This window comes from Taudactylus pleione, unplaced genomic scaffold, assembly GCF_031769625.1.
Source record: "Taudactylus pleione unplaced genomic scaffold, aTauple2 ptg000201l, whole genome shotgun sequence".
NCBI lineage: Eukaryota > Metazoa > Chordata > Amphibia > Anura > Myobatrachidae > Taudactylus > Taudactylus pleione.
The window spans coordinates 9,093,522-9,237,609 of record NW_028284603.1 but is presented as its reverse complement, the minus strand read 5'-3'; the positions used below and the strand labels follow the sequence as shown (position 1 = coordinate 9,237,609).

The following is a 144,088-nucleotide window of genomic DNA, read 5'->3' as shown; positions in this document are numbered from 1 at the left end:
TCAAGGGAGTTGCAGGCTGAAGTGAATAATGTCCAGAGGAAATGCAAGTTGAGGCTGGGTGCAGGGTAAAAGCTGACACAGGAACTCAGGCAATTGGAGAGGTAATTGGAGGAGGCAGGGGAATCCAGCACGGTAAGGAGCAGGTTAGGTGAAGCAGGCTTAGGCAGAGATCCAACAGGCAGGCGGACAAGCTCAGGAACTCTCTCTCAGCTTGCGCTGAGAAACACGGACTGGCAATGCAAGGGAGCTCTGAACTCCCTTAAATCCCCAGCTGTGACTGGTCAGAGAGGAGCATGTGACACACCAGGATAGGGCGACTAGTTCACATGACCGGAGGGAAGATGGCGGCGCCCATGCCAGAGCGGAACGGAAGCACCACCAGGCCTAACCAGACCAGGGTGACAGTATGCCCGCACAGGACTACGCACAGCCAATGCACCCCGCACTACGCACAGCCAATGCACAGCCAGGCACCAGCGCCACCGCCAGACACACCCCTCGCCATAGCGTCCTCACAGGTATCACCCGCTGACCGCCATGCCAAGAAACACTGGTCGTGACACTCAACAGGTCATGTTTTCAGGCACAGGTGATTCTGTTTACTTGGCTGGCTCAGTAATTATGCCACCTATTTCCACAGACATCCTCAAAACATGAGCTGCCTGGGGGAGTGAAGACCGGGTTTGGAAACATGATACATGGTACATGATGGACTCCTCAATCTACTGGTAGGCAACTATCTCCTGGTTTCCTTGACACAGCAACCCACCAATGGCTGATATAACCTGGAATTATCTGTACATTACATTATACACCATTGCCCTCATTCAGAGGCGGTCACAAGAAGCGATCGCTCTCTCTGAATGAGGGCGGCCGCTTCATTTTTGAAGTGCGGCCTCCTGGTCGTTAGTTAAGCTGTGGGTTACCATCCACAGCTTAACGACCGACCAGGTTGATGGTCGAGATGGTGATCACCATCGCGACAATCGGGGATTGCGACGAGATCCTAAGGTTGGGCCTCGGCAACCACAAGCCCCAGGAAGCTTCCTGCTCTGATCGAGCAGGAAGCTCCCCACTGACATCACTGATGATGTCAGTGCGGCCGCCCACAAAACGGTGGGCATTCCTTAAGGAACGCCTCCGTTTTGGAAACCACCCCCCCCTGGCCCGCCTACAAAACGGGGCGAGCTGTCAATCAACATCGACAGCCGCCCCTTTTGTAGCGAGCTCCGGAGCGAGAGAGTTTCTCTCTCACTCCGGGGCTTGCGCACGCGCACTGTGGCCGTTGCGCATGCGCAGGGCTACCCATCGACCCGGTTGTGAGCACATCGGTGCTTGTGACCGGGTCTGAATGAGACCCCATGTCCATGACCATCCTGACTTTTAGATGGAAGCAGCTGATTACTTACATCCAGGTACTGTACCTCTCCATCTTCCATCCCAAACACCAAACTGCTGTCAAAACGCTACACATCTAATCCCTCTTCAGAGTTGGAATGAACATCGGAAACCGACGATTGGCAACTATTAATGTTCCCGACTCAGTTGAAATGTTTTTTTTTCCATTTGATGCCAGCATTGCACTGGCACCCTCACATGCTTGCTTCTGATGGCTCATCCAATGTTAATTACTTAAATTGAGCTGCAGACACCTGGAAACTGTGGGCCTGATTCAGACCCGCTCGCAAGCGCTGAGTGCTCGCAAGCGGGTCGATGTTGCCCAAGTGCACATGCGCACAACGGAGGCGGCTCCATCGTGCGCATGCACGAGACCCGAGTAACGGCGGTCAAGCCATCGTTATGGGTCTCGCACCAAAGGGGGCGTGCTGTCGATGGTGAGTGACAGCACGCCCCCTTTGGTGGGCGTGCTGGGGGCATGGCTGCCCAGACGGAGGCGTTTCCATGGGAACGCCTACCATCTGGGGCTGGCCCCACTGACATCACTAGTGATGTCAGTGGGAGTGCTTTTTGCTCTGATAGAGCCAAAAGCACTCCAGGGCTTGCGGCAGCGAGACCCTACCGCAAGGGTCTCGTCGCAAGCCCGATGGTTGCAATGGTCTTGACCATCGCGACCATCATTTTGGCCACTCGCTATAGCTGTGGGTGGTCACCCACAGCTATGCGAGCGGCCAGGAGGCCGCTCCAAAAAGAAGGAGGGACGGCCCTGATTCAGAGCGAGCACTCTGTCAGAGCGTCCTGAATCAGGGCCTGTGTCCACAGCACAGCACTTTACTTTCCAAGTGGAAGAAATTCAGGCTCTGACTGTGCATGTGCACTAATATAACCATTGATGGGCAAACCATCGACTAGCTACCTTGCAATGACTACATGCCATCATAATGCATGTTTTGAATGCAGCAATACCACCACTATATGATGGCCATTTGCTATGACCATCTCTACTATATAGCTGTTAACATCTATCAGATTAATTCACTAGTCTATAGCCCATCACACAGATACCATGTAGTCAACAATCTAGTCCACCATGTTTTGGAACATATGTTAAGGTGCCCATACACTAGGTGATATTTTACACGATTAGCCCGATTCTGACGCATCGGCACGACAGATTGTGTAAAATATGTCCTAATCGTGAGTCTCTACGCAGTTGATGGAAGCCGGGGCCACAATCTGTCCTTGCGCCATGTGGGTATTGGCCTATTCAATCCGGCATCTGACCCATCGTATATCATAGAACAGGCTAGGTATTGGGACTGTTAAAATTTGGGGATAATGCAACTGTTACATTATAAATGCTTTTACAATATAAATGCATATAGCAGTTTTCTTCAAATGCACAATTGCTATGTTATGTATTCCATGTTTGGAATGGCAATGTTTTTACTTCATACATAAAGACAGTTTTATCGTTTGCAGCCATATCGACTGAAATTTTGACCCAGTTTTAAACTGTTTATATAGCACTTTTCTACATTTGCAAAAATAAAATAAATAATTTTTTTTGTTCTTTCACAAGAAACAAATGTGTAGTGTTGTGTTGTCCTTACCTTGCATAACTGGTACTGCAGCACTTTCAGAATAGCCTTGCAGGTCTCTGAAATAATGACACCCAAAGCCTGAAGGAATATGAGGGTCCCAAACTTCAGATCATCCAGTGACCGTCCTGTAGCCAGGTACCACAGGGTAGCCACCAGCCTTTCCTCAGCAGGGATAGCCCTCCGCAGCCTTGTGTCCTGCTTCTGGATAAACGGGGTCACCAGACGCAGCAACTCCTGGAATGTGGTGTCATCCATGTGCAGGTAGTTGCAATAGTCATCTGGTTTGTTCTCCTGAATCTCCATCAGCATTGACATGTGAGAGCGACTCTCCCTCTGCAGCAGCCACTCCTTGGTCCAGCATGCTCTCCTCCTATGCTGGGCCCTCTCCTTCATTACCTTCAACCCAGCATGAGCATCACTCTATACCAATAGGGATCCATCAACACAGAATACAGGATAGAATAAATAGAATGCAGCAAAAACACACTTTGTTGAGCCAGGCAAAACAAAGTATAGCACAATAGCAATGTACAGCACGTTCAGCAGGTATACACCAAGCCTCACTAGTCACAGAGCAGAAGTGCACAGACCTAAAATGGCGCCTGCTTTACATACCCCTGACTTAAGGCTGCCCATAATTTAAATTTTTGTGCAATCTGACCATTCATCGTGGTGTGCAAACGATTTATTGTGTACAATCTCACGATTTCGTCATCGGACACGATGCACAATGACAATTTGGACAGTTGTTCAAAATCGGGTCCACGACTGCCGGGGAGAGTTCAAGGGAAATCGGACTCAATATCGGATCGTGACCAGATCGCCCTAGTCTGTGGGCACCTTTACTTAAGTCACACATGCAAAAGTAGTTTTTATATGCTAATATGCAATGAGATCTTACAATGATCACTCAGGGGTATATTCATACTTGCCAACTCTCCCTCATTGTCAGGTAGACTCCCTGAAATAATAGCAATCTCCCAGTCTCCCTGAAGAGTCTACTGGGTAAATTTACTAAGAATCGAGTTTGGTCAAGATTGCAATCTCGGGCGAGTTTAGGCATTTTTTTTCCACTCGCAAATATACTAAAGATAAACTCGGGTGATTTTAGGAGCTATTTCTCTTTTCACTGACAAACTCGGGTGAGATTGCAAACTCGAATAAACTTACCATCGGCCAAACCCGAAAGTATTTTTTCTTAAAAAAGATACAAGAATCGAGATTACAACCACGGGTGTAATTGTAGCAAACTCGCCGCAAAATAGAAATGTCAAATAGACCACCTCCTGTGCTGCGAGTTTGCCAGAAACATACACAGATCAGTGTGATTTGTGTATGCTTTTGCAATGAACCAGTGTTTAAATGGTTAAATAAAAAAAATTTAAATGACGTAGCCCCCCCCCCCCCCAAAAAAAAAAAAGACATAACCAGCCCCGGGTTGCTCAGCCAGTCCTGGTTTCTAAAAATAAGGGGGAAAAAACATGCCGGCTTCCCCCGTATTTTAGGATCCAACACCTGGCTGCTGAGCCAGTCCTGGTTTTAAATATAGGCGGGAAAAATGACTAGGGGTCCCCATATATTCAAAACCAACACCAGACCCAAACTAACCAGGGTGTACTGCCACAGCCAGGAGACCCTATCACCGGGTCATCTGGCCAAAGCATTAACACCCCAAGCCAGTCAACTCAAGCCAGGGACCCCATCAAGAAATGTTCTCCCCTCTACTGAGCACCTCAGGCTTAGGCTGAAGCCCGGGGCTCTTCCCCGCACCCCTGGGCTGTGGCTATGGGGGTAATAATGGGGGAAAAAGTTTTCAAACTATTGTATTTTACAGTGGAACTACAGATGCCAGCATGCCTGCCCTTTGGCACATGTGGAACTACAAGTGTCGGCAGGTGGCCAGCACCCGTATTCCAGCTGTAAAATAAATAGTTAAATAAAGACAACACACACACCGTGTACAGTAAAACCTTATTACATACCTCTACCTACCCCACTCACACATACTTACCTGCTGCCAGATGTTCATGTCCACTTGCCCGAGTAGAATCCAATGGGAGTACCTGGAAAAAAGATCTGATACTCACCTCTAACCCTCATTGGCTGGGACTCACATTTAACCAGCCAATGAGCTATAGGGGGGTATGGGTGCCGGCCACATGCTGGCAACTGTAGTTCCACTGTAAAATACAATAGTTTTAAACTATTTCCCCAATTATTACCCCCGTACCCACAGCCCATGGGTGCAGGGAAGAGCCCCAGGCTTCAGCCTAAGCCTGTGGTGCTCGGGAGAGGGGACCCCTTCTTGGGGGGTCACCACCGCCCCTGAGATCCCTGGCTTGGCCTGACCGGCTTGGGGTATTAATGCTTTAGCTGTGATAAGAAAATGATAGGGTCTCCTGGCTGTGGCAGTACACCCCAGTCAGGTTGGCTCGGTGCTGGTTTTAAATATAGGGGGACCCCTACGCCATTTTTTACCCCTATATTTAAAACCAGGACTGGCTCAGCAGCCAGGTGCTGGTTTCTAAAATATTGGGGAACCCTACATGTTTTGACTGTCTGAGCAGCCCGGGGCAGTTTATATCTTTTGGGGGGAACCTTACGTCATTTTGAAAAAAAATTACCCATTTTTTACAGCTTCAACACAAGCAGCCTTCACATATCTCAATGATATGTGCAGACTGCTTGTTCTGGAGAATTTGCCAGAGAGAAGACACTGCAAACTCGGCTGATAAATCTCTATATAAAATTGCAACTCGGGTAGAAAATCTCAATCAGATACATCAATGGAAAACACACTTTCAGCTAAAATAGCTTTTTAGAAATTTTACCCCACAGTGTCTCAGTAGCCAGTACCCATAGGAAAAAATGGGGTGTGGTCTGGGGGTGTATAGGACCACCCATTAGCCCAGTTTGCAAATCCGCCACTGCACGTCTGGCCTGACCACTGCCATCTTTTTGTAGAACCTGCGCCGACCAAGAGAAGAAACCTGGAAATTTTTGACCTGCTGCTGGCACTGGGTGAACGGGCACCATGATTTCACCAAAATTCGGTTAAACTTAAACAGTGGCTACAAACAGTGGCGTATCTAGGGGGGTCGAGAAGTGCTCGTGCCGTGGGTGCCATCAGACCGGCAGTGCCTGGTGGTGGGGAGATTGGGGTGGTTGCCGGCCGCGGCCCAGGACACTGGTCAGTGGAGTGCAGACCGCACTCCACTACACAGTAACAAACACTCATACTACCCAGCGGCAGTGTGTTTGATTTGGCAGCCAAGTAGCCAATAAGAGTCAGACAGACTCTCATTAGCTGCTGCGCTCACTGCTGGAGCTGGGCTGGAACTCATTCATGAGCTCTACCTTCCGGCTCCCGCAGTGGCTGATGGGAGAGACGTCATGACGTCTCTCACATAGTGCAGGCCGGTCGGGGAGGATTGAGGAGCGGACGGTGGCAGGCACAGAAGCAGGAGCGGGGAAATCAGGTGGGGGTTTTTTTGGTGTCTTTGTCCTTATATATGTAAGGGGCACTACTGGAGGCACTGCATAGGGGGGACTACTACTGGGGGCACTATATAAGGGGCATTACTGGGGGCACTGCATAGAGGGGACCACTACTGGGGGCACTGCATAGGGCAGACTACTCCTTGGGCACTGTATAAAGGGCACTGCATAGGAGGGCCACTACTAGGAGCACTGCATAAGCGGGACGACTACTGGGGGCACTGTATAAGGAGCACTACTGGAAGCACTGCTTAGGGGGGACCACTACTGGGGGCACTATATAAGGGGCACTACTGGGAGCACTGCATAAGGGGGACCACTACTGGGGGCACCTTGTAAATGTGCACTACTTGGGGCACTGTATAAGGGTGCACTACTGGGGGTATTGTATAAGGGGCACTGCTACTGGGGACATTGCATAAGGGGCACTACTACAGTGGGCATTGCAGGAGGAAATGTTCCCAGAGTGATGAGAAATGTGTTGTCACACCCCCATTTTCCAGTGGCCATGCCCCTTGTGGCATGTGACGGTGCCCACTTTTTTGCACACCTACTTGGAGGGGGGGAGCTCCATTTTTTTAATTTGCCCTGGGCTCCAAATACCCTAATTACGCCACTGGCTACAAATACTGTAGACCACCTCAATAGCAGAGTGTTTGTAAAACTACCCATGACATTTGTTCATTTTCTTAATAACATCAACCATTAACACCTAAATAAATCATATCGCAAAGCAAATATAGTTATTGTCTTAATTTTACACAATCTAAAATTAACTGAAAAATAAAAACAAAAATTATATATTTACACTCAAATATGTTTTTTGGACTAATGAACCGCAAGCAAAAAATCATAACAGATATTTATTTGAAGATACACCATTCTTTTGTCACAGCGCAATCAAAATAAAATGGGTTTTTCAACACAAAAACTTACATGTATCTTTTAGAAAATAATACATAATGGTTTATGTAAATTTTTCAACAACAATATAAACTTTACTTTCACATAAAGCAAACATCATTTTTGGTAAACCTTTCTGGTAAATTTTTACTGCCTGTGCCTACCCGTACCTCTGCCTCCTCAGCTCGGCTGCAAGCCACCACTGGTACGGGGTGTACATCGGGGTGGTGTAGTTATAGGCGTTGATGTTTGAGATGTGGTGGCTGTTGAGCTGCTTTCTGACTTGTAACGTAAATGACTTAAAATTTGATTTCCAATACTCAGCACGGTACCCTGAAAAAATGAATTGTATTGGTTTGGGAATCCAAGAGGCGAAGAAAGTTATCGTGGAAGTGATTATTTGCTTCTTGCATTAGCATCCTGCATTAGGAGCAAGGTGTCTTGGTATCTATTGTTGGAGTCGCGTATTTGGGCCAAGGTTGTTCAAATTTGCCCTAGATGATTGTTTTGGGCCATCACGTTCCTGTTAATCTGGTGTACATTTTAACTAAAGTTGTCAAATTTGCCGCACTTGTGCGCTCAGCAAGGACACCAGTTGATTTTGGAAATCTAGCATATTCTGCCAGAAAACAGCTTCTGCTGTTCCTTGTGGTATTGTAGGGGCTAACATGGGTGATGTGGTTTATAATGGAGGTGTCGGTGGCATTGGTGGCGTGATCCATACATCCGGAGCAGCCAACACTGATTCGCCAGCATCTTCAGTGTTGTCATCATTACCTACAGTATGATAGACAGGTGTGTAAGTACTCTTATTTATATGTTAATTTTGACATCAACATAGATTTTGTACAAATTTGACCAAATGTAGAAAAAATATTTTTGAAAAATGAAGTCTCGACTGGAGACAGGAGAAAAAATATTCCTGTCAAAGGCTATCCACGGTCCTGCACATTAATTTCCCATCGGGCCGACATCAAGCAACTCTCTGCCTGCCTCGGGGGTCGAGTTCCGGGAATGCTATAAATGATTTCTCAGCCACTGATCCAAGGAGTCTGAATCATACTGTCTCAGTTACTGCAGACTCCTCAGATCACTGGCTGAGAGTTCAGAGGAGTCATTAGGCCCCGCCCCCTCAGTGCTCAGCCTCTCCTATCCAGTACCGTCCAGCAGCAGCTGCGGAAGCAGAGAAAGAGCGAGGCAGCCAGTAGCCGTCCTTCCCAGTCAGAGGAGCCAGCTGTCAGTGAAGATGTTGTAAAGTATGTGCATTGCAGAATGCAGAATGGGGAGGGGGCCGCAGCCGCTGGGAGGCGGAGGATGGGAGCGCAGAATGTAGATGATCAATATTGAGGAGGGGGAAGAACCAGCAGCAGGGGATGGAGGGGAGCAGTGAGCATAGCAACCAATCAGATTCTACTTATCATTTATCTAGCACCTTCTAGAAGATAATAGCTAGAATCTGATTGGTTGTTATGGGCAACAACTCCATTTCTAAAAACCTGCACTTTAGTAAATATACCCCTATGCGTATGGAACTCAAAAGCTCTTAAGAGACAGACAGGAAATGGATACAGGTGATAGAGAAAGAAGATGGCAAAATAGCAAGTAGTAGAGATAATACAAACCCTTACACAGATTTGTAACCGCAAACTACCAGGACTGGTTTTATGCATTGATAAGGGGAATACTCAGATTGTAGTGAATAGAAAAACAGGGCAGGTTTTGCAGAGAATGGGATGGGCAATACTGTTATTGTAACTTTTATATGTACAGTGATGCATATAACTTTTGCACAAGCCAAATTAAAACGCACAGAATAAGCTGCATTACAGCATATGGCATGTATTATATGAATGTATGCAGAAGTTGTCAGAGAAAGTGGGGGCCATAAGCAAAATGCCTTGGAAGGTTTAACATGTATATTATTATTTTATATTGTGGGGTCTTGCTACAAATAATAAGTGGTTATTTATGACACTACCCATCTGTATACTGTACGAGTTTACTTTTTTAACACATTTATAGTGGATGTCCATCTTCATGTAACCTAACTACATAGCTCTTCCCTTAACCCCATGCAGCACCTAGCTGGTGATTCTCAGCATTACCTTTACTTTGGCTCTGAAACTGCCACAGTGGGTGTCAAACGTAGATGCCTAGCAGTGATTGTTCCAGCTTACATGGCCACGGATGGTACAGATCAGTCTGAAGCTGCTTGACTACATCTCCCCTCATTACACTTTATATACAAGTCTTCAAGACCTTACTTACAGGGGTGTAACTATCACATTATTGGCCTCATAACAATAATTGAAGGGGCCCCCAATGCTTCTATAGAGAAATCTCTTTCCAAGCCGTAGTGCCCCCAGTTCACATAATGCCACATTGTAGTACCCCAGTTAACATTATGCCACATTATACTGCCCCTAGTTCACTTTATGACATGCAGTGTCCTCAGTTCACAATATGCTACATTGTAGTGTCCCAATACCTATCATGCCACATTGTAGTGCCCCAGTTCATATTATGTGCCACATTGCCACCAGCTCACATTATGCCTCAATATAGTGCAGAATTTCATGTTATACCACATTGTAGTGCACCCAGTTTACATTACGCCACATTGTAATGCCACAAATTCCCATTATGCCAAACATTATACCCAATTTATATTATGCTGCAGAGTCCCCAGTTTACATTATGCCACAGTGCCCGCAGTTCACATTGGTAGGCTTATCGTGATCTTTGACCTTGGGTACTTCCTTCTTCCACTTGTGTTCTGCATGCTGAATCTGCTGCGCGTGGTAGGCTGGTAAAAAGGAGCAGTCTACAAACTACTTGCCACAATCTAGTGTATTCAATACTGTACACTGAATTATTTACGTTGTATTGATTACACTAGCATCAAGGCAAGTAGTTTGTAGATTGTCCTTTTCTATCACCTATTCTTACTGCACCATTCTGCACTAATGCCATTGTGAGCTGGGAGCTGGAAAGGCGGGTTCCATAAGCCTCAGGACCCCATAACAACAGCCGCCCCTGCACCCACTATAGTTACACCTTACACAGGTGAAGTAAAAGTAGTGTCAAAAGAGAAAAAACCCTCTGGCGCTTCCTGTAGTCCCCATATGTAATAAAAGTATAATTACACAATGCAAATTGATAGTACTACATAACAATGGATTGAATGTGATACACAGTAAAATTACAATATGTTATAAAGAATGATCAACATGCGGCTAATACCGGTATCCCAAAAAAGGCATACACTCACAACATAAAACAGAGAACAGGAAACATAAAGTGCAATGACTTGGTAAATCCATTAAAAAAGGGGGCAGACACGCTCTTGAGCGTTTTACTCTGTCTCCTAAAAACTGAAGCTGATAATAAATAAATCCAGCATGTGGAGTAATAGGACTTGAAATTATCTTCTCCACAGGTTTTTGTAATCCAAAGTAAGTCAGTGATCGAAATGGATCATATAATATAGTCTCACCGTTTCAGGATAAGTTTGAGGATAAGTCCTTATATGGTGGCACCAGTGGTACAGTTGGTAGAGTCGGTATAGTGACACCTCCGCCTCACTGTTCCAAGGGGTGCATAGGAAGGGGGGGTAGGAGGTTTAGGACATAGGGGTCTATTTACTAAGCAGTATTAGGAGACAGAGTGAAAAGTGATAAGAAAGTGATAAGGTGCCAGCCAATCAGCTCCCAACTGCCATTTTTCAAACACAGCGTGTGAGATGACAGTTGGGAGTTGATTGGCTTGGACCTTATCACTGTCTTATCACTTTTCACTCTGTCTCCTAACACTGCTTAGTAAATCTCCCCCATAGACAGGATTTCTGAAGGTGGCCCTTCATATTACCATAGCTCTTTTGCAATATCAAATGTTTGGAGGTTTGATTTATTTATGGACTCAAGTTCTTATTAATTATGAAGTAGCTTATTATTGTCATCAGAAGGCTACTACCGAATATGCTTAAGCAATTGTACTTTTTTCGATCCTTACTTAGATGGTTGACCTATTTTTCAGGGAATAATTATAGATCTCTTAAACAAGCACCTTCCCAATGCAAAAAGATGCTTTGATCAAGTGTTGTGTTGTGGTAATGCCACATAAGCATGCTAACATTGTTTAAAGATAACTGTTCAAGGTAATTTCATTACTGAAAGAAAATAAGTAAACACAAAAGAGTTACAGTGTATATATAGTGAGCCACCTCATTCACCTATACTGGAGTGGCTGCTCTAAAGGGTAATTATCAATCCCCTAAAAAGCAAGAATGCTCAGACATGGACAAATCTGATAGAGTGCCCAAACTCCAATAGAGACAATATACAATTTGCAACTCTGTTTGAATAATAATTTATTAGCAATAGATACAGTGGGGCAAAAAAGTATTTGGACAGCCACCGATTGTGCAAGTTGTTGCACTTTAAAAGATGAGAGAGGTCTGTCATTTCCATCATAGGTACACTTTAACTGTGAGAGACAGAATCAGAACAAACAATTCCGGAAATCACATTGTATGATTTTTAAACAATTTAAATGTATATTCTTGTGGAAAATAAATATTTGGACACCTACCAACCAGCAAGAATTCTGGCTTTCACAGACCTGTTACTTCTTCTTTAGGAAGCTCATCTATCCTTCACTCGTTACCTGTATTAAGGGCACCTGTTTGAACTGGTCAACTGTATAAAAGACACCTGTCCACATCCTCAAACAGTCAGACTGCAACCTCTCCACCATGGCCAAGACCAGAACGCTGTCTAAGGACCCAGGAACAAAATTGTAGACCTGCACAAGGCTGGGATGAGCTACTCGACAATAGGGCAAGCAGCTTGGTGAGAAGAGATCAACTGTTGGCGCAATTATTAAAAAATGGAACAAAATACAAGATCACTGACAATCTCCCTCGACCAGGGGCTCCATGCAAGATCTCACCTCGTGTGGTTTCAATGATATTGAGAATGGTGAGGGATCAGCCAGAACTACACAGGGGGACCACAGGCACAAAGGTTACCATTAGTAACACACTACGTCGTCATGGATTCAAATCCTGCAGCGCCCAAAAGGTCCCCCTGCTTAAGCCAGCACATGTCCAGGCCCGTCTGAAGTTTGTCCGTGACCATCTGGATGATCCAGAGGAGGATTGGGAGAATGTCATGTGGTCAGATGAGACCAAAACAGTGGCGTCACAAGGGTGGTGCGGTGGATACGGGCCGCACCGAGTGTCACCCTCCAAGGGGGTGACACCAAAATCTGACTCATCCCCGCCCCCCGCTCAGCAGAGCCTGCACTGCAGGGAGACGCCAGGCTGGAAAGGTGCTCTCCCTGCAGCAGGTGCTGAGACAGCTTTTAATTCTGCCGGCTGCCGCTGTGCCTGTCACACTGAGACAGCCAGCGGCAGCCTACTATACAGTAAGTGGCAAGTGCGGCTGTGCTCTTCATACAGTCCCCTACATGGGGGGGGAGGAGCGCTAGAGGCACGGGGCAGATTACCTGCTGTCAGTGTAAAGACGATCAGCCTGACTGAAGCCGCCAGGGTGGATCATGGCAGCTGAGCTCCTGCTCCTCCTCTCTTCAGTGAATCAGCTCACTGCCTGCCTTACAGATCGTCACGCTGGGAGCAGGCAGGGACAGTCTACAAAACATTTGCCAGTTTACAAGTGTATTCAAATACTGTTGATTACACTTGAATACTGACAAGTAGTTTGTACACTGTCCCTGCTTCTTCCCAGCATGACCCTCTGACCTCCCAGTCAGAGCAGGGATGAGAAGGAGCTGGGAGACAGCATGCAGCCAGCACAGTGACTATGGTCTAATGTATACAGTAGGTGTAATGGGAAGTAACTAATTCAGTGAGGAGAGAGTGTCTATGCTGGGGATGGTGTATTAATGTATGTGCATGGGTATACTCATTGTGTTTCTGTGTGTATAAGGGGTGTATTCATGTTATGGGTTATAAGTGGGTCAATGATGGTCTCTGCATTATCTGGCAGTTACTACGATGCTCTCTGCATTATCTGGCGGTTACTACGATGCTCTCTGTATTATCTGGCGGTTACTACGATGCTCTCTGCATTATCTGGCGGTTACTACGATGCTCTCTGCATTATCTGGCGGTTACTACGATGCTCTCTGTATTATCTGGCGGTTACTACGATGCTCTCTGTATTATCTGGAGGTTACTACGATGCTCTCTGTATTATCTGGCGGTTACTACGATGCTCTCTGTATTATCTGGCGGTTACTACGTTGCTCTCTGCATTATCTGGCGGTTACTACGATGCTCTCTGCATTATCTGGCGGTTACTGCGATGCTCTCTGCATTATCTGGCGGTTACTACGATGCTCTCTGCATTATCTGGCGGTTACTACGATGCTCTCTGTATTATCTGGCGGTTACTACGATGCTCTCTGTATTATCTGGAGGTTACTACGATGCTCTCTGTATTATCTGGCGGTTACTACGATGCTCTCTGTATTATCTGGCGGTTACTACGTTGCTCTCTGCATTATCTGGCGGTTACTACGATGCTCTCTGCATTATCTGGCGGTTACTGCGATGCTCTCTGTATTATCTGGCGGTTACTACGATGCTCTCTGTATTATCTGGCGGTTACTACGATGCCCTCTGTATTATCTGGCGGTTACTACAATGCTCTCTGTATTATCTGGCGGTTACTACAATGCTCTCTGTATTATCTGGCGGTTACTACGATGCTCTCTGTATTATCTGGCGGTTACTACAATGCTCTCTGTATTATCTGGCGGTTACTACAATGCTCTCTGTATTATCTGGCGGTTACTGCAATGCTCTCTGTATTATCTGGCGGTTACTACGATGCTCTCTGTATTATCTGGCGGTTACTACGATGCTCTCTGTATTATCTGGCGGTTACTACAATGCTCTCTGTATTATCTGGCGGTTACTACGATGCTCTCTGTATTATCTGGCGGTTACTACGATGCCCTCTGTATTTTCTGGCGGTTACTACGATGCCCTCTGTATTATCTGGCGGTTACTACAATGCTCTCTGTATTATCTGGCGGTTACTACAATGCTCTCTGTATTATCTGGCGGTTACTACAATGCTCTCTGTATTATCTGGCGGTTACTGCAATGCTCTCTGTATTATCTGGCGGTTACTACAATGCTCTCTGTATTATCTGGCGGTTACCATGACGCTCTCTGCATTATCTGGCAGTTACTACGATGCCCTCTGTATTATCTGGCGGTTACTACAATGCTCTCTGTATTATCTGGTGGTTACTACGATGCTCTCTGTATTATTTGGCGGTTACTACGATGCTCTCTGCATTATCCGGCGGTTACCATGACGCTCTATGCATTATCTGGCGGTTACCATGACGCTCTCTGCATTATCTGGCGGTTACCATGACGCTCTCTGCATTATCTGGCAGTCACTGTTACACTCTATGCAATACATTAGGGGTCATTACTTCTGGGGGTAATATTATAGGGGGCATTACCACTGCCATTGTGTGCACTATTAGGGGGCATTACTAATGGGGGCACTACTACAGGGAGCATTACTTTTGATGGCACTACTACAGGGGGCATTACTACTGAAGGCATTACTACTAGGGGCACTACTAATGGGGGCATTACTACTAGGGGCATTTCTACTAAGGGCATTAATACTGGGGTCACTACTATAGGGGCACTAATACTATAGAGGGCACTACTATAAGGGGCATTACCACTACCGCTGGGGGCACTATTAGGGGGCATTACCACTAGGGACATAGCATAGGGGCACTGCATAAGGGGCACCACTACTGTGGGCACTACATACGGGACACCACTACTGGGGGCATTGTGTAAATGTGTCTGCTGGACTGGTATTTGGGGAGAGTTTGCGGAGCTGCGCATCAATTTTATTTATTTATTTTGGTGGGGGGGGGGTGTCACCATGAGTTATAGCACCAGGTGACACCAACACTAGTGACGCCTCTGGACCAAAATAGAACTTTTTGATATAAACTCCACACACCGTTATTGGAGGGAGAAGAATGATGAGTGGCATCCCAAAAACACCATACCCACTATGAAGCATGGGGGTGGAAACCTCATGCTTTGGGGATGCTTTTCTGCAAAGGGGACAGGACGACTGATCCGTATTACAGAGAGGATGAATGGGGCCATGTATCGTGACATTTTGGGGAAAAATCTCCTTCCCTCAGTAAGAGCATTGAAGATGCAACGTGGCTGGGTCTTCAAGCATGACAATGACCCCAAACACACCACCCGGGCAACTAAGGAGTGGCTCCGTAAGAAGCATTTCAAGGTCCTGGATTGGCCTAGCCAGTCTCCAGACCTCAACCCAATAGAAAATCTGTGGAGGGAGTTGAAAGACCATGTTGCCCGGTGACAGCCCCAAAACATGACACATCTAGAGAAGATCTGCATTGAAGAGTGGGCCAAAATACCTGCTGCAGTGTGTGCAAACCTGGTCAAGAACTACAGGAAACGTTTGACCTCTGTAATTGCCAACCAAGGTTACTTTACAAAGTATTCAGTTAAACTTTTTGATTGTCCAAATATTTTTTTTCCACAAGAATATACAAATAAATTGTTTAAAAATTATACAATGTGATTTCTGGAATTTTTGGTTCTGATTCTGTCTCTCACAGTTGAAGTGTACCTATGATGGAAATTACAGACCTTTTAAAGTGCAACAACTTACACTATCGGTGGCTGTCCAAATACTTTTTTGCCCCATTGTAAATCCTAAATAATTTATTATCTACCATATAAAAAGGAATGATCAGTCCCACGTGGAAAGCATAAAACTACAATATAGCATATATGTGTTAAGGCTCAGGTATTAGTCCCGCAACAGCCTTGAGGGCTGGTATTACCTTGGCTAGATGTGGCCGTGTAGCAGCTTAAACAGCTAATAAGCTTTAGAGTGGCTGAAACCTGTGAGCCTGTAGGATGTGATGTGGCCTTCCAGCCGTGCAGCAGCCTTGAGGGCTGGAAATGACTTGGCTGGCTGTGGCCTGTGGGCCAGTAAGATGAGATGTAGCCTTTGAGCCGGTAGCAGCCTTGACTGGCTGTGGCCTGTGGGCCAGAGGGGTGCTGCCTCTGGGCCTAGTAGTGTAGCAGCCTTGGGGGCTAATAGACTTGGCAAGATGATGCTGAGGTGCGCTTAGTGCCGCCGGGATGACGCTAGTGGCAGTACATAAGATTGCGTACACAGGACGCTGAGGTGCGCTTAGTGCCGCCGGCATGACACTAGCGGCAGTACATGCAATCGCGTACACTGGTGTGCGACCTGTGCCGTCGGGTTGACACAAGCCACTGCACGCTGGGTTGTGCACTCTGGACACCGAGGGGCCTGATTCAGAGCCGGACGCTCTGAACGAGCGCCCGCTCTGAATCAGGGCGTTTTGGGTTTTTTTGGAGCGTCATCCTGGACGCTCGCATAGCTGTGGGTTACCACCCACAGCTTATGCGAGCGTCCATGATGATGGTCGCGATGGTCAAGACCATCGTGACTACCAGGCTTGCGACGAGACCCTGCGGTAGGGTCTCAGTGACCGCAAGCCCTGGAGTGATTTTGGCTCTATCAGAGCCAAAATCATTCCCACTGACATCACTACTGATGTCAGTGGGGCCGGACCCAGACGGTAGGCGTTCCCATGGGAACACCTCCGTCTGGCAGCCACGCCCCCGGCACGCGCACCAAAGGGGTTGTGCTGTCACTCACCATCGACAGCACGCCCCCTTTGGTGCGAGACCCGGAGCGACAGCTTGGCTGTCGCTATCCGGGTCTCGTGTATGCGCACGACGGAGCTCCCTCCGTTGTGCGCATGCGCACTAGGGCACCATCGACCCGCTTGCGTGCGCTCAGCGCTCGCGTGCGGGTCTGAATCAGGCCCTGAGTGTGGTCTATGCCGCCTGGATGACACAAGCAGCAGAGGGCAGGAATGCAGACCGTGCCGCCAAGATGACATGAGCAGAAGGTAGTACAAATGTGGACTGTGCCGCCTAGATGACACAAACGGCAGGAACAATAAAACTGATTGGATACTGGGAGCTCGACTGGAAACAGGAGACCACGCTTAGAACCGGAAACACGTGAAACACTATCACCAGCATCGGAGCAGCGTTCCCAGCCGAAGGACATGGACGTGGGAGCCAATCTGGATTGATCCCAGAATGATGGACAGGAGGTAGGCAGAGCATTCAGTGAACACCCGGCGTTCGCTTTGCACAGCATTAGCAGGGTGGCGGCTTGTGACAATATGTATATATAGTTTCCTCAGAAGGAAATTCTGAGGAAATTATCTTGGATAGAGAAACGCGTTAAGGACTTGTGGGTACACGTCTTTTCACCCTTTATATATTTATAATTGGAGCCAGCACGCCCCTCATTATCAGCCAAGCCCGGACCACCATTCTATGGAGAACTATCCTTGCCATTCAACCCCAAGAAAGCAGCAGTGATCTCTAATCTGTGCAGAGCCCACAGTGCAGCGTGGAACGTGCACTGACCCAGCGGCACTGTGCCACAGAGCTCCAGGGAACAACGCGGTGAGCGATGCTGCACATTGTGCTGCTGAAGTGGAGGAATAGTGTGTACTTTCACTGGGTGAGAAACAGCCCTGAATGTGAAATAATATGTATATATGGACTGGACACAGTGATTCTTAGCTGCATTATGTGATTTACTATTGGGATCACTACAAACAGCCTGCAGTATATACATATCATCAGCTATACATCTCCATCTACTCCTACACTTTTATTCATCTGAAGGTAGTGTGGAGACATATACACATACATATGCTAACATGGGATATATCCTTATTATTGATTGTGAGATCTACTGGGATCTGTTTAAAGAAAAGCTCTATTGCAAAAGCTGTTTGATGCATTAAAAGGAGAAAAGTGACTGTCAGATTTTATGTGCACAACAGATACATTTGGCTACATGTGGTATTCTATATGAAATCATTACATGTGTAATTCCTGAATATATATACTGTACATATATGCTATATTGTTGTTTTATGGTTTCCATGTGGCACTGATCATCCCTTTTTATATGGTAGATTATATCTATTGCATACGCGCACGCAGGGGGAGTTTCTGAGTACCTAGAAACCCCCCACTGGCCGCCGCTCCATCGCCGTGCAGCTAAACAACATTTTTTTTTTTTAATTAAAAGAAGGAGCAGCCGGAGTTGAGGCAACTGTGCCTGCTCTTACACTGGCTGGAGCTGGGCTGGCTGACTGTAGGGGGAGCTGCTGCAGCAGCGCACAGTTCCTCCCAGGAAGTTCTGATGGGGCATCGCAAGAGGGCCAAGCTGAGCTGCCGCCGGGTAACTGTATTCCTGGCACTTTCTCCTGGACCTGGAGCCGCAGGTGAAGTTAAGTGGGGGAGGGGCTGCCGACAGGGGGCTACTGCCAGCGCGAGGGGGGGGGTTGCCAGTGGGGGTGTTCTTTAATAACTGATGCTGTACTTATTTGCCTGCGCTTATGTTTGTTTGTGAAAGAGGTGTGTGTGTATGTGTCTGTCCGTGTCAGTGTGTCTGTGTCTAGTCTTTGTGAGTGTCTGTCTGTGTCAGATTGTGTCTGTTTGTGTATCTGTGTCATTGTGTGTGTAATGACGAACTGACTGTCCATCGTCCAAATATATATATAAGGTTCCGTTCGGTTCTTTTTACCGAATCTTATTGGCTATCCAAAACTCGTGACAGCTGAAACCCAATAAGATTCGGGAAAAAAATCCGAACGGAACCGAGTAGAACCGAGCCTGCACATCCCTAATATATATATATATATATAATATTTATTGTGGCTAAATTTGTTTTGGTATTTGGAAACCCCCCTTTCAAAATCCTGCGTTTGTTACTGCATTGCTAATAATTTATTATTCAAATGGAGAGTTGCATATTGTATATTGTCCCTATTGGAGTTTGGGTGCTGTATCAGATTTGTCCACAGAAGAGTTACAGCAGTAACAACTGTGGCCAGCAGAGATCTCCCATTTCCCTGTACTTATTGAATGGGCAACATTATTTGTATGATATTATAACAGCAGGAGCTCAAGTGTGTCTTAAGTACAGTGCCCAGATGTGTGTGTTTGTATATATATATATATATATATATATATATATATATATATATATATATATAATATGTCTATATATGTATATATATTTTTTTAAATAGCTTTTTATTGCCTCCTAGTAATTTACTGACAGTACATAAAATGTATTTTATAGTTAACATTCTCCTTCTCCACATTTAGCACAAATGCTTCTATATGCTTGTGTGCAGGATTCTATTAATCTTTGTGTGCGGACCGGCCATATCCATACGCTTGGTGTGATAACTATACTTAGCATCAGTCCTATCCTTGGTGCAAATTATGTGTCTCAAAGACATGCAGATCTCAGCATACGGGAACTCTGGGCGCCCATTCTGAACTTTGTTGCCCATTACCTGCCTGCTCGTAAGTGGAGATGTGATTGCAGTGCTTACAAGTCTGCATATACAGGTATGCTGGGTTCTGGAGCATTCAGGCACGTTGCGCCCAGCAAAAGTAGACTTGTGTTTAATTTTGTATCAGTCCCTATATATGTGCTGCACATATGTGAACACTGTAATACTTTTGATTATAACAAGTGTGACACAGTTAGGTTAGGGGGTCCCTCTCCTGGGTAGAGGACTCCTTCCTTACACACACACACAGCAGCAGGGAAGCAGCACACCAGTCTGGATGCAAGTACAAGCTGGTCGGCGCCAGTCTTTATTGTACAATGTCAGAAATAACACAAAGAAAACATAAACGTAAATCCTAGCCCTGTCGGGGCACTAACTTCACAGGTAGTTCCCTCACTACCAGAACCTGGCAGGGCCTAATGCCCTCGCCAGCAACAAAGCACAGCACAGTACTCACAGATAGGTTTTCCAAGTGTCTCTGAGCAAACTCCCTGTCTGCTCTCCCAGGTGAGACCATCAGCCCTCAACACACTGGGCTTATATTGGCCACTCTCAGGTGGAAAACTAACAAGCCTGATACCAGGCTGCGAGAACCAAAACCTGGAGTGGCCGTGGGTGGAGCCCTCCCTCTCCTCTCACCCACAACCCCCAGGTCCCAAACCAGCTTTTCAAAAAGCTGAAACTCAAGCCTGCTACACTGCAGACTTTCTCCTGGGGATTTTAAACACATAGGACAGGAATCTGGGATAAATGTCCACAGACCACTTTACCAGTGATCCTATCACACAAGGCAGAATGTAACAAGCAAATTCTGTGTTTGTCTGTGCTAAGAGCACTTTACTTACTTCCTACAATGATTATGCTTTTTTTTTTTTTTAACAGCGAATTATGTTATGGTTACTTCTCAATGGGTGATTCAACACACCTAGCCCAAAGTGAACGTCTGCATATTCACAATGACTGCACGGGAGTGTTGCAGCATAACTATGAATCACCCAATCAGTGTGGACTTGATACTTGTCTCAGCATGATCAGCTTATTTAGGTGTGAATTCCAAAGTACAGATTGGGAATCTTTTATCCAGGAGACCTGTAATCCAGACAGTTCTGAAAACCAGAAAGAAAGTAATAAATTGCAGTAGCTTGTAGAGAACGTCATACCCAGAGACATGTTCACCGATCACCTCCTTCTACAGTGGGCTGCCCGATACACCAGATATAATTGCACAGAAGTAGGCCTGTGATGATACAACACATTTTCGCTCCAACTTTGTGGTTCATCAATTATTTTTATTGTGAGGAGCACTGCTGCACAAATGAAAGTGTTAACAAAATAGGTTCACAAATTATGGGGAAGAAAAACATTACCCAAAAATGATTAATGAAAAAAATTACAAAGTAGATATCCGTGATTGTTGAATTATGGACCTTGCTGGTTTAAATAGAAGGTGGAACAGAGTGTCGCTCACTCTACTATCCTGAAACAGTCTGCATCGACAGGTGAAATGTTTACAATGTGGAGCTATTGATCCCTATGCTGACACTGGAAGTGCAGCAAGGGATAGTCTGCCGGCAGACGCTACTGCTCACCACAACATCTTATGGTGCGTACACACGGTACGATTAAAATGGTCGATATGAACGATAACGATATCGATTATATCGTTATTGTTCATATCGTACATTTTTCGGTGCCCAATGACCTGCGTTGTGCGGGCACGTATGGACGATATTGATATCGTCCATCGACTGTGCATGCAGGCCAACCTGGTCGATATTGACCAGGTTACTATAGGGTCATTATAGTCGTTGGTGAATTGGTGGTGTGCTGGATGATCGATATCGATCATCCAGCACATCCAGGAGATCGTACAACGATATTGTTATGGTTGTCGATCGTCCCGTGTGTACGCACCATTACACCGCCAATCCGGACTGCAGCAAGAACGGGACGATCATGCGGCCGCCTAGACCTCAGGTACCATACACACCAATCCACCCTTTGCCATGGGGTGCACGGACGGGAACTGGATAGAGAGCACGGGCAAGGCAACCTTGGACAGGAGAAGGTAACGCCAGGAGGTATTATTTGTTTGTATCCCGTATTTTGGAGAGCTGCCGAGGGGGACTCGTGTGAGATATTTACCTGAATTGGCCACATAATAACCACCATGGCTATTTAGGTGTTTATGACCTACGAGATTTTTATAAGAAATATTGGGTGGTATTTTTTATTCATTGCTATATTCCAAGATGGATTTCCCAAACTTACGCTCCACTGATTTTCACCGGGAGCCAACTCCAGTGCAAGGCTCACAGCGCGAGGCCAACAGTGAGACCGTGTACTATGCTTTCCAGCGAGCGTAGCGTGCTGGACACACCTCCCCGCCTTCAGGTCCTGATTCAGAGCCGAACGCTCTGACAGAGCGCTCGCACCGAATCAGGGCCAGTCATTTTTTTTTTTAGAATGGCCTCCCGGCCTCTCGTATAGCTGTTGGTGACCACCCACAGCTATAGCGAGCGGCCAGGAAGATGGTCGCGATGGTCAAGACCATTGCGACCATCGGGCTTGCGATGAGACCCTTGTGGTAGGGTGTCGTTGCTGCAAGCCCCAGAGAGATTTCGGCTCTAACAGAGCTGAAATTTCTCCCACTGACATCACTCGTGATGTCAGTGGGGCCGCCCCCAAACGGAGGCGTTCACATGGGAATGCCTCCGTTTGGGCAGCCACTCCCCCACCCACCCGTCGCTATCCGGGTCTCGCGCATGCGCACGACGGAGCCGGCTCCGTCGTGCATATGCGCACTGGCCCACCATCGACCCGGTTGCGAGCGCACATCGCTTACGACCAGGTCTGAATCTGAGGTGAGGAGGTAAGCCAGACACACAGCAGCCGGAGCGAGGGTCGGAGACATCAAGCCGCGAGGGTCGGAGACACCAAGCCGCTACACACGTGGTGCAACTTTTTCACCCGCGGTGAGCTCAGACGAAAGGGAAAGAGCACTGTAAGTACTGGATATTCAGTTGATACAGTGTGCCACTTTGCCCGTATTGCCGACTTTACACAGACAGGTGAGAGGTACTGCAGGCCTCCCACTTAGCGGCATACAAGGAATTAAGCATACTTGCTAATACTTCAGGAGAACAGATTGCTTTTGGGAACTCCGTGATATTTGGAAAATCCAAGCCGGTGAGCATAATATTCTAATCATCAAAGTAATAGTGAAAGATTATCTTGGAACGAGACATTGTATACTAATAAAATTGCTACAACCAGCTGGTGAGCAAACAAGTATCAATCTTGTATCTATTACACCTATTACAGTGGCTATATGTTAAGCATTACGAATTGTATAACTACAGCATTTGAAATAAGCATTTTAACTGCTATATGTATTAATTAGAAAATTGTGAATAAATGTATTATTTTTTAAGGACGCCTTTCTTCATCAATCCAACACATATTATTAACATTTTTATATTTGTGTATCTAATTGACGTTTACGCAGTTCATTAGAAGGTTTTTTTCCTTATGCAGATTGTTATGCCAGAGAGGTTACTGGATATATGAACTAGCAGCAATGTCAAAACCTGTTAGCAATTAATCCAACATAGGCCCTCATTCAGAGCCGTACGCTCTGAGCAGAGCACACGCTCTGAATGAGGGCCGTCCTCCATAACTATGGAGCGTCCCCCTGGACGCTCGTATAGCTGTGGGTCACCACCCACAGCCTATACGAGCGTGCAGTTTGATGGCCGCGATGGTCGTGACCATCGCGACCATCGAAACTGCGAGCCGGAGCCTGCGGTTGAGGTTTTCAACCGCAAGGCCCGGAGTGATTTTGGCTCTATCAGAGCCAAAATCACTCCCACTGACATCACTAGTGATGTCAGTGGGCCAGCTTCTGACGGTAGGCGTTCCCTTGGGAACTCCCCCGTCAGGGAGGCACGCCCCCGGCACGCCCACCAAAGGGGGCGTGCTGTCAATCAACATCGACAGCACGCCCCCTTTGATCAGACACAACGAGCGAAGGAAAGTCCTTCGCTCGTCGCGTCTGGCGCATGCGCACAACGGAGCTCCCGCCGTCGTGCGCATGCGCAGTGCACAACATCGACCCACTTGCGAGCGGACAGCCGCTTGCGAGTGGGTCTGAATCAGGCCCATAGTCTCCATCATATTTGCATCAGGATATCAGTTTCCAGTGGATACTCAGGAACTGATTTTTCTTTTTTGTCTTGTATAGAGCAAACAAAGCAAGATAAAACTAACAGGTGACCATCATACTGTGCAGTGCACCATGAATTCTGGAACCCTGGATGGCGCCCTCTGTCCATTTTGAAGCCTGGAGCTCATGCTCCACTAGAACCACCCTCGCTACACCCCTGCCCTGCAGGCTGCAGCAGTTTACTACAGAAGTCACTCACAATGAGAGCCTGACACAGCGCACATTACTGCTGCCAGCTGCTGCCAGAGTCACTGCCTGCCGCTTGCCAAGTAAGTGCCAGTGCGCCACTGAATGTGAAATACTCCTCATTGCCTGGCACGGGGAAGAGAGCTGGCTGGCAGGGGCACAGTGTGACATCATCGCATCACATGAAGAGCACACATAGGTTAAAGAAGACACTGGGAGGCAGAGCAACTGTGCCCATGAAGATTAGCCCGGTCAGTAATCAGTCCTGACCGATGCCCCCGTGGGACATTAATTGGTGGCGATCACTGCAGGCATGTGTGTGGGAGGGTGCTGGACATTAGAGTGTGCTGTGCAGGCACCCCTCGTGCGCACGTATATGAGTGTCGATGCTTCCCGCAAGCAGTCCATGTTTTCAGTCGTGCATGTGTCCAAGTCGCACTGCGCATGTGTCCCGCCAGATTTGAAATGCACATAGGCAATTTTGGTGGGCATTTCAGTGTGATAGCATGGGTGGTAACTGGGGGAAAGCTAGCCAGATGTGGGTGTGACGCAATCACTGACACAGGTGGCCATGCTCAGAGAGATAATCTGCACCTCCATAGGGCTTGTGCAATGTTCGATGGTGCCACTGATGTGTCCAGTGGTGTGTGTTAACACGCACAGCAACACCGCAGACGGTGGACGTCTCTGTATGAATAATAACGGGTGTGGCATTAGCATATGGGCTGAGAGGGGGTGTGGTCTCATAACAAGGGGGCATGGCCTCACATTAAATGCCATGTCCATGAGCAACCCCCCCATTTTTTTCACATTAGGGTCATGCCCAGCACACCCAGGAGTTGCTGGACATGCGCCCAGTCTTTCCACTGAGAATGGGTGGGGCTTACTGACATGTATTATCTGGCCCCGTCCCCCAAAACAACCCGCCTGCTTCTCCCCTGCTTTCTCCTGGGGAGGAAGTGTCAGAAGTCGGTAAGTATGCATTGAAGCATTTAATCCCAAACCCGGGGATTGATGCCACAAATTAAAATTAGGCTTTTGCTCTGAAAAAGGAAGGGAAACAGATAAGGGGGTTTTGTGTAGGAAGCTGCATGGAGGAGAAGGACAAAAGAGGGGAAGCGTAAGAGGGTGTGGGAATGCACAGGGACACACTAAGCAGCTCAGCTTGTGTAAATGGCTGCACACCGCTTCTCTATGGCAGTAGGTAGGCAGGAAGCAGCCCAGTAAACAATGATGATAGCCCATATAATTTGATTTGGAACCAGGCCAGCTGCCCACGGCACCCCTGTTAATGAGCTACAGCACCTCGAGGTGTGAAGCACCCAGTTTGGGAACCACTGGTGTAAAATAAAAAGTATATGTGGGCCAGTATCTTGCCACGCTCAGAATTTTAGGTCATTTGTTCCTCTCTGTGTGAAATCATTATAGGACCTCAAATAAAATCTAATAGATCAGATTTCAATCAAATAAGCAGAAAACCCCATTTGGCTCATGTGCATGCGGTCATTGGCCAGCAGCAGTAATGGCTGTCATGTGATCCAGTATATTGCCGTCTCTCCATGTTGTGCCACTCCCAAAGACGCTGAATATTGGCTTCCCTTAATCATATAACTAATGTAAATATAGTGCACAAATCCATTGCATTAAAGGCTAATTGTGCCAAAACTGAATTAAATGCAATATAGAACCAGCAGTTTCATTTTGCTCGCCACTTCAAGACTGTTTCTAGTGGCTATCTAGTGTGAATATTTTCATAACACCATTTTCATAGCTATGTATTATTTTTGCTGGGAATTTTTTCCTTTCTTAATCTATCCAATGAAATTTTACATTGTTTTTGAAGATATATAGAAAAAGGGGATGTAGTTAATTGGCCGCCGCACGGGATGCCGGTGGTCGAAATTCGGAATCAGTATCATTTACCGCCGGACCTGTGCCCGGCAGTTGGAATCCCGAAAGCAGGAGGCCAGTAGAGGAGGAAATCCCGATCGTCGAAGGTAAGTATATACTAACCTAATTCTAACTCCCTAACGCTAACCCTCCTTTAGTGTGCCTAACCCTAATCCCCCCTTCCCCGCCGCCTAAGTCCACAGGGGGGGTGCCTAACCCTAAGTCCCCCCCCAGGGGTGCCTAACCCTAACCCTCCATCCCCCTAGCCTAACCCTAACCTCCCGGGGGGTGCCTAACCCAAAGTCCCCCCCTGGAGCCCTAAACCTAACCCTCCCCCCCCCACCGCCTGTCCACAGCAGCGCCCGGCATCCCTTCGACGGGATGCCGGGAGCCGGTCTCCCAGCGTTGGTAAAATGACAGGCGTCTATATTTAGATGCCGGTCATTTAACCCTCGCCGGGATATGACAGTCAGGAAGCCGGCTGTCGGGATTACGTCCGCCAGCTTCCCAACTGCATACCTGGAAATCCCGACTAGCGGCCAGAACTCTGGCGCTGGAATCATGACATCATTTGAGATACTGATGCCAGAATCCCGACTGCTGGCCTCCCATACCCAACCCAGAAGAAGTAACCAGCGAGGTCCTAGGTTTTACATCAGGTTACAACAAGACAGGTGGAACCATTGCTGCTGTTGACCACAGATCAGGATACACCATTTCCTTCTTTCTTTATTAAGATTTGATGTAGTTAAGAGACACAGGCCATGATTCGGAGCCGGACGCTCTGACAGAGTGCTCACTCTGAATCAGGGCTGTCCTACTTGATTTTTAGAGCGGCCTCCTGGCTGCACGTATAGCTGTGGGTGACCACCCACAGCTATAGTGAGCGGCCAGGAAGATAATCGTTATGGTCAAGACCATCGCAACCATCGGGCTTTCGACGAGACCCTTGTGGTAGGGTCTCGTTGCCGCAAGCCCTGGAGTGCTTTCAGCTCGAACAGAGCTGAAAGCACTCCCACTGACATCACTTGTGGGAACGCCCATGGGAACGCCTCCGTCTGGGAAGCCACGCCCCCGGCCCACCCACCAAAGGGGGAGTGCTGTCACTCAACATTGACAGCACGCCCCCTTTGGTACGAGACCCGGAGCGACGGTTTGCCTGCATGCGCACTGGGCCACCATCGACCCGCTTGCGAGCGCTCAGCACTCGCGAGCGGGTCTGAATCAGGCCCACAAATCCATAGCTACAAGCTTTAACATGGAGATGACCAAAGACTGAGCAAATACTGTGATAGAAACCTATGCACACCACAAGCTGTACAGAAAAATGGATTGATATTCATCAATATGCCCCATCTGCTCCCAGATACTTTTGTATCCGACTTGCCACAAAGTGCGTCATTGGATAGCATAATACCATCACAATTCAAGATTGCACCTCTGTAAGGACAGCTGCTCTGAAAAGCAACTGTCCCTTATGAGCACCATCACTGACAGTTACTGGGTCTGACATCAGATCCGTGACTTGAGTTCACGCTCATGAATGGAGAGGGCTGCCACAGGCGAAGGCTTCAGTATATGGACAGAGGGATCTGAATGGATCCTTCTTTGCTATCGAGACCTCATTCTCATAGGAAGGAGCTCCGGGAGCCAACGCCATATGTTCAGTTTTCGGAATTCGATGATTGACAGTCCTGCTACTAGTGAATGGTAACTGTGGGCAGTATTGGGGCTGTGCAAGGTAAGCAGGAGAATCTGAAAACCAAAAAGAGAAACACATACACAATACAGCTACATGTCTTAATTCAGCACAGTCATCTATTTTTTTTTTTTTAAAGTACTGTATGTGGAAGGGTTGTTTGAAATAATGGTTATCACCATCCGTTCACTTTTCACAATATAGGGTGGTGGAAGTGAATCATATTTAGGTCAAAAGAGATTTCTGAGGATTGCAGAAAAGAAGATTTGTAAAGAATTACAAAACCATTACTGCGGCAATTCTGGCCTTCATCAACTACAGTCAGGCAGAGAGTGGTAATCTTACGTAACACATTGTAAATGCACTGCATGCAATACCCTGTGTGGAAACAGCTCTCGTGGCTTTCAGCAGATAAACTGAAAACGGCTCTTGCATTGTTTAATTACAGTGTTCATGAGACCTGTGTGAGGTAAGCATAAGCACTCACTGAGAAAGCATAAAGGTGCCTACACACATAGCGATGTGCTCACGAGCAACCGATGTGTACGATTTCCCATTAAACTCTCCCCGGCAGCTTTGCACACGATCTGCACATGATTTGCACACGATTTGGTGTCCAATCTTCATACGATCTCTCCTGCATCCAGACTTTACAGTGCATCACATCCTAGGTTGTCAGATCTGCCCTACAGCACGGCAGATCTGACGATGCAATGTGCGACCAGCGGGGACGCGTATCACATCGTGATTGTGAGTGGGGACTCACGATTTGGGCATTTTCTACACGATCTGTCATTCCGATGCGTAGGAATCGGCCAGATCATGTAAAAAATCGGTATGTGTTTAGGCACCTTAAGAGGGAATACCAAGGAGAAAAGCACAAATACTGTACTTGTATGATCCAGATAGCTAACACCAGAATATCTGCTTGGAAAGAACCTCATCCCAGGGCCATAACTAGGGTAGTGCTTGACTCACTTCTCTCCCCGTTTATCTCTCTCTCCTGGCCTGAACAATCAATTTCCCTTTACAATGTCTGCTTTACGTCTGCTCTAGACTCTGTTGCTCCGGCGATTACTACTTACCCAGGTCCTCCCCCCTGATCCTCTTCTTTACCTCCTCCTCCGCTTCCTCTTTTCTGTTGCCTCTCTAGGTGAGCTCATCTTCTCTTTTGTCCTCCAATTCCATCTCTATGTTGATAACACTCAGATCTACCTCTCCTCCCTTAACTTCTCCCCCTCTCTCCTCAATCGTATCTCTAACTGTCTCTCTGCTATCTGTTCCTGGATGTCCCAGCGCTTTCTTAAACTTAACATGTCTAAGATTGAGTTGATCATCTTGCCACCCTCCGAAATAACACACCTCCAATAATTTCATAATCTATTGGCAGCACAACCATCTCCTCTAGCCCCCAAGTGTGTTGTCTTGTAGTTATCTTTGACTCCTCCCTCTCCTTCAAACCACACGTTCATTACCTTTCAAAGTCCTGCCGTTTCCATCTCAGAAATATTTCTAGGATAAGACCCTTTCTCACCCTGGAGGCAACTAAGACCCTCATCCACTCACTGGTCATCTTGAGGTTGGATACTGTAACCTCCTCCTATCTGGCCTCCCTGACTTCTACCTCTCTCCGCTCCAATCAGTTCTCAATGCTGCTGCCTGGGTCATCTTCCTCTACAAATGTACTACATCTGCCTCCCTTCTCCTGCAGTCCTACACTGGCTCTACTTCCCCTCCAGAACCCAAATCAAGCTTCTCACACTCACTTTCAAAGTTCTCATTCACACTCATTATTTACCTTCACACACCTGCCCACTTCACTCCACGTATGTATGCCACCTCTCCTGCCTACTGGTATCCCTACACTGGGATGGGCTGTGCTCTTTAACAATGAAAAAGATGTTTTTCCCAATAACATCTCCTAGACGGTGTTATATATGCGTGTGCGCCGAGTGTGTGTGTGTTTGTTCTCTAAACAACTGATTGTTTTAAAATATTAATGGAACTGATCAGTATGCAATTTGAAACAAAATTATACTAAACAACTATCTGCTGGAGGATATATTGAAATTGGTGAATATTAAAACAGTTCTGTAGCCCATAGCAACTAAGCAGGTGCTTCCTTTCTTTTTGTACTGTAAACACCACTACAAATATAACACGTATGGCTAGATTTATGTACAGTTGCTTCTTGGGTTTGACTATCCACAGTGTCTGATCTTCCCAGCATCCTACTTACATCTGATTTGACAGAAACTGAGATAAACTTAGATCAGACAAGTAGACAAAAATGATGGCATTGATGACCACTAAGTGACTAACAACCACCCTGTGACAGATAGCACCATGCAATATCCTCTGTATTCCTATTGCTCAATGCAACTCAACTGTCCAGTGGAGTAACGGAGTAACTAGGGGGGGTTGGGCGGACACAGGGTGTGTGTGTGGGGGGAGAGTGGCCGCGGTCCCGGTCAGCGGTTTCACACCAAGCTTAGTGCGGTCCGCACTACACACTAAAACAGTGAGTGTACTACTCGGCGGCGGTGTGTTTGTTTTAGCAGCCATTGAGAATCAGACAGAGTTTCACTGGCTGCTGCATCCAGGGCCAGAGCCTGGCTGGAGTTCACTCCACCTTCCGGCTCCCACAGTAGGTGAAGGGAGAGCCGTCATGACGTCTCTGCCATAGTGCCGAGTGGGAGGACGGAGAAGCATATGGCGGCGGGTGCAGGAGCAAGCATTCAGGTAAGTATTGTTTTGTGTGTGTTTTTGTCTTATATATGTAAGGGGCACTAATGAGGGTACTGTATAAGGTACACTACTGGGGGCACTGTATAAGGGGCACTACTGGCGTGCTGCATAGGGAGGAGCACTACTGGGGGCACTGTATAAGGGGCACTGCATATGAGGGACCACTACTGGGGCACTGTATAAGAGGCACTACTGGGTGCACTGTATAAGTTACACTACTGTGGCACTGCATAAGGGGCGCTACTGGGGACACTGTATAAGGGGGACTGCATAAGTGGAACTACTGGTGGCATTGCATAAGGGGCACTACTGGGAGCACTGTATAAAGGGCACTGCATAAGGGGCACTACTGGGGCCACTGTATAAGGGCACTAGGGGGGCACTGCAAAAGTGGCACTACTGGGGGCACTACATAAGGGTTGGGGCACTGCAATATGTGTAGTACAACAGGGGGCATTACTACTGGGGCATTGCATAGTGTGCAATACAACAGGGGGCATTGCAAACGGTGCAGTACTACAGGGGGCACTGCTACTGGGGACATTGCATAAGGGGCACTACTACTATGGGCATTGCATAAGGGGCACTACTACTGTGGGCATTAAGGTGCATATGCAATGGAAAGGAATGTTCCCAGAGTGATGAGAAACAGTGGTGTGTTATGTTGACACGCCTCTATTTTTCAGTGGCCATGCCCCTTGTAGCATGTGGCCACAGCCACTTTTTCTGTGCACACACATACTTGGGGGGGGGCGGGGCAGGGCTCCATTTTTTTATTTGCCCTGGGCTCCAAATGCCCTAGTTAAGCCACTGGTTCTGTCATTAGATTTTCAGAATACTTACCTACTTTCTGGCTGCCCGCTTCTGAAGGGAGCAAGGCACTGCTAAGTGGGAGACGTGACAGCATGATTGTGCCATTGTGGCCCTGCCCCAGCTATACAATGCTGCAATTGGCAGCATTGTAAAGTGGTGGGTGAGGCCATGATGATGTAATTCAGTGCAAATCGTGTCATCCAACGACCACTTCACTCGGGAAGTGGGCTGCACCAAGAGGACGTGAGTGGGCTCTGAGAAGTTTGCCCACTGTTTTGAGCATTCACGAGAGCCACTCAAGATTTGGTATTATGAATATGGAAATTCAGTGGTTGATACATACAACTTTAGCTTCCACTCGAATGGTAGAACTTAAAATTTGGAGATGCAATGGTCTCTGGGGAGGGGTTGGGTACAGGATCCGGAAGGACAGGATATCAACAGCAGAATCCTGACAGTTAGAATCCCGACAGATTTTTGAAAGTATTATAACCCTCCCCCTAACCCTCCCCTCCTGCAGCCTAACCCTAACTCATCCTACCCGCAGCCTAACCCTCCCCTCCCACAGCCTAACCCTCCCCTTCCACAGCCTAACTCACACCTCCCGCAGCCTAACCCTAACTCTCCCCTCCTGCAGCCTAACTGTAACTCATCCCTCCCGCAGCCTAACCCTCCCCTTCCCTCCCACAGCCTAACCTTAAGCTTCCACTGCATAACACCCCTCCTGCAGCCTAACCCTAACTCACCTCTCCCGCAGCCTAACCCTTCACTCCCACAGGCTAACCCTCCTAACTCACCTCTCCCGCAGCCTAACCCTCCTAACTCACCCCTCCCGCAGCCTAACCCTCCTAACTCACCCCTCCCGCAGCCTAACCCTCCTAACTCACCCCTCCCGCAGCCTAACCCTAACCATCCCGCAGCCTAACCCTCCCCTCCCGCAGCCTAACCCTCCTAACTCACCCCTCCCACAGCCTAACCCTAACCATCCTGCAGCCTAACCCTAACTCACCCACCCCGCAGCCTAACCCTCACCCTAGTGCCTAACCCTATCTCTCCCCCTAACCCTAATTCTCCCCTTGACCCTAATACCTCCGCAATCTATCGGGATTCTGACAGTCGGGATCTCTGTCGGTATTGTAACCGTCAGAATGCTGACTACTTCTGCTAGGAAGGCATATATATAATCATGGTGTAATATTATCCAAAGTGGTGTAAGTTTTAGTTATGAATGTAGAAAATAAAAAGCCTTGCCCTGCCCCAAATTATGAACACCTTTGGAAATGTGTGTAATCTTCCTCTACTCATGATCAATTAAAATATCCTGTGTCACAATAATAAATCTTGTTTTTGCAATTCAGGTGCATATTTCAGAAAATCATTGCACCAATCAATACAGGTCCTTTCTTCACTTCACAAAATATCTTGCAGTTCACATCCAAGCTCTGGGCCTGATTCAGCCAGGCTTACAATTGCAAAGCTGCGTGCAGGCTATAGATATGATATATGCATGCAGGCAGCTTAGCAGTTGCAATCCTTGCAATAATGCAAATGTAGAAGGTGTATGACACCCCCTGCTGCATTTGTGATCTTAGCACTGCGACGGTTGCAGGCTGGGATCACTATCGCGATCATCGGTGGTCAATGGTCACGATGGTGGATGGCGCCGGGCGGGCGGCCAGCTGAGTAAGTACAGTACGTCCCACTATGAGAAAGCTCAGATGTGAAACATACGTTAGATGTTAGGCAAATGTCTGTTTATGCTGTATTAATTATGTAATACCCATCCTATCATGAGACCGGTTCTAACGGAGATTGTATGTAATAACCATTTGTGGGTTAGAAAAGATATGGTGCATACACACGGTCAGATATGTCAGATGAACGATTTGCAAACAATTGAACGATTTTTTACTGTATTAAAATGAATGCAAATCGTCCAAAACTGACTGCAAACACATCAGATTTCAGATATTGTGATCTGACAATCGGGAACGCACATCGTTCATCGTTGCACACATGTCAGATTTTTCTTTCAGACATGAACGATTTTTAAAATTGTTATCGTTCAGATCTGAAGAAAAATCTGACCGTGTGTATGCACAAATACTATTTGGTAGAGCACTGTGTAACTCTCACACAGGCAGAAATAGCTCTAACCTCTGTCTTCCTGCATCGCTGATTAAAAAAACTGTAATTCAATTGTCTAAATGTTAAATGCCCACAAAAACAACATGCATGCAATATTGTTACAACTATGAAATGTTTTATTAAACTGTGGAGATTGGATTATACTGTACATTTGTGGCTAATAAAGCCTCCGCTATAGGAACTTTTTTGTGCATGTTTAAAAGTGAATCATACTGCAAGTACATTTAACACACCTCAAATCCTAAGGATGAATCTCACACTACGAATTCTGTGATTATTTTAGAGAGGTGTGGATGTAATGACAACACGCAGTATAATAATATACTGTTCCCAGTGGAAGTTTGTAGGAGTAACAGAGCGCAGATACACCATTGAAAGCAGTGCCAGATTAAGGTCCACATGGGCCTGGAGCTGAAATTTATGAAGGGCCTATTGCGTGCCTAGCAAGACGGGGCTGTTAGTGATGTGTGGCCTGTACTGTATGGTGTGACTAGCACCTACCTTCTGAGACCTAACATACCCTCCCAATTTCACTTATATCAATAGTGTAGTGTGAGAGGCTACAAATGAACAAAGGTAAAACACTCCTTGTTAACATGTCCGTAATATGACAAAAAAAGTAAAATGGCACTTAATAATGGCATAAATGTGAAACCCCTCTACTAAAGAGCATACGGGTCACTTAGTGATGTCATGAATTTGAAAACTCTCTATATGGCTATAAGGGCATATTTATTAAAATGGGATGCAGTCATAATACAGACTGTGGGAATTCCGTCGTTTAGCATGCCGACGCCGGAATCCCGACACTTATCAGAATACAAGTGCTGGCCTCCCGACCGCCAGGATTCTGAAGGTAATTAACGGGGTTAGAGTGAGGGTTAGGGGTTAGGCAGTAGGGGGAGAGTTAGGGGTTAGGCAGTAAGGGGGAGGGTTAGAGTTAGGCACTAAGGGTGGAGGGTTAGATTTAAGATGCGGGAAGGGGGGGAGGTTAGGTTTAGGCACCGGGGAGAAAGAGTCAGGGCTGGGTTAGGGAGAGGGGGAGAGTTAGGATACCGACCAAAAGGTGTCAATATCCTAGTCTGCCCCTGAAAATTAAAAATCCATATTGACGCAAATTGACCGTGATCACTTTACTTATATCTACTGACCATCCTGAGGCTACTGCAACTTTCCAGCTGTGCAATGTGGCAAAAGCTGCAAATCGCTTTTTAGCAGGATAGCCCCACAGGCTGACGCCATCTGAAGATGGCATTAGCCCTAGCAAGCAAGATCTGCAAAGCTTCACTTTGTGGATTTTTTAAATACCCTTCTCATAAAAAACTATGTGAACAGCTGCTGTGGGAACCGACGGACCGAAAACAGGAGAGATCTCTAATATCTCCTGCTTTCCTCTAAGATACATCAGAGGGAAACTTAATTCTGCCCTTAAACATGTAAAAACAGCAGTTTCCGCATATTTTAAGGGCAGAATCGGTTAATATACTATAAATATAAAATCAATCATGTTGGCACTGACTGAAACGGGAAGAAATAACTTTACCGGGTGACTTTCAAATGATGCAACTTCATAAGTAATACAATGCACGCCGGCACTCCAGGAACATCAATGGAGACTCAGGGCCTAATTCAGACCCACTTGCAAGTGGGTAGATGGTGGCCCAGTGCGCAATGCGCGAGCACTGGAGCGAGCGCAAAAAGCACTAGCTCCGTGGCTCACTACAAAAGGGGCGGCTATCGATGTTGATCAACAGCTCGCCCCGTTTTGTAGGCATGGCAGGGGGGTGGCTTCACAAACTGAGGCATTCCCATGAGAACGCCTGTCGTTTGGGGGTGGCCCCACTGATGTCACCAGTGATGTCAGTGGGAGAGCATCCGGCTCTATTAGAGCCGGAAGCTCTCTGGGGCTTGCGGCCACGAGACCCTTCCATAAGGGTCTCGTCGCAAGCCCGATGGTCACAATGGTCTTGACCATCGCGACCATCATCCTGGCTGCTCGCAATAGCTGTGGGTGGCCACGCACAGCTATGCGAGCGGCCAGGAAGCCACTCCAAAAAAAAAAAAAAAACACGCCCAGATTCAGAGTGAACGTTCTTTCAGAGCGTCCGGCTCTGAATCAGGGCCTCAGCACAGCATTTTCAGATGTTTCAACATTTTAAAGCCCTTTATTTAGCGCATTAGTCAAAAATAGCAGTTTGCTATATTTATACATATACACACAAATATCTTTCTGTGGCACTCTGGGACTCCTGTTTTGCCCGTAACGTTCTTTTTATTCTAAGTTCCAGAGTGCTGCCAAAAGATATGTTTTTTGTATGCTACATGCATATAGTTCAAGTGCTGGAAATTGTACATTTGTATCTGTGTGTGTGTATGTGTTTATCTATATTACTATTTATATATCTATAATATAAATATAAATATATATATAGTATATGCATATATATCTATACATGTATATACACACACACAAGTATGGGAGCAGGAGGAAGGGGGGTGGAGCCAGGGCATCACAGAGCTGTGATCGGGGGAGGGGGTGCCGGGTAGGAGCCAGAATGGGGGAGCTGGGGGCTGGACAGAACCGTTGGGGAGGGGGAGCCAGAGTTGCAACGACAAGGGGTAGGGAGATCAAGATGGAGCTGCGATGAGGGGGGAACACAGATGAAAGGAGGCGGGGTCAGTAAGAGAGAAGGCAGAGCCAAGCATATATATTGTACATATATATTTATATACATAAATACACATACTGTGTGTATATATATATATATATAAACACACAGTATATATATATATATATATATATATATATATATTATACACATTTACCACAAGTAAAAAAAAAAAAAAACTATAAATCTGTGAAATCTTCAGTCAGTGATTGGCAGAATGAGCATACCCTTTTCCAGGGCACTGCAGGACACGGACAACTAGTTCAAGACCATCAGCTGCAGCAGCAGCCAATATGATGTCCCCGATCATCATTAACAGCCTGAAGGGCTGCTAGTTAGCTCAGCCTCAGTCGCAATCACCAGACCGCCCCCTTCCCAGTTCCCGAAGCTGAGTTTTGCCACGGCGCTACAACAGCAGCTGTTCCGCACAGTGGTGGGGCGGCGCTTGTATCACACGGCATGACGTCACGGCGCAGGGGAAGTGTAGAGAGAGAAACTGTATGGCACAGAGAGGGCTTGTGCAGCCTTCCACGAGCCGCCATCAACAAATTTGTTATGCCAGTACTTTCAACCTCTGGCGGGCGGCCGCGGTGGTGGGGGGAGGTGTTAGGGGTTGCGGTTTGACTGCGTGAGGCCTCCGGCGGCTGCTTGCAAACTATAACAGGAGAAACATTTTTCCTGTCTCCAGTGCAGCACAGCAGTTGCGATGGGCCTATTTTGATATGGGGCCTGGAGCTGCAGCTCCACCCGGCCCATTGTTAATCCAGCCCTGATTGAAAGATATTTTTCTGTGCGCAGACCTGCCCTGTAAACTGATCTTGTGGATTGTGAACTGCACACCATCACTCTATATAGGGGAGATTAACTATGCAGTATTAACTTGTTTAAATATAGATTCACAAGGATCACCAGATATTAAATGGTGAGGGTATCTCATTATAGATCCAAATCCATATATAATTGAGCAGGAGACAACATCGCAGCATTTATAATAACAGAGCCACGGCAGGAACTTATACTTAAAGCCATCCATTATAATTAAGCCATATAGTATATCACTATTACTGATCAATACAGATTGTGAATTAATTACTATATTTGTGATACAAGGTTATGGATATGGATGTAATATACTTTAGCATAGTCATGTGAACTTGTAGGAGATGATGAAAACAACAATTGTCTAACTGAATAGATGTATATCTTCTGTAAACTTCCTACCCATATCTCTAAAAATGACGAATAGATTTCAAGATATCAGATATATATTTATCTCTCCCAGTTCATGAGGTGATCGGTAGACAAAATTGCTACAAGAGAAAGCAATTATTGCAGTAAAACAATACATCTGGTAACAACATTGTAATTTTTATTACATAGTTGCAAATGTCATCACAACAGGGATTGCTGTAAAATAAATCAGTAATCTCTTTGGAGACTTGTTGGATAGTAAGACAAGTCTCTGTAATAAACAGAATAATGGCATAGGATTGGGATGGCCAATAAGGTTGACATTTAAACAGCATTTATTTGTAACAATAACTATAAAAAAACAACAATAAATAATAAACAGACAAATAATTACGGAGACCCCATGGTTCTTATTTTAATTCACAATTTTTATTTAAAGATTTTTCTTCACTTTTTATTGGTTTTAACTTTATTTCACTTGCTTGAGCACATACATTTAATCATTTTAATAGATTTAAATAAATGTTACATTTTAAACTTTTGTCAGTCAGTGTGTATTTGCACCAATACGGACTTCTTTTTTCCAACTTCTTTGTAAACGGTGTTCTTGACGTGTATTTCTGTGGTTTCTTATGAAATATAATAATAAAGATATTTGAATTATTATCATATATTAGATACTAGGAGGGGTTATACTGACTATTTTTGGATTATAGATACACAAAATTCCAGTGCAGTGAGATACTTTTCTTTCCCAGATACGTCCACGCAGTCTCTGGGCTGGCCACTCCCTGAAAACGGGGGAAGACACTCCCAGTTTCCCGGAACGCCGGTCGCCCCCGCACCGCGACTTAAATGCCTCTGCTCGCAATCAGGCAGAGGCATTCAAAGGCTTGGGTGCATCTTATTAGCAGGATCCATTCTGCACAGTCTCAGAATGGGTCCTGCGAGAGCGCAAAATTCCCGACAATCAGGAATCTGCGTGTACTGCTGAATCAGGCCCTCTGTCCGAAAATAATTATAATAGGCGTATGTACCACAAAATATAATTTTGCAATGATATAATGGAACTTGCAGGCCACTTGTACTGTGCCCCCATTTTATTAATAACCCTCAAAATGTATTTATTGGACTCTCAGCACCTAATTTTTAATCACAGTGACAATGTTAGATATGCAGTAGAGCGTGGATAGTTCTATACCAGAGCTAATTTGGGTGCTGGCTTATTCTATGTAAACAGCAAAATCTCAAAGTGTTTATTTATATTATTAAGGAAAATGTCTAAGAGCCTAGCTAAGTGTCCAGCAGCTGCTGCAGTACTGAGCAACACATGACTTTATGTATTAGTAAATCTAGGACATTCTAGTATAAATCTGTGTTTCTTATACAGGCCAACCAATGAATCATGTTTAAAGATTAGCTAAAACATGCTGATCTTCTTACATTAGATTTGGTAGTACTAGTGCTACCCTGCTATGCAGGAAGGCTGACACTTTCTTATAGTGATTATGGATATAGCTATTTGCTTTGGTAATGCACATGCATATTTATTCTTATTGATCCCTAGCACAGGCTATTAATGGCACCTGCGTCTCATTGACAATATAAACAGGGAAACACAGAGGAGGTCACTTACAAATGAGCCAAAGCACAGCACAGAATTAACTTTGATCCCACTGTGCGACTGCATAGCTTTCCAGCACAATAATATGAGATATGGTAAGAACTTACCTTTGTTATCTCTATTTCTACGAAGTCCATAGGGTTCCACAGGATACCTTGGGTATAGGTGATGACGTCAGGCATCGGGCACCATAGAGTTAAAGTTTTCAGCCTCCCAGGATGCACTAGGGTCCCCCTCCTATACTCCGCCCCCGAGCCAAGGCATCTCAGTTACGTACCAAGCCATAGGCCGGAGGAGGAGAAGGAAGAGAGAGAAAAAAGATCTGGACACACACAAGAATCACATTCTCACCAGAGGGAGATGGAAAAACCGGTGACCAGAGTAAAGCCCATCTGCAGCACAGGTGCGACAGGGCGGGAGTCCTGTGGAACCCTTGGGCTTCGTAGAAATAGAGATAACAAAGGTAAGTTCTTACCACATCTCATATTTTGTACATCAGACTCCATAGGGTATCCACAGGATACCTTTTGGATGTCCCAAAGCAGTATCCTTCAAGTGTGGGGACGCTCCTGTGCTGAAAGGAGATTCCGCCGCCCGAAGGAAGCATCCTGAGAGGCAAAGGTGTCAAACGCGTAATACCTCAAAAAGATGTGTACAGAGGACCACGTGGCAGCCTTGCAGATCTGGACTGCAGAGGCACCGCATCGAGCTGCCCACGAAGGACCCACAGACCTAGCGGAATCCAACCTGCCAAAGTCTGCTTTGAAGCAGGCCAACCCTTTTTACGGAAGCCATAGAGGACAAACAAGGCGTCCGACTTCCTAAATGAAGAAGTGCGGTCAACATAAATCCTTAAGGCCAGCACAACGTCCAAAGTGGCCTCACCCACTGACAGGTCAGGTGAGTTGAAAGCCAGTACAACGATTTCCTCGTTGATGTGGAAACTTGAAACAACTTTAGGGAGGAATCCAGGACGAGTGCGCCCCAAAACAGCCAGAGCATGTCAATCATGGAAGCACTATGAGCAATCCCGCAGAAGGAAACCTGTACATGCTCAGTACTGATCCTGCACAGATCTCTCACTATCGATGTTGTACATAAACCATCGGGTTTACTAAATCAGACCCTAAGTAATATATCTGAGTGCCATCCTCGTCTCTCTATATGGGGTATATTTACTAAATTGCGGGTTTTAAGAAGTGGAGTTGAGGCCATAGCAACCAATCAGATTCTAGCTATTATCTTCTAGAAGGTGATAGATAAATGATAAGTAGAATCTAATTGGTTGCTATGGGCAACAACTCTAAAAACCCACACTTTAGTAAATATACCCCTATCTCTCCCCACATTCAGTACTTCCCCCAATTCTGTCATTTCCTTCCTCACAAAATGTACAGGATCCAACTAAAACCCTCATCCACACCCTTATAATATCTTGCCTTTATTATATTAATCTGCTTCTCACCGGCCTACCTATCTGTTACCTCACCCCCCTTTAGTCTATCCTTTACTCTCCTGCTTGCCTTATTTTCCTCTCTCGACAATCCACCTCTGTTGCCCTCCTTCTGAAAATTGCTCTGCGAGCTCCGTCCCACTCAAAATTCAAATTCCTCTCACTCACCTTCAAAGCCCTCAAGCCCTCCTCCCCTCCCTACATCTCCAGCCTCATTCCCACACACACAGCCTCCTGCTCTACTAGGGACTGCTGCCTTGCCTCCTCCATGTTCACCTCCTCCCACAACCACCTCAGGATCTCTCTAGTGCTGCTCCTTCTTCAGGAATACCCTCCCATGCGCTATCAGACACTCACCTAGCCTCCCTGCCGTCAAAGCACCCTCACAATACAGCTATTTACCGAAGCCTACCAGCTCTTCTCCTAACTTTGCAATACCCAACTCTGCTCCCTTCTAGATTGTAAGCAAGTAATTATGTCATCTGCAGATTATAATTATGTATACTTGAACTTGTCTGTAACTGTCCTGTCTGGTCACCCATGTACGAATTCATTTTTGCTGTATATTCCATCCATTCTATATGGCACTATGGAACGCATTTGGCACCATTTAAATAACAGCTAAAAATAATAATATAAGATTCTAAAGTGACAGACAATATGTAAGTAGCCTACTAGAATATTATAGAAAACATTAAAAACATCACTGATCACATATCACAAAAAAATAAAAACCTGCGTTTATGAGGCATCTATTTGTAGTGATGATTTGTCATTATTTTCAGTCTTAGGGCCTCATTTATCAACGAGTTTTATCATTCACAACGAGTGATAACACTTGTCGCATATGATAAATGGTGCTCCAGCCAATCAGCTCCCAACTGTGATTTTTCAAACAGATGACAGTTGGGAGCTCATTGATAAATGAGGCCCTCAGTCTGGGGTAAATGAAGACTGATTAAATTTCTCTTAGGAGGGCACCCGCAAATATTAAGTATCCCCCGAATGTAACATGGAGTGAACGCAACAGATATCTCTCATTTGGCTGGGTTCCCTCTTTTTCTGACAGCAGAAGCAGCCCCTATAAGTTTCTAAGGGGGGCTGCTAGATTTGCCAAGCTCCTGATTGGCAGCTGTACATGCGTGGTCAGCAGACCATGCATGCACTGTATCGCTGCGAGGTCCCAGATGAGAAGTGATAGAATTAGCGATCACTTCACCTCTAAAGCTCGGTACACACTATGGCCCTCATTCAGAGGTGGTCGCAAGAAGCGATCGCTCTCTCTGAATGAGGGCAGCCGCTTCTTTTTTTTAGTGCGGCCTCCTGGTCGCTAGCTAAGCTGTGGGTTACCACCCACAGCTTAGCGACCAACCAGGGTGATGGTCGTGATGGCCAAGACCATCTCAACCATCGGGGGTTGCGACGAGACCCTAAGGTTGTGTCTCGGCAACTGCCAGCCTCAGGGAGCTTCCCGCTCTGATCGAGCATAAAGCTCCCCACTGACATCACTGCTGATTTCAGTGCGGCTGCCCACAAAACGGCAAGCGTTCCGTCAGGAACGCCTCCGTTTGTGTAGCCACTCCCCCGCCCCGCCTGCAAAACAGGCCAAGCTGTCGATCAACATCGACAGCTGGCCCTTTTGTAGTGAGCTCCGGAGCGAGAGAGTTTCTTTGTCGCTCCGGGGCTTGCGCACAGGCAGTGCGGCCGCTGCGCGTGCGCAGGACCAAAACATCAACCCAGTTGCGAGCGCGCAGCACTCGCGACCGGGTCTGAATGAGGTCCTATATGTTCTATTACCCGATATATCGTCCCGACGCAAAACAATATATCGTACACATCATATAGTGTGTGTCCTCAATCTGTCGTTCACTGCCGTCATTCATTGAATCATCCCATCTATGCTGCACGTCAGATGAGACGATTCCACGACCGACACTGTGTTGTTAAATGTTGCCTGTAACGACACATTGCGCCATCAAATGATGGATCATGTATGGCGTCGCAATATTTTGTTACATCGCATCACTGGGTTGCACCATCGTATAGTGTGTAACCAGCTTAACTCATGGCAGGGATGGGCTCGGAGAACCTGTCCCAGGATGAGATTTTTTTATACATTTGCTCACTCCCATAGCAGAACCTCTGGGGATGCTTCACGCTGCTATTTTTCCTTGGAGTGTTTGGGCGGGAGTAACAATTAGAAGCTGGAATCAAGTAATTGTGACTCCTGAATGATCCTCCTGCTCATCTTCTCTCCCCTCCGCAGCCATTGTAGTTTATAATTGAGTAGGATCGCCATTTCTGCGCTGGTCGACACGGGGAAGTCAACAAGTTAGTAAAGTGTATTGTGACACAGTTAGGTTAGGGGGTCCCTCTCCTGGGTAGAGGACTCCTTCCTTACACACACACACAGCAGCAGGGAAGCAGCACACCAGTCTGGATGCAAGTACAAGCTGGTCGGCGCCAGTCTTTATTGTACAATGTCAGAAACATAAAGAAAACATAAATATAAATCCTAGCCCTGTCGGGGCACTAACTTCACAGGTAGTTCCCTCACTACCAGAACCTGGCAGGGCCTAATGCCCTCGCCAGCAACATAAGCACAACACAACACTCACAGTTAGGTATCCAAGTGTCTCTAAGCAAACTCCCTGTCTGCTCTCCCAGGTGAGACAATCAGCCCTAAACACACTAGGCTTATATTGGCCACTCTCAGGTGAAAAACTAACAAGCCTGTTACCAGGCTGCGAGAACCAAAACCTGGAGTGGCCGTGGATGGAGCCCTCCCTCTCCTCTCACCCACAACCCCCTTCAAAAAGCCGAAACTCAAGCCTGCTACACTGCAGACTTTCTCCTGGGGGTTTAAAACACAAAAGACAGGAATCTGGGACAAATGTACCTGCCACAGACCACTTTACCAGTGATCCTATCACATATCCCCCCCCTTTGTTTCGACCTGTGGGGCGGAACAACTGAAGCCCCCAAACAATGAACGTGTGACAACGCATCAGCATTGGCCAGCTGGCTTCCTGGCCTGTGTTCCACTGAAAATTTAAAAGTTTGTAATGCCAAGAACCATCTTGTAATTCTCGCATTACTGTCCTTATTTTCAGACATCCACTTCAGAGGGGCATGGTCAGTGATCAATTTGAACTTTCTTCCGACCAAGTAGTACCTGAGAGCCTCTAACGCCCACTTTATGGCCAACGCCTCCTTCTCCACTGTGGCATAGTTTCTCTCATGTACATTCAACTTTCTTCTAAGATAGAAAATAGGGTGTTCCTCACCCTCCTTGTTCTGGGACAGGACCGCTCCTATACCTACTTCTGATGCATCGGTTTGTACTATGAATTCCCTTTCAAAATTAGGAGTCATCAGGACTGGTTGGGAACACAACGCTACTTTCAACTCCTGAAAAGCTTTCTCTGCCTCAGGACTCCATTCTACCATGACTTTTTGTTTGCCTTTGGTCAGGTCAGTCAGTGGGACTGCCATGGTGGCAAAGTTGGGTATAAACCTCCTGTAGTACCCCGTAATTCCCAAGAAGGCTCTCACCTGCTTCTTATTCAGAGGCCGTGGCCAGTTTTGTATGGCATCAACTTTATTGAGCTGAGGCTTTATCAGGCCTCTGCAAATGGTGTATCCCAGATATTTTACTTCCTCCATGCCTAGACAACACTTTTTTGGGTTTGCTGTCAAACCTGCCTTATAGATGGAGTCCAACACTGCTTGTACCCTGGGTAAGTGAGACTGCCAATCAGGACTATGAACGACCACCTCATCCAGATAAGCAGCCGCATACCGTCTATGGGGCCTTAGAATCCTGTCCATCATTCTTTGGAAGGTAGCAGGTGCCCCATGTAGCCCGAAGGGCAACATCTTGTACTGAAACAAGCCCTCTGGCGCTGAAAAAGCTGTCTTTTGTTTGGCGCTCTCGGTTAACGGTACTTACCAATACCCTTTGGTTAGGTCAAGAGTGGTTAAATACCTTGCCGTCCCTAGTCTCTCAATCAATTCATCCACTCTTGGCATCGGGTAGGCATCGAATTTTGAAACACTGTTCAACTTTCGGAAGTCATTGCAGAAACGCACACTCCCGTCGGGCTTTGGAATCAACACAATGGGACGACCATTCACTATGTGATTCTTCAATAACCCCTAACTCTAGCATATTTTTAATTTCTTTCGACACCAATTCTCTTTGTGCTTCTGGTAACCTATAGGGCTTTAGATTAACTTTAACCCCTGGGTCAGTGATGATGTCATGTTTAATGACCGAGGTTTTCCCAGGTACGTCAGAGAACAGCACCCTATTTCTAATCAGAAACTCCTTGACCTCTTGTTGTTGAATTGCCGACAGGGTTTTTGCCACTGTCACTTCGGGAACTAAGGGCCCTGGACTTACTGGAGGGTCTCGGACGGCCGACTGTACCGTTCTATCTTTCCAGGGCTTTAACAGATTTATATGGTATATCTGTTCCGGCTTTCTTTTCCCCGGCTGGTAAACTTTTTACTTGACCTGCCCCACTCTTTCTAAGATTTCAAAGGGCCCTTGCCATTTAGCCAAAAGTTTATTTTCCACAGTGGGAACCAATACTAACACTCTGTCCCCAGGAGCAAAGCTGCGTAACTGAGCATTGCGGTTGTATACCCTCTGCTGTGCCTGTTGAGCCTGTTCCAGGTGCTCTCTCACTATCGGCACTACCGCAGCAATTCTCTCCTGCATTTGAGAAACATACTCAATCACCGTTTTGTAAGGACTAGACTGCCCCTCCCATGTCTCTTTGGCAATGTCTAGTAACCCCCTTGGGTGTCTCCCATACAACAAGTCGAAGGGTGAAAATCCGGTGGAGGACTGGGGAACTTCTCTTATGGCCAACAATAAATACGGCAATAAGTAGTCCCAATCCCTACCATCCTTGTCGACCACTTTCCTAAGCATGTGTTTTAACGTTTTGTTAAACCTCTCGACCAGCCCATCGGTTTGGGGGTGATAAACCGAAGTTCTTAAATGTTCGATTTTGAACAGGCGGCATAACTCTTTCATGACTTTGGACATAAACGGTGTACCCTGGTCAGTTAGTATCTCCTTAGGTATACCCAGCCTGCTAAAGACATGAACTAGCTCTCTGGCAATGGTCTTGGTTGACGTATTGCGCAACGGGATCGCTTCCGGGTACCTGGCAGCATAATCCATTATGACCAGAATATACTGGTGTCCCCTGGCAGACTTCATTAAGGGTCCAACCAAATCAATCGCTATTCTTTCAAATGGCACCTCTATGATAGGCAATGGAACTAGTGGACCCTTAAAATGTGGCCTGGGAGCATGATACTGACACTCAGGGCAGGATGCGCAAAAGTCAGATACCTCTTTATGAAGCCCGGGCCAGAAAAACCTCTGCATTATTCGCTCAGTGGTTTTCTCTACCCCTAGATGGCCTGCCGTTATATGACCATGGGCCAGATACAACACTGTTCTTCTGTAGGCTTTGGGAACTATTAGTTGTTCCACAACATCTTCCCCCTTCTTAGTCACCTGATATAACAAATCCTGCCACATTGCCATGTGGGGATAGGACAAAGAACTATCAGGGTCTACGGGTTTACCATCAACTACTTTTACATTCTCCCTGGCTTTTACCAAAGTAGGGTCATTCAACTGCTCCACGGCAAAGACCTCTCTTCTGACCTCTAAATCAGGCAGACGATCACCTGGCCCAACAACACTTCCCACCTCAATGGGAGGCACATCAGTTGGCGGGCCACCGTCACGCTCCGCATTCTCTAGTACGCCAATCATAATAGAAAAAGGGAATAACTCTGACTCAGAAGAAACTCCCTCCTCCACTACATCGACAACCTTCTCAAATGGATCGGGGTTGTTCACCTCTGGAACAAAACGGCTTTCCCACAACTTCCAGAAGAGAGCAAAGTCTCTCCCCAATATTGCATCGTACATCAGACCATGTACCAAACCTAAAGAAACTATAGCAGAACCACATGGTGTCTCGATGTTCACCTCGGCAGTAACATAATATCGAGTATCCCCATGTATGCAGGTCACACCAACAGTTTTCCCCTCATGCCGCAAGGGGTTCACCAGCTCAGCTTTTATAAGTGTCACCAAGCTACCAGAGTCTAACAGTGCCTCTACTCGGTTGCCATCTACAGTGAGTACACATATGTGCTCATCAGTCACAGCCTGCCGGTCAGCCGTACAGGCTATCTGTGCAAAGAAAGACCCCCTGCGGTAGACATGAGCAGTATCACATTGCATAGGTTCAGTTGTAAGTGCACAATTAGCGGCAATATGGCCGAAGCCACCACATCGGAAACACTGAGTCATATTAATGTCTAGTCATTACGGGGCAAGAACCTTCCCGGCCTGGCAGGCCTGTCTCCAGGTTCTACACCCTCAGTCTTAGGTACATTCCACCGCCCAGCACCCTTCTCCCCTGGAATAGTCTTACCAGTGTCTGTGGGAGTTCGCCGGTGCGCCATCGGGGCTCGGTGGGGCATACTCATCAGGTCCTCAGCCGCCACGTACCTCTCCACCAGCTCGACCAACTGGTCCGCGGACTTAGGGTCTGCATGGCTCACCCACTTGCGCAGAGTCGCAGGTAATGATCGCAGGTACCGGTCCATCACGACCCTTTCCACGATCTGTGGTCCCGTCAGCGTCTCGGGCTGTAGCCATTTTGAGGACAGATGGACGAGGTCATGCATCTGTGAACGTGGAGGCTTGTCCATATGGAACTCCCAGCGGTGGACCCGTTGGGCACGAACAAAGGTGGTGACTCCCAAGCGAGTTAGGATCTCCTGTTTTAGTTTTTTATAGTCCTTGGCATCAGCCAGGCATAAGTCAAAAGGTGCCACCAGACTTGCCCACTGCTCCTTGGGCCAACTCTCCCTTTCGGCCGTTCTTTCAAATGCGGTGAGATAGGCCTCCACATCATCGCCCGAAGTCATCTTCTGGAGGAAGTGACTGGCTCGTACAGAGTGAGTGGTGGTGGGAGGACCAGTACCAACATCTCTGGGCCGGGCGATCAGGTGCTGTACCACCTCTTTTATGGCCTGGCTGTTTTCCGCTAAGGTCCGGCGGGTTTCCTCGATGGCAACCTGTTGTTGCCCCTGGGCTGTCTCCAAGGCCGACAGTTGCACCCTGGTGGATTCCTGCAGAGCCCTGGTAGATTCCTGCTGAGCTCTGGTAGATTCCTGCTGAGCTGCTGTAGCTTGGAGCAGGGCTTTAATAATGTCCTCCATTTTGTCCTGGGGTGTAGGTTGGAAGCTGAACCTTGCCTCTCTGAGCATGGGCTGACGCCTCCTCTATGGGACTCCAAGGACACAGCGTTATTTCCACACTCACAAATTGGGTGTCTGTCCCTTTAATTTTTAAACGGAACGTTTTCCTCTTGCTGCAACTTCAGTGTGTGTGCATTCTCTACCATATTGTGACACAGTTAGGTTAGGGGGTCCCTCTCCTGGGTAGAGGACTCCTTCCTTACACACACACACAGCAGCAGGGAAGCAGCACACCAGTCTGGATGCAAGTACAAGCTGGTCGGCGCCAGTCTTTATTGTACAATGTCAGAAACATAAAGAAAACATAAATATAAATCCTAGCCCTGTCGGGGCACTAACTTCACAGGTAGTTCCCTCACTACCAGAACCTGGCAGGGCCTAATGCCCTCGCCAGCAACAAAAGCACAGCACAACACTCACAGTTAGGTATCCAAGTGTCTCTGAGCAAACTCCCTGTCTGCTCTCCCAGGTGAGACAATCAGCCCTAAACACACTAGGCTTATATTGGCCACTCTCAGGTGAAAAACTAACAAGCCTGTTACCATGCTGCGAGAACCAAAACCTGGAGTGGCCGTGGGTGGAGCCCTCCCTCTCCTCTCACCCACAACCCCCAGGTCCCAAACCGGCTTTTCAAAAAGCCGAAACTCAAGCCTGCTACACTGCAGACTTTCTCCTGGGGGTTTAAAACACAAAAGACAGGAATCTGGGACAAATGTACCTGCCACAGACCACTTTACCAGTGATCCTATCACAGTATTCAATAGATGTGTGAAAACAGTTTAAAAAATCTACTTCATATATTGCTTATAACAATATAACCTATTTTTTATCAGTATTATTATTAGTAATATTAATTAATATAGTGCCATGAATTAGGCAAAGCAATACATGGAGAGAACATACATACTCCACACAGATAGCGGTCCTTGTGACCCCAGCACTGTGAGGCAATACTATTAACTGTGATGTCCATAAGTCCTCCAAAAACGTATGAACCAGCAATAAACCCTGACTGAAATTTAATATTTAGGGCCGAATTCAATTAGAAGTGAAAAGTCTGAGGCCAGACTGTCGCCGTCATCACAGGTTTTCTTTGGAATAAAGTATCGGGCGCGTGACGCATATCCCCGTATTCAATTTGGAATCAGCAAAAACGGGACCCGGCGGAAAGGTAAGTAGCGAAAAGTCCTGTCACTTTTTTGGGAAATCAGCCTGTCACCCCCAAAAGATGTACTAACATGGGGGATCACTATGGGTACCCCTGAAAAGCTCCGTTAAAGGTATTTAGGGTTTTCAAATTGTCTCTGCAGATGCTTTAATGCATCTTTAACAAAGTGGTGAAGAATAGCATTCAGCAACATTTTTCTTTTTCTTTTTTTTAAATAACTAGTCCCATCAAATTTGGAGTTTGGGGTACATAAAAATGGATCCAAGCATATTTTTAAGTCCCTAAAGTGAATTTTAAAAATCATTAAAAATCCACCTGCTGCAACCAACCGCTTTCTAAAAAATACCTGCCGCATACTTGGGGACCCCCCCGAGCCTATTTCGCTGGTTTATAAGTTAGTCCCCCAATTTTTTTTTCCGCCCCCAAAACGAAAGTACATTTTTTGGGGGTATCCTGTTGAACGGTTTAATTTTTTTTGACACAGAATACCTTTAGGGTACATTGCAAGGGGTGCAGGGTACTTTTTTTTTACTTTGTACCCCCAAACACCAATTCTGCACTTTTTATCGCCACCTAATCATAGGTGAAAAGTTACCCCCAGTTTTTGCCAAAGACTTTTCGCACCTGCGAAAAGTCTTTGAAATTGAATATGGGGGAAAAGTGAAAATGGTGAAAATGACGATTTTTGGCTGCCTAATTGAATATGGCCCATACAATAATAATATAGTCCTTCATTTCAGAATTGTTGACTTTAATTAAATACTCTGTCCAGCCATCTCAAGTCAGTATGGAGTCAATAAAAAATGGAATTAAAGTCACTTAATAGAAACATGAGTAATACTTTCTGAGAAACATTGCAGCATGCAACTCCTGAATCTTGTTTTTCTGATTACCCAGAGCTGCTGGGTTCAGTATCAGCCAGATGAATACAGTTCTTCACCTTCCACTACAACATATAAAACAACACCAGCTTAAACAGACAGGCACAACATAGCACTAAGGCAAGGATGGCATGATAGAAAGTTTACTTATCATTGAATTGTTTACATTTTTATATTACTTCTATCATTCTTGCCAACTCTCCCTGATTGCTACTATTTCAGTGAGTCTCCCTGACTCCCTGAAGAGCACAACAATCTCCCTGATTGCCCCCATTATGAAGTTGTTATATTAAAGAAAAAACAGACATATCTGTACATTCAAATGGGATCATTATTTTCCCTGCATTGGTTATTAGGCACAATGATCCCTATGGCTAAATGCATTTTCTGAAAAGTATCAGTGTGTTTTCTTCAACAAGTAGATCTTACTGACTGCTTTGGGGGTCATTTATATTTGGATGTAAGTCAGTTTATGACACGCCTCTCAGATGTAGCAGTACACGCCCACTTTACCACCGTGCTCATAGGCGCTGCTTTCACAATCTCCCTGAAATGCATTTCAAAACTAGGCAAGTATGCTTCTATAGAGAAAATAGTAGGGGCAAGATGTCTTTTTGGGGAGATTAGTTTAACTAAAAGCTGCCTATACTCATACATTCAATGATTTTATGAATTTACAACAGTAACAAAATGTTCTCATTGCCAGCAGGGGCGTCGACAGGGAGGGGGGGAGCGGGTACTAATTACTCGGGCTTACTGGAGGGGCCCGTGTTCGGCACCGCTCCCCCCCTCTTACATCACAGCAGCCCAGTACATACTGCTGTGTGCTGGGCTGCACTGGGAGACTGCTCGCGGTTGCTAAGAAGCAGCCACAGCAGTCTCTTATGCCTGTGGGGGGAGCGATCAAGCTGATTTCGCCCCCCACTAGTTATGCGCCAGGCTGAGGGGGCTCAGAGCGCCCATCACGCCAGCGCACAACTTTTTTTCTCTCGAAGGGGATGTGGCCACGCCTCCCGCGATTAGGTCACGCCAGCTTTTCCTCGGATCCGCCACGGCTTTTGGCAGGCCTGATTACCAGCTCCCATTTACGATTACAGGCCTATTTTTCGGGCTGTACCCATTCTGTGAAATGTACTTCATCATACAACAAGACTTCTCTTTAGCCTCCAAATCTGAAAGCATTCCCTGAAAAACAGAAGCATTCCCTCAAGTTTACCAAATTCCTGAGGTATCTTAAGCTGGCCATACACGGTGCGATATGCCATACACGGTGCAATATGCCATACACGGTGCAATATGCACCGTGCGACGCGACGGGGGATCCGACGTCCGACATATTGGGCGGTCCCCACACAAGGTGCAATCGGGTGGCCGACCGCCCGATAAACTGGCTCCCCCCCTGCATAGTGCTGCATGGTATTGCACATCACATCCCATGATTGACTGAGCCTGCAGTAAGATCTGGGGGTGCGATGTAAGACCCCACGGGTGTGTGCGCTCTCCGATATCATGCCCATAAACGGTACAATAGAGCAGCCAAATCGTACCTGCTTTATCATCCTTTCAATTTCTCTAAACTACTCTAGCTGATTACCACCACACTACACAGATTTGTTTAAAACATGGAGTGCGCTACCGCCATGATGCTCCATCTGCCTTTACCAAGATGGCCATCATTTGGTCTTCTGTGCATACGAGGCACCATCTTGACATTTAGAGCACCACAGTGAAACTCAGAAGTGTTGCACTAAGCTCCAGAGAGACCATGCAATATACCTCAACATATATCCTTCTAAGGCATACCGCTTACCTGTATATGCACCGCTACCCACATACATAACCGGCTGGTGCTCTGTATGTTCCACTCAAGCTCCCCACCACCCATGATACTGTGTGTAAGTGTGGGCAGGGGCGTATCTACCCCTTAGCCAGGATGGCTCTCACCAGGGGCGTGAGCCACGGGGGGTGGGGTGAGGGGTTCGCCACCCGGCGAAAGAATAACTGTGACTGAACACCAGAGAGAAGTTCCTGCTGTTGCCATATGGTGCCTGGCCCTGGGATGGGTGTCAGTGCAGGTGATACCGGAGGTGCTGCTCACACTTCTCCAGTCACACAACGCTCATCTCTCTGGCAGTCCCCAAATGTAACTGACAGCTGTAACAAACAAACTAAGCAGTATACCTGTATATGCACCGCTAAGCACATACATCACTGACTGCTGTTCTGTATGATATGCTCCATCCAGGATACTGTGTGTATTAATTGTGAGTCAGGCTCTACACACATACTGCTACACAATAAACCAAACTCCTGGTTACATCGTTAGCTGTCTACCGATAGTATATCTGCTGAATCCATTGGTGTATACTACTTACTCTGTATTCCATGTCCAACATATATTTATGCAGTGTTCTCCCCACGCTTTATTTGTCAGGCGGTCTGCCTGGCAAAAATCCCCCAGTTCAACTGCACTGAGAACTAGCGGCGGTGCAGCCGGTGCATTGCACAGGGGCCCGCACCCGCAGCTAGTGTCCCCAGGGCCCCACAAGTGTAGGGCAGACCGCAGTGAGTAGCGGTCTGCCGTACACAGAAACAAACACACAGCCGCCAGCAGCAGCTGTGTATTTGTCATAGCAGCGCAGCCAGCCAATGAGAGTCATACAGACTCTGATTGGCTGCTGCGGCCACAGAGGGAGCCGGCTGGAGCTCACTCATCAGCTCCCATTCCGGCTCCCCCCCGCAGCGGTTGATGGGAGAGACGTCATGACATCTCTCCCATAATGCAGACAGGAGCAGCGGACAGCGGCGGTCGGCTGGAGCGTGGATCAGGTGTCTATTTTTTTTTTCTTTTGCGAGTATGCGTTGCTGTATAAAGGGGCTGCTACTGGGGGCACTGTATAGGGGGCTGCTACTGGGGGCACTGTATAATGGGGCTGCTACTGGGGGCACTGTATAGGGGGCTGCTAATGGGAGCACTGTATAGGGGGCTGCTATTGGGTGTACTGTATAGGGGGGCTGTTAATGTGGGCACTGTATAGGGAGCTGTTAATGGGGGCACTATATAGGGGGCTGCTACTGGGGACATTGTATAGGGGGCTGCTACTGGGGGCACTGTATAATGGGGCTGCTAATGGGGGCACTGTATAGGGGGCTGCTAATGGGAGCACTGTATAGGGGGCTGCTATTGGGTGTACTGTATAGGAGGGCTGTTAATGTGGGCACTGTATAGGGGGGCTGCTACTGGGGACGCTGTATAGGGGGCTGTTAATGGGGGCACTATATAGGGGGCTGCTACTGGGGACACTGTATAGGAGGCTGCTACTGGGGGCAGTGCATAAGGGACACTATTTAAGCCTGGGGGTACTGCATAAGGGGCCAGTCTGGGGGCACTACATAGGGGCACTACTTCAGCCTGGGGGCACTGCATAAGGGCAAAGCTAAACTACAGGGGGCACTGTATAAAGGGGAAAACTACAGGGGGCACTGTATAAAGGGGAAAACTACAGGGGGCACTGTATAAAGGGCACAAATACAGGGGGCACTGTATAATGGGCACTTTTGACAGAGCCAGTGGGGGAGCAGCCTGAGACCTGTCGGGCTGGATTGGTAAGGGAGATACTCCTTTTCCCGGCGCGCATAATTGCGAAGGCCCCCACCCGGCTACTTTTTCATGCCGCCCGGCTTGAAAAAATTTCTGTGGAGAACACTGTTATGTTTAGTCTGATTTTATATTAAAAAGCCTCTGATCCCTGTCTGATGGCACCAAACTAAAGTCAAACTCATATTTCCCTATAGACCAGTGACTCCCAAAGTGGTTCCCAAATTGTGCATAATGGCATCCTGCAATTGCTCCTATTCGGTGTGCTTGTCACCTTATTTATATTAGTATCTGCCTTGCACCTGTATGTGTACCTGCCACTGTATATTCTATGTGTGTCTGTCACCCCCCTTTGTATGTGTCTTATTGCCCACCCCCTTCCGCCAATCTGGTCCCCTGCTTTTTCTAACATCTGCTTCTGCAACCCACTGTTTCCCACACCTTCTTTATCCTCGTCTTTTTGCAGAGTATCTTAATAGAAAATGTTTGCCCTAGAGGTTCCATTAAAACTTCTGATACTCTAGGGCAGGGGTTCTTTACTAGGGGTACCTGTACCCAGGGTCGTCATCAGGATGGGGGTTGCTGGGACTGGAGTCCTGTGCCCAGACAGAGAGGGGGCTCCCACTCCTACCGCCTTGCAATAAAGTGAGGGGGTCACGCTCTTACAGCCCATTCAATCCTGCTGCCGTGCAAAAAAAAGGGGTTGTTGTGACTGATCCAGTGTGCGTGACGCACAGCTGAGAGAGAGAGGAGCCGCGCCGTGTGAGCAGCCAGAAGAAGATAAGTGTCATGCAGGAGCTGGCTAGGCCTGAAGTTGAGAGACAAAGCAGGAATAGAGGGGACAGAAGGTTGCTGGCTGGGGCTGGGCAGACACCAAAGGGCTTGGGAGACAGAAGGGTACTTGCTGAGGCTTGACAGACACCACAGGGCTTGGGAGACAGAAGGGTGCTGGCTGGGGCTGGACAGACACCACAGGGATGGACAGACAGAAGGGTGCTGGCTGGGGCTGGACAAACACCGCAGGGCTTGAGAGACAGAAGGTTGCTGGCTGGGGCTGGACAGACACCACAGGTTTTGGGAGACAGAAGAGTGCTGGTTGGGGTTGGACAGACACTGCAGGGCTTGGGAGACAGAAGGTTGCTGGCTGGGGCTGGACAGACACCACAGGGCTTGGGAGACAGAAGGGTGCTGGTTGGGGTTGGACAGACACCACAGGGCTTGGGAGACAGGTTGCTGGCTGGGGCTGGACAGACACCACAGGCCTTGGGAGACAGAAGGGTACTTGCTGAGGCTTGACAGACACCACAGGGTTTGGGAGACAGAAGAGTGCTGGTTGGGGTTGGACAGACACCACAGGGCTTGGGAGACAGAAGGGTGCTGGCTGAGGCTTGACAAACACCGCAGGGCTCGGGAGACAGAAGGGTGCTGGCTGAGGCTTGACAGACACCACAGGGCTTGGGAGACAGAAGGGTGCTGGCTGAGGCTTGACAAACACCGCAGGGCTCGGGAGACAGAAGGGTGCTGGCTGAGGCTTGACAGACACCACAGGGCTTGGGAAACAGAAGGGTTCTGGCTGGGGCTAGAGAGACATTGCAAGACTGGAAAGACAAAAGGGGAGCTGGCAGAATTGTGGTGTATTTTCTGACCAGCCAGAGTGGCCCATGTATTAGAGATAAGTTTGGCTTTACATCCTGTAAACAAAAACACCAGTTTTGCATTGCAGGAGCACAAGACACACCAACCCACGCGGTTTCATGTCAGTATTACTTGTACAGTGTATGCTCCGTTCCACCACTGGCATCAGTGTTGCTTCCCAAGAACATTATGGATACTGGCAAAACAGGTTTGTATTGTTGCATTTGTGTGGTCTGCCTGATATGGTCACGTATCCCTTTTTTTTTTATTGTTGCACTGTGATAAATATATTCTATTGATGTAAAGGAGATGTTTTGAATCTCAGTGTGAAGATATGGTGTTAATAAAGCTGTATTGAGATAAAGTTACACTTACAGTGTGAATTGTGGAGCTGCAGTACAATGTGACAAAGGTAGTGTTTTTTTTCTTGAGGGCTAATACATTCATTTTTTTATATACAGATGTGTCCTCACTCGGATTTGCTGCCACTGTGTCAAACAGTCCCTCATGGCACCCCTGGTCCTGCGAGATTCTGCTACGTCCGGGCGTCTTTTTCTGCCGAAAATGTGTCTAAGTCTCAATGCATTGCAATTTGCAACTAGGACGCACCAGGAGACTGAGCGGATTACTTTGATATGCGGCACTGAGTCAGCATGCAAAGTGCTACGATGCAACGGCTACAGCTTTTCTCCACGCCAGGTCCTGTTTACAGTCTCAATCGCACACAGATATACAAGTGTCACATATCAACTTAATCAGCACAGTCTCCTGGTGCATCCTAATCACAATCGTACTGCAACATAGACCCATTTCCTACAAAAAAAAAAAGACTCGATGCTAGCAGAGTGATGGCTCACTCACGCCGGGTGTAATATTACCGCCGGACGCATGACCGGCGGTTCAAATCCCGACAGCGGCAGCCTGGCAAGGGTGAAAATCCTGATCGTCCCTAAGGTAAGTATCGCTAATCTAATTCCCCCCCCTAACCCTCCTTTAGGGGTGCCTAACCCTAACCTCCCCACCAAGTGCCTAACCCTAATCCTCCCTCTAAGTGCCTAAAACTAAGTCCCCCGGGGGGGGTGCCTAACCCTAACCTCCCCTTCCCCTAGCCTAACCCTAACCTCCCAGGGGGTGCCTAACCCTAAATCCCCCCGGGAGCCCTAAACCTAACCCTCCCCCCCTGCGGCTGTCCACGCCCGGCATCACTTCGATCGGGATCCCGGGCGTCCGTCTTCCGGCGTCTGGTTAATGACAGGCGTCTAGATTTAGACGCCTATCATTAGTACCACGCTGGGATTAGAACGTCTGGAAGCCGATGGTTGGGATTTAGACTGTCGGCTTCCAAACTACATCCCCTCACGCCAGGCATATTGCGATGCATGGCATTTTGAGGCTAGATGAGCAAGGACACATCTGGATGCCTATTTATATGCAGCCTTTTTATGGTAAATTATTCATTGAGGTTGGGGTGGCTGCATTTTTCTAATACTGGATTTTAGTACAGTAGGTGTAACCTCCCATGAGGGGTATGCAGTCGGGAAGCCGGCGGACCTAATCCCGACAGCCGGCTTCCCGACCGCTTAATCCTGGCTAGGGTTAAATGACAGGCGTCATGACGTCCCTCACACACTGCCACGGGACGCGCCGCTTGACAGGACCGCTTCATCATTCTTCAGTGACTTGAGTTCACTGATGCGAAGCTGTTGGCGCTGGCGGGTGAGTGACCCTTGTCAAATTACTCCCAACCCCAATGTAGGGGTCTGCATTAGAAGTAGGAGTTCATAAGTCTATGGCCTTATTTAGGGGAGGGGGGGTGGGGGTCACTAGACATGGGTCTGCATTAGGGGAGGTTGGTCATTAGACAATGGTTTGCATTAAGAGTGTGTGTGTGTGTGGGGGGGGGTAATTAGGCAAGGGTCTGCATTGAGGTGGGGAGAGATAATTAGGCAGGGCTCTGCTTTGGGGTGGGAGTAATTAGACAGGGATTTGCATTTGGGCTGAGGGTGATCATTAGACAGAGTGATGCCCAAAATAGGGGTGTGTCATGAGGCTTCACAATTCCCCACAAGACCACGTCTTTTCCTGGCAAGCTCCTAATATCCCCATTTTTTAAATAATGGGGGGGGGCGCCAATGTGCTCTCTGGCACAGGGCACCAAAATGTCTAGTTACGGCTCTGGGTCAAGGCGCCCCTAGGGACTACAGTACACCACTGGCTAAAGACTGTAAGCTTGCAAGCATGGCACCCTCTTACTGCTCTGGCTGTCTTTTAATACTAAAGCTGGATACACACTAAATGAGGAATCGGTATGAAATACCGACAGTCGGGATTCCGACAGGGTTAACATACTGACATTTGTTGGTCGGTATGCTAACCCTCCCCTTTTCCTAACGGAATCGGTATGATTTACCGACAGAATCCCGACAGCGGCTGCCCGACATGGGTGAAAATCCCGATCGTCCCTAAGGCAAGTATTCACTAACCTAATTCCCTCCCCTAACCCTCCTTAGGGGTGCCTAACCCTTCCCCCCAATGCCTAAACCTAACCCCCCTTCCCCGCCGGATAAAGCGAAGTCCCGCGGGGAGATGCCTAACACTAAGTCACCCCCGGGGGTGCCTAACCCTCCCTCCCCCCTAGCCTAACCCTAACCTCCCGGGGGGGGGGTGCCTAACCCTAAGTCCCCCCCCTGGGAGCCCTAAACCTAACCCCCCCAGCGCGGCTGCCGCGCTCGGCATCACTTCGATCAGGATGCCAGGCGCCGGTCTCCCGGCGTCGGTAAAATGACAGGCGTCTAGATTTAGACGCCTGTAATTTAACCCTCACCGGGATAAAGCAGTCGGGAAGCCGGCTGTCGGGATGAGGTCCGCCGGCTTCCCGACTGCATACCCTCCCTCTTTGGTGTCTAACCCTAACCTCCCCCATAGTGCCTAACCCTATCCCTCCCCCCAATCCCGTTACTTACCTTCGGCATCCCGGCGGTCGGGATGCTGGCAACGGGATTGTGACTGGCGTCGGTATTCTGGCGCCGGTAATGTGTCGGCATCCCGACTGCTGGGATGCCGAACGCATACCCTGAACGACGTGTGTCCCCAGCGATGCAACACATGACATGGCTGCCGATGGGCCGATATATCAAGCGGTCCGTACACACTGGGCAATCCGGTGCCCGACATCCCGGCCTCCGCCGCCCAGCGCTGCATGTGACCGTCAGCCGCACTGCCTGATTTTACTGCATGTATAAAAGATCAGGCGTTGCGGCTGACGACCCCACGGAAGCGCGCACTACACGATGTAGGGCATACAAACTGCATGATAGTAAAGATTTGTCGGCCCGATGCGTCAGAATCGGCCAAATCGTTAACAATATCGTGTGTAGTGTGTACCCTGCTTTAAGGGGGTAGATGTATCAAGCCTTGGAGAGAGCTAAAGTACCAACCTATCAGCTCCTGTCATTTTTATTTAAATACAGCCTGTAACATGTCAGTGGCTGATTGGTTGGTACTTTATCTCTCTCCAGTCTCATGACTGTTTCTTTTCTCAATCACTACGGAGGATGCTGGCTGGCGCTATACAAATGTTATTCTTAATAACAATAAAAACAATAAATATACACCCACAACTGGAAATCCTACCAGAGCTCCATTTCCAATGCATGACAGATAAACTGACTGGTCGCTGGCTGCACATTAATAGTAACTGAGAGATTAGAGCCGTCTCTCAGTGACAGATAGTAAATGAAAGCAGCAGGCTCAGCTATCTCCACTATAAAAATAATAAAATACTATAGTGTCAGAGGAAGTGATCTGTGACCCCCTGGCCAGCTATCTGCGGCTGCTGTCCCCTCCTTCTCTTCCCGTGACTGGCCCGGCATATCCCTGGACCTGCCCGGCAGCTGCCACGTTTCAGTGGTGACGTCAGCCCCAGCGCCCAGATCCGCTAGAGGGAGCCGGAGCTACCTCCAGGAACCAGGACAAGGAGCGGGGCGGAGCCCGGCAGCAGGGGAGGGGCTGAGTCGCGGCAACGGGCATGCGCGGGAATCCTAAAGACTCCTGGGAGATGTAGTTTATCTCCACCCCATCTGACTACGCTCATCAACGGCCAGTGCAGACGCCGCGTGACTACATCTCCCAGAACGCATCGCGGGGCCGGCCCTCAGTCGGCAGTGCGAAGCCTTCCTGAGTTGGAGGATTCACTATTTCCTGGTTTCAGCTGGCAGCCATTTTGGGGTTACAGAGAGCTCGGGTTTGCGGCGCTTGTGCTGGCTTTGGGGGGTTTAATCCCGGGCCGTTGGGGGGACCTTAGTCATTATTAATATATTTTTTTACTTTGTTTTCTTTGTAGATATTATTTTTCTTTTATTTTTAATCGCCCCCTCCCCCCTATCCGAGCCGGTTTAGCTTGGCCAGCGTCGGGTCCCCGGTGTTTGGTGTGTGTGTTTCTGCAGACGCGGCGGGGAGATCAGTGACATGTCCAGCATGAATCCCGAGTAGTAAGTATCTCACCTGGGCACGGCAAGGGGCTGGGATGGGGGACAGGTTGGGGGCATCGGGGGGGGGCATCACCTGGTACAGCCCCGCCTCATTACACCGGGCACCGTGTACAATCCTAGCCTCTACCTAGTCAGTCACTCCCCTACATGGTATAAAGAAGGTCCTTATCCTGCTGCTGCCAGTCTCCCAGGTGCCATTATACCAGGCATTCGTTATATTGGTCAGAGACAGTAACCCTCTTATGGAGATATGTACTGAGTTTTAGTCTGGTATTAGTGTGTATGTATATATATGTGTGTGTGTGTGTATATGTATGTGTGTATATATATATATATATATATATATATATATATACATATATACACACACACACACTATAGACTACTTTGCGCTATCCGCAAGTAACCACTGTATGCCAGGTTATTGTTAACATTTAGAGAGCGCCAGTATATTGCGCTTTATATTTGGGAGTACAGTAATGAAACAATACTGGGTGTTAACAGTGAGGTTAGAGGGCCCTGCTCACAAGTTTGCAATCTACTATATATGATGTTATATATGTTACCCCTAAGAATACTAATTATAGACACGCATGAGGTGACCCCTATTTTGCCAATATTCAGTCACTGCATTGTTTTAAGCTAAGATGTTACCACTAATCTAATGGGGCCAGATGTGACCTATAGAATGGATTCTGGCTCGGGGGAACAATGTATAGTCCAAAGCAAAATTAACCTTTCCTTCTGCACATAGGAACATGTTTGTCTTTTTACTAGCCATCAGTTGAGCAGTCCCCCTAGGCCTCACCTACCCACCCTAACTCCAGGGCTGTATATTTGGGTTACCTGAATATGGTTTAATTAGGCCACAGAACCTGCTTCCTTTGTATTTGAGAATGTCAGCATTTAAACCTGGCTCGCCTATACCGCTCTGATTCTAGATGGCATTGTATAGAATGAGCTGTCACTTTGGACTCTACAACCCCCCTTCTACCTAATCCAACACAAGTAATGAGTGACTTAAAAACAAAAGGGATGCTCGTTAACTAAATGATGGATAACGTGGAGTAGAAAGAACTGTCTTTTAGCTTGACAGTGTAGGCCCCAATCTACAGGAAGTGGCAATTCTATCACGGAGAGAATGATACAATGTCTATAAATATAATGCAGCATTGGAGCTTGTTTTTTTCCCCCACATTCTTTGTCAGTAGGGGTACGGAGATATATGGCTGGTTAGTATAATGATATCTGTTGTACAATAGCCCTGTGTTCTGTGAATTAATCCTTAGCCTCTATTTTAACACCGAGTCATATGTATGTCACATGGTTCCTTGCAAAACACACATTACTGGAGATTTTGCAATCTTCTGCCTAGGGCTGCAACTTCCTTTCTAGAATCCAGCGACATTTAGTGGTAATTTCAGTATTTCTACAGATTAAATTTTTATGTATGTTCTATATATTCATACACCTTTATTCTGGCCTGCATTCCTGTGATCTTAACCTCTCCCGAAGGTTTCAACGCTCAGCAGTTCTCCTTCCTGTCAAGGGTTAGTTTAGTTTACCAGTCTTTTTCCGTTTGGCTTTTCCATCCCTGTTTCCTGCAAATTGCATTATCTTTTATGTCTAATCTAATAGTCTGCAAAGTTTTAATTTCACTTAAGTTTTTCTTATGTTAGTAGTACAACACGTCTTACTGTCATAGATCCTGCTATAAGAAATTGTCAATCTCTTGTCTGTTTATATTTCTAAAATATATTTTGATATTAACAGCTGGTAATCGGGTACACCCATTTCAGTCGTAATCACTGCCAGGAGTTAAATTCAAAGTAATGTGCCACCAGGCAATGCGGTAATGCCTGCCCGCGCACATATCTGCCGTTTACATTATTACCTGGATCTCAAGTTTTGCCTCGCACTTCTATGGGGTGGGATGAAAAACGTGCGCTACTGGAATACGTCATGTGCCATTCCAGAAAGGCACTGCGCGTCCATTGCTTTTATGTGTCCATTGAGGAGGAATCTCTGAGAAAATGTATCAGATTCTGTTATGTTGTGTACTGCAGAATAATGGTGCATACACACGATCAGATTTTTTCATCAGATATGGACGATAACGATTTAGAAATCGTTCAGTCGTTCATATCTGAAGGAAAATCGTTCATATCTGACATGCCTGAACGATGGACGATCAACGATGCGCGTTCCCGTTTGTCAGATAACGATATCTGACATCTGATGGGTTTGCAGTCAGACTTGGACGATTCCATTCATTGTAATGCAGTCAAAAATCGTTCAATCGTTCAAATCGTTCAAAACTTAGGTCAAATCGTTCAGATCGTTCAGATCGTTCAGATCGTTTAATCGTTTAATCGTTCAATCGTTCATCTGACAAGTCTGACAAATCTGACCGTGTGTACGCTCCATTAAGGTACTAGTGGGCGCTATTCAATAGTTTTGTTGCAACTGATCTCCTGTCTAAAGTGACGGGAGATTGGGGGTGATATTAAATTGATTCAGACTATTGCGCCCAAAGAGGTCGGGTTTAGCAGAGTAAAATGGCTGAACACGACCAAATGTTGAGTACGATTGCAAAAAGTGCCGTTTGGGTGCCCAAACGGTCACTAAGAGGGTGCTAGCTGAAATGCCGGCGCCAGCAGCTGTTCGCGACCGACAGGAACAACAATTGAATAGCTCAGTCGGGCGTGAGGAGGGGGACGGCTGCTGGCGTTAACAACTGAATTGTGCCTAGTGTGTCACATCTAGGATACAGTAGGAACTTCCTTTTTTTTTTTTTTTTCTTGTAGGAGCAAGGGAAAATGTGCAACCACAGATAGCAGTAGTCCCAAAAGCATGGCTAAAATTCCAAAGTGTATTTAATTATAAAAGACCCTAATAAAGGCCCCGTAACATAGTGCCTTGTACCTTCCTGAATGAAATACCCTTTGGAATTTTCATGCCACTCATGTTTGCAGCTTACATTGAGAACCTTTGGAGCTAGCAGTTTCCCTTACTGACAGCAGTGTAAACGTGTTCAGAATTAGTCTGATGTGTGCACAGTGTCTCGTGGCGGATGGCCTTTCTCGCTCCCAACAATGGAAGCTACAGAATGCCTTTTGTTTTCTGATGCCACACCGAAATTGAGATTTCCTTAAAATGTAACCTGTCGCTTGCACACAACTGCGCATTGAATACATATAACCTGTAGCTAGACACTTGTTTAGATCTGCTGTTGTGTAGTTTTTCTGTATTCACCCTCTTACATGCCTGTGTGAAGTTAGCCCCCATCCTGTGTACTGCCAGGAGCATGATTGGTATGCTTATTTAAAACATCCCGTGACATGAAGCTCTTTTCGTTTAGTACACTGGTTCTGATTGAGCTCTGGTGTTACAAGGACTGGTGCACACACCAATAGATAATTTAAATAATGCTAGCCCTTTGGCACAAAGAGGAAGGGCTCTATCTATCTCAGTTCAGTTGTCTGTGGCAAGCAGTTCCACAATATGTAAGAAAGCCAGTAATGCAGGTGCCCTCCGGTACAAACTGTCCCTTACAACACATTTTCCTCAGGGCGTATATATATATGTGTGTGTGTGTGTGTGTGTGTGTGTGTGTGTATGTATATATATTAATATTTGTAAAATTGCAGGTAGGTTTACACCGGCTGTTCTTTCACTGTTCTATTTTACGAAATGGCATGACGGGTACACTTATGCGACCTTTGAGAATGAAAACTGACATTTGAGAAGTTTTCACTTGGCTACCTCAGTTCTTATTATGATGTTCTTGCTATCACCATATAATACAGCATTGATGGGCTTTCTTACCATGAGCTTTTAGTCATCTTTAGTAGGTAGCTGTTTCTATAAGAGTTAGAACATTATGGGCGGTATTTAATTGTTTCACCCCTTTACGCGCCCGACAGAAGATGTTCAATTATTGCTCCTGTCGGGCACGATCATCTGCCAGCGCACCATTTCAGCTCGCAGCCCAATTGGGGTTTGAGCTTAAATGGGGGCGAAAAGTGACCTGTTTGGGTTCCCAAACAGCACTTTTGGTGATCGCGCCTAGCACTTTGGGCGCTATCAGCGCGAAAAACGTGAACAATTGAAAAGTGCCCCACGATCTCCCGTCACTTTAGACTGGAGATCGGGCACCCTATACCAATTGAATACCACCCTATTAATCACATTTTAGAGTGGCGGGATATGTTCTGAGCTCCATTGCACTAAATATCAGTGTTAGTCCGGTTGTTCAGATTTTTGGCAGGACCATTGCCAACTAGCCATATTTTCCTATCGATCTCTTCAAAATTCATTCAACATAATGGAAATCCAGATTGGCTGACTGGATTCATAGGTTTTGAGCGTTGGGACAACGGTAGGGATGGGCAGATCGATTCATTGCACTGAGTTGAGCCTCATGGCTCAACTCAGTGAAGTGTCTCGAGACACGGCTCTTTAGATAGTGCAGCGCTGGAGCCAGCAGGGGAGCCAGCGACTCAGTGAGTCGCTGACAGCCCCGCCCCCCACAGCCCAGCCCTACAGCTCAGGGTTCTCAATGACTCTCCTGAGTCGGTGAACTCCCCGAGTCCTGGCTGTAGCTGTGCGACTCAGTCACTGACAGCTCCGCCGCCCCCCCCCCCCCCTGCAGCTCAGCTCAAGCGTCTGCACTGACTCAGGAGAGTTAGTGCACTCCCCGAGCCCTGGCAGTAGCTGCACGACTCAGTGATTCGCTGACAGCTCCGCCCCCTACACTGCTGATCTGACACAGTGGAGAAGTGTGATCAGGTCGGATCAGCAGTGTAGGGGGCGGAGCTGCCATTCACTAGCTCCCACTGACAGAGAGGCTAGGGGATGTGGGTGTCTCGACTCACCAAACACTGAGTGACTCGAATCATCCACTCATCTGAATGATTCGAGTCAGTGTGTTGAGACACTCACTCACTAGCCATCTCTAGACAACGGTATTTTGAAGGTCATAACTTTTACAATAAGCGGTGGCTTTGAGCTCAATTTAAAGCGGCAATAATAAGTACAAACGCGGCACATTTTGCACTTATAATTCTGCCTTGTGAGAAGCTTCCGCCAATTCGTAAATATACCCCAAAGTCTTCAATTTTGTTCCACTGGGCAACTTGACATACACTTGCATGTTTGGTTTCATTGTAGATTCAGTGGCTGATTAACAGTTGTCTGAGTGGTGTACATAACTCAGTACAGGAGGCTGGTCGTCTTATTACATATCTATTTTTTTTCTCCATTATTCCAGAGTGCTGCTGTTCAGTTTTACAACACTGAGAATTATCCTTCAGCTGGAATCTTAGCTGGTGTGGCTCATCAGTCACGCTTTGCTTCATATAAGGGTTGGGCCACATCTTGCATATGTTTTGGTTATTTTTCCAAATCTTATTGTTTCCATAGATAGTTGAATTATGCTGATCTTGGGGATCCAAACTCTGTTTTGGTATTTTGTGTGTTGGGACTTTGTTTACCCTCAGCGAATGCAAGTTTTTTTTTTGCCATGGCAGGTACTTTAATGACATTGTGCAGTATAGAAAGGATTAATAATGCAGATTGTAATCGCTTCGTGTACATTTTTATTTTATTTTTTTGCTTATGTTTCCGTTGTGTTGTTGAATTCTTCCAAACATGTCCTGTGACATGTTGGAGAGCGGGGATGACTAGGCAACACAGTTCAAAGGAAGAAAGGACTGTGGTTTGCTTTCCTCCATGTCACATGACATTAGGTCTTGCTTTTGGAAGATTGATGTTGGGTATGCAAAGTATTTTAAATCTTTCTCCTGGGTGTTTTCTGGGACAGACTATTTCACTTGCCTGTAAGTATGCAGTGTGCATAGCTTATTTCACCCAAGCAGTTACAGTACATAAAGTCAGCATGCTAACAAGCGGTTAAATCCATGCCAGAAGGTGCTTTGTGGTAAGTGATCCTGCTTTTGAATAATTTCAAATAAAAATGCAGCAGGGCAGCCTGGCCCGTTGCCTAGCAGTACCCCAATCCCATAATACTTCACTTTGTCATTGGGTTCCATTCTGCCTGCAGAAAATGCTAAGTGCTTTGTGTTCAGAAAAGGTTTGGAGGTCTTACACTCTGTGTCACATTCATTATTGATAACCAGAAGTAACACATTAACCTTTTAGACTGGAGTATACTGGCAAACAGTTTAGTGTGTTTTCCAAGATATTTAGGAGCTACGTATTGGTTAAAAATTATCACCCACTTCTGTTACTATAAAAATGTTTTTCAAACCTTTGACAGCAGACAAGTCATCTGCCAAGGAGTGCTTACCAAGCATGAGATTTGGTAATTATGGGGTCCACACACTTGCTGTCTTGACAGCGACATCTGACCTGATTTTGCAACTTGCATGACCTTAAAAGTGATTACATTACTATGAACAGTAATCCAATGAATATCAATGAAATCATGGAAGAGCACGTTTTATAATTCTGTTCAGAAGATGGCCGCTGTTAAGTATATGTTTAGTCTGTGTAGTGTTCATTCTAGAACCCTACACCTGTCAAAACCTGTGCAGTTGCTCTTTCCTACCTGGGTTGTCTATCTCTGCTCTGGTGCTTCTAGCACACTGTGGTCTGTATCTCAAGTCAGCTGAGTGTGCTGGGAGCACCAGAGCAGAGAGCGACACTACAGGCAGGAATGAGGAACTGCACGGGTTGTGGCAGGTGCAGGGTGCTAGAATGAACACTACTGTCTCTGATTGCGCTAACAGACTTCACTTATGTCTGTGATCCTTCTGCTTAGTTATTTTGTCCAATTAGACTTCCTATCTTTGTGGTCTAATTGGAGTTGTATGGGACAAGTAACTTTCAACCTGTGTATGGCCACCTTTAATGATAAGATATGTTGTTGTAGTCCAGTGATGGGCACTAGGCGGCCTGACTTGTCACCTAGGTCCCCAGTGCTTTCTGCTGTTCCCATTGGAAAATTAGTATTAGAGCTTCTAACACTGCTTACATTAGATTGACATAATAATGTTGACACCAGGATCTTGAATGTTATGCTGTCAACATGATTAATATGTTGACAAACGAAATTACCTAAAAATGTTGCAGTGAGTGTTACATTCCAACATCATAGCAATGTTGGCATGTTACAAGTCGACATTGTATGTATCCTGTTTGTCTTACATTAAAATGCCTGCTAATGTTATACTGTGTCTTTGAATACCTGTGTTGTTTTAACTTATTAGGGTTATGAGTAATGTGTGGCCTGTTAGAAGTGTCCGGTTGCCTATACCTAGTGTACACAAAATAATAAAGGAGTGAATTCAACTCTTTGGGGGATGTAGCACCGGGGTTAAGTGCCCGCAGCTATACAGTTCCCTGCCCGGTAAACCCTCGACTAGCTCATCTCTGCTCGGCCCTCCAGAGGTGTGAGCAAAACTCTGCACTGACTAGTAGCCTGGTGCTAGTCACAGAGTTACCGGGTGCGGTAACAGCATCACACCTGGCACTTCGCTGGGAGATGCGATTCACCATGACTAAGCCCCAGGCACTAGTCGCGGTAAGGTGCATCTTCCGGCTTAAGTGCTGGGCGCGATGCTGTCAGTTGAATAACTCCGGTGCACTTTAGCCGGGAGCTACACTCCTGCGAAGAGAATTGAATTTCCCACAAGGTGACTATGTAATCTTACCACAGAGCACCATATTTTGTAAGCCCTTTTAAACCAGAGGTCTACAACCTGGGGCTCTGGACCTCAATCAAGGTTTTTGACAACCGTAAATGAGTTAAAAAACAAAAATAAAATAATTCATATGAAGCAGTGCCATTGTAAACACAGCGGACACCATGAAAGTACTTCAAAGTAAGGGAACAAGCAAGGTTTTCAACTAGTGTAAAAAAATATTTAAAATGTGTTGTGATCACTGAGTTGATACACGTACAATATTATTCTATTTAGAGCCTTTTTCTTTTAGGTTTATTTTCCCATTTTAAAAATGATCTCTGTTTAATTACTATTCTCCTGTGATGAAAACTTGACAGAATTAAAAAAAATAATTTAAGAAGGATGCATAACTTAAAAATTACAAAGGGATATTTCAATTGTTTGTGCTCCTGTAACTTCCATCTAAAGTGGCCTGGAGCTAATTCAATTGTTGTGAGCGCCCAGTAGGGCTTTGGGGCTGAGCCCAAGTGCCAGGCGCACCTTAACTACAGCTCTCCCCGCACTATGTATGGGAGAAGTCGCATAACCCGGCTAATCCCGGGCATTTGGGTACAAAACTGCAGCTGTCTCGATCAGCGCGGGACTGGTTTCCTAAAACAATTGAATTGCTACGGGCCACTTTAGACGGGAGCTACGGGCATGAGAAACAATTGAATTGACCCTCAGAATCTTATTGTTTGATCAGCTCTATTCAGACAATGTTGAATCATTCTTATCAGCTCCTGCTCCATTTTGTCACAAACCAATGAATCTACCAGTATGTTTTTGGACTGTAGAGAACCCGGGGAAGCCCCACTCAAACACAAGGGGCCCGATTCAATTCTGCGCGATGCTGAATAGCCTCGGGAGGGAGCAATTCAATTCACTGAGGCATTTGGTCCGACAGTTGTTGGTTAAATTGGAGAATGCCGGTTCTTGTGACTTAACATGGGTATTTAGCCGCGAGAACATACATTCTCAGACTAAAGTGTTGGCCGCTAGGCTGTTAGCACTGCGCTAAGCAGGGAAACAGCCGCACACCCGGCACTTTTGTCAGATTTCTCCTCGCACCCTCAGGGGAGTGCGAGAAGAATTCCTTTAGTCGGATCGAACAGCGCGGTAAATTGAATAGCTCCGGGAGTTCCCTACCTGGGCTATTCAGCATTGCACAGAATTGAATCGAGCCCATGGAGAACTTAAGAAATCAACACAGACATTGCCCCAGTTGGAATCTAACACATGATAATGTGGCACAGTGGTTTGTATTGCTGGTTCACTGTCCGGCACAGTGAAACAGCAGTACAAACCACTGTGCCACATTGCTGCCCCTAATGACTCAAAAGATCTTCTGAACCACTAGTGAACCCTGAAGTTGGACTTCAGAAACTTTCTGTTTAAATACATTGCCATACTACAATATGTCAGTGGAAGTCTGTCCAGCCACCCCAAGTCAGAATAGATATTATCATTATGCCATGGGATGCAATCGGGACACCGGCTGACGTGATCCCAACAGCCGGCTTCCCGACTGCTTTATCCTGGCGTGGTTTAAATGACAGGCGTCTATAAACGCCTATCATTTTCCTGACACCGGGAGACCGGTGCCCGGCATCCCAATCGAAGGGACGCCGAGCGCGGATAGCCGCGCCTAGGTTTAGGGTTCCCGGGGGGGACTTAGGGTTAGGTACCCATCCCCCTCCCCCCGGGGGACTTAGGTTTAGGCAGCGGGGAAGGGGGGGGGGAGTTAGGCACCCCCCCCACCGGGGGACTTAGGTTTAGGCAGCGGGGAAGGGGGGGGGTATGGTTAGGCACTTACAGGGGGGATTAGGGTTAGGCACTTGGGGGAGAGGTTAGGTTTAGGCACCCCTAAGGAGGTTTAAGGTTAGGTTAGTTATTACTTACCTGAGTACGATCGGGATTTCCAGCGCTGTTGGGCTGCCGCTGCCGGGATCTGTTCATCTGTCGGGCTGCCGCTGCCGGCAGGCATGTTAGTGTGTGTGAACACCATTGCATGTACTTGCATAAATTATCCGCTGCTATACCTTACGCAGCCTAAGTACTCATAGCGTGCGAGGAAGTTAGAAATTCCTCAGAAAAGTCAGAGCTTGTGTAAGTGTGTGTGAGGCTGCGATGGTACTGATGGTTTCGCAGTCTTGCTAAGGATTACAGATGTGTAAGGTAAAGTGGGCGTCCTTATGTTGTGCTGCGGCGGCATAGCGATCACAATGGATTAGCATACTATCGCAGTGGAACTGCGTGCGTAATAGCTATTGCTTTCGCAGTTGCGATCCGTAATGAATCAGGCCCAGAGTTCTTTGCGTTTATTATACACAGCACTGTCGCTGACCCCCACTACAATAAACAGTATCCGTATAATAATGAGATATTACAGTTGACACCCATGTTATAAAGTACCCATTTATCATTTGTATAAATAGATTCATCTCTACATGGAAGTTTAAAATGCTGTTAAGTTCCATTTTAATGGGCATTGTCTGTTAAGTTTCTGATATTTGTAAGACAATCAATACTGGGTTTACTTCTTCTATTGCTAATAAAAAGATAAGCATGTATAAATGAGAACTTTGAAGATTTTTTATTTTTTTATTGCAATTCATTATATGTTCTCAAAAACATCAGCATGACATAACATGTAATTAAATGTAAGTACCTTGTAGTCCATTTTCAAACACATCACTAATTACTTGCTAAATATTATCTTGGATATTACCTTTACTGAGCTGCTAAGTTTTACAGGAGTTGTTCACTTTTTGGGTAACCCTTTATTAACCTAGACACACACACACACACACACACACACACGAAGCACGGCACTACAGGACTGGTATCTGATATAGAAAAACTTTATATTGTGTGTATCAAAGACAATACATCGTAATCCTCATAAAAATCAACGTTTCTGGATCACTGCAGGTCCCATCATCAGGACGGAGGAGATGTACAGGACAAGCCCGGTGTGAAATGTAAGATGAAAAGAATAAAAAGATGTGAAAAAGCTTCTCAGTTATTCTACACAAGCTTTTTCACATCTTTTTATTCTTTTCATCTTATATTGCCTTTGAGACACCCAATATAAAGTTTTTCTATATTGTTCTCCCCAGAAATTTTGGCATCAAGAAGTAGCCGGGTGGGGGCCTTCGCAATTATGTGCGCGCCGGTAAAAGGGGTATCTACCTTACCATTCTAGCCCGACAGGTCTCAGGCTGCTCCCCCACTGGCACTCAATCAAAAGTGCCCATTATGCAGTGCCCCCTGTATTTGTGCCCTTTATACAGTGCCCCCTGTAGTTTTGATTTGCCCTTATGCAGTGCCCCCAAACTAGTCCCTAATACGTAAATTGTGAATATGTTCTCAATCTGTGAAACATTTTAGCATCCCATTCCGGTCTATACATTTGTGTAGATGCTTTTACTTCAGCATAATAACCACAGCTTTTATTTAGATTCCTGGCAACAAGATGCAGATTTGGGGAACAGCAAATACACAGGAGACTATTTTTTTTTTTTTTTTAGGTTAAGCTCATACTTTCCTCTTCATGCACAGTAACATCATGAAGAAGAAACAGTCACAAGGAAATGTGACTGAAAATCTGGTGTCACACATCACATTTGGGGGAATTCAATTGCCGACACTGACGCGATATTCAGCTCCAGAATGGCACATCGTGCCCGCCAGCATCACATTTTCCCCTTGCACTCCAATAGAGGTTCAAGGGAAAACCCTGCGATGTCGACACCACTGTAAATGGCAGATAAGTGCCACCTGGTTGCCCTCCTCCCGCTGAATTGAATACCCCATTGTGCCTGCAAATCTGGTTACACACATTACGTAGACTGTAAATCTGGTGGCACACATTACGTAGAGACTGTAAATCTGGTGGCACACATTACGTAGAGACTGTAAATCTGGTGGCACACATCACAAACAAGAACTTGCAGTAACAACTAAAGTTCAATAGAGTACAGATTCAGTGCCAGCCCAAAACTTACCTTATCTTGTTCACGCTCCTGCTGCCTTGTTCTGACTGGATCTAACTAGATCCAGCAGGCACGCGGGGCAGGCTCCTCACGTCGCGGGTGACGTCACCTGCGCAGTGCACCACTGGGAACGCTTGCCTCTGAAGTGATTGGAGGCTTCTTTAGCCTGTAGGCTGCTTCTGCCGGGCGATGCGCCCGCAGAAAACAGCCTGTAGTGCCGTGGTTCTTGTCCATATGCTGGCAATTTTACTCTGTATTACATACAGCAAGGGCACATAGGCAGCTGCAATCTGTTTTGAGAGTGCCGGATTTCTTTTAAAAAAAATAAATTTTATATATATATTTGCACACCCACTAGATTGAGACCTGTCCGTCTTCTCCTGAAATGCAGAAGGCCAGTTTGCTTTGAGTTTGGCAGACTGGCCGTAGCGTAAAGTTCTATGGTAAATCTATGAATTGGGTTGCTGTAGGGACACAAATGAATTACACAAGTTCTCTGGCTGATTAAAACCAGGTGAAATGCAGGCTTGAGGTCAGCCTGCCACAGAACCTGTGTAATTCGCAGGATGTTCTAGAAACCCTACGATGACTGGCCTGCGGTGTATGGAAAACAAGTGCAGAAGGGCAGCGTTGCTTGGAGGTTCACAGCTGTCTGCGTCAGGGCTGTCATATTAGGCTGATTCCCCACAACATCACACAAGACTAGATTTCTTGTTTCTTTTCCTAATGTTACCATTACTGTACAAATAGGCACGCTCAAAATAATAATTTAAGTACAAGGAATTATTGTCCTTGTTTAATGGATAAGCTTCATTATAGATAAACAAGCCGGAAAGTTGAAGTTTGATTTTTCTTATGTCCCCCAACAATACTAATTTGTTGTGTTTTTTGTTTTCTTTTTAAGTTTTACTTTTTTTTTAATTTCACATCATTACTGTACAAATATCAGACTGGTAATCCAGCACTCCTCTAGCTGGTTGTTCCAGCAAAACGGGTTGGTGTTTAGTATGGGTTGGTTTCCTGCAACAGAGCTTTCCAGTTATTCTCACAATTTTGTTCTTTTTTGTTACGTTGGAATCAATTTAAATGTAAATGTTACTTTGTTTACAGGGAAATATCAGTTTTATAGCATGTTAGATGTTACAGTTCATTGCATATCAGTCATAGTAATATTTATTTTTGTCTTGTGAATATTACATTCAATAAAAAATAATATAGGTGCTAAAATCTGTGTGTATTTGTTTACCACTGTCTGTGTGTGTATGTGTGTGTTTCCTCTTTATGGTGAGTGGTGTACACATCCATGCTTGTGGGCCCATTCAGCCTGAGCACTGTGAATTATTTACTGGTGAGGAGGTAGAGAAAGAAAGGATACTTATCTCCTGGTGCTGTAGGCTGGTCTCCTGTTTACTGTCTTGTCATCTTGCAAAGGGTTTGGCTGCTGTCCATCTGTTGCAATATATAAAGTTTCAGCTCGATAATCGTCTGTTGCCTTTGAAGCAGTTATACTGCTGTTTGTGGAGTCACAACCATTGCTGTTTTGTTTTGTTACTTTTGGCTCAATCCTTAGTGTGAAATGCCTGCTCTTTTAGTCTAAAATTATTCATTTTTGGATATTTTTTTTAATCATATTTCACTGTAGTATTCTGGTTTTATTATTCTGGAACATTGTAGAGACTTGAATAGAGCTTTTCAGAAGAAAAATTTTAGAAAAAAAAAATCAGATTTTCTGTTTTATTATGTGGACACTGCTGAAAAGTTGACTTGTTAGAATTTGTAGTTCCAGTCTTCTGGTAGAGCAGTACTGGGGATGCCGCCGGTCTCAACTCCGACGCTGAAAGGCCGACAAGGGACTTAAGTTAGGCGTCAAAATACCAACGTCTATCTTAATCCTGACGCCGGAATCCAGGAGGACGCCTGCCCAAAGGAAGGTAAGCCGTACATCCACTAGGCAACTAGGGAAAGACAGTGCTATCACAACATCGTAATCATACCGTCGTTCCCCATCCCCTGCAGTGCCTGCACTGCACGATTAGTCGTTCAGTGTAGGCACTCTCCATCATCCCCGAACATGGCCAATCTGTCGTTATCGACAGCTTGACCAGCATGTTCGGGCAATGATTGATGTCTGGAACAACAAGCGGGAGCTTGTCGTTTCCGACATTATAGTGCACGATTAATGAGCGATTGCAAGATTACGATGTCATAATCATGCAATTGTGCATTAATATCTCCTAGAGGATGTGCGCCATTAGTGTTAGCTGCGGGTAGGGGGCTAGGTTTAGGTAAGATAGCGGGTTAGCGTCACGTTTTGGGGGGGGGGATTAGGGTTAGGCACTAAGGAGGGAGGGTTAGGTTTAGGCACGAAGGGGGAGGAGAATTAGGGTTAGGCTACAAGAAGGGAGGGTATGCCGCTGTCAGTATTGTGATAGGAGGTATCCTGACAGCTGGCATTACATACCGACTCCTGCGTAGTGATTCCTTTAAGATGGGCAATTTCATTCAAAGCAATGGCTGGTTGTGCACAAACAGCCATTTACTGCAGTGCAGATATCACAAGTTTTGACTCGCACCTCTATTGGTTTTTTGCTATAAGAAATAGTTTGAAAACTCTGATTTGCTTCTTAATACTGTGTTGAACCTTTGCATTAAAATATTGGGGGAATTCAGTTGTTTTTGCGTGTCTGATCGCCCGTCTAAACTGATGGGGCAATATTCAATCGTTTCATTTTTTTTGCGCATGTCGCGCCAAATAGACCAGGTATAGAAGCATATAGATGCTGAACCTGTCTAAAGTTCTGCTTAGCGCACACAAATGGCTATTTGGATGCCCAAAAGAGGGTCTTTTTGCCGATTTCTGCTCATTTCAGGAGGCTGTGAGCAGAAATCATGAATAGTTCCAATGGGTGTGCAAGAAACAATTGCATTCCCCCCACTTTGTGTTCATATGTCATTTAGTTTTGCCAAGATAAGTTTTCTTCAAAATAACTAAATTGCTGCTTTTATAAGTAACACATAAAATGAGTTAAATATAACTTCACCTTCACTACTTTAATAGTACATAACCTTTCTGATTGCAGACTGTGTACTCAACATCACACTTCTCCTGTGCAACTCAATACTGCCTGAGAAAAAAGTTGCGATGTTGCAGACTGCCTTTTCCAAAGCACTGTAACACATTGTCAGAGATTTAATATCCTCCTAGCTGTTACATTATCCAGGATAGAGTTTTTTTTGTTTTTGTTTTGGTAATGGTCTGTATTGGCATTGCTGGTCAACTGTGTGACAGTATTTTCTTTATAAAGGCTGCCCAATAATAAAACCCATCACCACCGACTTAAAGTATTGTTAATGTGAGTACAGGTTGAGTCTCCCATATCAGAGCAAGGTGACACCTTTGCTTTCTGATGGTTCAGTGTACACAAACTTTGTATAATGCACAAAATGATTTAAAATATTGTATAAAATGACCTTCAGGCAGTGGGTTTGGTTCAATTGAACGCAAATGAAATAGCGCTGGGAGGGAGCTTACAGGCGCGATGCTGTTTTCTGCCCATAGCGCGGCGGAAACAGCATCGCGGCGGGAAGTTTAGTCGGAGAAAGCCCGTTCTCGCGACTAAGCACCCTGTTTAAGGCGCCAGAGGGGGGAATGAGAGAGGGGACTCTTCGACCTAACAGTGTGCAGAATTGAATAGCTCCGGGAGCTCCCTCACGGCGCTATTTAATTCGCATTCAATTGAATCGAGCCCTATGTGTATAAGGTGTATATAAAACACAATGCATTCTGTGTTGAGACTTGGGTCCCATTCCCAGGATATCTCATTATGTTATGCAAATATTTCAAAATACGGAAAAATCTGAAATCCAAAATACTTCTGGTCCCAAGCATTTTGGCTATGGGTGATTTAACCTGTAATGCTGTCCTCATAGGCTCCAAAAATGTATGCGAGAAACACTCCATCCCAAACAGTGTAAGTGAAATATAATTGTTATAATCTAGTCATATTACTTGTATGTTCTAAAACTACAGTATTCAAATTGGAGCAGTAAAAATAGAATAGAAAATATAAGCTGTTATTCCTCTGTGCTATGTAATTGCTTATCTTTTGGGGTTTTTAAAAAAAAAAAAAAATTTGGGAAAGTTGACTGGACAATTGTCCAATACACATTTGTTAGCTTTTTATTATTCTGTGGATCCAATTAAATTGTTTTTGGGCGGCGATAATTAATGGACGCCCGACAGAGCAATTCAATTGTTTTTGGGTGCCCATTAATTATCGTGCTTGTAGTGCCCAAAAGACCGGATTTAGCCACGTAAAGCGGCTAAACCGTCTAAAGTCAGTGGATAGGGAGGCCAAACGATGGAGCTTTCGCACATTTTTGCTCTGCGCACCTCAGGAGGCAACGAGCAGAAATGTCAGCGCCGGCGACTCTCGCACCCGAACGTAACAACAACTGTATTGCTCCGTCGGGCGCCCATTACTAACCGCACCCGGGGAAAACAATTAAACCCTATTTTTTTTTTATCTAGAGAAAGGACACTTCGGCCACACTCTTTAAGACGCGCGCCCCCTATTTGTCACTTTTTGGGGCGTGCCCGGCACAGACATGCAGGGACTGCCCCTAAGCTCTCCCTTCTCTGTGAATAGAGGCCGGGCACATGCGCCCCCAGCATCTATTCATTGGCGTTGATCGCTACACCACAGTTTTCCCCACCCGTGGGACACTGCTACCCGCTGGTGGGGACGGCACCCGCAGGCTGTTTTAGCATGGCACCGGCAAAAGGGACAGGGTAAGTTCTGCCCTTTTGAAATTGGGCAGGGCGCGGCGGCCCTCTAAAACAGCCTAGCTGGAACGCTACTAATCCTGCTACTTTCTGTAAGCTATATTAACATTTTAAAGTTAGTGTATTTATGTACGCTACAGTGCACATCCATATGAAAGACCCTAAATCGCGTATTTTTATACACACCCCTGTGGAGCTACGCACTAAAATATGGGATTTAGGGGTGATGAAGGGTGCCATTGCTAGCTTTCCAACGCCATTACAGCAGCACATCAATATGGGATTTAGGGGTGATGAAGGGTGCCGTTGCTAGCATTCCAACGCCATTACAGCAGCACATCATGGGAATCATCCGCGCACAGCCCCTAACTGAATCAGCATTGGAGACTTTATTACAGAATTTGGCAACCATTGGCCCTTCTGTTGTGTTTGAACTTAGTCCCAGGATTTTTTTACTGCATGATGTGATTGTCTACTTTTAGGCTTCTGTTATTTAGGGTTAGATGTATGAAACTTCTAAAGAGATCAAGTGAAGCTGTTGTACATAGCAATGAATCAAATTATAGCCATCATTTTACAGCTATTACTGGATAGATGAAGGCTAGGTTGCTGATTAGTTGCTATGGGCATCACTTCCTCTTGTGCTCTTTTTAGAAGGTTTGGTCTCCTTTAAAACGTACTCCAACAAACGTGAGTAGTTCAGCTTTAATGAGACACCTCAGTCAGTAACTGTGTGTGTGTTGATTTGCGTCATACTCTATAGCAGAGGTTCACAAACTGCCATTGCAGTCCATGTTTTAAGGATACCCATGCTTGAGCACAGGTGACTTAATTGGTACCTCAGTCAATTTGATTTAATCATCTGGACTGAAACATGGATATCCTTAAAACCTGGACTGTAATGTTGGAGCTTGGGAACCTCTGCTCTATACTGATTATTTTGCTTACACGTGTATTGGCATCTTGTTACACTGCAGCCCTTCCCTACAGAAGTATATCAATTTTCTGTTGTTTTTCTGAAACCCCTAAATGAACATGTCCATTACTTGTATTGCTTGGCCTATTGCGCTGGTTTACTAGAGCATGGTGGCAAGGTTTGTTTTCTGACCTCTAATTTTGATAGGAAACTGCCTGCATGTTAAATTGTGTTTGCAATTCTGTAAGAACACTATTCTGCGGACTATCCCTCCACCCCTTGCTGAGGAATGTCTGGAATACAGTGATGCAAGGTCAGTGAGGGTTTTTTTTCCCCATTTTTAAAAAAAACAAAAGGTAAATAGCTTGATGATCATTGTGAGATTAACTACCTGATTTCTTTATTTTAATTTTTTTTTATATATATATATTTTTTATTGTGATAAAGGAATTTTAACAATCATGAGGAAATATGAGGATATCATCACATATAAGGTATAAAAAAATAGAGCAAGCATAAAAGTATAGTTATAAAAGGTATAACTGCAGAGAACGTAAAGTAACAATAGATTGAGTCTGACTGTATTTTTTGAGACTTGATCATCATCCGTGGTCCTTTTTTTTTTTTTTTTCTTTTTAATTTAAAGTATTTTTTCATTGACATATTTCAACAATCCCCTTACCCATTTGCATGTGGCATTAACAAGTGCTAGTAGAAGCCTGCTTTTTCTCCACCACCAGTGAGTTAAGGGGCCTATCCATTAGCAGATCTTTTTCAAAAGACAAAATATTACCCCTTGAAAATTCCTGGGGCTGCGGTGACAGATATGTCATGTACATGACAGATTTTTGCGAACGATGAACAATATTGCATGACATCAATCAGGGAGTGGATTTTTTTTTAATGTTTCTATTAATTTTCATAAAAAATATCGTTCGTCGTTTACCACGACAGATATTTCTAATATCTGTCAGCGATGAGCGATAATTGACCAACATGTTGGAGAGATAAAAGACAAAATTTGTTGGCTACGGGAGTACGCATTTTCATCGTTCAGAGCCTATCCATTAGCAGATAAATTGAACGACAAATCGTTCATCGTTCAAATTTATCTGCTAATGGATAGGCCCCTTAACTATCCTTATAGCTGTACAGCTCTGTAAATTTACAGACAGGTTAGAAGACTTTGACAATTTGGGAACCATGTGCTGCATACCCTTATGCCGCGTATCCACTTGCCGATTAAAATAAGCGATTGAACAATAACTATCAATATCGTTTAATCGTGCATGAAACTGTCAAATGACCAGCGATACGCGCTCCCACTGGTCGTTTTCAACATCAGTCATCGCCTGAACATGCTGGTCAATCTGCCGATAACGACCGATTGACCATGTTCAGGGATGAGGGAGGGTGTCTACACTGATAGACATATCGTTCAGCGTAGGCACTGCAGGGGAAATGGAATGACTGTACGATTACAATGGGCTCGATTCTGTTGACCGCGAATTAAATAGCGCCGGGAGGGAGCTCCCAGAGCTATTCAATTCTACGCGCAGTTAGGTCGGGAAATGCACGTTCTCCTGCCCCTCGTGCCTTAAACAGGGTGTTTAGTCGCGAGAACGGGCATTCTCCAACCAAACTTCCTGGCGCGATGCTTTTTTCCCGGCGCTAAGGGCAGAAAACAGCATTGCGCCTTTACTCTTGTCTGATTCTGCTCGCACCCCTGGAGGGGTGTGAGAAGAAATCCTTAACAGCGCGCAGAATTGAATAGCTCCAGTAGCTCCCTCCCAGCGCTATTAAATTCGCAGTCAGTTGAATCGAGCCCAATGTAGTAATCGCAATGTCGTTCCACAATCTACTAGTGGGTACTCGGCTTTAGGCTAATGAAGATGATCAATGTTGCTCTTGTGTCTTCGTACATCTAGCCTCAATATGCCATGTGGTGCAAGACACCTGGGGTGAATGAGCCGCCATGTCCCATGCAGGACTGGATGCACCATACGTCTTTTACGCCCGGAAATTCATTTTAGGCACAATGTGATGTGACTAGGACGCACCAGGAGACTGCACTGATTAATTTAATATGCGACACTTGTATATATCTATATGCAACAGTCTTTAAATGAAGCACAATGGAACTTGAAGTGGAAAAAGGCCAGAGGCTGCTGCATTGTAGCACTTTGTATAAAGATTCAGACACGGCCATGCTGGAGGCCCTGCTAGTGAGCACAGTCTTTTTGTACAATATTTAAAAGAAGTTATACAGAAACTCACTGGGGGGGGAAACAAATAAGTTTTCAGAAATTGATGTTATGTACACACAACTGTTATCTATATGTGACTCCGCTTTTACCACTAAATACATCAGGTTACTAACTTCCTTGTGGTTTAGTGCACCCACTTATATCCTCCGCAAAATATTGAAAATCCTTTAGTTATACCAGTGCCTGCACCCAAGTATTGGTTGTATGGATGGGCCTACTTGGGAAAACCCTGAAGTTATGTTATTTAGGCTTGCTTGGGTAAGCCAATCAATGTAATTATGTAACCTGATGGTATTATATATGCGGTATAATAATTACACTTTTTAAAATAAAATACCTTTCTTCCCTCCTCGTTAACGTCCAGGTCCTTTCAATAATGGTGAATCGGTGGAACATGCACAAGTAATTGTTCATTTATTCCAATTAAGAAACCTAACCATTATCTGGACAATACAATATGCCTCACAACCTAGAATATATCACTATACCTTCTATACATACACTTCTGCATGCCATACAACAAAATAAGTATAATATGAAGAAACAACCCTGTAACACCTCGGTATCGTTGGTCCCTTATAAACACTGCTGTACGTTGGTGCACGCTGGGCCCCTTATATCTGATCCATTGTAAAAGTCTTTGAATTGACTTTGGCTCCTATATCCTTTACTAAAAAGGTGGTTATCAGTACCTCTATAGTGCCATCTGTAGAGTCTATTGCTGAATAGCTGAGAACACAACTCCTTAGCTTAGTTTCCTGCTTCACTAGAGAGATGATTTGTATTCTATAGATATGTATTTATCTTCTCCATTCCACTACAGATATTGGATAAGCTGCAATATGCAGAGATACTGTCCTTTCTATAGTGATACTGTATCCACTAGAGCTCAGACACTAACAGCATCTCTCATCAGCAGGGATACAGTACTTTGTAGGACTATGATATAGTTAGAGGGTTTCAATGGTAGCATTATAGTCTCTGGGCAGCTTAGTGTGAAGGCTTAAATAATGTCTGTATAAATGCCACTACAAATCCCAATATAGTAGTGTAGTGCCTGTCCTAATCAACTCCTCCTTTCAGCCCTCTTATAAGTGACGCTGATCTAAATATAGGAGGGGCTCTGTCTCTGTGACTCCCTATTTAATATAGATATGTGGAGCCGTATACTGCATAAGGTCTCTCTATACTGGGATAGATATGTATTGTGCAGCTAGAAGGCTCGTCACACTGATCAGCACCACTGTCTCCAATACAAATACTGCCTTCTAGAGCTGGCCAATCAGCGCATGCTGATGCTCACTACCGGCTGCCCCATGCTGCTCACTGGAGCCAGGGAAAGCTTCTAGAAGCTGATGCCGCTAACTTCTCTCCTGGGAGCTGCTGACCGCTTGTCAGCCACAGTTCCTCTCACACAGCTCCTGCTGTGACAGGCTTCCTCTCCGGCTCCACCCCCCTGTGCGTGGCAGGGCACAGGGGGGTTGAGCACCCAAGGAAGGGAACTAAGAAGAAACCAATTAATCTACCAGTATGTTTTTGGATAGTGGGAGGTAACTGGAGCACCTGGAGGAAACAAACTCCATAGAAATACCTGTTTGAATTTGAACCCATGACCCCAGTTGTAACCACTGTTCCACATGCTGCCCCAACCATATGTAAGTTTTTTTTTAAATCTAATTAAAATAATAAACATAAATAATTAAACAATGTATATTGCAGATGCCTCTGATATCTGTCAGCCTTCTGAGAAGCCGTCTTACACTAAAAAAAGAAAAGCGATGACCGTGCTGGATCTGTAGTGCTTTGGCGACTGCTGCCCCTTCCCGGCCTGAACAGTGAGCAGTTCTGTAGTGTAGTTTCTCTGTACCAAGAGCACAACTAGAAGGGCTTCAGCTGTGATGCCGCAGGAATGTTCTGTGTGACAGGGAGATCCTATTACACATTTCTCTCTGGAAAGGGATATTGTTAGGTCTGTGGGAGAGCAGCCTTACAGGTGAATTTCTCCTTGGTCTCATTTATTGTACTGTTCAAGTCACTTTTATATCCACCCTATTTCAGCTTTTTGTTCCCAACTAAGTTAGTACATGCACAGGACAGACTGTCTGCAGGTTTCAAGTCTCTATGGGGGCGATTCAATTCAGCAGGAGTTGAATAGCGCTGGGAGGGAGCTCCTGGAGTTATTCAATCCACCGCACTGTTTAGTCAGACTAATGATTTCTTCTCGCAGCCTCCTGAGGGTGCAAGGAGAAATCTGACTAAAGTGCCGGCCACGAGGCTGCCTTTCAGGCTGGCGTCGCCACGTTGCTCTGAGAATGCTGGCTCACACGAGTAAACACTCTGGTTAGGTCGCGAGAACTGGCATTCTCCGACTTAGCTTCTAGTTGGACTAAATAGCGAGCTGACTTGAATAGTTCTGGGAGCTCCCTTCCGGCACTATTCAATATCTGCTGAATTGAATCGCCCCCAATGATTTCAGCCTGTCACTGGTTCTGTTATTTAATTACAGGGCATTTGTAGCCGTACCAGCCCGTATAGGCTTGCTATAGTCCTATGCTTGCATACCTAAACTGAACAAGGGAGGAACATTCTCTTATCCATCATCTGGTGCAGTAGGGTTTTCTGGTTTAACCCTGGTGACAAGATCCTATGGCCTGCCACACCCGTGTGTAAAGACCACTGAACCTGAAATACAAGTTGCTTTCACTGTGAAAGTTGCTAGTAACGTTTGCATAACCATACAAATGTTTTCTGGAATGTTTAATGGTGCATACAAACGGTCAGATTTTTCTTCAGATCTGAACGATAACGATTTAAAAAATCGTTCAATCGTTCATATCTGAAGGAAAACCTGACATGTGTGAACGATGCGCGTTCCCGATGGTCAGATAACGATATCTGACATCTGATGTGTTTGCAGTCAGATTTGGACTACTTAAGTCATTTTAATGCAGTAAAAAACCGTTCATAGTTCAAATCGTTGGTCAAATCGTTCATCTGACAAATCTGACCGTGTGTATGCTCCATAAAGATTGATATTTTAGAGAACATGTATACTGTTTGGGAAGCACTTTCCCTGTATATACACCAGAAGCTTGTATTCCCACTCTGAGGGGGTGATTAAATAGTTTTTTGGGCGTTCAAACACAATAGGCACCCAACGGAGCAAATTAATTGTTGCTCCATTTGGGTGCGCATAGCCACGGTTAGACGCATGTATGCTTTCAGCCTCCTGAGGTGGTGAGCAGAAATATGCGATATGTCGACTGTGTAAGCACCCAAAGCAAGACTTTAGATGGGGTTAGCTGCTGTACGTGCCTAAACCCTGTGCTTTTGGGCGCGCACACGTAGCATCGGTGCCCAAATGAAAGTCCCATTGTCCATGTTTGTGGTAACACATTGGTTTGCGCTTTGCTCACTGCCCCATGCTCTTTGTTCACACTCTCTCCACTCTGTCTCTCTCACCTGTCTATCGGCTCCCTCCTTTAGACTGTCAGCTCTCATGAGCAGGGCCCTCTTCCATCATATGCTTTTCCTTCTACCACCATATCCTCCCCACTGCCTATAACTGCACCCAATCTTTGGGTTCTGCCACCCTGCTGCCTATTTCAGTTTTATGACAGCTGGTGCGGCAGTGTTTCTAAACAATGCCCATGTTTTGCAATGTTCTGTATTGTATGTCACTTTCGTTCCTGATTTTTCTTTTTTGTTCATACTGTTTCCATTTTTGTACTTTGTAAGGCGCTGTGGACCCTGTGTGGCGCCATATAAATAAAGGGTGATGATGTTGCAATGACCTTGTAAATGTTATAAAAGTATGCTCTATCCTGTTATAATTTATAACATACAATAAATGTGGTACCAATTCAGTTAAATGCGATGTCCGAGACATGCCGCTCCAGAATGGCTCATCGTGTTCAGCATCATTGTAGGTTTTTCCTCCCACCTCGTAGGGGTGCACAGGATAATTTACAATGTCTAGGTCTACCATTACAGACATATATATGCAGCCTGACATTGCCTGTATTTTATTACTTATGGTGCTTTGTCATACACAGGTGACCTATTTAAGCTTCGGCTACAATTCTGTTTGCACATTAAATTAAAAACAGCTACCGTATAAGAGATTTCAAGTTCCAATTATCTTATTATATTGCCAACATGCAGGTTTAATAATGGCCATAGTGCCCACCTTAAGGATATTTCTGACACTGACTAGCAAATTAAATATTACGAAGATGAGCTCACAGGAAACGAGCCTATCCCATGCCTGCTGGGCCTTGCATTATAAAGCTATTGCATCACAGGAGCAGGTTTTCAAGCAACCTATTTTTACATATTTAAGTATGGGCTGTGACAGAAAACATGCATTGAGATCTATCAGATGTATGAGCTATCATAAATTGTGTTCAGTGTGTTTGACTGGGAATATTTGAAAAGTATCAGTACAATCTTTGTAGTGTTTTTTGTGTGTACATGCAAATTTCTTGCTTTTTTATTTTTAATGTCCCTCCTTATGATGACACACAATAAATTGGGACCAGTGATCTCGTAGTAGAAGCCACTTTCTAGGGGTGAGATTCAATAGTTTTTTGGGCGGCTGACTGAGCTATTCAATGGTTGCTCCAATTATGCGCGAGTGCTGTCGGCGCCCATTATTTCTGCTCGCACCCTCCTGAGATGGGGAGCACAAATTGCTGTTTTAGCAGTGAAACTGATAATTTAGGCAGTTTACATCAGTTAAACCCTATCCGTTAGGGTACCATAAGCGTGATAAGTACTGCGCCCCTCGGAACTTGCACCTGCCGAAAACAACAATTGAATAGCTCCATCGGGCGGCCATTATTTTTAGATGTGCAAAAAACAAATTAATTCCACCCTATGTTTAAAAAACCTGGCATGCTTTGTGATCCCTGTTTTGTCCATTTTGGATTCTCTTTTGTTGTAGTTACATTAACATTGATATATTTCAGGCCTAAGATATTATTGTGTAACATACATAGGGCGATATTCCATTGTATCGCCCCCCTATGCGTCCGACAGCAGCTATTCAATTGTTACTCCTGACGTCCGAGATCAGCTGCCGGCGCACCATTTCAGCTCGCAGCCCCAGGGTGGTGCGAGCTGAAATGGGCTAAAAGTGACCTGTTTGGGCACCCAAACGGCACTTTTTGCGATCGCGCCCAGCACTTTGGTCGGGGGTATCTGTTTTACACAGCTAAACCCAACCACTATTGGCGCGATCAGTGCGAAAATCTGCAACAATTGAATAGCGCCCTGCGTTCTCCTGTCACCTTAGACGGGAGATCGGGTGTGCTATAACAATTGAATACCACCCATGGGCTTTTAGACAGGTTCACCAGAAATATTAATATCTTCAAGCGGAACCTAATGCTATGTACACACTGTGCAATTATTGGGCTGATCAGAAAATTCCCGGCTGGCTGGTCCGCTCGCAGTGTGTGCACAGCACTCGGAGCCGACTGTCGTTCACAAATCCGTCGGATCGGCTCCTAATATCAGGAGTGCTGCACAACATTTGTCCGCTCCCATTGAGCCCATGTCGTGCAGAAAAAGCAGTGTGTATAGATAATAGTCTGACAAACTGCATGTAAAAAAAAAAAAATCCATTATCGTTCAAATAGGAATAATTGTGTAGCGTGTATACAGGAAATCAGATGATCTCTGGATCATTACAGCTATCAGAGAAGGAAATTAGTGGATCGTTCCTCTAATCTTTCAGGTGTGTACCTAGCTTAAGCTAGATGTAACCAACCTAGGTCTGCAGTTTTGCTTTTCTCCTTTTCCAAATTAATCGATGTGTAAAGTCTTTGTCTGTCTTTCAAAATCAGCCACACATCTGGCTATTCTTTGAAGCAGAGTCATGACAACAGCATTTGTACCCAAGTTATATTGTTCATTTTCACGTACCTATAGTGTATTTGCTTGAACTGGTAACAGATGTGAATCAGCAGTAAGCTGTACAGGCATTCTGACATGCTTTTTGCTCAGTTGTCTAATACAAAGGGATGCACACTACGTATTGTATGACCTCTGTAGAGGTGGACTGTTTTGACAGGTATGTTCATCTCCTCCCTATTTCACAGTTAACAGTGGAGATGTGTGTGATTGCCATTTACTATGTGTATAACGCTAAAGTTACTCAAAATTCTGTCTCCAATGCTGTGCTGCAGACAATAGTGATATATGTATAGCTCCTGCACAGTAAAGCTTACGCCTGGCAATGGCCCCAATTACACCAGACCATGCTGTTTGCAGCTACACCATGGGTAGAGAATGCTTTTCTCTTTTGGTTACCATGCATTCAACATTATTATTTATTAGCAGTTGCTTATATAGCAGACACATATTTTGCAGCGCCAAATAATTTCTGGAAACCTCCATCATTACAGCATAAACAAACATTTTCAAAAGTAAATAGATGGGTGGTAAAACTTGTAGTGGGTTACCCGTGCTTCCTTTTTTTTTTTTTGTAGCTAGTTTGCTCAGCTTAGGTTGACTTGTAATCTGGAGATGAAGACATATCAGAACTTTGTACTCTTGTGGGACTTTGAGCAGGACTGGCAGGGCCCATTCACCGGATGTCCAGACTTCACTGGATTAGATGGGGGACACGCTTGGGTGACTAAACCTGTCTAAATTCCTGCTTTGGGTGCCCAAACCCCCCCCCCACTTGTCACACATTTCATGCAAGGTAACACGGTTGTAACGTATGAATTGATAGACAGTTACATGAGAGCAGTTGATACAAAATGTTTTTGTATAGTTACTTGTTATTCCCAATCATGTGGGATTTGTCTCTAGCTGCCTGTAATGGATGGATGAAGTATTACTCGATCCCGCTTTACTATTTAGCAGAGCTACTCTCAAGTCAGAGTAACAATTTGGGGTTTAGCTGCCTTCTGTAATGTAAAGGGGCCTATCCATTACCCGACTTTGTGAACAATCCAACCAAATCTAGGTTTTGGTCGCATTGTTCACAACGTCTGGTAATGGATAGCGTGCACGCTGGGTCCTTACCTTCCCCGACTATCTACTGAACATGCCCGTCAACCTGATGACGCTCGTCGGGTTCGGCATGTTCAGAGATAGGTCGGGCACCTTCACTGAATGACGTTCCGTGAACGCCGTTCAGTGCGGGCACCGCACCTCAGTGACCTGAACGCTAGACGTTCAGACTTTCAGGTCGCCTAATGGATAGGATCCTTTAGACATTGCAATGCATTTTAATTAACCTGTCTATATAGCCACTGACATTCTTTTGCCTCAATGCATATTAGAAGCTGGTGAAATGTAAAGTTAGATTTGTTTATAGTGTAAAAATACCTTACTTTCAGTTATGTTAGACAAGACAAGTGTCCTTTCCTCCACACTAATACATGAAGGATGTGGCCATAACAGATTTATATATGTCATATAAAAAATAATTGCTATACACTCCTATTGCTGGGGCTGTAGAGGCCATTTTGGAGTCCTGGGGTTTTGAGGCTGTCGCCTGCTCCTCAGTGCGCTCACAAACAGGTGATGGACAGGGCCTCTGTGTGACCATGGTAACTGTGTCATACCTAATTATTGCAGCACGCTGCTCTGTGCAGGTCACTGTGGTGAGATTTCATTATTTGTTTACCATCCAGAAAAGACCTATTTTTGCAGAACATCCAGGATTTTCATCAGGTGCTTCGTTGAAAATTGTTTCATCCCTTTGTATAGGCTTAAACTCGCCATACACGGCACGATATAGGTGCTATATCGCAGGGCTTGACAAATTTTTCTAAAACTTCGGAGCCAGGATGAAAGTGTAGGAGCCAGACCCCCCCCCCCCCTCCCCCCCGGGAAGCATTACTGAGCACCTACGCCCCTGACAACCAACCCCCATGGCCACACCACTAACTGGGTGCCCCAGTAGTAATCCCCCCTCTGCAGTGCCCCCAGTAGTAATCCCCCCTCTGCAGTGCCCCCAGTAGTAATCCCCCCTCTGCAGTGCCCCCAGTAGTAATCCCCCCTCTGCAGTGCCCCCAGTAGTAATCCCCCCTCTGCAGTGCCCCCAGTAGTAGTCCCCCCTCTGCAGTGCCCCCAGTAGTAGTCCCCCCTCTGCAGTGCCCCCAGTAGTAGTCCCCCCTCTGCAGTGCCCCCAGTAGTAGTCCCCCCTCTGCAGTGCCCCCAGTAGTAGTCCCCCCTCTGCAGTGCCCCCAGTAGTAGTCCCCCCTCTGCAGTGCCCCCAGTAGTAGTCCCCCCTCTGCAGTGCCCCCAGTAGTAGTCCCCCCTCTGCAGTGCCCCCAGTAGTAGTCCCCCCTCTGCAGTGCCCCCAGTAGTAGTCCCCCCTCTGCAGTGCCCCCAGTAGTAGTCCCCCCTCTGCAGTGCCCCCAGTAGTAGTCCCCCCTCTGCAGTGCCCCCAGTAGTAGTCCCCCCTCTGCAGTGCCCCCAGTAGTAGTCCCCCCTCTGCAGTGCCCCCAGTAGTAGTCCCCCCTCTGCAGTGCCCCCAGTAGTAGTCCCCCCTCTGCAGTGCCCCCAGTAGTAGTCCCCCCTCTGCAGTGCCCCCAGTAGTAGTCCCCCCTCTGCAGTGCCCCCAGTAGTAGTCCCCCCTCTGCAGTGCCCCCAGTAGTAGTCCCCCCTCTGCAGTGCCCCCAGTAGTAGTCCCCCCTCTGCAGTGCCCCCAGTAGTAATCCCCCCTCTGCAGTGCCCCCAGTAGTAATCCCCCCTCTGCAGTGCCCCCAGTAGTAATCCCCCCTCTGCAGTGCCCCCAGTAGTAGTCCCCCCTCTGCAGTGCCCCCAGTAGTAGTCCCCCCTCTGCAGTGCCCCCAGTAGTAGTCCCCCCTCTGCAGTGCCCCCAGTAGTAGCCCCCCCCCTGCAGTGCCCCCAGTAGTAGCCCCCCCCCCTGCAGTGCCCCCAGTAGTAGCCCCCCCCCCTGCAGTGCCCCCAGTAGTAGCCCCCCCCCTGCAGTGCCCCCAGTAGTAGCCCCCCCCCTGCAGTGCCCCCAGTAGTAGCCCCCCCCCTGCAGTGCCCCCAGTAGTAGCCCCCCCCCTGCAGTGCCCCCAGTAGTAGCCCCCCCCCTGCAGTGCCCCCAGTAGTAGTCCCCCCCCCCCTGCAGTACCCCCAGTAGTAGTCCCCCCCCCTGCAGTGCCCCCAGTAGTAGTCCCCCCCCTGCAGTGCCCCCAGTAGTAGTCCCCCCCCTGCAGTGCCCCCAGTAGTAGTCCCCCCCCTGCAGTGCCCCCAGTAGTAGTCCCCCCCCTCTGCAGTGCCCCCAGTAGTAGCCCCCCCCTGCAGTGCCCCCAGTAGTAGCCCCCCCCTGCAGTGCCCCCAGTAGTAGCCCCCCCCTGCAGTGCCCCCAGTAGTAGCCCCCCCCCTGCAGTGCCCCCAGTAGTAGCCCCCCCCTGCAGTGCCCCCAGTAGTAGCCCCCCCCCCTGCAGTGCCCCCAGTAGTAGCCCCCCCCCTGCAGTGCCCCCAGTAGTAGCCCCCCCCTGCAGTGCCCCCAGTAGTAGCCCCCCCCTGCAGTGCCCCCAGTAGTAGCCCCCCCCCTGCAGTGCCCCCAGTAGTAGCCCCCCCCCTGCAGTGCCCCCAGTAGTAGCCCCCCCCCCTGCAGTGCCCCCAGTAGTAGCCCCCCCCCTGCAGTGCCCCCAGTAGTAGTCCCCCCCCCCCTGCAGTACCCCCAGTAGTAGTCCCCCCCCCTGCAGTGCCCCCAGTAGTAGTCCCCCCCCCTGCAGTGCCCCCAGTAGTAGTCCCCCCCTGCAGTGCCCCCAGTAGTAGTCCCCCCCCTGCAGTGCCCCCAGTAGTAGTCCCCCCCCTGCAGTGCCCCCAGTAGTAGTCCCCCCCCCTCTGCAGTGCCCCCAGTAGTAGTCCCCCCCCTGCAGTGCCCCCAGTAGTAGTCCCCCCCCCTGCAGTGCCCCCAGTAGTAGTCCCCCCCCCCCCTGCAGTGCCCCCAGTAGTAGACCCACCCCTCTGCAGTGCCCCCAGTAGTAGTCCCCCCCCCCTGCAGTGCCCCCAGTAGTAGTCCCCCCCCCTGCAGTGCCCCCAGTAGTAGTCCCCCCCCCCTGCAGTGCCCCCAGTAGTAGTCCCCCCCCCTGCAGTGCCCCCAGTAGTAGTCCCCCCCCCTGCAGTGCCCCCAGTAGTAGTCCCCCCCCCCCCTGCAGTGCCCCCAGTAGTAGTCCCCCACCCCTGCAGTTCCCCCAGTAGTAGTCCCCCCCCCTGCAGTGCCCCCAGTAGTAGTCCCCCCCCCTGCAGTGCCCCCAGTAGTAGTCCCCCCCCCTGCAGTGCCCCCAGTAGTAGTCCCCCCCCCTGCAGTGCCCCCAGTAGTAGTCCCCCCCCTCTGCAGTGCCCCCAGTAGTAGTCCCCCCCCTGCAGTGCCCCCAGTAGTAGTCCCCCCCCCCTGCAGTGCCCCCAGTAGTAGTCCCCCCCCTGCAGTGCCCCCAGTAGTAGACCCCCCCCCTGCAGTGCCCCCAGTAGTAGTCCCCCCCCCCCTGCAGTGCCCCCAGTAGTAGTCCCCCCCCCCTGCAGTGCCCCCAGTAGTAGTCCCCCCCCCTCTGCAGTGCCCCCAGTAGTAGTCCCCCCCCCCTCTGCAGTGCCCCCAGTAGTAGTCCCCCCCTCTGCAGTGCCCCCAGTAGTAATCCCCCCCCCCTCTGCTTTGCCCCCAGTAGTGGTTCCCTTATGTAGTGCCTCTTTAACCAGTGCCCCCCCTATGCATTGCCCCCAGTAGTAGACCCCACTATGCATTGCCCCCAGTAGTAGACCCCACTATGCATTTCCCCTAGTAGTAGCCTCCCCATAGTGTCCCCAGTAGCGGCCACCCCCACCTATGCAGTGTCCCTTAAAAAAAAACGCAGCTTACCTGATCCCCGCTCCTACTGACGACCGCCGCTGTCCGCTCCTCCTGGCCGCTCTGCACTATGGGAGAGATGTCATGACGTGATGTCTCTCCCAACCTGCTTCGGGGTGAGCCGGAAGGTGAGCTCCAGCCGGCTCATCCGTGAACGACGCAGCAGCCAATGAGAGTCGACAGACTCTCATCGGCTGCTATGACAAACATACAGCCGCCGCTGACGGCTGTATGTTTGTTACACTGTAGTGTGGACCACGGTCTGCACTACAGTGCCCGGAGGTTGCTGAAAACCTGGTCGCCAGACAGCCAAATCTGGTCGCCATGGCGACCTGGCCCCCGGGTTTTGTCGAGCCCTGCTATACCGTGCCGTGTATGGGCACGATATAGCAGGATATCGTGCTGCGCGCTCCCACTGAATCGTACACCGCAACCCCCTGATCTTCCCGGAGGTTCACCTGATCTGGGATGCGATGTACGATCCTATTCAGATGGAGGAGGGGGAGCCGGCATATTGTGCGGTCAGCGGGGACCGCACTATTGTCAGCTGGGAAAGCACCATCCGTCTGCCGACGGATCGGCAGTCGCCCTACACGGTACATGGCACCGTGTATGGGCACCTTTACTTGCTTCTTTAGTAATGTATGGAATAGAAAGGCAAGCGTTTTGTTTTTCTCTTAAACTGTAACCATTTATAACTGCACTAGAATTTGCTATTGTCTCATTTGGCATTAACCCTCCTTTTTTGTGTTTAAAGATGTATTATGGACAATTTTATACTTTGTAGTTAACTCAGTTTGGAGCAATGCCAAATCGCATTGTCGTGATGTACGTGCAGGCATATACCCGTACATATGGCAGCCTAAGGTACCCATCCACTAGCAGACATGAAAACGACTGCACAATTACAAAATTGTAATCGTACAGTCGTTTGTCAGTCTGTGATGAGCCTGCACTGAACGAGCAGTCATTCAGTGCAGGCTCATCAATCATCTGCAAACATGCTCAACCTGACGTTATCGTCAGGTTGACCAGCATGTTTGCACGATGATAGGTGTCTAAACGACCAGCGGACACGCATTTCGCTGGTCATTTTAGACATTTTTGCTAATTATTTATGAACGATCGTTCAATCGCTCAACTTAATCGTCTAGTGGATGGGCACCTTTAGGTCCACAATCCCATGCATCAGAACGATATATAACATGCAACACCCTGTACTGAATAGACTCCTATAGATCAGCCCCAATATCTGCTGGTCTCCCTCATAAAAATACATTTTGGATTTCTACAAGAGGCTGTTACTAAGGTTAGTTGTATAAATCCATTAAATCCCCACTAATAAAATGTAATTACTTGCATTTCTGCAACTGAAAGAAAGATATGGGCCCAGTGTGCAGGTGACTTGGATTGCAATGATCTTGTTCTGGAAATCATTTTCTAATGTCAATTGTTGAACTGTGTGAACTCTGCCCTACTTTGAGTTGTCACATTAAAGCTGCACTTTCACGGACTAAAATATATTCCTATTCCTAACCTGCTCAGTTGCCATAGTCTGAGCACGGGAGAAACTATATGCAGCCGCTTTAACTGTGGTTCTATAATACAGAGCAGGCAGAACCAGAAAGCTCACCATGTTTTAATGGCGGCTGAGGATTGGTTTAACTGTAGGACCAATCAAAAGCTGCAATCTGTTGCCAGGGCTATGAAAGAAACTCAAAAGACCCAGAAAGATGGTTGTAGCAGCGTTCTGGGGTTTTAGCTGGGGAAGAGGAGGGGGAATGTTAGCAAAATATTTTCATAGCTAGTAGTGCAGCTTTAAGAATGAGGGGCTTTTTTTTGTGTAGTTTTATTAAAGTAGAGTGGGGGGAGGTCTCTGATTCTCATTACCATGGTAACCAATGGTCAGGATCAAAACAAGCTTTTGTGCCTGGCATTTTGCAGTTAATTGTTTCATTCAGCTTCATGGCGCCTGTTTTGTTGATGAAAATGTATAGTTGCCCTCTTGTGGACACAACCTATTATCTTCTCATTCCTCATCCACACTTGCTATATTGTTGTCATGTATTTTATTAGGCTTAAGGTAACCTGTGGCTCAGCCGACATTTGTTGAACTAAAGCTCCCAGCTTGTCACTGTGTTTCATAAACTTTCTGCAGAACCTGTTGAGACACGCAAGCTGTGAGTTGGAGCATAAATTGTTAATAACCTCACATTATGATGGAACAAAAAAAAAAACCACTGTTCACTAGCCTTTTTAAGTTGTGTTAAAATTACAACAGAAATCTTAGAACTGGCTAAGGGTGCACCAGACTTACTCTCCGGTATTTGATGATTGTATCTAAAATTATGTTTAGTTATTTTTTTATTTCAGTAATACTAGAAGCTGCCTTATGTTATACTTTTCAGCTTGCATTTGTTGTGTATCACCAGTGTAAAACATCCCAGTTCTTACAAGCTTGGCCATGTGTCAGCCCCCGGCACACAGCACGGGCGTGTAGAGGTGGCTTTTTGGACGGAGCTATGGAAATCTTGTCATGTGACTGTGACACAGGGAAGATGACTTGCTAAGCCTTTCATATTTGTAAAATGTGCCCTCCTTCTTTCTTTACAGTGACTATTTATTCAAATTGCTTCTCATTGGAGATTCCGGTGTGGGAAAATCATGCCTTCTGCTTAGATTTGCAGTAAGTACATTTATGATTTTAATATGCAGTTTGCATAAATGCTGATTCTGATTTTTTCTTATATATATTTTTTTATTTGTGTGTACTCATTAATGTGAGTTGTTGTTGACCAAGTGCCATTGATGTCAGTGCACCTTTATCTGCAGGGACACAAGTTTTGCATTCTTCAGATGAACGTCATTCATCCCGGTTATTGGAGTCCTGCCCAGCACATAGATACTCATGCTTTTTCATGCTGCTTTGAAACTATTACAAATGAAATATATAGAGACGTAAAATTGCAAAAAATACAATACATGTTTAGGGCCCAAAAGAGAGGTCAGAGACTGCACAAAGCGAAAGCAGAGAATAATAGGGGAGACCTAGTCTGACCTAACAGGAGCCAGCCATGTCTCTGCAGTATCGCTGAGGGGTTGTGTAAAGTGATTATTGCTGCCAGTGCTCCTAGATAATGATAGTACATCTGGGCTTCCCATGCTAGCGTGTATGACAGAAGCAAATGTCCGACTTTAGGGTTTCTATGTTGTGTTCAAAACAGATGGTTGTTTTATCGTAGCATCTTTTCATTATAGTATAACGTGATCTAAAATAACTGTCCATACAGAAAACAAACTCTGCTACAAAATGACATTCAAACTATCTGTTCCCCACATGGTCTTAAGCTGGCCATCCACTATACACTTTTCTGTCAGATATCTGTCCAATCTGGCTGGTTGGAATGAAAACCTGGTAATGTATGGGAGCAAATGGCAGTCGATCATATGGTTTTAAACACTAAAAAAGGACAAAGAAAATTGTTCAAATTAGTTACATTTGTGTGTTTTTAACCTATTTATCTGAACAACCATTTTGGGCTATTTTCCAGTGTTTGTGAGCAAATGGACGATTGTCATTTTCTCCCATACATTACCAGGTTTTCATTCCAACCTGCCAGATTGGACAGATCTGACAGAACATTGTATAGTGTATGCCCAGCTTTACTGTGATTGATTGGCAGCTAAGGAATCTAAGATCATTATTCAGTGACAGGTTGATTTGCTGGCGGTATGATGCTTTTGCCATTGCAGTGAACCCAGGTATTAACACCCTTAAGCTGGGTACACACTTGTCCAATTCTCATCCAATCCAACTCCAGACCAACTGGTTTGTCAGACATTTGTAGAGTGTGTATACTCACAAGACCTCTGGTTTCATACAATCTTGGTCTTCTGGTCTTGTGAAAAGATTTTTAAACCTGCTGAAAAATCAGGAGACCAGATGGCCAATCGTCAGACCAATTTAGAAGTGTGTACGCAATGCTTCTCCCAATTCATCCCACTGAGTGGCAGCCAGTCTGCCAAAGATTGGAAGTGTGTTGTACGGTGATACAGTCCTTTCATCAGACTGTTTCAGCAGATGCAGATTGGAAGTCTGCTGAAAAATTGGACAAGTGTGTATACATAGACTGGATGTATAATCTCACCAGGTCTGCAGTAGGATTGTATGAAGTCTGATCTCCTGATGATTGGACAAGTGTGTACCCAGCTTTAGATCTAGTCTGCTAACCTTTTCCTATTGCCCGATTGCAGATGTTTTTGGTGGGCTGTATAAACCAATCACACTGGAAAGTTGGCCTAGGGTTAGGTGGATGTTAAATTGAAGAAAGAGAAGATGTGATAGGTATTTACTATAAGAAGAGTTAGATAGGGAGCTACAGTATAAAAGGTTAAATGGGCGGTCCTGGAATCTGATAAGCTTGTCTGAAGAGGTGAGTTTTCAGAGAACGCTTGAATGTTTGGAAACTAGTGGAAAGTCTTATTGTGTGTGGGAGGGCATTCCACAGGGTGGGCGCAGCCCGCAAAAAGTCCTGTAACCGTGCATGGGAACAAGTAATGCGCGGGGATGAGAGACGCAGATCTTGTGCATATCCTCATTAGGCTGTAAATAGTCCATATTATTGTACTTTTATAGTTCAATTTAATATGCTACCCTGTGTTTCTCTTCTAATTGAGACACTTGGGAGGAAAGAACAGGTACTGTGTGTTTTTTCATAAAAAGAGCGATGAAGGGAGTAAGGTTTCAGTAGAGAAGGAGGTAACCTGGATCATATTATACTTCAGTAGATCAAGTGCCCGTACAGCTATACATAATTTAAAAGGCAAAATGAAAATGTAAGAAAGCAGAAAATGTGGCCACTGGTTTGTGTCTGTGTTAAAATATTAACATCCAAGTAAAGTACAATAACATTTATAAATTGTAATGACCTTTTTGAATTTTTTTTTCCATGACCACACTCCATTAAAGAATGTGTAAATTTATATACTGATATTGTTAAGGATTTTGTTAACATTTGTGTCCTGCGATCCAGTGCTGGAAGAGCAGACCCTGTACACTGCACAGCTGTGTGCCCCAGCCTCCGGGTCTATAGATTAGCATTTCCATGCAGGTCTCCCGCTGTATGTGATGGGTTACAATGTAATGGGCTGTGTATCATGCAGTATATTCGTACAGAGAGATGAGCATTGGCATACATGAGCCATTATTCCCTTTTGGGGGTGATTCAGCTGTTTTTGCATGTACCTTTAAACTGGGCGATATTCCATTGTTTTGTGCCGGCAGGCGCCTGTTACTGGGCACCCATTACAATTTGCGCACAATCCACCAGCTTTACCCACGGAAAGCGGCTAATATAAAATGAAGTGGGTACACCTAGGTGCAAAAACAGCAGCTCTCTATTTTTGATAAATGGATAAGAGGGATTTTGAGTATGGGGTGCAGCCACTTAATTTTATATTCGATGTGACGATTTAGAGAGATTGTCAGCATCATAAGGCAGCATACCCTCTCTTGTACAAAAGTAGGGAGCGCATACATTTGTTTTATGCTCAAAGTGGCTAATCCCATCTAAAGTCTTGGTTAGAGTGAAAAAATACAGTCTTGGGCGCCGATAACATTGACAAATGATTCTTCCTGCTGTTTGTGTTCTTAATGTTAATTGTATTGCTCTCTGGATGGGTACCTGTACTGTATCTACAAGGCATTTTTAGACCACTGCAATATAAACCAATGTAATTTTCTTAGTGACACTGTCAATTTGTTTCTAGAATAAAAAGTAATTACTTATAACACATTTGTTGCAGTTCTGTTTTCCTTTTAATTTATTCTTTTTCCGAACTTGCAAGATGTATTAAGTGTTATGCTAACGTGCTACATTTGTTTTTCTGCAGGATGACACATACACGGAAAGTTACATCAGTACAATTGGTGTGGATTTTAAGATCAGAACTATAGAATTAGATGGAAAAACAATTAAACTTCAAATAGTAAGTAAATTGTGTAATTGTTCTGAAGTGCAAACTGCTGATTGCTACATTGTTCTAACTTTGGATGGACCGTTTTGTGTCATTGAAAAGCAGCCAGATCGCTTCCTGTTTTCTCTAAGGGAAAAAAAATAAGCTGCTCATCAAATAATCGGAACAATGCAAGATACAAATGTAAAGCTTCTGCCTGGAATTTGTCAGTCTGCGATAAATTCACCACCTTCTGTTAGTTGGTAGTATCATGGTCATTGAATTGTAAGTCAACACAGTGGTGCACAGTACAGTGGGAAAACGGCACTAATAAAACAGGATCATCACTACTCATGAAGACTTACAATCTAGTAGGAAAATTGCCTAGTTAAGACGAGGAACGTGGGTTACAATGAAGGTTAGAAATGGTGACTATAGTGTAGTACCCCTTTCAGACACAAAATCCCGGCTTCAGCTCGGCTCTGACCTGGGACACTGAGCACACTGCGTAGGTTGAAGTACCCCTGTCACACATGGGTGACTACCTGGGTTAGTACCGGGTCGTCACCCTCCACACTAGACCCATGTCTTCCAGTAACCCAGGTATCCCAGCATTCAGTGGGCGCTTTGAGATGTCCTTTCCAACCTATACTGTGCCCTGCTAATCAATTTCTTTTAGATGTGACCCGTGTCGCACCTTTCAGACACGAGCTGTGTCTTCGACCCAGGTTTCAAGTCCCGGGAAAAACACTGAGAGCAACCAAGGTTGTGGACCTAGGACTGTCAACCCAGGTCGGACCTTTCAGACATACGCCAGACCCAAATCGATGCATGTTCATGTGCGAAACCCCAGGTTTTTGACTAATGTCTGAAAGGGGTATTAGTGGGAGAAGAGTAGGCTCTGATGAAGTGGTGTTTTTTTATTTTTCTGTCCAGGGTCAGTGGACTCTGGAAGATGAGTTTGGTTTTGGACTTGTTGAGCTTAAGGTTGCATTGGGATTTTCTTGTTGAGAAAACAGTGAGACATTGACCATTGTGGGATACTACAGTAGTTTTGAGGTCAGGGTGAGAGTTTGATTTGTGTGTTATCAGCATAGAGGTGGTACTGGAGGCAGCAAATTAGTTTACTTTGAGAAGAGATCTACAATAGGAGAAGCAGAGGGCTTTGAGTTGTGGGACCCTAACAGATAGTGGGAGTGGAGGGGGAGCATGTACCAGCGGTAGAGACTGGAAGGCCAGTTGGGTAGGTAGTAAACAAAAATGGAAGGGCTGCGGAGTGAATGGTGTGCAGAAGAAGTGCATTCAGGGTTGTCAAAATCATCCCCAGGGGGTGAGTGTGTAGAAGTGACAATTGGTGTTTCCTGTAAGTAGATAAATGACCAGGAAACTCTGTGTAATGTTGGGAGCAAACTGTGAAGAGATTCCATACAGGGAGTAATACAGTTGCTCAAGTAAATTAGCGACAAGAGAAATGGGGACAGTGTTTGGAGAGACACTAGGTCAAGAGATGGTGTCTTTAGGAATGGTGAGGTGACTGCATGTTTAAAGGAGGATTGGCTTCACCCTTGGTTATGAGGAAGAATATAGGGGGGTGGATTGGTCAGTGTAGGAGAAGGGGAATATTGTCGTGGTGTCAGTCGTAAGTAATCATTACATGGTTGTCGATTTTGTCTAAGACGTAGGTGGCAAAGTAATGGGCTGTGAAGGGAGGTAGTAATAATTGCTGCAGCATGAGAAGTAAATTAAAGGTGGCAAAGCGACATTGAGGAATGAATACTGGGTGTATGTTGGAAGTAGGTTTGCTCAGCAAGTGAGAGGGCTGTACTGTAAGATGGAAGGATGAATTACAGTGATGGAAGTTGGCATTAGATTCCCTCCAGTGTACAGTGATCGCGCTGAGTGACCAAATATGTGGATCCCAGGGATCCATCACTTTAAAAAAAAAAAAAAATGGGGTCCTACCTGACCATTTCTGGGTCCCATCATAATTTATGCTTTAGAGCTTCCCATATGCCACTCAGACCTACCCACATGCCACCACACATGCCTCTAATGCCCATCTGATACCCCCAACAGCATCAGATATTCCCACATGCCCCTTAAATGCATGTTTAATGCCTCCATGATCTTGCAGGTGATATGACTTGTCTGTACACAAAACCCACAGTGAGTAAGTAGGCTTACCATATCATCCCTTTTAAACGATACACTCATGGATTACATTCTGTGGCTGATTAGAACCAGATGAATTCCAGGCTTGAAGTCGGCCAGCTACAGAACCTGTGTAATTCATGAGTGTCCCGTTTTAAAGGGATAGTATGGTTAGCTTATGAATAAGTCATTAGGTAATAAGAGGCATATTTATCAAAGGATATATGTGGAATATCCTAGAAGGCAACCAGTTTTGGAGGTGGTATGTAAATATGAAATACTACTGGGATCTATGTACAGGAGACCAAAGCAGATATTCCAGATATCTGTTGCAATGCCCTAGTCTTCATGTTATGGCAGGCTGGGGGCGTCTTTCAGAAAGGGACACTTCGCGTGTCTTCAGCGCGTCCGAAAAAGGGAGTGTCCTTGAGATGCGTCCCCTTTTCACCACTGTACGGGGAGTGCTGGGTGCTCACGGAGATGCTGGGCTGCCCTCAAGCTCTCCCTGCAGTGTGAATACATGCCATGCCTGTCACTGCGGCTCACGGGTGGGGATGGCTGTTCTAGCTTTTCACTGTATAGTAGGTCTTATTCAAGTTATGTCACACAGTAGTGCCCCTTATAACACAGTAGTGCCCCTTATAACACATTTATGCCACACAGTAATGCCTTTTACACATTTATGCCACAGTGCCCTTTACACCTTATGCCATACATTAATGACCTTTACACATTATGCCACCCAGCAATGCCTGGACTTTACACATTGACACACACCAATGCCCCTCACACATTATGCCACACAATAATGCCCGGCCTTTACACATGCCACTCAGTAATACCCCTTACAAATTATGCCACGCAGTAATGCATGACCTTTAGATGTTATGCCACACAGTACCCCAGCAGCCTTACCTAACTGTCTCTCTCTAGCAACCTGCTGCCTGGCCCCCCACTCCGCATCAGCAGGCAGCCGCACCAGCCCGGCACTCCGTGCACGGTTACAACTAGATCACCTTAAGTTTGACAGTAACTGATGATGTCAGGGTACAGAAACTTATGACCGGTGCCTATTTGAATTACAGCCGCACTGTTAGTGATCCGTGCAGGACAGCTGGGCCGTGTCCCCGGTGACGCGCTGCTGCTGAGTCACCTGGAGGGAAAAGAGCAGGAGAGTATGCTGGCTAGGACTTGTAGTTCTATTTCATTGGAGCCTGCTAGGACTTGTAGTCTGTTATCTTTTGGAGGGCATGCTGGGACTTGTAGTCTCATAGCATTAGGAGAGACCTGGGGAGTATGCTGGGGTCTGTAACACCATATTCAGATACTGTGAGCCGTGAGGTTATGCTGAGACTTGTGGTTTCATAACAGCTGGAGGCTGCTACCCATAAACTGGGCCCACCAACCAACGTACCACCTCAGCCGCGGCGGAGTCAGATACTTATCTGCCGCCAGTAGCACTGTCAGATTCAGAGCCCAGGCGTTAACTTCCTGGTCACAAGAGGAATGACCGCGGCCATTTCGTCTGAGACAATCTCACCAGGTGAGAAAAAAAGCGAGTCCCCGGTCTTTGATGCCGGGTAAAATGCACGCTATAGCACGTATTTGCGATCACTGATGTACTTCCACAGTGCAGAGACTCTCTTGCACATAGCAAGTCTGTTTGATGTGTCATGGTTTGGATGGGAATCCGATGGACGAAATCCCAACCGCCGGCTTCCCGACTGTCTAATCCCGGCAAGTGTCTAATGACAGGCGTCGAAATCCCAACACCTGTCATTAGACCTATGCCAGGAGCCTGACACCCGGCTTACCGATTGAAGGTAAGCCGGCGGGGGAGGGGAGGGTTAGGGGCTCCCGGGGGGGACTTAGGGTTAGGCACCCCCCCTGGGAGGTTAGGGTTAGGTTAGGGGAAGGAGGGGTTAGGAACCCCCGGGGGGAGGTTAAGGTTAGGCCCCCCCTGTCGGGATCTTCGCTGCCGCTGTTGGGATTTGAACCGCCAATCCCCTTTGGATAACCAAACTCTCTATGGTTCCTGCATCATCTAAGGCTGAAGAGAGCATTTTTGGTAAAATATGTAGTCAGTTCATGGTAGAAAAGTAAATGGTCGACTGCATTTAAGTGTAAGGGGGTGATTCAGTTGTTTTCACACGCGGCTGTGGCTAATATGTGCCAGGCAGAGCAATTCATTTGTTGCTCTGGTTGGGTGCAATTAGCTGGGGGTGGACACATTTCTCCTGAGGGGGCCTTCAGAAATGTGCGATAAGTCTGTGGTTTAGAATCGCAAGCCAGGACCTTTTAGACGGGTTTAGCCGTTTTACATGGCTAAACACGATTTATTTAAGTGCTATATGGCTCAAAAACAATTGAATATCAAACCCCAATCTCCTGTCACTTTAGGCGGGAGATAGGGTACAATAAAACTATTGAATCGCCCTCTAAGTGGAAGGGCATTGTAGGAGAAGTAGGATAAGACTAAGTTAAGTGTATGTCCATCACAGTGGGAGACCAAAATATTTAGTGGCAGCAGATATCAATGGGAATGTTAATATTGCTTGGTATGAAAATAGGTTAGCTCAAATGAATTAAGTGAAGCAAACGGCAACATCATAAAGGAACCGGAAGACTTGACATTGGGCACAATAAACGTCGCAACATGAAAGTGGAGCAGAGAGTCTAGACGAGCTGGCTCCCAGTGTTAGGGCTCAGAGGTGCAGCGTACAGACAGTAGCATGCCTGCTGTCACATTGATGAGTGGCTGAGGGAGAGTCCCCCGGGCTACAGGTGATAGTGTCGGGTAAGGAATGGTATACAGTCATGATGTCTGCGTTTAGCATGTCGACATTCACAATGTCAACAGCAGAAAGTCAACATTGATGTCGACATGGGAAATGTCAGGAGGGTAGGCGTTGGGTTCAGAATCAAAAGAAAACCATAACGTGACGACTTGGCCAGTGTTGCCATTATGAACATGGCTAATGTCGGCCTTACGACTATGTTGACTTGATGAATGTCGACATCGTGACTGTCGAACACATATATAGTGAACACGTCTGTAATGGCAATGGACTGAGAAAGTGAATAAAGCATAGATTGATATGTACGTATGTTACATGCAGGAATTGCATTCCAGAGTGCATTGGAAAAAGGATGGGGATGGTATTAGGATGAGTGTACAGTCGTAGGGATTGGGATTATGAGGTGGGTGGGACAAGGATCCATGAGGCAAGTACTTCGGGATAGGTCAGGGTGATTTGTGTGGGTTCTGCCTGTAAGTATGAATGTTGGGTGCTGGCTAGAAAGGAGGGACATTTTGAGGGGAAAATAATGATGTGGGAGGGAGTAATAGATTGCTGGAGAGAGAGCCATTTAAAGTTCCGCATAGTAAAACATAGAAGGATAATTGGAGAAGGTGCATGGTGGAATGACGTGGGGTGGATGTGAATTAGTTGGAGCATCTATTGCTGAGTAATAGCGCAGTTGATCCATGTAAATTTAGGAGAAGAGGGGGAAACTTTTCTGACCCCCCTGGTTGTGGTATTGGAGTAAGAATCCTGTGTAGCTATAATGCTCTTCCATGACTCTACAGTGTCACTTAGCATCGGTTTCTACAAACTGTTATATATGTGACAATGAGATTATGTGGAAGGTTGAACCTACAACTAAACTCATTTGCAGGTGTGTCCTAACTGCAGTTCACATGCTGCCAAGTAGCAGTGACTAAAGTCCACCTGACAGTTTACCGTATGCATTTGAGTAGGAAGGATTCTTCTGCCTTTATTGGTCACTCCTGAGAACATGTTTCTGGTGCTTCAGAGTGCAGTGGTGGTATGATTTACACCGCTTGAGCAGGTGTATTGCATTCTACATGGCGATCTGAGTCTTCTGTGAGGCTGCTTGGATGCCAAACCCAATCCATGAAGCTCATCATGAACCGTTCTTGTGCTGATGCGGTTTCCAGAGGCAGTTTGTAACTCAGTAGTGCATTTTGCAACACAGGACCAGCAATTCTTATGCACATTAGCACTTGGTGATCCCAATCTATGGGCTCTGTATGCCCTACCGCTTCATAGGTGAGCTGTTGTCGCTCATAGATGTTTCCACCACCTACAGATGACTTTGGTAGCTCTAACTAACTTGTGGTATGGTGACATACTATGCCTCGTGGAAGTCGCTGGGGGAATTCAGATCAGTACAATGTGCCGGCGGGCTTTGCCGCAAAACTGCTGCATACATATTGGGCACTTGTGGTAGAACTATATTTCAAAAAGAAAAAAGTAATAACTCGCGACCGCAGACCGCTGCTGTGTCCTATCTCAGGTTTACCCAAAACAACCTTAATACACTGACACCACAAGTTTTCCCTCACGCCTCTATAGGGTGCGAGGGGAACACCAGCAGGATGCAATTTGCCGTTCTGCTCCACAGAAATGGCTACAAACACTAATTTGAAGCAATCTCCACTTACATTTGGCCATGTAGTGTAGTAGAGACTTTGTAATATATGAAGGGACAAACACAACTCTTTCTAATATTTATTTATTTTATTAATCTATCCTGGTCAGCCCAGAGAAGTTTAGCTGGATGTTTGCTCAGTTCTAGGACCCAGCCACAAACATTCTTATTTACTGTAATGGTTCGTGTGGCTTGGAAGCTGTAATGGGTATTTTCCAAGGCACTTGTTTGCTCGTTCAGTATATTCCTAAAGAATCTTTCCTCCAAATCCACATATCCGAAATGTCTCTGCCTGTGATGGTGACCTTCCATTTTCAGAGCTGTGTAAAGTCCTGGCAGCTAGTGAGAGCTTAGGCATACAAGGGCTTTGGTAGGTTTCTGCTAATGCTATGGTGCAAATTATACAAGATGTGTAACCCTGCTGTAACAGTACACGCTGTAAAATCCTGAGACTCAACCGTCGTGCTGGCACATAGCTTCTGTGCACATGGGTTGTATGCATACCAGTAACACCTGTGGTGTGAGCAGGCAATGGGGTGAATGATAGTAAGGTTTGTGTGTGACCTTTTCACATTTCTTATTGTACTCCTCGTGGGGAAAGAAAAACGTATCCTTGGCTTGTCTAGGATATTTATTATGTTATTAAATTGCTAAGAAGCATGCTGCATTTTTATATTCCTTTTGCTGATGTGCATAGAATGATTACAATCCTTTTCATTTAAAATAAATCTATAATTCTGGGTGACGCACCATAAGGAAAGTCCTAAATGTTTTATGTATCTTGGCTATTTGCTGAAAACTTATAAACCTGAAGATCCATTGGGTGGCAGTATAGGTTTGGCAGTCTTTTCTCTGTGGTGTAGAGCTGATATGGTAATAGAAAGCAAACCTGTAAAGTCATGTTACACAGTCACATAAAGAACTATGGCCTGTCCTATTCTCATGCAAGTTATTTAATTGGCATCTATTGAATTGTGATCCAAAACATGTATCGAGGGATCTTATAAAAGGAGTATTGGGAACATGTTGGAATGTTAGAGGACCACTAGACCTAAAATTCAGTTGTGCTTATGTTAAAGAGCTGCGAATAACATTAAAAAAATATATATCTAAACCTTTTTAGAAGCTGATCAGAAGGGAATATTTGAGAATGTGTGAATGAATGCGTGATCCTGGGCTTCCTATCCGTGACCAAACTGAAATAGAAATGTTTTGTATAAAAACACATTTCTAATGGCCAATAGCTGCACAGCAAATGTACAATGAATGTTCAGAGTACCTATTTAGCTTTAGTTACCACCATGAGAATACTGGAAGTGGTATTTGTATTTCTGGAATCTGTTCTGTTCATCATTTCTGTATTTCCCAAATAAATGTCCTAAAAGTAATTGTTTTTCCCCCCCAACACAGTGGGATACAGCCGGCCAGGAAAGGTTCCGAACTATCACATCCAGTTACTACAGAGGGGCTCACGGCATCATTGTGGTATACGACGTTACAGACCAGGTAACTTCCTTGGAAATGGCCGCATGATACTTCAGCTGTCAGCTCATAGTATAAATGGCATTTACACAGCTCTAGTTGTATTTATTGTCTGAGTAGGGATTTGCCTTGTAACAAAAAGAACCCACAGCAGCTGACAGATGATGCATAAAAGACAATCATTCACGGAAGTTGGACCATTATTAAAACCAATATATAGAAAGTTAGTGTATAAAATAGGATATGGCCTCTGTAGTTTATTTCCGTGTCATGGTGCCTGTGTTCTTTGCTGTTTATATTTCCAGTACAAGTTCCAAAATGTGTAATATCCTTAATTTACATATGGGCTAAATTTATACAGAATTTTGAAGGGGCATTTATCCTTTTATTTTGCATCTGTCTCATGTTCAATAATATAAAACCATGTATTAACTTAATGAGTTTGTTTTTAGTACAAATGTGACTTCCTGCCCATCTTTTACATACAAACCCCAGGAGGGAGAACATTCGTATCTATGTGCAGCTACAGAGAAATCAGAAAATGAGCAGTCCTGTAATTGCACATAGCAATGATGCTAAAATATTATTAGAAATAAAATGAATGTATTGTCTTTGATGCTGGAGATGTATACTTCTGGCTGGCAAGGCAGATTCTCTATAGAGAAAAAGCAGGGTATAGGAGAGCTTTTATCTGTGCATCTATGTTGAGACTTCTGATTTGAAAGGATCAGACTATTATGACCATGTGCTGCCCACGTTACGTCAGTGCATGGACCATTTTCCCGGAGAGCATGCTTTCCAATAGTCTCTTACTAAAATGCTTGTTTCCAATAGCAAAGCTGATTCTTTGACAGATAGGTCTTATGCCAGTATGCTGCAGGCTGTTAACCTGCCACTTAGAGGTATATAGGAAATGTATATGATCTGTAAGCATGTCGTCTTCTTCTTTCCCAGGAATCCTTCAACAATGTAAAGCAATGGCTTCAGGAGATAGACCGTTATGCCAGTGAAAATGTTAACAAGTTGTTGGTAGGGAACAAATGTGACCTAACTACAAAGAAGGTAGTGGACTACACAACAGCCAAGGTGAGTGGTGGTCGGTTCCTGCAGTTACCACTTTGTACTTATCCCTGCGTTCTACGTGGCCTCTTACAGGCCATAAATGATATAAAATGTGTTTAGCACAATTTGTGTGAATGGGATCCAATCTAGGTGTAGAAGTGTGAATTATAGAGGAATAAGCAGTCCAGGAGTTCTTGATAAGTCTGGTGGCTTCTACTACACGCTGCTGTGTAGCGTTACATGTACTGCAAGTTGTTTCCACATTCCAATATGTTTCCATTATGTAAAATGTGATACACTGGAAGTGTGATGGTAACGCTGTAGCAATACTTAGACTTTATTTACAGCATAGAAAGGGTAGCTACATATCACTTTGGCTTCATCTTATAAAGCGGGGTCTATGACTTTGATTCTCTTTTTCTTTACACTTAGTCACACACACGCCTCTTGATTATACTTCATGTTTAATATATACACGCAGGTTCTGTATGCGACATTCATCAAACATGGTTTCGACCCAAGCATGCAGACATGGTACTAATGCAATCTGCAGCACTAATGCAATCTGCAGCATTGTAACAATATCAACTTTATAACTGTAAACATGATGCTTTCACTGCCCCCTTCTGACTGTCGAGACTCTGCATTTTACTGCACGGGAAAACCCATAGATTCCAGGACTTTGTGCCGAATCCATGGGTTTGCACACGTTAATATATGGTTTACCACTATGGGGCAATGCAGTTCAATTGAATAGCTCTGGGTGTGAGCTTTTCCATGCGCGCCAATCCCTGCACCTAATTATAGTCCATATGCATACAGGGCAGGATAAAGATTTTATTAAAACCAAAGAAAATAAACAAAAAAGTGATTTAGATTTGGTTGTTGAACCTTCATAACTCAGGTAATAAAAAGCCTACAGAATATAATTCGTGGTGCATTAAGCATAAAAAGGATGTCCCCACATGGGATTTCTCTCCATTAGGAAAAGAAAAAGCAAGTTACTTACAGGGGTATTCAATATGGGAGCGAAAACATCATTTTTGCGTTAATATCGGATGTATGACGTCATTATCGCAGGTTTTACTTTTTACACCGTATTCAATTTCAAAGACTTATCGCAGTTTTGAAAAGTCTTTGATAAAAAATGGGGATAACTTTTCACCATTGAATAGGTGTCGAAAAAAGTGCAGAATTGGGGTTTAGGGGTGCAGGCTTAAAAAAAATAGCCTGCACCCCTGGGAATGACATTTGTGTCAAAAAAAGTTTTAAAAAAAATAGGGACACCCCAAAAAATGAATTTAAAAATTGGGGTGGAAAAAAAAAAATGGGAAAAAATTGTATAACAATAGGGAAATAGGTTCAGGGCTATTCTGCAAGTATGCGGCAGGTGTTTTGTAAAATAGAATTATAGCGGCAGGTGCACAAATGCAGAATTTTAAAAAATTTACTTTAGGGACTTAAAAATGCTAGTACCCATTTTCATGTACCCCAAATTTGATGGGACCACTTAAAAAAAATGAAAAAAATAACCTAAGTGCTCTTCTGCAACACTTCTTCAATGTCGGGAAAAAACACCTGCTGCGGCTATTTAAATCCCCGAATTTCATTTAAAGCCTAAAACGGGGGTACCCATAGTGTTCCCCCATGTTTTTACAACTTTAGGGGGGTCTTACAATTTTTTAAAAGAAAAATTCGTTCCTTTACACAAATCCAACTTCGGAGTTTCCCCTTTTCGTTAATTTTATATTGAATACGGGGATAAGCGGGAGCGCGCCCGATACTTTAACGCAGGTAAAAACTCTGATTATGAAATGTTAACTTCGACAGTGAAGTTAACGTTTCATATTGAATACCCCTCTTAATGTTTTAAATGATTTAGCTGTAAATCACTTAAATTTTCAATGCATAGACCTGATCACGTATCGCATTCTTGTTTACATACTAGCCATGCTCTTCCTCTGCAGGTTGTGCCCAGCGAGTGCGTTGTGTAAAATATTACCAGTTATTCATATAACCATTCACATCAGTCCCTGCCCCAGTGTAGCCTACAGCTTATATTCCCTACCACACGCTCACACACCTAATTTTTGTTGGAAGACAATTAGCCTACCAGTACATCCATGGAGTGGGGTAGACAGCACACGCAAGAACGGGAAGAACCTACAAACTCCACACATTTAGGGCAGTGGTGGGAATCAAATACACAACCTCAGTGCTGAGACAGAAATGCTAACCATTGCAGTGTCTGTGCTGCCTGGGGGGTTATATGGGTACAGACCAGTTGTTTAAAACCCTTTCCCTGTAAAAGTTAAACCTAATTTATACCCTTGATAAATAAAACCTTGGCAGACTTTACATCACGGTCATATAATTATGTGGAATACAAATGAGTGGGGGTAGATGTATTACCTGGCGATATCGGGGAGGAGTGGTATCAGCGCACATTGTGTGCTGACGCCATTTCTCCCCCATGTATTAAAGTGGGTTTCGGTGCGCCCCTGTCATTATCGGCGCTGCTAGCCGATATGCTGGGCGATGTATGACTGGTCACTGCCACTGACCGTTCTGACAGCTGCAGCATTAGTTACCCTATCACCACAGCAGGGACAGCAGTGTCCCTGCTGCGGCGGCTGTCAGCTACTCTCGATACTTGTGAGATACCGCGCATGCTCATTGGAGCCGGCCAGGAAGGGACACGGTGCATCAGCACTAGGCTTATACGTTGTGTACTCAGACAGGGATTGTGGGGGTTGGGGGAGTTTTAACTCTTCCCTCCCCCCACACTCTGGCTGATGAGATCTTTATACAGCTCATCGGTAGTGCTACCTGCTTCGCCTCGCTAAAGGGTCATAGTGGCACGAAGCGTGCCGCTATAATACATCTACCTCTAGTACAGAATGACAAAACAAAATTGTATTGCCGGAACCTGCACCTCTGCTATATGTCCATTTCTTCCACTGAATTGTTGGGCTACATCTCTGTTCTTTCCAGGTCTGTGACTGTGTCAGTTGAAGTGCGGTCACATCCCATGTCACCACGCCAGTTAAGTGGTTAACAAATCGAGGGCCCCGAGGGTGGGACATACACAAATATACTATTATTATTGAGGAGGTTTTTAGTGAAAAAATGTCCAGGCTCTGGGTGCCTCTACTTCTATAAAATAAAAAATGGCATAAATCTGTACAGAATCCTCCTACTGCTCTATGTAAGGTGACAACGCCACTGAACTGTTAGTTTAGCTTGTTTCTTTTAATAGAATGTTGTATCTCCATTAAACACACATGCGCTTACAGTAACTGGTGCCCGCTGTCTGTTCCCAGGAATTTGCAGACTCTCTGGGAATTCCATTCTTGGAAACAAGCGCGAAGAATGCGACAAACGTAGAGCAGGCCTTCATGACAATGGCTGCCGAGATCAAAAAGCGAATGGGTCCTGGAGCTACAGCCGGCGGGTCAGAGAAGTCCAATGTCAAAATCCAGAGCACTCCAGTCAAGCAGTCCAGTGGAGGTTGCTGCTAAAACGGCCTGCCCCCCTCCCCTCCTCCTAAACCGCCCCATTCCCTCCTCACAGCAGTGAAATCTCAATCTGAACCTAAGTGACAAAACAAAAATTGCCTGAATTGTACTGTATGTAGCCGCACTACAGCAGAATCTTACTGTCTCCCCAAAGGTCAGCCATTGTAAATGCTCAATACTGACTTTTTGGTTTTTTTTTATGCCCTTGACTCAAGACCGCTAACTTCATTTTCAGAATTGTTTTAAACCTATTTTTTTTTTTTTTTTGTTTGTTCTCCCTCACATGTGCTGGTTTCTCAATGTGTGTAACCTTTGTTGCTTTACTAATACCAGACTGTCCCCCTGTGGTTGTTTAAGATCTCTATTCACCCCCCTTCACCCATTTATTTTGCTCTTTCAATTGGCATGTATAGGAGTCGGGTTTAGTCTTCTGAAGATGAAGTTCAGCTATTTTGTATCAGACAGCACCACAGTGTCTGTTGGTTTCCATGCATCAATAAAGTTTAGTGAGATGTTCTATGTAAGATCTGATTTTGCTAGTTCTTTTCTTGTAGAGTTATAAATGGAAAGATTACACTATGACCGGCCCCCCCTTCCTTGGTTGCTAGGAGCTCCAGCAGACCCATTGCTCTGCGGGGCCCCTCTGACAACAGAAGCGTGACGTTTCTTCATACCCTGCATATAATTTGTGGCTGCAGAACATTGTGACTTGTTGCACAATATGTAACAAACAACTGAAGAAATGTTTAATAAATATTGTACTTATTGGAAGTAATATCAAACTGTATGGTGATAAGTATTGTCTTAATTTGTCTAGTAATGGGGAAAATGAAGGTATATTTAGTATTTTCGGCCAACACTGCCCTGCATGTAATTGAAGTTTACATATGGGGACTCGTATACAAAAACTAACAAGTGCTTAACTAACACAGTCAATTGCAACCACTATTATTTCAATTGTGTATACAGTAATACAAGGCAAGTAGATTACATAGAAAAGTCTATGAGGGAGAAATATTAGTGAATGTGCAGTGTTTTCCCTATTTTAATCATTCAAATGTACAGTTTCCTTAGCTATATCATTGGTTTTATTTAGATTCTGCAAAAGTGTACAGCAGTGCAAGTGTGACGGTGATGTCCTTTTGCCATGAAGTTTATCTATGCTGTTTTCAGTTTAGTACCCCCCTCCCTTCCACCACTATTTAAAGTGCACCCTTTGTGTGTACACCAGTGGAGGCTGTCATGTTGTGGTCTACATTCATGCAAATGCAACCCACACAATGGCAACCCCCCACAGCTGGGTGACCAGTACACTTTAATCATCGTTCCACTTTATTCAATAACTTCATACCCAAAACCTAATGCCAGCTCTTCAGTCCCAAGCTTGAGATAGCAATTGTTAGTGTAAAAATAGGTTCTATAAAACAGCAAGCTCGCAGAGGAAGAGAAACCAAAAATCACTGTACTAAAGAGAAAATACACAACTTGTATTTAACAGTGGTTTCTAAGAGTAGTTAATCAGTCCTATCTAATGTATATAGCAAATTTCTGTGGATGGCGTATAAATCTGCTAACTTATGCTACCTATATAGGTTGAAAATTGGAAACCCGTGTGTTTGTCTTTAATGAAAATAAAACTTGTTAACACTGAATGTGTAGTCAGACTTGGTCGTGACGTAGGCTCCTCTGAAATCCTATTCTTCTATATATAACCGTGCCTCTATTCACTCCCTGGGGTGTAGTAATCTCACAGGTCATGTGACTCATTCATTGCGTGTTGATGATCAAATGAAAGTGGAACGCAAATGACTGATTTAACTATTTTCTTATTGCTAACTAAAGAGCGCGAATGTTTCTTTCCATGCTCCATTTTAATTTTACAAGTTCGCTCATGGCTAGTGTTGGGCACTTTGGCCAATCAATGAGCCCAGTGTTCGCGCTATTGAAAGGAAAGAATTAATTCATCTAAGAGGATTCCATGTTACAGTATTTCTGTGTATCCATGCAGATGAGCAACTGAACCAGACACTGCTGCATAGAGGCGATATAGAGTAACCGGACCTTTCCCAAACCCAAACACGCCTCTTTATTCAATGCTCTGTTTTAAGCCCGTCCATAAGTACACAGTAACACTAGGTATTAAAGTATATTACTTTTAATACTTGTCATAAAAAATAAAACCATTGAAATACAGATACAAACAAATATAAAATTCATAAGGTAGTTTGTAAATACACATTTTTACTGCTGCAATTTCTTAACACGTGTCATAATAGGAATTATAGCGTGACTTTATTTTTTGTTTAATTTAATGTACGAGTTCAGGCATCATCAACAGTGCATTATAGATTTATCCCTGCTAAATGCAGTGTATGTCACATCTTAAAAAAGGGATCGATGATCCTTTTGGAAAATGAAGACTACTCAAACTGAAAGAAAAATACGCCATGTAACCGTTATGGCTAAACCAGTGTTAATCTAAAACGCCATGTGTACTCTCCATAAGGGTCTAGCACTCCTAACATCATTGATGTGTTGAGCCTTAATGCACCCCCATCAGTATAATATATACCTGTGGTCTGAAGAATATAACCAAAACACTGTTCATTGAGCCCTAGGGACACGTGTTTGAAACTACTGCATTTAAAAACACAACTTTTTGGCCATCTCTCACTTTAGTAATGACAACGAGTCGCGCAACGCTCCTTCTAAAATGGAGCACGTAGCTGGATGGATCATATCTTCTCTCTGTACCTAGCTGAGGTACGGCGGTGAGCAATGCTTGTTTAACTGAGTGCACTTTACCTTAAATTATTTATAATATTAAACCATTCCAAACCAGAATATAGTCTTTCATATTGATTGTCACATCCCACCTCCAAGTTGCATCATCTAAAACAAAACAAAAAAGAACTGGTTACTTATAGTTTTTACAGTATATTAACTGATTTATTTTGCATTTCCTTTAGTATATAAACTATGGAATGTAACAATTGAGCAGTTAAAACATGTGTAATGTTAAGCCCCAAACATCAATAATAGTGTATAGCAACTGTAATGAATTCTTGTTACAGGTAATGGGGAACAATGTATAATAATGAATGTGTAGCTGTTAGAAAATACATCTGTTCAATAACTAGTTATCTATTTTTGTTTTCCAGTTTCATTGTCTGCAAGCTTTAGGCACTTTTTTTTTTCCCTTAATATAGAATTGTATCGTAAAACCACAATTTTATGGCCAGACCGTTTATTACCAGCAGCGCAGTTTGCATGAGTGGCCATTTTTAAAGAGCCTCCTTTTGGCTTTTTTATTATTATTTTGAACTTTGTCTGTGAATGATCTGTGCAACAACCAATTTATGGGAAATAATTTGTTGCATTGGATTACCATTATGTCACCTACAGGAGCTGTATCAATCCTCTCATGCACCAACAATGTCGTCTACCATATCTGTCCGTCGTCTCACGTTCTTTAGACTGTAAGACTTTGAGTAGGGACTCCCCCCAAAACTGAATGTGCTTGTAAAATCTTATCTATTGTTCCTTGTATTGTTCCATCTATGTATACAAGCTGTCATATAATAAAAATCTGAAAACTGGTATATTTGCTAGTGCCATATAATTCTACTATAACCTTTTATTTTGGTTCAAATGGTACCAGCAAAGGTCCTGATTTCCACAGGGAATGATCATTACAGGCCCTTGGCAAGTTCATTTTCAGTGTTAATGTAGTCTAAAGAGCATTTTTACTCATACTGTTCAGATCTAAAGGGACAGCAATACATGCTATGAAAAGGTGAAATATTTTACAAATGTACTTTATTTAATAGCCATTCTCAACTGTTTTTACTTGTGTTACTGTATGTAAGAAGGGATTACCAAAGCGCAGCAGTGACAGTACATGTGATTTAAAACAATACTTCAATTGCACAATGTTAAATAGTGTTGCCAGACTATAGCTGCATACACACACAACTACTTTGTTACCAACGATTTTCTGTCAGATTTTTTTAAAGTGTAATGAACGATTTTTTAGAACTACAAATGATTTTTGCATATTCCCATAATGAAAATCGCTGAAAAGTCTGACTGAACTACAAACGTGAACTCGCATGAACGATAATCGTTCGACTCAGAAAGCGAACAATTTTTTCAAACGATTATTGTTAAACGATATAATTTAACGATAATCGTTCAAAAAATCATGTGTATGCAGCTTATCACTTAAGGTGGATACACACCTATACAATCCTTGATCCAATCACCTGACATCGGGCTGATTGTAAAGGTGTGTATGCAGGAGCGTTAGCCGATGTTCATATAATGTTCAGAGGGGAGGGAGAATATGGTGTGTTGCATCCCAACCTTCTGATCCCATACAAGTCAATACACATTGAGCCATGTTGTACCAGGTGTATATGGGGCTGCTGACAGGCTCACACTGCTCAGGAGCATTTAACCTGATCTGCTGTGGATCGAAAAGGTGTGTACCCAGCTTTATGCAGGCCATACATAGAGATCAAACTCATCAGCCAGATCAATTATGAGAGTATTGCAATATTAAATTGGTCTGATAGTATTTTCAAGCACAAATAATTGCATCTGTCAGGCATGATGAAGATTTCACATGCCCAACAGAGCGATAATTGGTGCTCAACCACGGTCATTCATAGGAGATTTGATACCTACTTTGCAGGGGAACCATTTATCAATCTTATAAAGTTTATTTGGAAGCCTCTCAAAACCAAGACAGTGGCTTATAATTTGATTGACATCTTTGCTCTTGTCGGAGCACCATTCATCCTCCAGCCAGACAATGGAAGGGGGCTTGTAAATGGCATACTCCATTTTATCTAACAGGATTTAGGGATTGCGCACAAAGCTAAGGCAAAGTGGGTAACAGTCTCTTCCTTTCCCAATGCCTGGATTTCCCACTTTGCCTGTACCACATTACCCAACTGATAAGGACCATTATCTATTAATGGATATTGAAGGGAACAAAAGGATCCATCAGAGTACAGCTACTATAATAGGTGTAAATTGTGCATATTCTTTTGGCTTGTTGCACACCAGGAATCCCAAAGCAAATAAGTATATAGGCAGTAAACTGGAAAGTTGTTTAGTGAAAGCATTCCACTAAATTGAGGAGTGTTAAATATATGAATGCAATTACTAAGAGGAACAGAGGACCTGATTCAGACCCGGACGCTAAGAATCGTTTGCTCGTAGCTGGCGGATGTTCACGTTCTGTGTATGCATCACAGTGCAAAAGATTGGGAAGCGTTCGCTCATTACGCATAGACTGCCCAGCAGAGTGCGTGACGGGAGAAGCCGTTTGTGGGTGGTGACGGGATGACTGCTAGAAACAGGAGTGGAGATGCGAACGCAGGCGTGCCTGAGCGTTTCAGAGGCGTGCATAATTCACAGGCAGCGTCATTGTAAATATCACCTGGTTGAATTTCACACTGAAGTGATCGCAGTGCTGGAGGTAGGGTATAGTCAACCTCAAGCACTGCGTTCGCTTCCGATGGTTGCATACACTTCCTGGAGATGAAGTGCGAAATTGGGCATCTGCATACACAAAGTGATCGCACACCAAGACATGGTGGGCGTGCTTATGCCTTGCGTTCACCTGCTGTGCCATCACTTAGCCAAATTTGCATACGCTGGATGCGAAAGAATGCATCTAGTGAGCAGGTCTGAATGAGCTCCAGCGTTTAGTAACTAGGAAAGAGGTGATAAATGTGACTGACTGCACAGGCAATGCAATTAGATAATGTCACACTTTCTGCCAGCAATAGCTCAGTGGCTGGGCTTTGACTTCATGCACGACTATAAACTGCAACTAAGAAAACCAGTGTCCTGTTCAGTCCAGAAAAAAATGTAAGGTATGTGATGTAACCTTCAGTTGCTGCGCAAATTGAGCGAATGGTAGAAGTGTTAAAGGTTATTCTGCCACTACCTGACTTCAGAGGCATCAATTCTGTGGGTTACACTAATATTCATAACCTAATGATCTCACAGGAGCCCTAGTTATTAGGGAATTGATCAGTGCCCCTCCAATTATCCACCTGATGTACTAAAACGTGCATACCTATTCCTCTCTCCGGTGACCCTTCTGCAAATGTAAATTGTTCTAGGTTTGCAGAGAGGTGGAACAATTAGTGGGTGAACTGTTCACATTAAAGTGCAGTCTCTTGCTACTTGAGAACCACCCATTACATTTAAGATTTTAGTTTTTCTCTTAAAGTACTGCTGCGTGGTTTAGCCTTAATCACTTAGCTGGCACCTTGGCATGAGATGCGACCGCAGCCAGCTGGGTATTAGCTGACACGGTTGCATCCCATTTGCCTGTGCCATCTCGCTGTGCACCATGGGTGTGATGTCGCAGTCTGCCCAATATCACTCCCAAAATCGCACCCCAAAATGCCATGCGAGTGGTACTCCGGGATGCATGGGCCGTAAACCAAAAGTGTGAGAAGACCATATTTCCCTCCCGAGCAACAAATATGCTGATCTCTGTATTCAGAGAGCAGCAGCAACGATCAGCTCTCCCTTGCCTCTGCGCTCTGTTGATTTTGTAAAATTATTAATAACTAAACCGTAAATAAAATATATAAATATAAAACACTATCTACAGCATAGGGCAGTTTTCTCAGTGATCAGTGCATTGGTTGTATGCTTGAATTAGTTACAAAATGCCTGAATCCAACAACATGTATGTGTGTACAGGAGCCGGTGTGTTACTATGTTCTCCTAAATTGTAGCATCACATGTCAGCACATTCCTCCTCCTCTGCTGCTCTCTCTTACCTAACTTGACTCCGTCTCCAGGGAAACGTATTGTTTTAGGTTGCCGTTCCTACCCAAGCTTTCCTCGGTAATGGTATCCATAGCTTCGAGAACAGAGGCATACAGGAGCTCCGTGTGTTTTTCAAGCTTTCCAGACTGTGTTGAAATTAATGTCAGGGTGTCCTTCAAAACTATTAAGAGGTAATAAGGGAAAAAAAACTGTAGCATTGAGAAAGCAACTGATTCTCACCTAACACAACGATCAATGTGTTTGTCAAGAAACATCTACCAGCCCAAATCCTTCACTTTTTATTCATGAGCAGGGCTGACCAACTTGTGGGTCTCCAGCTTTTGTAAAACTGCAAGTCCCAGCTGCCACAGTCTTGGTATTGGGGAACAGCTGAAGAACCTAAGGGTGGTCTGGCCTGCCCTAGAACAACCTGTAACACTAACTTTTAAATTAGATGCTTTTACAGAACTGTTTTCTAACTCCAGTCCTCCGTGACCCCTAACAGTGTATTTCTTACAGATCTTGGGGCAACTGTAATAGCAGGCGACTTGTAGTCATTGGCGAGATCCCGGCAAATCTGGTCAATGTTTAAGTGGCAATCATTTAAAACATAGGTTCTCAATCTCGGTCCTCAGGACCTCAAACAATGCATGTTTTCTAGGTCTCCTCACTGAATGGCAAATGAAATAATTAGCTCCACCTGTGGATCTTTTAAAATGTATCAGTGAGTAATGAACACACCTGTGCACCTGCTGGGTGACCTGGAAAAAGTGAACTGTGTGGGGTCCTGAGGACCAAGTTTGAGAACCACTGATCTAAAACATCAGCCAGACTCACCAGAAAATCGTCTGTTTGCAATTTGCTGTCTATTACATTTGTCATCCCCTCAGATTCACAATGGAAAGAATTAGCTCCTCCTGTGGATTGTTAGTGACAGTCAGTAATGAATACACCTGTGTACCAACTAAGAGATCTGGAAAACATGTACTGTTGGGGTCCCCCAAGGACTGGAGTTGGGACACACTGCCTTGTAGGTTTATCTACCGTTTTATAACGGTCACTGAAACAACAGATGTGATTACTACCACTTTGTAGGGGCAATGTATCAAATCTTGGAGAGAGAAAGTGGAGAAGTTACTCAAAGCATCCATCAAGTTCTGAATGTCATTTATCTAGTACAGTCTATGAAATGACAGAAGACGATTGGTTTCTATGGGCAACTTCACAATTTTATCTATGAAAGGTTTGATACCATGTACAGGCCACACTGTGGGGGGTATGTATCTGCCTACAGTGATGACTTTGCATAAGTGACATTACCAAGCCATAAGACTGATTTACTTTAAGAGGTGCAGTGCTAAAGGTGGTGAGCAACATCCACTATAAAGTAAGGAACAAATTCCTCTCATGAAATGTATGTTATGGATATACCGCAGAGAGCTGAGCTAATCTTCATTGTATTATAGGCATTTACTTGATGATCTGTATGTGTTGCTAATACAGGGATACACAAATATTGATTTCTAAACACACATTACATCTACATATGAGATGGGCACTATTATAGGTAAGCCCTGGATGAATTGTCAGGATATGTTAGGGACCCTCTGATGGGCAAGCATTTTTGGCCAAATATGTACTAAGAAGCTCACTTAAACTCTACAATTAACATGGAGTATAACAGGTTTATATGGACTATCATTGTGCACCTGCATTTTCTTATGCATTGTACTACAAGTCTCAGCATGGTAGCACCTCTTATGTTTTAAAGTAGGGTGTGCAGTCCAAGCCTCCTTTCCATTGTAGTATAATATCCAACTCTGCTATTTTGGCAGACAATGTGCCACAACTGGCCATAAGATAAGTGTTTCTCTCTTTCCCAGATATCAGAGAGGGAAGTACAGTGTATACAGTCTATGGTAATAGGTCAGTGTGCAATGGGACGGTGAGGTTTCTGCACCAGGCTGGCATATCACACACGTATGACCACTTTGTGCTGGAGTAACCTGTTGCTTCTGCACCATGTGAGACAAAATACCGATTGTGAGTGTCCTGAAAAATATCATATAACAGCAGCAATCCTAAAATAAGAACTCATGTTTAAAAAAAAAAAAAAAAATCACTGTTGCAACCAAAGTCATATGGCACATTATGTAGTAAGCAGAGATGCTTGGGAGTACTTCTCTGAGCTCTGTTTTCACTGCCTTTCAGCCTCTGCCACCACTTGACATGCTGAGAGACTGTGCCTATATCTTGCAGTCCTACTTGTTTTCCCGCAAGGTTTTTGAAAAGGAGGTTAAACAGTTAAGAAATATGATGCAACCTTATAAGGGTACTTAACATGTGATCAAATTTAAAAACAAAAACATGTGGGATTGCTGTTTAACCACCAGGGTGCCCTGCACATTCAGCGCAGCTACACATCACTCTTTACTAGCAAAACATGAAACAGCGCTCTTACCAGAGGCATTGAGAGCCATGGATTTAACAAGGGACTCTCCATCCTTTATAATGGTGTCAGCCAGTGTCCGCTGCTCCGCTACATCTTTCTTCAATTTCTAGAACAGAGAGAGGTGAAATTCTGAAAATAAAGTCCATTTTCTATGCACCAATGCACATTTCCATAATATACAGCTGGAAAGTCCTTACTATAAACAAACAGAAAATACTACGCACATGTCTATTCCTAGTATGTTGTTAAGATGAAATTTGAGCATGTTAGAATTAACAAACATATCAGTATCTCGGTAGCCGAAACGCTTAAACTGGGTAACCTACGGGCAGCCCTTGTTCATATCAGTATTTAATGAAACACTAGTTGCCTGGCACAACGCCTGCAAACAGTGATGTTCTATTAATAATGTCTGTTCTGAAATAACTGACCACACTTTGGGACCGAATCCCCCTCTGCATTATTTACAGATAGAACACTGGTTACCAAGGTAACTGATGGCTCCTACACCCATGATCTTTTTATACACAATGTTATTGTCTGTTTGTGTTGTGTACAGCACTAGGTGGAGATTAATCAAACCATCCAAAGGGGACAAGTGGAGGTGCTGACCACAGCAACCAATCAGATTAAAGCTGGCATTAATCTAGTGCATTCTATAAAATGAATCTGGTTGCTATGGGCAACAACTGCAATTGTCCTGTTTGACAAATCTCCCCATAGCTAGCAGTGTGTTCACTTGTCACCAAAAGTTGTGGTGGTGTCTCCGCTAGTGGAATCTGACTGGTTATGGCTGTTAAAGAGCCTCTTTGATAATTTTTAAACTTTGGAGCCACCATCTAACAGGCGGCCCTCTGAGCAGTCACTTGCCACCCCTATCTCCTTCCTGCTTTACTGTCAGATTTGTTTGTTGTACAGATGTCTCCTCTTACAACTAGCCTTTATACGCCAGGTCGCGTGCGACTCTGCTTGTACCGAGCGTCTCTTTCGCCTGAAAATGCTCCTCAGTTGCGATTATTATCCTTTATTTATATGGCGCCACAAGGGTTCCGCAGCGCCTCACAAACTACATTAACAAATGAGCAAACTCGTAAAACAGCGACTTACAGTACAAGACAATACAGAGTAAGAACATGGTTTATAAACATTGCTGCAGCGATCATAACACTCAAAAAAAAGCAGTAGGGCGTCAGCTACAAAGTGTTAAGTGCCCTTGTGTAGAGTTTTGAGTAGATGATCGTATGAGTGAGGGAAGGAAAAGCACATAAGGGAAGAGGGCCCTGCTCGTGTGAGCTTACATTCTATAGGGGGAGGAGACAGACAGGGGTGACACAGATAGGGTAGACAGTGAGGAAGAAGCATGTAAGCAGCAGGTTAGGATGAGAGTTGGAAGGCTTTGAAGTAGTGAGTCTTGAGAGCCCGTTTAAAGATTTGTAGAGAAGTGGAGAGTCTGATAGGGAGAGAGTTCCAGAGGTAGGGAGCAGCACAGGCGAGATCATTGAGGGCGGGAGGGGCTGTTTGGGGTGACTGCAGCCATAGTGTATGAGGACACATCTGTAGCTTTTAATACTTAGTTAAAAGTCCTGCTACTATGTTATTACAGATAAGTGTATTTTCATTGATTCACATCATTGCATTTAACACTACTGAGATTGAGAGCAATATGTTCCCATTTTGTAGGTTAGTGGGCGGCCCCCGAAGTGGATTTGGTTGCCAATCACTCATCTAAAATGTCTCCCATTGAAATAGGACTTATTTTGATGAGCTGCATCCTCTCTTGGTGTTCACTTAAAGTGTATTGGGTCATTGGTTTAATAACAGAGGACACAATGTTTACAGCATCTGTTGGCAACGCAAAGTAGAAGAGTCAATTTGTTTGTCAAGCCACATTGTGAGCCATTTTATTAGCATGTGCTTTGCTGGGTAATAACTTTTTCTATAACCTCAATGTAATATGTGTAGCATGTAAGAAGCCATCTACTAAAGGACAATTTACAGAAACTGATAATTGCTGAATTTATTTCTTTAGCTTTCCAAATCTTTAAAAAAAAAAAAAAAAAAATTAATAAAAAAAAAATATATATAAACTTTAAAAAAATCTAATTTATTACTTCAATCTTGGAATTCATCAAAAAAATGATTTAAATCAGACTATACTTGACTCCTGAGAAGCTCTATACAATGGGGCTGTCCCTTTCTAACCAAATGCTGGCCATGTAGGTGGTGATCTGGGCATGTCCAGCCTTGACCCAGATGTGGACCCAGGTCAGGGCCGGCTCCAGGGGTAGTCGCACCCTGTGCCACCTGGGTAGTCACCCTCTAGTCGTGCATGGCAAAAGGGGGTGTTGCCACGCCCTAAATGACAACCGCCCGACCAGACCACCCGTGGGACACTTTGGCCCACGAATGGAACAGCGGGACAGTGCTGCTGAAATTGGGATGTTGGAAGGGGTGTGCCCTCTATGGGGTGGTGCCCCTGTTCGACCGCACTGGTTGAACATGCCTCGAGCCAGCCCTGACTCTTTACACTGGTTGCCAGAGTTATAGAAATTGAATTGTTCCACGCCCGCTTTTGGCGATATTCAGTATATAACATGGCGTTCAGCTGTGGTACAGAGTATTGATGCTATTGAATCTAAGGTGCAAACCTATTGCGAGTTTGAAACTGCGGGTTGCTCTTACTCCTCGTCAGCCACCAACCCTCTGACGTGATGGTTTGTGTGGAGCGAGTACTGGGCAGAGAAGAGGTTGGCTTCTGGAGCAGGTTCCCCTACTTCCATTTCTGTTACCTAAGTGACGTTACTACGCAGTTTTCTGATTGTAATTCAGCTTTATAGGTTTGTCTCAATACACAGGTAGGTCGCTCTTCCTGTTAAGATGTTTAATTGCTTTGTTATATTTGTGACATTGCATCATGGGAACTCACACAAAATAAAGAAAAAAAAAAATAAAAAATACAGGCCACCATAACCAACCCCCCGCTTTCCCATTTTTTTTCTGTACCCCGTTTCCTTCTTATCGATGTGAAAATTCAATAAAAGGAGAGTTATGGTAGACTGACCTTTGTTAACTCTCTTTCCTCGAAGTCCATAGAATCCATGGGGTGTAGGTGGTGGATAGGAGGACCAGACACCAACAGTTAAAGCTTTTGCTATCCCAGTATGCTCCGGTCCTTCCCCCCCTCCCCCTATACCCCGCCCACAGCCTAAGGCAATCAGTTTTGTCAATAAGCTCAAGGCAGGAGAAAGATAGGAGAGAAGGAAGACCAGTGGTACACATAAGAATCGCACTCTTGACACAACAGAGAAAGAAACTGGCGACCAAGAGAAGAAACCCAAAGAAGCCAGGTGCGTCAGGGCGGGTGTCCATAGGTCCCTATGGACTTCGAAGAGAGAGAGTTAACAAAGGTAAGTCTACCATAACTCTCCTTTTCTTCAGGGTCCATAGGACTTCACAGGAAGACAATGGGGATGTCACAAAGCAGTTGTTCAAGGGCGGGGATGCTCCTGAGCTGAGGCGAATCCAGCGTCCAAAGGAAGCATCCTGAGAGGCAAAGGCATAGAACCTAAGAAAGGTGTGGACAGAAGACCACGTGGCTGCCTTGCATAGTTGTTCGGCAGATGCACCACGACGGGCTGCCCACAAGGGACCCACAGAGCAAGTAGAATGAGCAGAGACAGTATCCAGTACAGGAAGGCCAGTCTGCGTTTAAGCCTGTGAGATAGTCATATGAAACCATCTGGCCAGAGTCTGGTAGCTGGCCAGCCCTCCTTGTGGAATCCATATAGGACAAAGAGTAAATCAGTTTTCCTGATCCTCAGAGCATGGACCACATCCAAGGAGGCCTCGCCTGCTGAGAGGTCTGGTGATTGGAGGGCCAGAATTACAATTTCCTCATGAAGGTGGAAACCTTCATGAGGGATGTCTCAAGAGCCACGCCATCAAAGACAGACGGGCCAGGTCCGGATGTAGACAGGGATCCGGAGACAACAGGTCCGGTCGCTGAGGAAGTGGGAAAGGAGAGTCTATGGAGAGGCTCTGAAAATTGGAGTACCAATGGCGTCTGGGCCAAGCCTGAGCTATCAACAGGACAGTGACCCCATCTTGCTTAAATTTTCGAAGGGCCCGAGGAAGAAGGGAGACTGGAGGAAAGAGGTATGCCAGATGGAAGGTCCACTTCACTGACAAGGCGCCTACGAAGGCTGCTTCGGGATACCTTGTCCTGGACCCGTACACCGGAAGCTTGTGTCGTGAGGCCATGAGGTCCACGTCCGGTAGGCTCCATTTCGAGCTGAAAGACCTCTGGGTGTAGAGACTACTCCACGGCATGCACGACGTGACGGCTGAGGAAATCCGCTTCCCAATTGAGAATCCCCGGGATGAACACCGCGGAGATTGCTGGGTGATAACGCTCGGCCATGTGAGAATGCGTGACACTTCTGCCATTGTAACTGACTTCGAGTGCCTCCCTGGTGATTGAGGTAGGCCACCGCCATGGTGTTGTCGGACTGTACTTGTACTGGCCTGTCCTGAGCCAGGGCTCTGTAGGTGGCTTGGAGTTCTAGGACGTTGATTGGTAAGATCCCCTCAGCGGGAGTCCAGCATCCCTGGCTTGAGTGCTAGCCAGTCACTGCGCCCCTCCCGCAGAGGCTTGTGTCCATGGTGAGAAGCACCCATTCCGGGATCCGAAAGGGGCGACTCTTTTAAGTGGGATGTCTGTAGTCGCCAGGAGAGGGACAGGCGAACTTCCGGAGAAAGGACCAACGTCTGGGATCTGATTAAATGAGGCAGCCCATTCCACCTGGAGAGGATTAGGTGTTGTAGGGGCCTTGAGTGGAACTGAGCGAACCACCATGTCGAAGGTGGATACCAAGGTCTGCATTGCTGAGTTAATTGACACTCGGCGACTGTGGAGTAACCCTTGCACACTCGGTGCTGCAGTGCGGAGAATTTGTCTGCTGTCAGGAAGATTCACTGAGCCAGAGAATCCAGAAGGGCTCCCAGATGTACCATCTTTTGCGAAGTGGTCAGGGAAGACTTTTTCCAGTTGATCAACCAGCCTTGTGTTTGTAGAAAGGCAATGGTTATCTGAAGATGGCAGTGAAGGAACTCAGGAGAGCATGCTAAGAGCAAGAGGTCATCTTAGTATGTGAGTAGTCTGATCCCTTGACGACAAAGGTGGGCTGCCATAACTGCCATGATCCGCGGAGCTGTAGAATGGTTCCATAGCTAGGACAACAGAGTGGAGGGTTTCCATACGAAACCTGGGCACCCTGATAAAACTTGTTCAGAGACTTGAGGTGGAGGATAGGCCGATGAGATTCATTGGGCTTCTGAACCAAGAAAAAGGGTGGAAAAATAACCCTTCCCACGCTGTGACGATGGGACTGGAATTATTACCCCCAAGTGCAGCAAGGACTAAATGGCTGTTTGGAGGAGCAGGACTTTGCTCAGGTCTGAAGGAGGGCCTGTGTAAAAGAACTGCTGAGGGGGCCGTCTCAGGAATGAGAGGGCGTACCCGTGAGAGACTACTTGTTGTACCCAGGCGTGGTCTGATGTCAGAACTGGGCGAACTGAAGAAGTCGGCCTTCCAGTCTGGAATCCCCCAGGGAAAGTCCGCCCCATCAGGCTGAAGGTTTGTCCTTAGATTTAGCAGCTGGATGTCTTGTAGCCCAGGCCTGCTTGGTCTGGGCTTGGAGGCCTTTGTGGATGCAGACGGCCAAGGAAAGGCCTGACCTTTAGCTTTTCCCTGGGGACAAAAGGACGACATCCGAGGCCGTGGTGTAGGTGCTGAGGGCAGAAAAGCCATCTTAGAAGCCGCCAAGGTAGCCACAATCTTGTCCAACTCTGGGCCAAACAGGATCTCCCCAGTGTAAGGCAGTGATTCCAAGGCCTTCTTAGAGTCCGTGTCTGCCTTCCATGAACGAAGCCAAATGATACAGCGGGCTACCACCGAAGTAGCAGATGCCTTGGAAGCTACTAGACCAGTATCCAAAGCCGCTTCTCCTAAATAGGAGGCTGCATCTGTAATGTGAGATATGTAGGACAGCTGTTCTCGGGAGGCATCAGAGGGAAATGTGTCCTCTAGAGCATCTGCCCAGCTCTCAATGGCTTTTGCCACCCAGGCAGTGGCCATTGCTGGACGAGCAATAGCTCCTGTAAGAGAATACATAGATTTGAGGCAAGCTTCAATTTTTCTATCCATCGCGTCCTTTAGGGAAGATGCCGAAGGGATAGGTAAGGTAGAGCTTTTAACTAGACGTGTCACATGGGAATCTACTGCTGGGGGAGCTTCCCACTTAGCGCAATCAGCTGCTGGAATAGGGTAAAAAGAAATCAGGCGTTTTGGGGGCTGAAACTTTTTACTTGGCGTATTCCATGCTTCGCTCATGAGTTCAGAAAGTTGATCAGAGTGAGGAAATTCCGCTAAAACCACTTTGTCTCTTAAAAAGTGGCTCCTTTGCTTTAGGAGCGGGCTCAGCCTCTTCTATTTGAAGAATTGATTTGACAGCCCTCATGTGCAGGTATATTCAATTTAGACTGAAGCTCTTCCTCCCCTGAGGGGGACTCAGTGAGAGAGAGATCTGCGTCTTCTGCCTCCCCAGATGACACCTCAGAATCTGAGAGCTGTGTAGACTGTGAGGATAGAACAGCACTCTTAGTAGTTTTACTGGGTAAGAGTTTCTCACTCTGCAACAGTTGTTGAAAGGCTGTAGAAGTATCCGCTAGACTCTGCAGAGAGAGGTAGAGAGCATGTCTACCCATGGAGGAGGCATAGGAGGTACTGGTACCGCTTGTACCCATAGGGAGGAACTACTGCAGGGACTGCTAGGCGGTCCACAATTGTAGCCAACACCTTTGAAAAGGAAGCCCAAGGGGGTTCCTGAGCAGGGGCTGGAGGGGCTGACTGGCCTGGTGTAGTATAACAAGACGCACATAGACCATCTTGACTTAAATCCTCCTGGGTTAAGCCTGCTGAACAGGACCTGCAAGAGAGCAGTATAGGAGCAGCAGCCTGCTTGCTACCCTTTGCTAGACATAGCTGCAGGATAATACAGCACACAATATGGCACTGAGCAGCGTGCAACCACACAGTACGTGACAGCCTTCACAAATACAAGTAGATGTGAAGTACATTGAACCCCCTATACACCGGTATTCCAGGGTTATCGTGAAAGAAAAGGGAAAGGCATAAGCTGACAGTAGAGTGAGAAAAACACAGACAGCAGCGCTAGCATAAGTCACATACAATGCAGAAAAAAAAATAACTGCAATGGGCACTAAATTCAACTACACAGACCGCAGTGGCTGGTAGGAAATAGCGCTACATAACCTGGCTCCTACGAGAGGTATGTGAGGAGACTGGACCCAGCGTTCCCGGAGACCTGCGGCTACTGAAGAAAATGGCCGCCGCAGGTCTCTGAGGGGACGGGGGCTGAAGGAGAAGCAGCTCAGAGTGGCAAGGTCTCAGTGGAATGTCTCTCTGAGCGGGGGGAGGGGCCACAGGGAGAGAGCTGACCTTTCCTAAGCAGATATTAACCACCGGTTCCCTGGCCTCTCGCGCCAGTAACATTAGCCCTGATGGTCTAGTGGAGTCCCGGACAGACCGGAGTCCACATCAGCACCTCCGCTCTGTCTCCAGAGAGGATTTATGGTCTAAAAAAAATGCTGCTTTAATTCTAGCTGCAAAACCGTGGTTTACTAAATAAACCCCTTCGTCCTCATTTAGGGCAAAAAATTGTCCTTTCATCTTTTATGAATGATCATGAAAACATACACGCTTATACAATGAAATGATAGAAGCGCTGAATAAATTGTTTATATAAACAAACATATTTGATTTATTCCAGCAAATAGTATTTTATTCCAGGTTATTACTGAAATCAATTACAAATCCTGAAAGTGCTAAAACAAAGTGTAACCGTGTGTGACTGGGTACATGTAGGTAGGTATTTGTGTGTGATTACAATATCTTACCAGGTAAAGGCTGAGTGACAGCTGTATGCTCTCAACATTGGGTTTCGGAGCAGTCCAGTTCTCCGTTATATCTGCAACACTGTACAACCATTGGATCAGCTGGTCCAGGTGATGGCAGAACCTCTAGTTACGATACAGAACTGCATATTAATCCTAGCGTAAAAAATTAACTTGCGCTTAATTCTTAGAGGGAAAAATATTTGCATGGCCACTGAATGATCCATCAAGTTGTCATAGTGATTACAAGGACCTGTTTTATGCTGACTAAAAGTTTTGTCTGCCGGTCAGATATCATTAAGGAATGGAATGCAGGCTTTAATATACATGAATCGTATTTCACATGTAAGGCATTATGATTTTTATGTTGATCTTTATGTCAGCATAGATCTATTAATAATGAGTGGTTCTGCCCATTTAGCTTCATCAAACCCTGAATAAAGTACACATTTGGTACCCTGGAAATTCAAAAAAAGAAATAGTAGCAGTTTGGGGGTTTATTTGCCAAATCTACAAGGGCAATGCTTTTACTAGTATAAAGCTGGGTACACACACAAAGATTTTCTGTCCAACCATCCAACTTGTTGATTGGTTGGAATGAATATCTGGTAACGTATGGGAGTAACTGATGATCAGCAATCTGCTCCTAAATGCCAGAAAACAGATGAAAATGGTCGTCAGACAAGTTTGTTAAATGTTTGATCTGAACAATTTGTTTCAAATGAGTACTATCTCCCAATGTGACACTTGGGGGCAATTCAAGTCTTACATGAGAATTTAGCTCCTTGGCTAAGTGCCAGGAAGCTATTCAATTAATTCCCACGACCAGCCCAGAGGCTGCACTTTTCGCGGATTTCTGCTCACACCCTCCTGAGATGGGAGCAGAAATCTGTGTTACAGGTGGGTTTTCGGGGCTGGTCGCAAGTGCCAGATGTGCCCTAACTGCATCTCTCCTAACACAGTACGAGAGAAGCTGCTTAATGCAGCTAATCCTGTGCTTTTCTGTGCAAAAAAGTGGCCATCGTGGGAATTCATTAAATAGCTTCCAAGCACCTAGGGGTCTATTTACTAAGCAGTGTTAGGAAAAGTGAAAAGTGAAGGTGAAAAGTGATAAGGTGCCAGCCAATCAGCTCCCAACTGTCATATCACAGGCTGTGTTTGAAAAATGACAGTTGGGAGCTGATTGGCTGGCACCTTATCACTTTTCACTTCTCCTAACACAACTTAGTAAATAGACCCCTTAAGCTGGCCACACACTAGACCAACTTACATCCAACCAGCCTAGTTGATTGGTTGGAATGAAAATCTGGTAACGTATGGGAGTAACTGATGATCAGCAATTTGCTGCTAAATGCCAGAAAACAGATGAAAATGGTCGTTCAGACAAGTTTGTTAAATGTTTGATCTAAACTATTTGTTCAAGCAACAGTTTTTGTCCATTTTCCGATGTTTTGGAGCAAATTGCTGATTGTCATTTGCTTTCATACCTTACCAGATTTTCATTCCAACCAATCAACTAGTTTGATGGTTGGACAGAAAATCTTTACGTGTGTACCCAGCCTTACATGGCTAGTAAAAGCGCCGAGTTGCTTACAGCCATGGCTAAAAGTTTTGAGAAGGACACAAGTATTGCTTTTCACAAAGTTTGCTGCTTCAGTGTTTTTAGACCTTTTTGTCAGATGTTACTATGGTATACAAAAGTAAAACTACAAGCATTTCATAAGTGTTAAAGGATTTTATTGACATATTGACAATTACATTAAGTTTATTGCAGGGGTCTTGAAAAAGAAGAGTCAACACTGCAAATATTGACTCTTGGCATAAACTTAATGTCATTGTCAATAAAAGTATTTGACACTTATGAAATGAATACTTGTGTCATTCTCAAATTTTTTTTCCATGGCTGTAGTAAATAAACCCTTTGGAGTTTTAATACTAAAAAATAGATATATAGATAGAATAGCTATCACAGGAAAAAAAGCAATAAACTAACAATGAAAAGTGTGGGTTTTTTTTTACCTGAATTCTTTGGACAAGAGATTTATTCTCTTGGACTTTTTGCCTTGAAGGAAACCCTGTCGTTTCACAGACATGGGATGAAAGTCCCCCATCAAGCATGTCTCTTAGAGATGAGAATCGATTTGTTTCAGAGTCACTGTGGTTCTCACTGTTGAATAAATCGGATATATATCTTGGATCTTTGAAGTCAATATCAGAAATACTGGTTTTCATCGTCTCTCCTAAACCACAATCTTTGTTGCTTGCAAACAAATGACAGTTCTGCTCATAACCTTTGGTTTGCCCACGCCTTAAGTGTCCATTCGTTTCTACACTTAAAGACAGGTCCTTCAAATGTGTAGCCAGGGTCTCCAACTCCTTCAGGCTTGGTGGTAAGGCAAGATACTCCTCATCAATGTCCTCATCTTTGTGCAGTGGCAGAACAGCTGTTGTAGCTAGAAACTGACCTGACTTCTGTAAACTCCCTACAGAAGACTGATCTGTAGAGAAACGATCCAGCACATCATATTTGGCTAGAGAAAGAGTGGTGGTGGATCCCTTGCCAAGATCTTCTTTGCTGGCATAAGGTGAGAGCACGTTGCAATAAGTTACGTTAGAATACTCAGATGGGTTCTGTAAGCCAGGATAACCAGTTCTTTTAACTAAAGGCGTTGAAAAGGCATATGGGGAACTCAGGCTATTTGTAAACTGGTGTCTGCTAGTCTTTAGATGGTGGTCTTCTTGATATGAACAACCAAACTTGCTGTCACATGAAGTATTAAAGCTGTCCAGGTCTACCCCAGAGTCATGCAAAAAGGTATCAGTCTCACTTTCTTCTTTACCCTTATCAATAGAATAATTTGGATTTAAAGGATATGTATAATCTAGCAAGTCTTGGTACTCTTTATTTGGGTTCCAGTCGGGAGATGCGCGATCAGGGCGAGGAGGGAGGGAGCTTGGAATTGCGCAAGCCCAGTACTGGTCCTGTAGGGTTTGGGGCTTTTTTGATTGCGTTCCAGAACCAACGAGTTTGTCAAAAGTAGGATATAAAGATCTGCATGTCCCTAATTGTGGCATATACTGAGAACGTTCTACTGAAGTTCCATATGAAGACCATGAAGAGTCTAAAAAAGTCCTTGATCTTGGCTTATCCTGCTCAAGACCATCACTGCCAGTCCTTCCAGTTTCAGGTCTCGAAGACTTGTTTTCTGTGCTGTATGGTGATTGGTAACTTAACTTATGGGGTGGAGCAGTGCTCTCTCCAAAGGAATCCATTTCCACAAATATTCAGTAGCCTCCAAGCATATTAAAAGGTGGGAATCCCGTTACCTTCTTGGAAATTAAAGAAAACAATATTTACATAAGATATATATTATATATCTATCTATACATCTATCTACACACTTGCAATAAAAAAGGTATAGATATACAGTCAGGTGCATAAATATTGGGACATTGACAGAATTTTCATATTTTGGCCTCTATTCACCACCACAATGGCTTTGAAATGAAACAAACAAGATGTGCTTTAACTGCAGACTTTCAGATTTAATTTGAGGGTAATTACATCCAAATCAGGTGAACGGTGTAGGAATTACAACGGTTTCTATATGTGCCTCCCCCTTTTTAAGTAATGGGACTATCAACTCAAAAGCCATTTCATGGACAGGTGTGGGCTATTCCCTCGTTATTTAATTATCAATTAAGCAGGTAAAAGGTCTGGATTTGATTCTAGGTGTGACATTTGCATTTGGAATCAGTTGCTGTCGACTCTCAATATGAGATCCAAGCTGTCACTATCAGTGAAGCAAGCCATCATTATGCTGAAAAATCAAAACAAACCCATCAGAGAGATAGCAAAAACATTAGGTGTGGCCAAATCAACTGTTTGGAACATTCTTAAAAAGAAAGCAATGCACCGGAGAGCTCAGCACCACCAAAAGACCCGGAAAACAACTGTTGTAGATGACAGAAGAATTATTTCCCTGGTGAAGAAAAACCCCTTCACAACAGTTGGCCATAGTCAAGAACACTCTCCAGGAGGTAGGTGTATATGTGTCAAAGTCAACAATCAAGAGAAGACTTCACAAGAGTGAATATAGGAGGGCCCACCACAAGATGTAAACCATTGGTGAGCCACAAAAACAGGAAGACCAGATTACAGTTTGCCAAACAACATCTAAAAACGCCATTACAGTTCTGGAACAACATCCTATGGACAGATGAGACAAAGATCAACTTGTACCAGAGTGATGGGAAGAGAAGAGTATGGAGAAGGAAAGGAACTGCTCATGATCCAAAACATACCACCTCATCAGTGAAGCATGGTGGTGGTAGTGTCATGGCATGGGCATGTATGTCTGCCAATGGAACTGGTTCCCTTGTATTTATTGATGTGACTGCTGACAAAAGCAGCAGAATGAATTCTGAAGTGTTTCGGGCAATATTATATACTCATATTCAGTCAAATGCTTCAGAACTCATTGGACGGCGCTTCACAGTGCAGAAGGACAATGACCCGAAGCATACTGCAAAAGCAACCAAAGAGTTTTTTAAGGCTAAAAAGTGGAATGTTATGCAATGGCCAAGTCAATCCCCTGACCTGAATCCGATTGAGCATGCATTTCACTTGATGTAGACAAAACTGAAGGGAAAATGCCCCAAGAACAAGCAGGAACTGAAGACATTTGCAGTAGAGGCCTGGCAGAGCATAACCAGGGATGAAACCCAGCGTCTGGTGATGTCTATGCGTTCCAGACTTCAGGCTGTAATTGCCTGCAAAGGATTTGCAACAAAGTATTAAAAAGTGAAAGTTAGATTTAGGATTGTTTAGTTTGTCCCATTACTTTTGGCCCCTTAAAAAGTGGGAGGCACATATAGAAACCGTTGTAATTCCTACACCGTTCACCTGATTTGGATGTAATTACCCTCAAATTAAATCTGAAAGTCTGCAGTTAAAGCACATCTTGTTTGTTTCATTTCAAAGCCATTGTGGTGGTGAAGAGAGGCCAAATATGAAAATTCTGTCAATGTCCCAATATTTATGCACCTGACTGTATATACACACACACATACAAACATACACACACACGCCTAGCCTCAATACACAATGTGGAGTGAGCCGCCAGGTCCTGTGCAACTCTGCTTGCGATGAGAAACTATTTTGCCCGAAAATGCATCTTAGTCACAGTGCGATGTGACTAAGATGCACCATGAGACTGCATCGTAGCACTTTGTATACAGATTCATCGCATTGTGACTAAGACAAACTTTCAGGGCAAAAAAGATGTTCAGGGTAAGCAGAGTCGGATGGGACCTGACGCAAAGAGAGGGGCTGTTTGGCGTGACTGCAGCAATAGTGTGATAGTAACCAGGACTGTCAAACCGGTGACTCAAGGTGAAGATCATCTGGAACCCTCACCTTCCTGAGAGTTTCCATAAACATTATTCTTTCACACTTCTTCGGACACGGGAGAAATATATTTTGTGGACTGAATGATCAATGATAGTGCTACTAAAATGCACATCCCATTCAATCCCAACATAAAAATATGCAATCAATGAGGACTTCATGACTTGATATATTAAATAAAAAAATTAATTGATCGTAACCAGTATGTTTTAAAACCACCATTACTGGTTTATGTATATACACAAGGGAAAGAAAAAAAAGAAACATACTAAATAACCAGAAAATTTCTATTTTAATTCAGTTTAATACACATTGAACATTTGATAACTTGAGTCGTTATTTTAATTTAAACCATGAGGGACAACATTATTCATTTAGAACATTTCTCAATTACTGGTGATTAAATCAATGCCTCAGATGCCCTATTTCCATTTGGTAAGTTCCATCAGATTTCCTCCATGTTCCTTTAGACCGGGGTTCTCAACTCAAGTTAGGTACCACCAACAGGTCATGTTTCATGGATTTCTTTAATCATACACAGGTGAGAATCTATTTTGTTGGGTCAGTAATTACCCCACCTGCTTCTACAGACCAGACATCCTCAAAACATGACCTGTTGGGAAACTGGAGGGTTGAGGTTGGGAACCACAGCTTTAGAGCATGACTTTTTAAAATAGGCAAATATGCTACAGATGTGACCTAGTAGGGGGAATATACTACTACGGGAAGCCGACGGTCGCAATGCCGGCAAGGTACAAAGGACAGTCGTCGTAATCTCGACACCTGTCATTAGACCTACGTCGGGATCATGAAACATGGCTTACCAATCGAAGGTGAGCTGGGCGTGGACAGTTAGGTTAGGGGCTCCCGTGGGGGACTTAGGCTACGGGGAAGGGGTGTTAGGGTTAGGCACCCTAAAGGAGGGTTAGAGGGTAGAATTAGGGGGATGCAATCGGGAAGCCCGCTGACAATAAAACTGACAGCCGGCTTCCCGACTGTCATATACTGGCGACTGTGAAATGCCCGGCATCTAGATGTAGACGCCGCTCAGTTCCCCGACGCCGAGAGACCGGCGCCCAGCATCCCGATGGAAGGGATGCCGGGCGCTGTGGGGGGGGGGGGGGGGGAGGGTTAGGTTTAGCGCTCCCGGGGGGGACTTAGAGTTAGGCTAGGGGGAGGGAGGGTTAGGCACCCTTGGGGGGGGACTTAGGGTTAGGCACCCCCCCAGGGGACTTAGGTTTAGGCAGCGGGGAAGGGGGGGTTAAGGTTAGGCACTTGGGGGGGAGGTTAGGGTTAGGCACCCCTAAGGAGGGTTAGGGTGTTAGGTTAGGTTAGTATATACTTACCTGGGGATGATCGGGATTTCTAGCGCTGTCGGGCTCGCGCTGCCGGGATCCGTTCCAGTGTCGGGCTGCCGCTGCCGGGAATCGAACCATGCGGCCGGCGGTATTTCATTCCGATTCCGAATTAGGTTGGCTTATACTTACCTTAAGGACGATTGGGATTTCCTCCTCTGTTGGGCTGCTGCTGTCGGGATTAGAACGGTAAATCATACTGAATCCACAACTACAGGAGGTGATGGGTGGTTAGTTGCAATACAATCATGATGGAGGGAAAGTAGTACTTTAAATGTGAGGCCAAATGTGTTAGGAGGTAGGGGCATGTCTCGCTCTCCTTGTAATGTGATAAGGCCACTAAGGCCCGTATTCAATAAGTTTCGCATTCGCGATAAAGTTTCGCCTGCCGGACTTTTCGTCTGCATCGCGTATTTTAGCCGCGGAATTTCTCGTGCGCGTACCCGCTATTTGCCATATTCAATTCCAAAAGACACGAAAACGGCAACACGCGAAGTCAGAAAGGCAGAAAGTGGTGTCAGAATCGGGGCAATCAGCCTGAACCCCCCAAAAAGATGCAGAAACATTGGGGATCAATGTAGTAGTGCCCGATTAGCCCTAATGAAAATGTTTGGGGTACTTAAGTTGGTACAATTGCCTCTAATTAGCGTTTTTGCACAAGTAGTGAATGGCATTAAGCAGTTGTTTTTTTTAGAAAATAAGTAGTCCTGTCAAATTTGGGGTACTTGATAATAGGTGCTAGCATGGTTTAAGGTCGCTAAAGTGAAGTTTTAAAAAATTTAAAATACGCACCTGCAATAAAAAAAAAAACACCTCACCCATACTTGCAGACCCCCAAAAGTCTATTTCGCTACTTTTATGTTTGTACCTCCACTTTGTACTTTTTAGCCCCCAAATTTAAACTGCTTTTTTGGGGTCTTCCTCATATTTTTTTTTTTTAGGGATTTTTTGACGCAGGTATCCATTGGGGGGCTGTTCCAAGGGTTCTGAGTGGTTTCCTCACCTTTGCACCCCAATATAAAAAAATAAATCACTTCTTTTCTCCTGCTATTCATAGGCAAATCTTTTTCGCCTATTACATTGCATTGACTTGCGTACACGAAAAGCGGATGGAATTGACTACAGAGATAGGTTTCCGGCTGGCAAAAAGTCGCAATCGGCGATACTTTTTCGCGGATCTCGGCTTTTTTTGCTCCTAATTGAATAGGGCTCTAAATGTGATGATTCTCACTCGAGGAATTTTTAGTCATTTTGAAAGGTACAGCATAACTTCAAATAGTCTCCGTTTCCGTGTATTTTACGTTTAAGCTTAATGTTAAGTATAATTGGAGCTATTTCAAATGAGTACTATCTCCCAATGTGACTCTTGGGGGCAATTCAAGTCTTACATGAGAATTTAGCTCCTTGGCTAAGTGCCAGGAAGCTATTCAATTAATTCCCACGACCAGCCCAGAGGCTGCACTTCTCGCGGATTTCTGCTCACACCCTCCTGAGATGGGAGCAGAAATCTGTGTTACAGGTGGGTTTTCGGGGCTGGTCGCAAGTGCCAGACGTGCCCTAACTGCATCTCTCCTAACACAGTACGAGAGAAGCTGCTTAATGCAGCTAATCCTGTGCTTTTCTGTGCAAAAAAGTGGCCATCGTGGGAATTCATTAAATAGCTTCCAAGCACCTAGGGGTCTATTTACTAAGCAGTGTTAGGAAAAGTGAAAAGTGAAGGTGAAAAGTGATAAGGTGCCAGCCAATCAGCTCCCAACTGTCATATCACAGGCTGTGTTTGAAAAATGACAGTTGGGAGCTGATTGGCTGGCACCTTATCACTTTTCACTTCTCCTAACACAACTTAGTAAATAGACCCCTTAAGCTGGCCACACACTAGACCAACTTACATCCAACCAGCCTAGTTGATTGGTTGGAATGAAAATCTGGTAACGTATGGGAGTAACTGATGATCAGCAATTTGCTGCTAAATGCCAGAAAACAGATGAAAATGGTCGTTCAGACAAGTTTGTTAAATGTTTGATCTAAACTATTTGTTCAAGCAACAGTTTTTGTCCATTTTCTGGCGTTTGGGAGCAAATTGCTGAGTGGTTGGAATCTGGTAAGGAATACAATCAACTAGTTGGTTGGTTGGACAGATAATCTTTAGATGTGTGGCCAGCTTTAGTCTGGGAGCTAAATTCCCATCTAACAACTGAATCACCTTCAGATATTGGTGCCATACACTGTGAGATATGTCACAGTGCATGGCCAGGATAACTACGTTCCTTCCCCGGGGAGGAAACATTTCCCTGTGCCTCCCATGAAGGACCAGTGGAATTGTCGAAAACTCAACTACGGCAGATGCAACAACTTATTATCGAATCTTTCAGACATAGTGGAGGATTTCGACATGTCCGACAAACCGATGATTAATGGTCGGTAGTAGCAATACTCCGCACAATTATCTGACCGATATTTGGTGGATCAGCCAGATAATTGTATAGTGTACACCCAGCATTAGTTTCTATTACTGTATACAATGAAGGGTAATTCATGCAGGCTTACTAGTATATAATTATTTACTGAGCAGCTCTACTACCTACAGCCAGCTCTGAGGAGGTCATCCTGTTATTTGTGTCCTTGTCAGACAAGTTCTAACATGCAAAAGGACTCGCCGCCATGTCAGCAAGTTGACAGATCACTTAGCAATACTTTGTAATATTATTATAACTAAACTAAAATAACTCCTTTCAATGTATCCAGTGTCTGTTTCAAACCATTAGAAAAGGTACAGGGTTAATTACAAAATATGAATTATTAATTTTGTTTTAATGAAAGCTTCCATCTTCCAGTCAAGTACTAGTATAAGTATTATTACAGAGTTACAAAGAGCCAATATCACAGAGCTGTACAGAGTGCTTAGTACATACAGGACATTGCAACAATGCTAATCTCACATTTACACAACATGGTTTCCTGGGGTGCTCTGGTTTCCTCCCAAAGTACAACACACATGCGGGTAAGCTGACCGGCCTCTATAATGATCCCATGTTTGTGCAGTAAGAAGTGTACTGTAAGAAGTTCCAGTGATGCAGAAAATAAATGTGAAAGATTAAACAGTCGGCGCTATATAAAGGATGATAATAATAACACAGAGGCACATTTGGAATCCAGCAGAAATGGGCTTACATAGGATACATTTCATTTACTTTAAAACTACTGTACATTTAAAAGATTCATATGAAAGTTACCGGGAAAATGCAGGTCCCTTTACTAGCCCTCTATATATGTGGATATACATTTTATTAAGAACACCTGTTTGTTAGTACAAATATCTAATAAGTCAATCATGCATAACATGGCCAAGAGGTTCAGTTTTCAGTTGTTGATCAGAACAAACACCAGAATGGGGGGAGAAATGTGACAAAAAAACAACAAAAAGCGGATGTTGGGGAAGGGAAGGAAGGTAGGTTCTTACCCAATACTAGAAAGTAGTACCTAAAAACGTGCCCATTGAGTGTATATGTCCACCACAATGTGATATTCCTTCCAGAACATTAAAGTGTTTTAGTGCGCAACTGCAGAAATTTCAAACCATGGCAAAAAAAGAAAAACCACAAAACATATATAGTTGACATTTATTATTATCAGTGGTGGCTCCTACCTGTAACTCCCAGAGGGTTTGCTGCTCTGCCGGCCTCAAATGCGCAGCCGATCCCACACATGCGCACAAACTGACAAACAGCCCAGGCTTCTAGGGACAGCATCCCATAGAAGCCAGATAGGACTGCCGTTACTGCAGGGGAGTGGCTTCCTAATGGAAAACACCTCCCCCTTAAGCCGCATACACACTAGACGATGCTGACCAGCGACGAAAGACGGCGGGGGTTGGGAAGCGGGGCTATGCTACATTCAGCAGTATGGCATCGCTCACGATATCCCCAGATTGGGCTGCATGTGCAGTCGACTGGGGATATCGTTAACGACCCGCGGGAGCGCGCATCGTTGGTCGTTCGGACCATACACACTAGACGATATGAACAATATATATAATTGAACGATTTAGTTATCGTTCAGTTTTATCGTCTAGTGTATATGCCCATTTAGACTGCCTGTCCAGCTGTGATTAGCAGGGAGAGCTTCCAATGGGAAGGCCCAGCTAGGCAGACCCTGCGGGTGGTTGGTTTTACTAGGTGGCTGCAGTCCTGCAACCTCCAGGTATAATCCGCCACTGATTGTTCAATGACTATTTCTGTTAGTGTAACATCAACTACGACAGATCTTGCACCAGGTCAGTGGTACCCAAACTAAGTGCCATTTGTGGTCAGTGGAATAGACAAAATCATTGCTGGTGGCTGCCGATCATAAAATATGTGGACAAACAGAAGTGCTAGCCTGTTCTCCACCACATAACTGAGCCTTATACCGCGTATCCACTACGCGATGAAACAGAGCGATTGAACGATAACGACATCGTTATCCTTCAATCATTTGTTAATCGTCCGCAAATCCGGCAGTTTAAAGTAAAAAACGACCAGCGATGCGCGCGCCAGCTGGTCGTTTTTGACATCTATCATCGCCCGAACATGCTGGTCAACCGGATGACGTAGTCAGATTTACCACGTTCAGGGATGACTGATGTACCTATACTGAGAGACTGATCGTTCAGTGTAGGCTCATCACAGACTGTGAAACGACTGCACGATTACAATGTCGTAATCGTGCTCTCGTCTCACAGTCGCCTAGTGGATGTGCAGCTTAACGAAGACAAGTAAGCACAATTTACTTCATTTTATATATTTTTTTTCTGAATTTCCCAATAAGAACCCTTCAGGCTAAGGGTGCCATGGATAAAATGCTGATACTGTAGGGCACTGATTTGCAGGTAAGTTTGGGAACCACTGCACTAGGTTATTCCTAGACCTTGAGGTCCAGAGATTAAGAAACGTGTCTATAGCCTTTAACAGTATCTTGTGATAGCTAGTGTATTTATTTCCTCAGCCTGACCACATTTAGGGCCGTATTTAATTTTGAGCGAAAAGCCGTTATTGGCGATACTTTATCGCCGATGACGTCATTTTTGCATTTTTCACTTATCCCCGTATTCAATTTCCTAGACTTCGCTGGTGCAGAAATTCAGAGGATCGAACCCAGCGATAAGTATCACCAATGCATAGGTGGCGAGAACAAGTACAGAATTGGGGTTTTGGGGTGCAGATTTAAAAAAAACCACCCTGCACCCCTTGGACAGTCCTCTTGGAAAGTTATTCTGTATCAAATTTTTTTTTAAAAAGGACGACAGGACACCCCAAAAAAGGTACTTTCATTTTGGAGGCGAAAAAAAAAAAAGTTGGGGGACAAACGTCTAAACTCTTTATTTTATTTTATTTATTAACAGTTTTTTATATAGCACAGCATATTCCGTTGCACTTTACAATTGGAACATTAACAGAACAAAACTGGGTAATAACAAACAGATATATAGGTAGGAAGGCCCTGAACTAGCAAAATAGACTCAATATGGACAATATGGAATTTGTAAGTAAATTACATTGTGGAATGTTGGTCCGGCATCCCCCTATAGTAATACAGTATTTCTACACTCCTTTATAGACACCTGAAGCCCCTCCAACATCTTCAGGACAAAGTCCTAACCGTAAGCTACAGTCATAGGAGTTTGTGACATCACTAACGCAGCCCATATGTAACTGTCTAGCAAGCAATCCACAGTGTATTTCTGCACTTAAAGTCACTGTCACAGTCACTGTACAGTATAAAAGTAGAGTGGAAATGCTCTTTATTGACATGAAATGCATACCTTTCCAAACCTGCACCCTTTTTATGGATAGTAGTACGGATTTACTTGCTAAGATTGTGGCATTTGTGGGGTGCCAAAATTCGCACCATACGATGGGCAAAGTTGGACAGAGAAATGCAATAGTCGATAAATGCGAGTGAAAAGAATAATTGCGCCTAGTAAGTGGAAAACCAGATTTCATTTTCAGGATGGGACTGTGTATGTGAGCTGGCAGGTGTGGAGAAGGAAAATGAAGAGAGGCATTTCCCATTTTAATGGGCTTTTAAAAAGATTACAGAGGGGAATGCAACATTAAAATATACTTAGGGAATAATCAGGCACACTTGCAGGAAAAGAGAAGTGATGCAGACCTGTGTTTTATGTGATTTGTAAATGACTCGATGTCTGTTTTGCCAGAGAATGACAGAGAATGGATGACTGATTCAAAGGATCTTAAGTATAATATATATATATATATATATATATATATATATATATATATAATAATCTAAAAAATAATTCCATTGGCGAGCTTTTGTCCCGCACTTAGAAAACATGTGTTCCCATTGCATGTTACAGTCAAACACTGTCTACAGTTAACACTTATGCTGGGTACACACTGGGCGATCAATTGATCAGCTGCTATATCTGGTGCCCGTCGGCCAGTGTGTACAGACGATATGTCGACGTCGTTCACAGACATATCGCATTGGCTGTGCTGCACAGCTGATGGACAGATATGTCTGCAGACCGCCCGTACACACACAGCAGCAGCCGCAGGGAGGGGGCGGGACACAGCCCCGACATGCCCCCCGCAGGCAGTATCAGATGATGGCCGTTCAGTGTGTATGAACAACCATCATCTGCAGATATATCGCAGCATAACACCACAAAAAGCAAATACAGTACTATATACAACAAACGCTGGCCTTCAGACTAACAAAGGGTTATCTTCACAGACAGGCGTCACTTACTAAACACACATTAGAGCACACATAGCTATGCAATTAAATGACAGCAGCATAAGCTGAAGATTTTGCACATGTGTAAATAGAGGTATGGTGAAAAATTATATATTAGGGGGTAAATTTACTAAAGTGAGAGTTTTTAGCAGTGAGTTTTAAAAGTGATGTTGCCCATAGCAACCAATCAGATTCTAGCTATTATCTTCTAGAAGGTGCAAGTTAAATGTTAAGTAGAATCTGATTGGATGCTATGGGCAGCATCAGTTCTAAAACTCACTTCTAAAAACTTTCACTTTAGTAAATTTACCCCTAGGACTATGAATGACACTAAGAGGGGTATTCAATATGGGAGCGAAAAGTGCGTGCTGGACTTTTCGCTCCACATCGCTTTTTTTCCTGGGATAAAGTATATTGCGCGTGCCCGCTTTATCCCCGTATTCAATTAAAAAGCTACGAAAACGGGAGCCGGCGAAATAGGATCGACGAAAAAAAACGGGATTTACCTGGAATAAATTGTAGGACCCCCCTAAAGTTGTCAAAACATGGGGGATCACTATGGGTACCCCCGTTTTAGCCTGCAAATGAAAGTCGGGGATTTAAATAGCCGCAGCAGGTGTTTTTTTCCCCGACATTGAAGAAGTGTTGCAGAAGAGCACTTAGGTTATTTTTTTCATTTTTTTAAGTGGCCCCATCAAATTTGGAGTACATGAAAATGGGTACTAGCATATATTTATGTCCCTAAAGTAATTTTTTTAAAATTCTGCAACTATGCACATGCCGCCTATTCTAGAAAACACCTGCCGCATACTTGCAGAATAGCCCTGAACCTATTTCCCTATTTTTAAACACTTTTTTCCAATTTTTTTTTTCACCCCAATTTCAAAATAATTTTTTTGGGGTATCCCTATTTTTTTTTTTTTTACTTTTTTTGACACAGTTATTTTTTAAATGTCATTCCCAGGGGTGCAGGCTATTTTTTTTAAGCCTGCACCCCTAAATCCCAATTCAGCACTTTTTTTCACCACCTATTCAGTGGTGAAAAGTTATCCCCGTTTTTTTTTTCAAAGACTTTTCGAACCTGCGAAAAGTCTTTGAAATTGAATACGGGGATAATTGAAATCGGCAAAAATGACGTCATCGGCGATAATTTATCACAGATTCCGAAATTTTCGCTCCAAATTGAATACCCTTGTAAGGGTCTAAGTACTAATAATCACAGAACTGCCGTGATTATTATGGTTCCGTTTCGCTGCCGATATTTGAATTTTTAAAGAAAATATCACCGCTATGTACTATGGGAAACTTGCAGGGACATCGGTTGCTGTAACCACTGTCTCTGCGAGTCATATCCCCAGCATTTTGTAGAGATCTTTCACATTTGTAAAAGACTTCTCCAGGTTGAAGCTGACACGGTCCATGTACACAGTATTAGCCTCCGCCGGCCGGAGGGAGATCGTAAAACCGCTTTGCGTTTAGTACGTATGGGTCAGATCATAGTCCCCATTGATAATAATGGGGACTGTGATCTACAGTGCTAATGATCACTCTGCCCGAGAATTCTGTGAAATCACCTGCAATGTGCTATTAGTACATAGCCACAATACATTAAATTATGCAGAAACTGCAGTTTCTACATAATTTTATGAAAAAGCCCTGATAAATAGACCCCTAGACATGTTTTGTTTAGAGATACTTATAGCTGGGTAGACACGGACAGATATATTGGGCGATCAATTGATCGGCCAATATATCGGGTGCCCGTCAGCCAGTGTGTACCAGCGATATGTCTGTGAACAATGTCGTTCGCACACATATCTCGTCAGCTCTACTGTACAGCCGATGGCAGATATATCGTTCCATCGGGCAGTGTGTACGGGTGGTCGGCACTTGCAGCAGACGCCGCAGGGATGGGGGCGGAACACGTCCCCCCGGCCAGCACCAGATGATGGTCGTTCGGTGTGTATGAATGACCATCATCTGCGGATATATCTGTGCAGTGTGTACCCACCTTAGGTCTGTAAAGTTAATCTTTACCCCCATCGTATCTACAACACTAGTGGTATATTTACTAAGCAATGGACTTCCAAAACCCTCGATTTTTGCTTAGTAAATATACTCCTAAAAGCTGCTAATACTGATTCATACTCTGTATCATTATCTCACATAGAGCATGATTAGTATAAATGTCCCCTTCTACTGCACAGTTTGTTTATTTACTAAAATCTGCATCAATGACATGAAGACCAGCATAAATAACTAGTTATTTCCATGGACAGTAATAAGCACACATTGCATTCGAAAGAAGGAATTTATATATGATTATCAGATATAATAAAAGATTGATACGGCAGATACCACAAGAGCATAGTACGAATGACCAGATATACAGTATACACTGATAGCCATAACAAAGGTAACACAGAACACAAAGCAAGGCAGAGAGCAGATAATAAATGACAACAGTATAATAAGGGGACGGCTCAGTGACCTAGCTGGCAGCATATAAAGCAGAAATATACACATTACCTTACCACTGGTACAGCCTGATCAGAGTGCAGCACACAACAGAGGAGGAATCACCCAAACATGACATGATGACCGCTCTCCAAAACCAACACCCCTCTAGTTCCTGTGTGTCTGCTGTGACGTCCTGCTCGCCATCCCCCCCTAGCGACGATAGAGCTAATTACTATAAACTCAGTAGTCTACATTACAATCTGAATCCACCATTCGACTTGTAGTAGTACATTTTGTTGGTGTATCTGTCTCGAGTCTTGAGGCGCCTGGTTACTGGCTTTGTCTGAGGTGATTGATTGTAATGGAGTGTTGCTGCTGCTGGGATAGTCAGATCTATTATATTGTTCCTTACAACAATCATTACAGATTTAAAAATTAGTAAAAAAATAGTTTTCTGCTGATGGTGATAAAACGAATACAAAAGATAGTCATAAAATAAATACTCAGGGACTTATATATAAATTTCTTTGAAAAAAAAAAAAAACCCTGGTAATTATAATGTATTAAAAAAAATCATGCAGGGACCATAGGAGCCTATCCCTGTGAAATGTAAAAAATAAAGTCACTAAGTGCGATCACTAATTTCCAGGTTCAGATCCGGCACAGCTATTGCACACGAGCAGGTGGACGTCCACGCACAAGCAAGCAGCCATTTAACGGAGAGTAATCGGAAACATTGCAAAATTGTGATCGATAGATGGCGTGATCCATCGGGAGTGGGGAACCTTTTTTCTGCCGAGGGCCAATTTCATATATATAACATTTATTCGCGGACCTGGTGCAGACCACGCCCCTTTCCGTATGTTGTCAAAAGGGGTGGGGCCACAATCACCGGTGATTACAGCAATCCCGGAGCATCCTGATGATGCTCCGGGGAGCTGTAAGGGCAGCAGTATGACCATCTGAAGCATTCTAAGGATGCTACAGGCGGCACTGCTGCATAGATTCTAACTGCAGGGTGCTATTCTAGGCACCCAGGTAGCCAGATGAGGCTAGCAGAAAAAAGCTCAGAGGGCCAGACCAAATGATTCCGAGGGCCTTATACGGCCCCCGGGCCTGAGGTTCCCCATCCCTGCTTTACAAAGTCATTTTCCCAGATCACAGTCACCTTAGACTTCTATGGGACCAATCAAAAATAGGAACCATACTGCAGTACCATTTTAATACGTTTGGAGGTCCCTTAATTAATGCAGAAGATTTTCCATGAAAATTACTAAATAGGCCCCTTAAAATAAATAAGAAGGATTTAATATGTCTTAAATGTGCACTCTAAGGTTACTATATTCAGGAAAGGAAGAAAAATAGGAGGGACCACAAACTTCCCTTTAATGTGACAACCTTTTTGCATACAGTGCCCACTGAGCATGCCGAGTAGAAAGGAGTAATGGGGCCCACGCATCTATGGTTCCCCGTTTCCCCATTCTGCCGACTTTCTTCGCGATTCAATTCACAGATCGGTGGCCATCGGTGATCGATGATCCGTCTGCGGATTGGGGAAATGCAACATGTAAAAAATTCCTGACTTGCCAGTTGTGACCATTTTCGGGTCGGGATCGGGGAATCAAGATTTTTCAACCTGTTGAATATCCCCAATTCCCTGACCCTGTTGTAGGCAGAACGGGGAATTGAGGCACTCAGATGTATGAGTCCCATTAGTCTGCATGCAGGGCTGGCCTGACCATTACTCAGATTACGCAGACGAGTAGGACGCCAGCCAAAAGAAGGTGCCATGTTTCCTGCATGGAGCCGCCAGGCCACCTCCACCCACCGTGCTCCCTGCACCTAGCAGCTTAGAAAGCACCACCCTACCTCCAGCCAGTAGCAGCACCTGCAATTCTCCCTGCCTCTAGCAACCCAGCCGGCACTCTGCCTCTGCCGGCCGGCTCGCTCTAGAAAAGGATGGGGGGCACCAGAGATGCGCTGCTTATCTGTTGGAATCGGGTCGGTTTGCCCCTGTTTGCATGTGAAGGGACGAGCTGTCATAGTAAAGCACAGTAATCTATTCATGCACCATGCAGAGTTGAGGAAGCCGCAGATACGCTTCTCAGGAGGCATGTCAGTTGTGGCTGTTTCTCCCTGGTGAAAGATCCGCACTGACGATGATGATCATCAGC

General features: G+C 45.2%; 2 protein-coding genes across 5 annotated transcripts; one reads left to right on the top strand and one right to left on the bottom strand.

The window, feature by feature from the left end:
* Positions 1 to 59,274: 59,274 nt before the first annotated feature.
* RAB1A (RAB1A, member RAS oncogene family) lies at positions 59,275 to 110,373 on the top strand. The gene is made up of 6 exons (XM_088477248.1): positions 59,275 to 59,615; positions 92,712 to 92,784; positions 95,991 to 96,086; positions 104,070 to 104,165; positions 105,096 to 105,227; positions 108,527 to 110,373. The coding sequence occupies exons 1-6, from the start codon at positions 59,593 to 59,595 to the stop codon at positions 108,722 to 108,724; spliced, it is 618 nt and encodes a 205-aa protein (XP_088333374.1). The 5' UTR covers positions 59,275 to 59,592; the 3' UTR covers positions 108,725 to 110,373.
* A 487-nt stretch (positions 110,374 to 110,860) lies between these two features.
* CEP68 (centrosomal protein 68) lies at positions 110,861 to 142,094 on the bottom strand. 4 transcript variants are annotated; one of them, XM_088477244.1, is made up of 6 exons: positions 141,984 to 142,094; positions 127,968 to 129,278; positions 125,952 to 126,074; positions 117,984 to 118,080; positions 115,534 to 115,703; positions 110,861 to 111,613 (listed from the first exon to the last, which is right to left on the bottom strand). In XM_088477244.1, exons 2-5 carry the CDS (start codon positions 129,219 to 129,221, stop codon positions 115,534 to 115,536), a joined length of 1,644 nt encoding a protein of 547 aa, XP_088333370.1. In that variant the 5' UTR covers positions 129,222 to 129,278; positions 141,984 to 142,094; the 3' UTR covers positions 110,861 to 111,613. The 4 variants fall into 4 exon arrangements, with proteins under 4 accessions (XP_088333370.1, XP_088333372.1, XP_088333371.1 ...); XM_088477246.1 differs by having other exon boundaries at positions 127,968 to 129,275; XM_088477245.1 differs by having other exon boundaries at positions 141,989 to 142,094.
* Between the last annotated feature and the right edge of the window lie 1,994 nt (positions 142,095 to 144,088).

What these genes read in the sequence shown, in the direction of transcription:
- RAB1A (XM_088477248.1), top strand. Translation starts at nt 59,593, where the DNA reads ATGTCCAGCATGAATCCCGAGTA. An exon ending in GCCTTCTGCTTAGATTTGCA is followed by an intron (nt 92,785 to 95,990) that starts GTAAGTACATTT and finishes GTTTTTCTGCAG; the next exon opens with GATGACACATACACGGAAAG. An exon ending in AAACAATTAAACTTCAAATA is followed by an intron (nt 96,087 to 104,069) that starts GTAAGTAAATTG and finishes CCCCCAACACAG; the next exon opens with TGGGATACAGCCGGCCAGGA.
- CEP68 (XM_088477244.1), bottom strand. Translation starts at nt 129,221, where the DNA reads ATGGATTCCTTTGGAGAGAGCACTGCTCCACCCCATAAGTTAAGTTAC. An exon ending in TGTCACTCAGCCTTTACCTG is followed by an intron (nt 118,081 to 125,951) that starts GTAAGATATTGT and finishes TCTCTGTTCTAG; the next exon opens with AAATTGAAGAAAGATGTAGC. An exon ending in CATGGCTCTCAATGCCTCTG is followed by an intron (nt 115,704 to 117,983) that starts GTAAGAGCGCTG and finishes ACCTCTTAATAG; the next exon opens with TTTTGAAGGACACCCTGACA.